General features: G+C 42.1%; 7 protein-coding genes and 1 pseudogene across 12 annotated transcripts; 5 read left to right on the top strand and 3 right to left on the bottom strand.

Moving 5' to 3' along the window:
• Positions 1-8,134: 8,134 nt before the first annotated feature.
• On the top strand, positions 8,135-42,599 carry LOC123999117 (coronin-1C-A-like). Of its 3 annotated transcripts, none has more exons than XM_046304539.1 (12): positions 8,135-9,914; positions 15,638-15,837; positions 29,930-30,052; positions 30,867-30,996; positions 31,195-31,376; positions 33,511-33,630; positions 34,292-34,396; positions 34,513-34,658; positions 34,808-34,865; positions 35,052-35,297; positions 35,576-39,331; positions 39,859-42,599. In XM_046304539.1, exons 1-11 carry the CDS (start codon positions 8,267-8,269, stop codon positions 35,693-35,695), a joined length of 3,078 nt encoding a protein of 1,025 aa, XP_046160495.1. In that variant the 5' UTR covers positions 8,135-8,266; the 3' UTR covers positions 35,696-39,331; positions 39,859-42,599. The 3 variants fall into 3 exon arrangements, with proteins under 3 accessions (XP_046160495.1, XP_046160496.1, XP_046160497.1); XM_046304540.1 differs by lacking the exon at positions 8,135-9,914 and adding an exon at positions 11,564-11,735 and having other exon boundaries at positions 15,631-15,837; XM_046304541.1 differs by lacking the exon at positions 8,135-9,914 and adding an exon at positions 11,565-11,735.
• A 1,736-nt stretch (positions 42,600-44,335) lies between these two features.
• Positions 44,336-49,901, top strand: LOC123999570 (transmembrane protein 119-like). Its single transcript, XM_046305475.1, has 2 exons — positions 44,336-45,234; positions 46,485-49,901. The coding sequence occupies exon 2, from the start codon at positions 46,497-46,499 to the stop codon at positions 47,289-47,291; it is 795 nt and encodes a 264-aa protein (XP_046161431.1). The 5' UTR covers positions 44,336-45,234; positions 46,485-46,496; the 3' UTR covers positions 47,292-49,901.
• On the bottom strand, positions 49,616-52,606 carry LOC123999572 (iron-sulfur cluster assembly scaffold protein IscU-like). Its single transcript, XM_046305476.1, has 5 exons — positions 52,420-52,606; positions 51,038-51,151; positions 50,692-50,802; positions 50,430-50,508; positions 49,616-50,304 (listed from the first exon to the last, which is right to left on the bottom strand). Exons 1-5 carry the CDS (start codon positions 52,516-52,518, stop codon positions 50,213-50,215), a joined length of 495 nt encoding a protein of 164 aa, XP_046161432.1. The 5' UTR covers positions 52,519-52,606; the 3' UTR covers positions 49,616-50,212.
• A 4,195-nt stretch (positions 52,607-56,801) lies between these two features.
• On the top strand, positions 56,802-60,230 carry LOC124000495 (E3 ubiquitin-protein ligase RNF185-like). Of its 2 annotated transcripts, XM_046306886.1 has the most exons (7): positions 56,802-56,913; positions 57,747-57,958; positions 58,118-58,136; positions 58,269-58,381; positions 58,498-58,549; positions 58,972-59,089; positions 59,209-60,230. In XM_046306886.1, exons 2-7 carry the CDS (start codon positions 57,792-57,794, stop codon positions 59,304-59,306), a joined length of 567 nt encoding a protein of 188 aa, XP_046162842.1. In that variant the 5' UTR covers positions 56,802-56,913; positions 57,747-57,791; the 3' UTR covers positions 59,307-60,230. The 2 variants fall into 2 exon arrangements, with proteins under 2 accessions (XP_046162842.1, XP_046162844.1); XM_046306888.1 differs by lacking the exon at positions 56,802-56,913 and having other exon boundaries at positions 56,931-57,958; positions 58,972-59,102.
• A 176-nt stretch (positions 60,231-60,406) lies between these two features.
• LOC124000494 lies at positions 60,407-62,784 on the bottom strand. Its single transcript, XM_046306885.1, has 2 exons — positions 62,495-62,784; positions 60,407-61,475 (listed from the first exon to the last, which is right to left on the bottom strand). The coding sequence occupies exons 1-2, from the start codon at positions 62,622-62,624 to the stop codon at positions 60,628-60,630; spliced, it is 978 nt and encodes a 325-aa protein (XP_046162841.1). The 5' UTR covers positions 62,625-62,784; the 3' UTR covers positions 60,407-60,627.
• A 16,823-nt stretch (positions 62,785-79,607) lies between these two features.
• LOC124000670 (splicing factor ESS-2 homolog) lies at positions 79,608-89,442 on the top strand. The gene is made up of 10 exons (XM_046307219.1): positions 79,608-80,402; positions 80,675-80,843; positions 80,959-81,048; positions 82,535-82,704; positions 82,867-82,984; positions 87,520-87,653; positions 87,809-87,915; positions 88,104-88,203; positions 88,290-88,405; positions 88,527-89,442. The coding sequence occupies exons 1-10, from the start codon at positions 80,265-80,267 to the stop codon at positions 88,804-88,806; spliced, it is 1,422 nt and encodes a 473-aa protein (XP_046163175.1). The 5' UTR covers positions 79,608-80,264; the 3' UTR covers positions 88,807-89,442.
• A 41-nt stretch (positions 89,443-89,483) lies between these two features.
• LOC123999827 lies at positions 89,484-90,483 on the bottom strand (annotated as a pseudogene).
• Positions 90,484-91,049: 566 nt separating this feature from the next.
• LOC123999600 (integral membrane protein DGCR2/IDD-like) lies at positions 91,050-112,080 on the top strand. 3 transcript variants are annotated; one of them, XM_046305517.1, is made up of 11 exons: positions 91,050-91,425; positions 105,767-105,799; positions 106,869-106,991; positions 108,047-108,145; positions 108,298-108,508; positions 108,637-108,713; positions 108,894-109,076; positions 109,329-109,532; positions 109,735-109,878; positions 110,283-110,519; positions 110,663-112,080. In XM_046305517.1, exons 1-11 carry the CDS (start codon positions 91,344-91,346, stop codon positions 110,887-110,889), a joined length of 1,620 nt encoding a protein of 539 aa, XP_046161473.1. In that variant the 5' UTR covers positions 91,050-91,343; the 3' UTR covers positions 110,890-112,080. The 3 variants fall into 3 exon arrangements, with proteins under 3 accessions (XP_046161473.1, XP_046161472.1, XP_046161474.1); XM_046305516.1 differs by having other exon boundaries at positions 91,051-91,425; positions 109,732-109,878; XM_046305518.1 differs by lacking the exon at positions 105,767-105,799 and having other exon boundaries at positions 91,051-91,425; positions 109,732-109,878.
• The last annotated feature ends 3,720 nt before the right edge of the window (positions 112,081-115,800 follow it).

The raw sequence follows: 115,800 nt of genomic DNA, 5'->3' as shown, positions 1-115,800 counted from the left end.
GCTACATCGCAGGCTTAACCCTGGCCTTAGCTCTGTCTGGCCTAGCTACATCGCAGGCTTAACCCTGGCCTTAGCTCTGTCTGGCCTAGCTACATCGCAGGCTTAACCCTGGCCTTAGCTCTGTCTGGCCTAGCTACATCGCAGGCTTAACCCTGGCCTTAGCTCTGTCTGGCCTAGCTACATCGCAGGCTTAACCCTGGCCTTAGCTCTGTCTGGCCTAGCTACATCGCAGGCTTAACCCTGGCCTTAGCTCTGTCTGGCCTAGCTACATCGCAGGCTTAACCCTGGCCTTAGCTCTGTCTGGCCTAGCTACATCGCAGGCTTAACCCTGGCCGTAGCTCTGTCTGGCCTAGCTACATCGCAGGCTTAACCCTGGCCGTAGCTCTGTCTGGCCTAGCTACATCGCAGGCTTAACCCTGGCCGTAGCTCTGTCTGGCCTAGCTACATCGCAGGCTTAACCCTGGCCGTAGCTCTGTCTGGCCTAGCTACATCGCAGGCTTAACCCTGGCCTTAGCTCTGTCTGGCCTAGCTACATCGCAGGCTTAACCCTGGCCTTAGCTCTGTCTGGCCTAGCTACATCGCAGGCTTAACCATGGCCTTAGCTCTGTCTGGCCTAGCTACATCGCAGGCTTAACCCTGGCCGTAGCTCTGTCTGGCCTAGCTACATCGCAGGCTTAACCCTGGCCGTAGCTCTGTCTGGCCTAGCTACATCGCAGGCTTAACCCTGGCCGTAGCTCTGTCTGGCCTAGCTACATCGCAGGCTTAACCCTGGCCGTAGCTCTGTCTGGCCTAGCTACATCGCAGGCTTAACCCTGGCCGTAGCTCTGTCTGGCCTAGCTACATCGCAGGCTTAACCATGGCCTTAGCTCTGTCTGGCCTAGCTACATCGCAGGCTTAACCCTGGCCTTAGCTCTGTCTGGCCTAGCTACATCGCAGGCTTAACCCTGGCCTTAGCTCTGTCTGGCCTAGCTACATCCCCTGGCCTTAGCTCTGTCTGGCCTAGCTACATCGCAGGCTTAACCATGGCCTTAGCTCTGTCTGGCCTAGCTACATCGCAGGCTTAACCCTGGCCTTAGCTCTGTCTGGCCTAGCTACATCGCAGGCCTAACCCTGGCCTTAGCACTGGCTGGCCTAGCTGCATCGCAAGCTTAACCCTGGCCTTAGCACTGGCTGGCCTAGCTGCATCGCAGGCTTTGCAGAGTCATTGTGAATGGAAAGGCCACTTGCCCTCTGCCCCCATAATAATAATCCTGTTGCTCACACAAACCCACAAAGTACACATGTTTACACACAAGCTCTCTCTCCCACACGTGCATATGCTTGTCAAGCTCATCAGTTGCTAGGGTGATCTATTATTGAAACCAAAGTTTGAGGGGTTTATTTGGACATATAAGCACAGAACCAAGTCTTATCTACATTGCCAGGCATCTTAGGGTTCATTCACCTGCCCTTACTGACAATCCTTTAACTGGTCAATGCTTTGAGAGCGATGGAAAAAGCTGGATAGGGAGACATAGGAAGAGGGGGATAATTATAGTAGTTCATGTCAAGAGTACAAGTGGCCATCTTTCCTTGATGTTCACCCCTTACAATAAGATGTTTTTGCATATAAGCCAAGGCATGAATGAGTGAAACCACCTAAAACATATATAATCAACTTGAGTGATTTTTGTAACATTTATTTTTTTAAGCTGTGACTTTATTGTTTGCACTGGCTGTGTTGTGTGATGCCCTTTTATCTGTTTTTATTGATTTAAAAAAAAACATTTTGTTAACGATGTCCAGTCAGTGTGCATCATGGAAATAAATAATTTCCTCTCTTTTCTGGCCTGTACTGGATCATACTGAATGGAGAGGAGACGATCATCATGTAACACTTGCATTGCAAATACATGCACACAGACCATTGGTGTATTTATTGAGTTAGTCAAATTAGGTCATTGTGATATCACGGGATGGGCAGGGAGGAGAATGGGAGACTGGTGACAGTGGAAGAAGGATCCCTCCAACAAAAATACTCTGTAGTCCTTCAGAGCAATAGGCTAGACAGACAGGCCAGCCGGCCTGCCGCTTTTACAACTGACAGGTGAGTGCCTCCCTACCTCTGCTCCTCAGATGACAGGAAGCAAATGCTGTAACATAACAGACACAGATTTTATGCATAGGTTAAGTTGTATGTGTGTTCAGTGTTGCCCTTTTTATTATACAAAATAGTGTATTTGGTGGAATATGAAGCTAGTCAGGTGATGTGTTGATAATACTGGACCTGAGTTTGGGTTAAACAGATGAGAAGAGCAATGTTAGTCTCAATTCTCTGGGGAAGCGACCAGAGCAGCATGTTATGTGATGATATTCTGAGTGACAGACATATTTTAGCATCCACGTGTCAGTCAACTTGGTGCATGTGCCTCAGTTATCTATGTCATGATGTAACTCCTGGGTAAAGGTATCGACACTCAACCATCCACTCTGTCCGTGGTCGTGATGATTCAGAGCTATATTCAACTCCATTTTTGCACCTCTTTGGGCTGTTCTGAAGTTGGCCACAAAGGTATGTGTTCTCTTATTTGCTATTTTGAATGGTGCATCATACTAGGCACTGGGACTGTTTTTCCCCCCCAGAACAGGTTGTTGGGACTTGTAGGAGTTGCTAATTGTTTGTTCTCTCGGAGTCACACGTCTCTCATAAATGCTCGGTGTCCTTGCATGATAGTAGAGAAACAAAGAGGGGGATATTTGGGTGAGGCTGTTGTCACAGATTGCCTCCCACAGTTGCCAGCTGCTGCCATGAGAAGATCCTCTACCCTGCACACATCCATCTCAATAACACCTTCGATACAAGCCTGTAATGTTATCTAGTTGCGATAACATCCTACCAACATTGTGAGAATAGAATGGATGAATTGAACCACTCATACCCTTTGATACAGTACAGTATGTTAAACACAGTGGGTGGTCATGATTACTTAGATGAACTGCTCAGTGAAAATATAACTTAAAACATTTCTCATTCTGTTAACTCATATCCAAATAATGTTGTTGATGTGTACTATACCAAAGCATAATTTGGTATAGGACAAGAAAAAAACACTTTAAAAACCCAACCTCAAACCTGTATCTCAAACAGGCTGTCTAAAAAAAATGCTATTTCCTCATAGAATATATGATCACTCTGAGGTGGATGAGCTGGCCAATCAGTGGACTACTTGCATGAACATTTTTAATGACCAGTATACTCCCACACTATTCTGTTGGTTGGGTATGCCCACACCATTCCACAACACAGAAAAGCTGTTTTTTAAAGGTGCACCTGGCAGGAATCACTCCGCCATTTCCTGGTTGCAAAGATTTTAATAGTTTTCCTATATTGAGTCTGTGACAAAACAAGCAAGTAAAGTGTAAAGAATCATTGTACCATCTAAAACTGCTGTAAAATATATTTTCAGCTGTTTGAAGCTGTTGAACAAAAGAACGAGAAACATAGAAATGGCACACATAGAACAGAGCTACCACTTCTTAGACTTGTTTTAAAAGAGAATGACAGATCATACGTGAATTTGATTGGGTCGCCCAAAAAGTTATATTGCAGCTTTAACATTCTTAATGACCATTTTTTTTTTTAAACTATTTCACTCGTAAGTGATAAGTTCTTATTTCATAGAAATCTGGAAACACTGGGCAGTTACTTACATAGATGAAGGTTAAAAGTGGTCAGACCTGTTTAGATCACTTACTTCACTTAACAGCTGAGCCTAAATCAAATGCAAAAACTGATTTCATAGCAAATTCTACCATTATTAAAACATTGATCACTGCAGGCCTGGGTTTAATGCAGTATAACTGATATTGTCTGGGGGGCTTACTGGAATAGTCTCTCTGCACCACTTAAGCCTGAAAAACCTGAAGATACCTGAAAGATTAGTGATGCAGGGTCAAGAGGTTCAGTCACCTGTCTGTCCTCAATCACTTCACCCTGCGGAATCAAACAGAGCCTGGAACATGGACATGGAATTAAAGTCTACAGGGTGTCTTCGTTTTTGGTTTCCTTCCATTAGAAACGTCCCTTTTTCAGGACCCTGTCTTTTGAAAGATTATTTGTAAAAATCCAAATAACTTCACAGATCTTCATTGTAAAGGGTTAAACACTGTTTCCCATGTGTGTTCAATGAACCATAAACAATGAACATGCACCTGTGGAACGGTCGTTAAGACACTAACAGCTTAGGAAATTAAGGTCACAGTTCTGAAAACGTAGGACACTAAAGAGGCCTTTCTACTGACTCTGAAAAACACCAAAAGAAAGATGCCCAGGGTCCCTGCTCATCTGTGTGAATGTGCCTTAGGCATGCTGCAAGTAGGCATAAGGACTGCAGATGTGGCAAGGGCAATTAATTGCAATGTCTATACTGTGAGATGCCTACAGGGAGACAGGACGAACAGCTTGACAACGTGGCAGACCACGTGTAACAACACCTGCACAGGATTGGTACATCCAAACATCACACCTGCGGGGCAGGTACAGGATGGCAACAACAACTGCCCGAGTTACACCAGGAACGCACAATCTCTCCATCAGTGCTCAGACTGTCTGCAATAGGCTGAGAGAGGCTGGACTGTGGGCTTGTATGCCTGTTGTAAGGCAGGTCCTCACCAGACATCACCGGCAACAACGTTGTCTATGGGCACAAACCCACCGTCGCTGGACCAGACAGGAATGGCAAAAAGTGCTCTTCACTGACGAGTCACGGTTTTGTCTCACCAGGAGTGATGGTTCGGATTCGTGTTTATCGTCAAAAGAATGAGTGTTACACTGAGGCCTGTACTCTGGAGCGGGATCGATTTGGAGGTGGAGGGTCCGTGATGGTCTGGGGCGGTGTGTCACAGCATCATCGGACTGGGCTTGTTGTCATTGCAGACAATCTCAACGCTGTGCATTACAGGGAAGACATCCTCCTCCCTCATGTGGTACCCTTCCTGCAGGCTCATCCTGACATGACCCTCCAGCATGACAATGCCACCAGCCGTAGTACTCGTTCTGTGTGTGATTTCCTGCAAGACAGGAATGTCAGTGTTCTGCCATGGCCAGCGAAGAGCCCGGATCTCAATCCCATTGAGCACGTCTGGGACCTGTCGGATCGGATGGTGAGGGCTAGGGCCATTCCCCCCAGACATTTCCAGGAACTTGCAGGTGCCTTGGTGGAAGAGTGGGGTAACATCTCATAGGGGTGGCAGGTAGCCTAGTGGTTAGAGTGTTGGAATAGTAAATCGAAAGGTTGCAAGACCGAATCCCCGAGGTGACGAGGTAAAAATCTGTCGTCCTGCCCCTGAACAAGGCAGTTAACCCACTGTTCCTAGGCCGAGATTGAAAATAAGAATTTGTTCTTAACTGACTTGCCTAGTTAAAGGTTAATAATAATAATAATAAAAGAACGGGCAAATCTGGTGTAGTCCATGAGGAGGAGATGCACTGCAGTACTTAATGCAGCTGGTGGACACACCAGATACTGACTGTTACTTTTGATTTTGTCCCCCCCTTTGTTTAGGGACACATTATTCCATTTCTGTTAGTCACATGTCTGTGGTTCCTGTTCAGTTTGTGGCTCAGTTGTTGAATCTTATGTTCATACAAATATATACACATGTTAAGTTTGCTGAAAATAAATGCAGTTGACAGTGAGAGGACGTTTCTTTTTTATGTTTAGTCACTGTCCATGTTGTAGTCTACCAAATCAACACCCTATGAACATAAAACATGTATTGCTACATATGCTGTTAAGGGAAGGGTGTCACATTTCTGTGTCATAGCGCCAGGCCGCCAGTTACTGTGAAGACACACAGTGGGCATTCATATTTAATAGGCCTATGCACATTCCAGGTTTTGCCATGGTATAAATGACAAGTGTTTACTTCAGATAATAAACCGACCTTAGTGTGATGGTCAGTTGAGGACATAATCATTTCTATTTTTGTTTGTAACCTAGAACTACTAAGAAACAGCATGCCATTTTAATGCCTGTTGAGCTTTGTTCCTCTCAAATAATCTCGCCTTGGCCATCCATCACGTCAGTCATAAGACTCTGTCCTGATCAGTTACCAGACTGACAATCCTGTTCCAAAGTCAAAACCCTTATGACTCTGATCTGTTTTCAAGTTGACCTTTCCCTAGTCCTCATTGTCATAACAATCATAAACAATTGATTGGTTAAATTCTGTCGAATGCCTTACTGTAATATTCTAAGAGTGTGCTTAGATCATGCTCTTACTGAAGATATGATATCTCAGTATCCCTTACTGATGAATTTTCAATGGGAAATGGACATCAGTTTTGTTCTGTTCATGTTCCAAACAGCCCTCAGTGTGTGACCTTGGCATCAGGCTGGTGACTGATCTATTATCCCAGTTGTCTTGTTTCCTTTTTGGCCCTGGCATGTGACTCACCGGCAGCAGTGAGAGCCACTTTAATTATAGCGCCACAACATTCCAGCAGGACAGAATGAGGAGGGATAGAAATAGTTAACTGGAGAGAGGGGGTCATTTATTTTATTCCTATCATCTATTTATATACAGAAATATGGAAAGTGAGCGAGAGGTCCGGGGTGAGTGAGTCAGACAGGGAGAGGCTTGGCACAAGGCCTTATGTCAAATTAAGAGATACGCAAGCAGCATGCTACTGTTCACTCTGAGTCGTTCCTTGACCACTGCTGTGTCTTGACGTGTATCTCTCTTCTCCTATAGAGAAAAAAAGAACGACAACGAATGGGTCAGAAACTGAACAAAGGGTTGGAAAAGGAAGGAGTCTCAACAAATGCCTACAATGGAGGAGAGCAGTCGAAGCAGGGGGGAGAAGAGGGCCTTAAGGCACAGTTGGAGCCCAGTGAACAGGGCAGCGGTCGTAGCGCTGGGACTGGGAGCTATGGGATAGCAGAGCAACTGATTGTCAGCAGCAGCCTGGCCACTGAGCAGGGAGACGATGAGCTCACTGCGACCCCTGCCCTGACAGACACCCTCATTAAGGAGCCAATGAGCCCCGCTCTAGGCGAAGAACAGAGCCATTTGACCATGGGGGGAGGGAATGAGGGAGGGGACAGAGAAGACAGGGCTGTCACCCATAATACAGATATGCCAGAATGTATCCTGAGCTCTGAGAGGAGCACACGGTGCTCAGAGCCCAAGAAGAAAGCTGCGGATAGTAAGAAAAGGTTGAATACTGGGACAGGAGCTACAATGGAAGGACAAGTAATGAGTAAATGCCCTGCTGGTGGTGGGCACAGAGACTCAGATACAGAGGATATGACAGATATGGTTAACACAGAGGACTTGATCTCAGAACCTACCAAGAAATTCTTCGTACTTCTGGAGAAGGATGAATCGGGGTTATCGTGTGATGTGAGCAGCGCGATCGCTGATAGCAGGGACAAAGTGAAGGAAAAGAAACCGCCTTCTGTAAAAATAATAGTGAAGGAGGATACGACTTCTGCCGCTAGTGTGGATAAACCTCAAGACCTTCCAATGTTGCCTACTGACCCACAGAGGAACATTTATTCTGCTGTGGATGATCTGAGGCTCAGTGAAGACAGACTTCATAGCGGAAAGAAACAGCAGGAATCACAGACGGCCTCATCTTTGGGCACCGAAACAAGCAAAACACAAGTAACATGGGATGAGGATATAAGCAGCACTGTAAACACTTATTGTGTTCTTTCCGGTAAAGGCAGCAGTGGTTGCGAGGCACAAACCTCACGTTCACAAACAGACTGTTCGGAAAAAGCAGATCCACATTTGGCTGAACCGGCAGGCATCGGGTGTCCCCCAAAGAAGGCTGAACGAACTGAGGCCGTCAAAGCTATTTCGGAGAATGAGTCTGGAATTACTGCAGTTTGTGATCTCAAAACGGGCATTCAAGGCAAAGAACTAGACCTCTTGAGTATTGAATCAACTCGTGCCAATTCCAAGTCAACTGATATAAATAATACATTATATGATATAGACTGCACTCGTGAGGATTTGGTCCAATTGAATATAGAGGAAGAGCTTGATGAGAAAACAGAAGCATTAATTGCGCTCAACACAAAAATGAAGCCGGACAAACGCTGGGAAAAGACAAATCCAGTTAAGAGTGGTTCACAAACTGAGAAAGAGCAGGCCACAGCCCCAGATGAGAATCCACAGGTGATAGACACACAGAAAAGGGAAGTAAAAAAGAGACTGTGTCACAGACAACAGGATTGGGCCATGTGAGTCAAACCAGTGTGAACCTGAACTACACATGTCATCTTCAACAGGTGTCCCAGGAAATCTAAAACAACCACATCCTCCTAAGCCTCCACCAAGGCCAAACGCCAAAGGTACAGGCAAAAGACAAAAAATAAAATCTATTCATTCACAGTTTGATAATGTAGAGAGCAATGATGGAAGTGTCTCCTTACAACAGCAGACTACAACTTATACTGGAAAAGCAAAACCAATATCCTCTTCCCCTGACACATGCACCTCCATCACCAACCATCAACATTTAGCTGATGACTCATTAGAACAATGCAATGTGATTCCCTCCCCTCCTCTCTCTGTGCCAAAGCTAGAGGATAGTGATGGGCAGAGACAGGTTGTTCCCATGCAGAGGGAGAGAGAACCTGTCTGTTACACTCATGTCACCACCCCACCACCCATCACTCACCTTCTGCCTGAGAGGGAGATGGCAAGCGCAGTGCCAACACAACATAACAACAGTATGGATTTCACCCAGACAGAGGACAGAACAACAGGTGCCTCTATAGATCCATCTGTTCCAGTAGAGAGGCCTAAACCGAAGGGGCCTCCGCCACCTGTCCCAAAAAAGCCACAAAATCCCTTTAAGATTCCAGCTACAAAAACAAGCTCTATGGATGAACAGAAAAGAGGTGATGATTATCATCACAAAGAGGAAAAGAAGAAGAGGAGACAACCACATCAAGTCAGCAAAGGAAATACTTGCGACACAGCTTCTCGGGATATGTGTGTGTTATGGGATGACACAGGTTCTTCTTACACTGTACCATCCAACATGTACACACCAGATCATTTAGATTCATTGGATGATTTTTCACAACAACAAAGGGCACCAACTAGAGAGGAAAAGTATAGAAATATCATAGATTTTGATGCTTGGGCAAGAATGGTGAAACTTGCTGCGGAAGAGGAGAAACCAAAACAACTTGACATGTTGGACGGACGACCTTTTTTGGAAAAGCAGGCTAAACTCAAAGGCCCACCACCTCCTGTACCCAAAAAGTCCCAAAAGCCATTTGTTCCATTAGAAACAGTTCCAATCTCAGAGGACATAGCTTGGCCTTCAGATGACGAGGAGATACGAGAACGAGAGCTGGCCTTGTGTGAGAGAATGGAAGAGGAAGATGATGACCCTGAACCAGAACCTGACACGGTCAGCACAGATGTCCGTTGGAAGAACCTTGGTGACCACAGAATCCATAGTGGTCTTGGTGAGCCTACCGATCGTGAGTCTGTGGCTGAGCTTGAAACTGAGACATACAGGCCTGTGGCTGAGCTCATAAAGGAGACCAAACAGATGCACCAGAGAATCAGGCATGCAGACCAGACAGAACCCCTCATGGCCAAGTCCATGATCAGGCATGCAGACCAGACAGAACCCCTCATGGCCAAGTCCATGATCAGGCATGCAGACCAGACAGAACCCCTCATGGCCAAGTCCATGATCAGGCATGCAGACCAGACAGAACGCTTCATGGCCAAGTCCATGATCAGGCACGCAGAGCGGACAGAACCTCCCATGGCCAAGTCCATCGACGGGGCTGTGGACCTGGGCCAGAGCCTGAAAGTATCACAGATGAAGAAGGCCTTCGATTTCACTAAGAAGCCTGCTGAAAAACCACCAGAGACAAAGCCTGAACCCAAAAAAGGTAATACAGTGCTTTGGATCAAATTCTCTCTCTGGCTGTCTCTTTATTTATGTCTCCCTCCCTTCTGTTTTCTTTCTTTCTCTCTTTCTTTCTTTATTTTCTCCCTCCCTCCCTCCCTCCCTTCCTTCCTTCCTTCCTCCCTCCCTCCCTTACTTCCTCCCTTCCTTCCTTCCTCCCTCCCTCCCTCCCTCCCTCCCTCCCTCCCTCCCTCCCTCCCTCCCTCCCTCCCTCCCCCTCCCTCCCTCCCTCCCTCCCTCCCTCCCTCCCTCCCTCCCTCCCTCCCTCCCTCCCTCCCTCCCTCCCTTCCTTCCTTCCTCCCTCACTTCCTTCCTTCCTCCCTCCCTCCCTTACTTCCTCCCTCCCTCCCTCCCCCCTCCCTACTTCCTCCCTCCCTCCCTCCCTCACTTCCTCCCTCACTTCCTTCCTCCCTCCTTCCTCCCTCCCTCCTCCCTCCCTCCCTCCCTCTCTCTATCAGCCATGTGAGGATCTTGAGTTGTAAAAAGCTATTGCAGTCTGGTTTTGAGCATTGCTTGCAAGTCAGTGAGTCATACTTGTCCTTTGTAACTATGGAGCGTACTGTACGCATGAAAATGTGTTAGTCAGGCCTTTGGGTTCAGTCGTACTGTAGATCGAACAGTCCTGTATCCCGTGTGGATCAGTTCATAGAGCATGATGCTTGCAACACTAGGGTTGTGGGTTCGTTTCCCATTTGGGACCAGAATGAAAAAAAAGCATCTGCTAAATTACTCAAATGTAAATGTAATAGAGTACCACAGTATGAGTCATAAAACCCATAAAACCTAGAGGTCAAACAGGGAAATGGTTCCAATTGTTTTTCCACCATTCATTTTTCCCATAGGGGATTTTAGAAACACTTAAAATAGGTCTGTGTTTTGTGTAGGCTTACCTTGGTGTGACATCTGATAACTGAGTATTGTTTTTCTTGAAAATAATGGCACATTATTGTACTCTTTTCTCTAGGACAAGATTACTTTTATCAATATAGTCGCCTGTATTTACGCCCCAAAAATTAAATGCTACAATTCTGTGAACTGTCTTGTGCAAGTTGTAAATTGACACATTACCTGCTGGCAAAGATATCAGCTAGAGGTGAGGTGCAGGCGCTTGCAGGGATTTAACGTTTTGCATGATGTCTACTTTGATGCTAATTAGCATTTTAAAATCTTAAGAGTAAATAGAGACGAATATATTGATAAAAGTCACCTTGTCCGAGAGAGATTTACATGGTTAGCAAAACATCACGCCAGGGTAAGCCTACACGAAACACAGCCCTTATTTTAAGTGTTTCTAAAATCCCCTTTGGGTATTATGACACCTCCACTGTGGGATTCTATTGAACAAATGTACATTGAACTGGCGCAAACATCTGAGAAATGTGGTAAACTGGGGAGATTTTTATTGTATTTTTATAATGTGGAGCTGCCTGCCTTGCCATTCTCACAATCACCACTTACAGGCGCACTAAACATTATTATTATAAGCCTAATTATGACAGTGTTGGTGATGCTTTCATAGACTCACTTAATAATTTCCAATTGAGAAAAATACATAATAAAACGGTATCTTTATCATATGAATAAGACAATTGTTATCCTAAAATTCCTCGTATGTAAGAGGCGGGGATGGAACAGGGCGTTGCTTCCGGTTCATGGAATTACAGTCTGGAGGGAAAGAAGAATACTCGAACGGCTAAACGAGTGTAACAAGGGAAAATCGTAACGGACGAGGGCTAAACTACCATATTCATGTGTTCATATTGATTACCTCGCTTTCACGGAATATTTCGCATAGATTTAGGAGGTAAGGAAAATAGACCGCTCTGTATTTGCAGTAAACATCTTGCTGCTAGCTAACCAACCCGGCTGTGCACCGTTAATGAATGGTAACAGCCTGAGCCATGGATAAAATATGCACTTTTGTTATAATAGCTCACTGGCGGTGTCTATCATGCTCCAAATTCTAGCCGATAGTAGTAAATAGTCAATTCATGAGTGTCTTTATCGATACATTCCTTAGACATCGCTTTAGCAAGTCTTGTTAACCTATCATTTATCCTCCTGGGTGATGATCTGCCTTTGAAAATTATTACTAATGAATTGCACATAGGGAAGTAGCTAGCATTTTTGCTAGCCACACAATGCATGGCTATTGTCCACCTTTTAGCGTTAGGAATCAAGAGTAGCCTGCCTAGCTATGCTCTATGGTCAAATCTGTTGGTTTATTATTACACTGTACTTCAATTTCTGCTTTGACCAATCACCTGTATTAATCAGAAGCATACAGATTACAGTAATCTACAGGACCCAGTCATCTAGTTAATTCAATAATAGCTAGCTAACGTTACACGTTGCTTAGATCGCTAGCTACATTCTCTGGCAGCTGCTGTTAACAACGCGGGTGTATTTAAATACACTAGCGTTGATTTCAATTGTATTGGGTTGCACAAAAACAGTCCGCGTGAAGCCAGAAGTTAAATACAATTCAATTTCAACTTACTGTGCCAGTGGGCAGGAGGGTTGGTCATTATGATGGGGAAATTTGATACAAAATATTTAAAGGAACATATTATTAAACAGACTTTCCAAAGCTGGTCTGTTGTAGACCCACCTCTTCTCCTGATTACCCCATGTCAAAATAAAAGTTCTGCACATGCGCCATAATATGTGGACAAAAAAGGAATAACTTGTTTTGCCATGAGGTAAGTAGATAGGATGTGGGTCTACAAAATACCCACGTTTGGAAAGTCTGTTTAATAATAGGATCCTTTCTCAAATCCCCCCTCCCTCATAATGACCAACCATCCTGCCCACCGGTACAGTAGGTTGAAATGGAATTGTGTTTAACTTCTGGCTTCCCGCACACTAGCATTGCACAAAAATAGTGCACGTAAATACGGTTGTCTGTGGCAGTGAATTGTGTGTCCAATGATATCCAGTCTAGTAGGTCATACACTGATAATAGATGCCACTGTGGTGTTGTCGCAGTTCAATCTGAGACTAGAGTTATCAGTCTGTCTACTGCACCTCTTTTCTTGACAGGAAAGAGTAAGCATATTACCATTGACTGACTACAATTGTCATAATTTTGAACACGAATGCATACATTGTATTACATAATATTGTCATATGGTTTACCTCACAATACCTAGGGCTTACTATTGCAAATGTTTTGCATTGCTCGTATAAATTGATCATGATCAGTTTCTATGGGTTTAGTTGCACTTAGACATTTATCTATCATCTATCTACATCCTATCAGGGTTGAGAAAATACATGATCCACCTCTGTTTAGCAGCAGAATATATTTGACACTAGAACTGGCTGAAAGTTTTACAATATGTCACAGTTAAGTCTGTCAGCCAGTTCTAATAATGGACCATCGTGTTCTGTTTTTCAAACCCTGCATGTCCTTCTCTGGCTGCATGATGCAGTTGTAGTGATGCAGGCTGTGGTCAAATAGCCACAGTATCATAGGAATAGTTTATGTCCTGTACCCAAGGCTTTGATCCAGGAGGATATTTGATCCAGGAGAGATGGGTCTTGTTGCGGTTCCTGCTCCGAGAGGGATTGATGTGTGACTAGAAGGGTCTTCAGGACAAATTGATGCTTGCCTATGTTTTGGCTAATATGATTTATATGAAATATAAATAAATAGTGTTATTTGCTAGGCAGATGTTTCAGTCACTGGCCCCATTTCTTCAGAAGGATGCAAACCCATGACCTGAGTATACTTTATAAGTTGGGAGATGGGCTTGGTTGAGCTCAGTCAGAAGAATGGAACTCCTTAGCTCTGGAGCGAGGACAGCCCATTGATACATGTACCAGCTCCTTAATAAAAACGACTGATTAAACACTTTTATGACTAAAAGACTATCTCTTCCCTCAACATGTAGTATTCTCTGATTTATCTCTACACCACAGGGTCAGCTTCTGTGTTATTCAGACCAGTTCTTTCTGTCTGTACTACCATTCAAAATGAGAGTGCGGAGAACCCAACAACAAACTATCAGATTCTACCCAGTGCTTACATCGGGTCAATTGATGGGCTATTCACTACATTCTGGTTATCCTTACAAGATTGCGAGGCCATCAGTGAACATTCTGAATAGAGGTTGATGGTAGCAGCATGTGGGTTAATACTAGTGCTGGGAATTGCCTGGGATCTCACGCTATAATGTGCCGATACGATATGTATAATGATTCTCACAGTTATATATGTATTGCAATTTGATGTTCCAAACATATTGCTCACTATATTTCTGCTGCAGAGAGACTAGAGAGAGCATGAGAAAGAGTGTTGATATGTAATTGAAATAAAAGTGCTGGAAACATGTCCCCCCCATCACTAGTTAATAATACTAGTAGAATGACTCTGATGGCGGACATTTGTGCTTTCCTATTCCATATAGTCTCGTCTATTATCACAGTCTGCCATGCGCATGGGCTAAAGGAAGGATAGAACTTCTGCATCCACTTCCTGTTAAGGAAACAACACTGTGTCTGAAGGAAACCATCACTCATCAAAAAACAACATTCCATATGAAGTATGGTGGGAGGATCAACAATTATTCAATCCAAATGCCAACAATAATTCATGTTTTTACATGGGTGGTACACTGGCAAAATGCCTACTGCTCACTCCTCAAGAGGATCCACCAGGTCAAAGTTTTTGATTTTACGGTGCTGTATTGTGGCTATGCACTGCTTTCTGTTCGGGGCTATGGGAGACCGATACAAAGAAGCCTTTGATGCTGAACTGTAATTGTTTAAGTTCTTCCTACAGTAGGGTCAGCTCCTCTGATTGGAGCCTGCTCCCTGTGAAGCGTGATGGGAATCGATCATCTGTTTTGTTTGGAAACCAACCAATACGCTAGCTAAATTGAGCTCACTTGTCAAACATTTTGGCCAGCTTACACCAACATTTAGCCTGCCAAAGTGAACATTTGGGAAATGTGAATAAAGGCTGGCTAAGTAGGCTAATAAGAAAGTTTTTTAAATAACTATTAGGCTAATGCGGCAGGTAGCCTAGTGGTTAGAGCGTTGGACTAGTAACCGAAAGGTTGTACGATCGAATATCCGAGCTGGTAAAAGCCTGTTCTGCCCCTGAACAAGGCAGTTAACCCACTGTTCCTAGGCTGTCATTTGTTCTTAACTTGCCTAGTTAAATAATGGTTAAAAAAAAAAAAAAAATCCTAGGTTCATACACACAAACTCAGCCAGCACCTTGTTTGATCAGATGCACAGAAAAGTAGACCTCTACAAAGTCTGCCTCTTCTGACAGCTCTGCCATCGAGCTTGGGACAGCTTAGCTTAGCCCTGGTCTACCATTTGAGGCAGAGATGGGTACGTTATGAGACATTAATTAGTCAATGGCAATGTCCCATTAAGCTTTTAATGTGTTCTGTCTGGAGTGGCTTCACATCAACTGAGCATCAATTTGGGTAGTGAACAATGACCACACCAGTTTGTTTTTAGTATAATGTACACTCATTAGAGGGGGTCTAAAGATACATTTGAAATTTGTAATGAACAAATACATGTGAACTAGTGCTGCTGAAGTGTTTAAAGTAGCTACTGAGAGGTCTGTCATAAACTGTGTCACTATCTGTTGCCTTTAGTACGCTGTTAACTTTATGCCCTTAGTAACCCTGTTCTAGCATCTGTCTGACATCTCTCCCTGTCTGTCTCTCCTTCTGATGGCAGATATGTTCAGGCGAGTGGTGCGAGCGAGTAAGTTCCGTCATGTCTTTGGCCAGGCGCTGAAGAACGACCAGTGCTATGATGACATCCGCGTCTCCCGGGTCACATGGGACAGCTCCTTCTGTGCCGTCAACCCAAAATTCGTCGCCATCATCATCGAGGCCAGTGGGGGCGGAGCCTTCCTTGTCCTCCCTCTGCTAAAGGTGAGTGTGTCACTATCAGCCAGCCAATTAGGCAGCATCATGGCTTCTTCTGTCTCATCAGGCTTCGAACACTTCTTCTCACTGCTGGCCTAGATCTCAGTATTAGTTACATTCAATCGCTCCATTCTGTTTCGGTGTGATTTGATTATTTGTTATTTCCTACGTTTTTGGTTACTGACAGCCTATATTCAATCATGGAAATGAGATAACAAAATTAAATTGCTATGCTATTTTACTATGCTGGATATGTATATGTGCCAATCAATTCATTATCTGTTTAGCAGAATGTGAGGGTGCACTTTAGTATCAGGGCAAATGGACTTGGCCACCTTTTGAAAGACCAACAATTTCAGGACTATAGTGCTGTAACTGAATGGGTTTTAGATAACAACATTTCTAAGTGGTTTAATTTTTGTGACAGAAAAGTGAATATGCTGGGGATTGATCAGGCTGACTAGAGAGCGGGTGTTGTTGGGGTGTATAGGGGAGATGTGTGAACAGCCTCTCTTTCCTCTATTTAGTACCCAAGAGCTTGCAGCTGTTGTCAGCAGGTTTGACCATATATGGTTGTCCAGCATTTCAGGCTGCCCAGGGCTCTACACTGACCTTTGTGCGCCTATTTTGAAAAATGTAGGCGCACACAAATACATTTAGGAGCACAATGAAAAATATTTGAGAGATTAAAGATAGAATCCTTACTTTTTCTAGGCACGCTCGTGCTCCTAAAATATAAACACAATATGTAAAGTGTTGGTCATGAGCTGAAATAAAATATCCCAGAAATTTTACAAATGCACAAAATGCTTATTTTATCTCAAATTATGTGCACAAAGTTGTTTACATCCCTGTTAGTCAGCATTTCTCGTTTGCCATCATAATCCATATACCTGACAGGTGAGGCATATCAAGAAGCTGATTAAACAGCATGATCGTTACACAGGTGCACCTTGTTCTGGGGGAAATAAAAGGCCACTCTAAAATGTGCAGTTTTGTCACACAATGCCACAGATGTATCCAATGTTGAGGGATCATGCAATTGGCGTGCTCACTGCATTAATGTCCACCAGAGCTGTTGCCAGATCATTTAATGTTAATTTCTCTACAATAAGCCGCCTCCAATGTCATTTTCAAGAATTTGGTAGTATGTCCAACCGGCCTCACAACCGCAGACTAGAGTTCGACCGATTATGATTTTTTCAACGCCGATACCGATAATTGGAGGACAAAAAAAGCCTATACCGATTAATCGGACGATTTTTAAAATGTATTTGTAATAATGACAATTACAACAATACTGAATGAACACTTATTTCAACTTAATATAATACATCAATAAAATCAATTTAGCCTCAAATAAGTAATGAAACATGTTCAATTTGGTTTAAATAATGCAAAAACAAAGTGTTGCGGTAGAAAGTAAAAGTGCAATATGTGCCATGTAAGAAAGCTAACGTTTATGTTCCTTGCTCAGAACATGAGAACATATGAAAGCAGGTGGTTCCTTTTAACATGAGTCTTCAATATTCCCAGGTAAGAAGTTTTAGGTTGTAGTTTATTATAGGAATTATAGGACTATTTCTCTCTATACCATTTGTATTTCATATACCTTTGACTATTGGATGTTCTTATAGGTACTTTTGTATTACCAGTGTAACAGTATAGCTTCCGTACCTCTCCTCGCTCCTACCTGGGCTCGAACCAGGAACACAACGACAACAGCCACCCTCGAAGCAGCATTCCCAATGCAGAGCAAGGGGAACAACTTATCAAAGCGAGTGATGTTTGAAATGCTATTAGCGCGCACCCCGCTAACTAGCTAGCCATTTCACATCATTACACCAGCCTAATCTCGGGAGTTGATAGGCTTGAAGTCATAAACAGCAGAGCTGCTGGCAAAACGCATGAAAGTGCTGTTTGAATGAATGCTTATGAGCCTGCTGGTGTGCCTACCGTTGCTCAGTCAAACTGCTCTATCAAATCATAGACTTAATTATATTAATATGACCATTAATATGGTCGAATCCGGAAACTATCATCTCGAAAACAAGACGTTTATTCTTTCAGTGAAATACGGAACCATTCCATATTTTATCTAACGGGTGGCATCCATCAGTCTAAATATTCCTGTTACATTGCACAACCTTCAATGTTAAGTCATAATTACGTACAATTCTGGCAAATTAGTTCGCAATGAGCCAGGCGGCCAAAACTGTCACTCATACCCTGATTCTGCGTGCAATGAACGCAAGAGAAGTGACACAATTTCACCTGGTTAATATTGCCTGCTAACCTGGATTTCTTTTAGCTAAATATGCAGGTTTAAAAATATATACTTCTGTGTATTGATTTTAAGAAAGGCATTGGTGTTTATGGTTAGGTACACGTTTGAGCAACGACAGTCCTTTTTCGCGAATGCGCACTTCATCAATTATATGCAACGCAGGACACGCTAGATAAACTAGTAATATCATCAACCATGTGTAGTTATAACTAGTGATTATGATTGATTAAGTTTAATGCTAGCTAGCAACTTACCTTTGCTTCTTACTGCATTCGCGTAACAGGCGGGCTCCTCGTGAGGCAGGTGGTTAGAGCGTTGGACTAGTTAACCCTAAGGTTGCACGATTGAATCCCTGAGCTGACAAGGTTCTGTCTGTTGTTCTGCCCCTGAACAAGGCAGTTAAGCCACCGTTCCTAGGCCTTCATTGAAACTAAGAATGTGTTCTTAACTGACGCCTAGTTAAATAAAGATTGAATAGAGGCGTAAAAAAAATATATATATATATTTAATGGCTAAATCGGCATCCAAAATTACAGATTTACGATTGTTATGAAAACTTGAAATCGACCCTAATTAATCGGCCATTCCGATTAATCGGTCGACCTCTACCGCAGACCACTTGTATAGCGTTGTGTGGGGGAGCGGTTTATCAATGGCAATTGGATTGTCTCTATGGCAATTTAAATGCACAGAGATACCGCAACAAGATCCTGAGGCTCATGGTTGTGCCATTCATCTGCTGCCATCACCCCATGTCGCAAGGATCTGTACACAATTCCTGGAAGCTGAAAATGTCAGTTCGTCCATGGCCTGCATACTCACCAGACATGTCACCCACTAAGCACGTTTGGGGTGATCTGGATTGACGTGTACGACAGCGTGTTTCAGTTCCCGCCAATATCCAGCAACTTCACGCAGCCGTTGAACAGGAGTGGGACAACATTCTACGGGATTTAACCAACAGCCTGATGAACTCTATATGCGAAGGAGATGTGTCGCACTGCATGAGCCAAATGGTGCTCACATCAGATACTGACTGGTTTTCTGATCCACGCACCTACTTTAAAAAACTTTTATTTATTTTTTGATCTGTTACCAACAGATGCGTGTCTGTATTCCCAGTCATGTGAAATACATAGATTCGGGCCTGATTTAAATAAAATTAATTGACAGATTTTCCTGTATATGAACTGTAATTCATTAAAATGTTTACAATTGTTGCGTATTGTGTTTTAGTTCAGTATATTTTGGTCTTTAGTGCAGGGCCGACAAACACATTTCTTTACCTTCTCCCCTCCATCTTGCCTCCATTTTACTGTAATCAGTTAGTTGTAATTTTGGATAGAGCAGACATTTCCATATATATTTTGTTAGCTGCATGTGTGACAACTCCCCCAGTTCTAATTATGATATCATTTACAAAGGTTATATTTTTCCAAAGATAATGTTTTTTTAAATCAATTAGTGTATTTGTTTTGTCTTTTCTGGTGGATTAAACTGCAGCTTGTATTAAAAGTAGTCCTATTTTGGAGATTATTTCATTTTGAAAGAAGTAAGAGGTTGTAATCTGAATAAATGGGAAAAGGCCCTTTTTGATCATAGGGTGAGACATTTTTACTAATCTGCGGGAGAACCAGTTTGAATTTAAGTATACATTTTGTATGACTGAAGCCTTTAATGAGAGGTTCAATGCTTTAATATTTAATCATTTTAGCCCTCCGAATTCATAGTAATTTATAAATGAATGGTCTTTTTTAGGAATGTTAGCCTGCAGAATTTGTAAATAACCATGTACACTGAGTGTACAAAACATTAGGAACTCTCGCTCTTTCAATGACAGTCTGACTAGGTGAATCCAGGTGGAAGCTATGATCCCTTATTGATGTCACTTGTTAAATCCACTTCAATCAGTGTAGATGAAGGGGAGGAGACACGTTAAAGAAGGATCTCTAAGCCTTGAGACAATTGAGACATGGATTGTGTATGTGTGCCATTCAGAGTGTGAATGGGCAAGACAAAAGATTTAAGTGCCTTTTTGAACGGGTTATGGTGGTAGGTGCCAGGCAGGTGCACCGGTTTGTGTCAAGAACTGCAAAGCTGCTGGATTTTTCATGCTAAACAGTTTGATTTCGGTATCAATGGTCCACCACCCAAAGAACACCCAGCCAGCTTGACACAACTGTGGGAAGCATTGGAGTCAACATGGGCCAGCATCCCTGTTGAATGCGTCCGATACCTTGTAGAGTCCATGCCCTGACAAATTGAGGCTGTTTTGTACTCAATATTAGAAAGGAGTTCCTAATGTTTTGTACACTCAATGTATAGTCCTGCCTTGGGTTTTTGATGATCGTAAAGAATATGAATGAATGGTACTGGAAGAAAGTAATAGTTAAGAAATGCCAGGCATGATGTACATGAACAACAAATGATCTACAGTGCCTTGGAAAGTATTAATACTCCTTGACTTTTCCCAAATTTTTGATACGTTACAGCCTTATTATAAAATGGATTAAATAAATGTAAAAAATGCTCAGCAATCTGCACACAATACCCCAAATTGACAAAGCAAAACTTTTTTTTGCAAAAAAAAAACATGCCTTATTTACATAAGTATTCAGACCCTTTGCTATGAGACTCGAAATTGAGCTCAGGTGCATCCTGTTTCCATTTATCATCATTGATGGTTCTACAACTTGATTGAAGTCCACTTGTGGTAAATTCAATTGATTGGACATGAGGTCGAAGAAATTGTCCGTAGAGCTCTGAGACAGGGTTGTGTCGAGGCACAGATCTGGGTAAAGGTACCAAAAAAATGTCTGCAGCATTGAAGGTCACCAAGAACAGTGAACTCCATCATTCTTAAATGGAAGAAGTTTGGAACCACCAAGACTCTTCCTAGAGCAGGCCGCCTGGCCAAATTGAGCAATCAGGGAGAAGGACCTTGGTCAGGGAGGTGACCAAGAACCTGATGGTCACTCTGACAGAGCTCTAGAGTTCCTCTGTGGAGATGGGAGAAACTTTCAGAAGGACAACAATCTCTGCAGGACTCCACCAATCAGGCCTTTGTGGTAGTGGCCAGACGGAAGCCACTCCTCAGTAAAAGGCACATGACAGCCCACTTGGAGTTTGCCAAAACGCACCTACAAACCATGGCCTGCTCAGACCATGAAAAACAAGATTCTCTGGTCTGATGAAACCAAGATTGAACTCTTTGGCATGAATGCCAAATGTCAGGTCTAGAGGAATCCTGGCACCATCTCTACGGTGAAGGATGGTAGTGGCAGCATCATGCTGTGGGGGTGTTTTTCAGCGGCAGGGATTGGGAGACTAGTCAGGATCGAGTGAAAGATGAATCGAGCAAAGTACAGAGAGATCCTTGATGAAAACCTGCTCAAGAGTGCTCAGGAGATCACACTGGGGCGAAGGTTACAACCCTAAGCACACAGCAAAGACACATTTTCCAAGATGGCGTAGCAGCGGGATGTCTGTTTTGATTGTCCTGTACCGTGTATATATCGGTTTTCTTCGTATATACACTGCTCAAAAAAATACAGGGAACACTTAAACAACACAATGTAACTCCAAGTCAATCACACTTCTGTGAAATCAAACTGTCCACTTAGGAAGCAACACTGATTGACAATAAATTTCACATGCTGTTGTGCAAATGGAATAGACAACAGGTAGAAATTATAGGCAATTAGCAAGACACTCCCAATAAAGGAGTGGTTCTGCAGGTGATAACCACAGACCACTTCTCAGTTCCTATGCTTCCTGGCTGATATTTTTGTTACTTTTGAATGCTGGGGGTGCTTTCACTCTAGTGGTAGCATGAGACTGAGTCTACAACCCACACAAGTGGCTCAGGTAGTGCAGATCATCCAGGATGACACATCAATGCGAGCTGTGGCAAGAAGGTTTGCTGTGTCTGTCGGTGTAGTGTCCAGAGCATGGAGGCGCTACCAGGAGACAGGCCAGTACGTCAGGAGACGTGGAGGAGGCCGTATGAGGGCAACAACCCAGCAGCAGGACCGCTACCTCCGCCTTTGTGCAAGGAGGAGAACTGCCAGAGCCCTGCAAAGTGACCTCCAGCAGGCCACAAATGTGCATGTGTCTGCTCAAACAGTCAGAAACAGGCTCCATGAGTGTGGTATGAGGGCCCGACGTCCACAGGTGGGGGTTGTGCTTACAGCCCAACACCGTGCAGGACGTTTGGCATTTGCCAGAGAACACCAAGATTGGCAAATTTGCCACTGGCGCCCTGTGCTCTTCACAGATGAAAGCAGGTTCACACTGAGCACGTGTGACAGACGTGACAGTCTGGAGACGCCGTAGAGAACGTTCTGCTGCCTTCAACATCCTCCAGCATGACCGGTTTGGCGGTGGGTCAGTCATGGTGTGGGGTGGCATTTCTTTGGGGGGCCGCACAGCCCTCCATGTGCTCGCCAGAGGTAGCTTGCCTGCCATTAGGTACCGAGATGAGATCCTCAGACCCCTTGTGAGACCATATGCTGGTGCGGTTGGCCCTGGGTTCCTCCTAATGCAAGACAATGCTAGACCTCATGTGGCTGGAGTGTCAGCAGTTCTGTTGGAGCAAACCATTGAAGAAAGCTCAGCATTGCATGTAGATAGGTTTGGCTGCTAGGCTGAAGTAGCAAGGACATGCACATTAAGAGAAGATGATATCCAGGCCATATGACACCCAGACCATACTCTATTTTTGTAGGAATACATTAACCAAGAACATATGTGCATTCATGACAGCTGAACGTGCTGTGGTCAGCAGGGTACAGGAAGAAAGATGTAGGCAAGATAACTGATGACTAACACGTAAAACATAGGCATGCAGTACATACATTATTTTTAGAACATGGAAAGAGTTCTGCCATCGTAACCAAAAGCAGATACTAAGGGGGAGTAACTTTATTTACATATGTGATGTACACAACTACTCTGTATGTATAAAAGCAAAGCCAGTGTTAAGAAGCGGCGGCTTTCCCGCGGATCAGCACGGCTTTTAATAACTTGTATTAAAGTCTACATTGAATTCAAAAGTTTCTTCTGAGAGTATTATATTTCTATAGACAGTGTTATATTTCTGTAACAATTATCTACGACAGTTCCTGCTAGAGGAAGGCATTGATGCTATGGACTGGCCCGCCCGTTCCCCAGACCTGAATCCAATTTAGCACATCTGGGACATCATGTCTCGCTCCATCCACCAACGCCACGTTGCACCACAGACTGTCCAGGAGTTGGCAGATGCTTTAGTCCAGGTCTGGGAGGAGATCCCTCAGGAAACCATCCGCTACCTCATCAGGAGCATGCCCAGGCGTTGTAGGGAGGTCATACAGGCACGTGGAGGCCACACGCACTACTGAGCCTCATTTGGACTTGTTTTAAGGACATTACATCAAAGTTGGATCAGCCTGTAGTGTGATTTTCCACTTTAATTTTGTGAGACTCCAAATCCAGACCTCCATGGGTTGATAAATTTGAGTTCCATTGATCATTTTTGTGTGCTTTTGTTGTCAGCACATTCAACTATGTAAAGAAAAAAATATTTAATAAGAATATTTCATTCATATCTAGGATGTGTTATTTTAGTGTTCCCTTTATTTTTTTGAGCAGTGTATTTCAAATATGTTTTTAATATTTTTAATCTAAATTTCCATCTATGGACTGAACAAGCACAACTGCAACCCGCCTCACCCAATGTGTTATGGATCTGCTATTTTTTATACTTTAGAAACGGAACCCCCTTCAGAAGCATGCCAGCCAACTAGCTACTTACTACATTTAAATTTAAGTCATTTAGCAGACGCTCTTATCCAGAGCGACTTACAAATTGGTGCATTCACCTTATGACATACTAGAAGTCAGTTAGCACTGCTAGCGGTAATCACCGTTAACTCTGACATCTGCCAGCCTCAGCCTGGTCAAATTCCTGCCAGTCTGCACAGTGCAACATCAACCCAGAGCATATCGGACTGCTTTTCTCTACCGCATCTCCGGATTCCTACCGCAAGCTCTGAAATTTTACTCCGGATAATCGCAGCTAGCTAGCTATCCGAGTGGCTACTCCTGTCTTTGTCCTGAAGCAAGCACCAGTTAGCCTGGATCTAGGCCCAGCTCCCGGCTAGCCGAAGAGATCCATCAGACTTCAATACCTCTTTTGCCAATTGGCCTGGCCTGGACCCTTTGCTGCCGTCATGGAGCCCAGCCGATCCATCACGACTGGTCTGCCGACATAACCGTCCGGGGGGTTTCAGCAGGCTCTCCCATTGCGACGTCCACCTGAGGCCCATCTGCTAGCCCCGGTCTGCTAGCTGTCTGTATCGCCGTGCCTCCAGCTCACCGAGCTACTGGACCCTATGATCACTCGGCTACACATGCCTCTCCCTAATGTAGATATGCCTTGTCTATTGCTGTTTTGGTTAGTGATTTTTTTTTAATGTCTTATTTCACTGTAGAGCCTCCAGCCCTGCTCAATATGCCTTAGCTAGCCCTTTTGCCCCCCCCCACACACACATGCGGTGACTGCACCTGGCTTAAATGGTGCCTCGAGAGACAAAACCTCTCTGGTTTTTGGTTTCATACATGTTAACATTAGAAGCCGCCTCCCTAAGTTTGTTTTATCCACTGCTGTAGCATACTCCACCAACCCGGATGTCCTAGCCATGTCTGAATCCTGGCTTAGAAAGGCCACCAAAAATCCTGACGTTTTCCTAGCAATAACATTTTCCGACAAGATAGAACTGCCAAAGGGGGCGGAGTTGCAATCTACGGCAAGTATTTAGTCAGCCACCAATTGTGCAAGTTCTCCCATTTAAAAAGATGAGAGGCCTGTAATTTTCAACATAGGTACACTTCAACTATGACAGACAAAAAGAAAATCCAGAAAATCACATTGTAGGATTTTTTTATGAATTTATTTGCAAATTATGGTGGTAAATAAGTATTTGGTCAATAACAAAAGTTTATCTCAATACTTTGTTATATAACCTTTGTTGGCAATGACAGAGGTCAAACGTTTTCTGTAAGTCATCACAAGGATTTCACACACTTGCTGGTATTTTGGCCCATTCCTCCATGCAGATCTCCTCTAGAGCAGTGATGTTTTGGGGCTGTTGCTGGGCAACACAGACTTTCAACTCCCTCCAAAGATTTTCTATGTGGTTGAGATCTGGAGACTGGCTAGGCCACTCCAGGACCTTGAAATGCTTCTTACAAAGCCACTCCTTCGTTGCCCGGAGAGTGTGTTTGGGATCATTGTCATGCTGAAAGACCCAGCCACGTTTCATCTTCAGTGCCCTTGCTGATGGAAGGAGGTTTTCACTCAAAATCTCACGATACATGGCCCCATTCATTCTTTCCTTTACACGGATCAGTCATCCAGGTCCCTTTGCAGAAAAACAGCCCCAAAGCATGATGTTTCCACCCCTATGCTTCACAGTAGGTATGGTGTTCTTTAGATGCAACTCAGCAATCTTTGTCCTCCAATCACGACGAGTTGAGTTTTTACCAAAAAGTTATATTTTGGATTCATCTGACCATATGACATTCTCCCAATCTTCTTCCAAATGCTCTCTAGAAAACTTCAGATGGGCCTGGACATGTACTGGCTTAAGCAGGGGGACACGTCTGGCACTGCAGGATTTGAGTCCCTGGCGGCGTAGTGTGTTACTGATGGTCGGCTTTGTTACTTTGGTCCCAGCTCTCTGCAGGTCATTCACTAGGTCCCCCCGTGTGGTTCTGGGATTTTTGCTCACCGTTCTTGTGATCATTTTGACCCCACTGGGTGAGATCTTGCGTGGAGCCCCAGATCGAGGAAGATTATCAGTGGTCTTGTAGGTCTTCCATTTCCTAATAATTGCTCCCACAGTTGATTTCTTCAAACCAAGCTGCTTACCTATTGCACATTCAGTCTTCCCAGCCTGGTGCAGGGCTACAATTTTGTTTCTGGTGTCCTTTGACAGCTCTTTGGTCTTGGCTATAGTGGAGTTTGGAGTATGACTGTTTGAGGTTGTGGACAGGTGTCTTTTATACTGATAACAAGTTCACAGGTGTCATTAATACAGGTAACGAGTGGAGGACAGAGGAGCCTCTTAAAGAAGAAGTTACAGGTCTGTGAGAGCCAGAAATCTTTCTTGTTTGTAGGTGACCAAATACTTATTTTCCACCATAATTTGCAAATAAATTCATTAAAAATCCTGTGATTTTCTGGATTTTTTTTCTCATTTTGTCTGTCATAGTTGAAGTGTACCTATGATGAAAATTACAGGCCTCTCATCCTTTTAAGTGGGAGAATTTGCACAATTGGTGGCTGACTAAATACTTTTTTTTTGCCCCACTGTATCTGTCACCAAACCCACTGGCTCCAGGTCATCTATAAGTCTTTGCTAGGTAAAGCTCCTCCTTATCTCAGCTCACTGGTCACCATAGAAACACCCACCCTTAGCACGCGCTCCAGCAGGTATATTTCACTGGTCATCCCCAAAGCCAACACTTCCTTTTGCCGCCTTTCCTTCCAGTTCTCTGCTGCCAAGTGACTGGAACAAATTTAAAAAATCTCTGAAGCTAAAGTCCTCTAACTTTAAGCATCAGCTGTCAGAGCAGCTTACCGATCACTGTGCCTATACACAGCCAATCTGTAAATAGCACACCCAACTACCTCATCCCCATATTATTACTTACCCTCTTGCTCTTTTGCACCCCAGTATCTCTACTTGCACATCATCATCTGCACATCTATCACTCCAGTATTAATGCTAAATTGTAATTATTTCGCCTCTTTGGCCTATTTTCCTACCTCCCTACTCTTCTACATTTGCACACACTGTACATCGATTTTTTTTTTCTATTGTGTTATTGACAGTATGTTTGTCTATCCCATGTGTAACTCTGTTTTTGTCGCACTGCTTTGCTTTAGCTTGGCCAGGTCGCATTTGTAAATGAGAACTTGTTCTCAACTAGCCTACCTGGTTAAATAAAGGTGAAATAAAAAAAAAACTAAGCAGGAGTGGATTCGAGACAAAGTCTCTGAATGTCCTTGAGTGGCCCAACCAAACCCCGGACTTGAACCTGATCGAACATCTCTGGAGAGAACTGAAAATAGCTGTGCGGCAACGCTCCCCATTCAACCTAACAGAGCTTGAGAGGATCTGCAGAGAAGAATGGGAGATACTCCCCAAATACAGGTGTACCAAGCTTGTAGTGTCATACCCCAGATGACTCCAGGCTGTAATCACTGCCAAATGTGCTTCAACAAAGTACTGAGTAAAGGGTCTGAAATACTTATGTAAATGTAATATTTCAATATTTTTTTAGTAAATTAGCAACCATTTCTAAATACCTGCTTTTGCTTGTCATTATAGGGTATTTGTGTGTAGATTGATGAGGTGGGAGGGAAACTGTTTAATACATTTTAGTTTAAGGCTGTAACCTAACACAATGTGTAAAAAGTTAAGGGGTCTGAATACTTTCCGAAGGCACTGTATATTGTCTTAGAGTACTGTGTTTCCCCGGTATTCATTTAGCAGCGGCTGCTGCTAAATAGTTGCCGCCGCACCCAACATTTTTTAAATGCGTTTTTTGGGATCCATTGATTTTGTCATAATGTTTTAGCATAAGAATACAGAATTGGCCATTGCCTCCGTGACATCTTTCCACAACCTTTGCCACCACTGCTAAACATGTATCTAGGGAAATGCTAGAGTAGAGTGTGCGCGTGTGTATACAGTTGAAGTCGGAAGTTTACTTACAACTTGGCCAAATCCATTTTAAACTCAGTTTTTCACGATCCCTGACATTTAATCCTAGTAAAAATTCCTTGTCTTAGGTCAGTTAGGATCACCACTTTTATTTTAAGAATGTGAAATGTCAGAATAATAGTAGAGAGAATAATTTATTTCAGCTTTTATTTCTTTCATCATATTCCCAGTGGATCAGAAGTTTACATACACTCAATTAGTATTTGGTAGCATTGCCTTAAACAATTTAAACTTGGGTCAAACATTTCAGGTAGCCTTCACAAGCTTCCAAAAATAAGTTAGGTGAATTTTGGTCCATTCCTCCTGATAGAGCTGGTGTAACTGAGTCATGTTTGTAGGCCACGTTTTTTCAGTTCTGCCCACAAATTTTCAATGGGACTGAGGTCAGTGCTTTGTGATGGCCACTCTAATACCTTGACTTTGTTGTCCTTAAGCCATTTTGCCACAACTTTTGAAGTATGCTTGGGGTCATTGTCTATTTGGAAGACCCATTTGCAACCAAGCTTTAACTTCCTGACTGATGTCTTGACATGTTGCTTCAATATATCCACATAATTTTCCTACCTCATGATGCCATCTATTTTGTGAAGTGCACCAATCCCTCCTGCAGTAAAACACCTCCACAACATGATGCTGCCACCCTTGTGCTTCACGGTTGGGATGGTGTTCTTCGGCTTTCCTCCAAGCATAATGATGGTCATTATGGCCAAGCAGTTCTATTTTTGTTTCATCAGACCAGAGGACATTTCTCCAAAAAGTATGATCTTTGTCCCCATGTGCAGTTGCATACTGTAGACTGTATTTTTTATGGCGGTTTTGGAGCAGTGGCTTCTTCCATTGCTAAATGTCGATAAATACAATTGTTAGAGATGGAAATATAGATATACCTCTCCTTAATGCAACCGCTGTGTCAGATTTCAAAAAATTTTTTACGGAAAAGCAAACCATGCAATAATCTAAGATCAGAAAATAAATACAATTATCAAGAGAAATCACATTATAAGTATTCCCCTACCTTTAACGATCTTCATCAGAATGCACTCCCAGGAATCCTAGTTCCACAATAAATGCTTGATTTGTTCGATAATGTCCATTATTTATGTCCAAGTAGCTACTTTTGTTAGCGTGTTTAGTACACATCCAAACGGACGAAAACTTAAAAAAGTTATATTACAGGTTGAAGAAACTTGTCAAATTAAGTATAGAATCAATCTTTAGGATGTTATCATAAATCTTCAATAAAGTTCCTACCGGAGGATTCCTATGTCTGTAGAGAAGCCATGGAACTCAGGTCGCTATCGTGTGAAATGCGCATGCCCAGGACCTGGCTCTCTGCCAGACCACTGACTCAAACCACTCCCATCCGGCTCCACCACACAGTAGAAGCCTCATTCAAGTTTCTAAAGATGGTTGACATCTAGTGGAAGCCTTAGGAAGTGCAACTTTATCCATATCCCACTGTGCATTCAATAGGGGCTGGGTTGAAAATCGACCAACCTCAGATTTCCACTTCCTGTTTGGATTTCTTCTCAGGTTTTTGCCTGCCATATGAGTTCTGTTATACTCACATACATCATTCAAACCATTTTAGAAACTCCAGAGTGTTTTCTATCCAATACTATTAATACTATGCATATATTAGCAACTGGGACTGAGGAGCAGGCCGTTGACTCTGGGCACCTTTCATCCACGCTACTCAGTACTGCCCCTGCAGCCATTAGAAGTTTAAACAATTGTTGGAAAAATGACTTGTATCATGCACAATGTAGATGTCCTAACCGACTTGCCAAAACTATAGTTTGTTAACAAGGAATTTGTGGAGTGGTTGAAAAATGAGTTTTAATGACTCCAACCTAAGTGTATGTAAACCTCCGACTTCAAATGTATATAGATGCCTTTTAACCTAATTATTTTGATTCCTTCACAAGCCAACCCTTGGTCTTTGCCAGTAGGACTAGGGGGCTCACAGTTCATCGTTTCTGCCGTCATTGTTACTGATCTCCATCAGTCATACTGAATGTCCTCTTTCTCTCTCCAGACTGGTCGCATAGACAAGGCCTACCCAACAGTATGTGGTCATACGGGTCCTGTCCTGGACATCGACTGGTGCCCTCACAATGACCATGTCATCGCCAGCGGCTCAGAGGACTGCACAGTCATGGTACGTACAGACAGTTTTCACTGCTTACATCTTTAAAATGGTGACACTATGTTCAAGATTCTGTCTAGGCCCAGGTATGAATACCTACCTACTACACATGTTCGGACTCTGTGGATGCTCCTTACGTAATAAAGGAAAGCTCTTTACCCCTATAGATTTTTTTTCCAGTGAACTCTGACATCTCTTAAGAAGACTATGATCAATAGCCCTGTCTGGGTCTGTCAGTGTGCTGCACATGCTAATGCTGCAAGCTTAGCCTCCCTGGTGTGCTCTATACACAAAGCATGTGTCATAGCGTTATCGGATCCACAGCCATAACTGGATGGTGGGGCAGTGAGGTCATCCTATCAGAATGTCTTGTGTCCTTATTTGGTCTTAGACAAATAAATAATGTCTGCAGTAAGAAACGGACAAGTCCACAGAAGGGTCCATACAATATTTTATCTAAATGTATTTTATATGATAGACCTTAAAGATGGAATACAAAAACATTTTAGTAAGGCCTGCTCTCTGAAACGTATGTTATGCAGGTGAAACATTAAATGTTATGCAGACCTTGTTCCTTTCCCATCCTTGTTTCTGCCCCCATCAGCTCTCTGCTGCCATCATTAGACTAAACACCGTTAGTACACCCTGCTAACATTAGACAAGCACATCCATAGTATACTGACACCTAGCTAAGGCTGATTGTCTCAAGGGGTTGAGGAGAATTGACCTCTTGTTTGTTCATGTCCGTAGTTATAAATGAGAAAATGGATATAAATAAGTAGAAGGCAATGGCATCATGACTAACTTCATCTCTTGCTGTCTCCAGGTGTGGCAGATCCCAGAGAATGGGCTGGTCACCCCGCTGGCTGAGCCTGTGGTGGTGTTGGAGGGACACTCGAAGAGGGTGGGCATCGTCACTTGGCACCCCACGGCCCGGAATGTCCTCATGAGTGCAGGTAGATACAGGTTTAATACCCTGCTCTCACACGAGTATAGTGTCTGCAGGAGTATGGCACTTTCAGCAGGGAGTTAATTTGTCACAACAGCTCTCAGAATACAAGGCATTTTATATATTTTCCACTCTACTGTGGGACTGTACTCTGCTACGAGGCAGTGGCATGTGGATTTCGACTGTAGTTTGTCTGTCCCACCAGGCTGTGACAACCTGATCATCATCTGGAACGTGGGGACGGGCGAGGCCATGATCCAGCTGGAGGACATGCACCCTGACGTCATCTTCAGCGCCTGCTGGAGCCGCAATGGAGCCCTCATCTGCACCGCCTGCAAGGACAAGAATATCCGTGTCATTGACCCCCGCAAGGAGAAGATCGTGGCTGTGAGTGGGCTGGGGACTCTAGGGGAGATACAGTGCCTTGTGAAAGTATTCACCCCCCTTGACGTTTTTCCTATTTCGTTGCATTACAACCTGTAATTTAAATGTACTTTTATTTGGATTTCATGCAATGGACATACACAAAATAGTCCAAATTGGTGAAGTGAGATGGAGAAGAGAAAAAAAACGGAAAAGTGGTGAGTGCATAAGTATTTACCCCCTTTGCTATGAAGCCTCTAAATAAGATCTGGTGCAACCAATTACCTTCAGAAGTCACATAATTAGTTGAATAAAGTTCACCTGTGTGCAATCTAAGTGTCACATGATCTCAGTATATATACACCTGTTCTGAAAGGCCCCAGAGTCTGCAACAATACTAAGCAAGGGGCACCACCAAGCATGTGGCACTGTGAAGGCCAAGGATCTCTCCAAACAGTTGTGGAGAACTACAGATCAGAGTTGGGTTATAAAAAAATATCAGAAACTTTGAACATACCACAGAGCACCATTAAATCCATTATTTAAAAAATGTAAAGAATATGGCACCACAACAAACCTGCCAAGAGAGGGCTGCCCACAAACTCATGGACCAGGCAAGGAAGGCATTGATCAGAGAGGCAACAAAGAGACCAAAGACAACCCTGAAGGAGCTGCAAAGCTCTGCAGCGGAGATTGGAGTATCTGTCCATAGGACCACTTTAAGCCATACACTCCATAGAGCTGGGCTTTATGGAAGAGTGGCCAAAAAAGCCATTGCTTAAAGAATAAAATAAGCAAACACGTTTGGTGTTCGCCAAAAGGAATGTGAGAGACTCCCCAAACATATGGAAGGAGGTACTCTGGTCAGATGAGACTAAAATTGAGCTTTTTGGCCATCAAGGAAAACGCTTCGTCTGGTGCAAACCCAACACGTCTCATCACCCCGAGAACATCTCCACAGTAGCGCATGGTGGTGGCAGCAACATGCTGTGGGGATGTTTTTCATCGGCAGGGACTGGGAAACTGGTCAGAATTGAAAGAATGATAGGTAGCGCTAAATGCAGGGAAATTCCGTCCCACTCTCAAATGTCTGAGAGACAAACAGGTTTCCCTCAAGAATTTCCCTTTATTCACTATATTGTCTTAATATAGCTTGACAGTTGTTACTGAAAGTGTTCAGTCCTACTCACTATAGTGAATAAAGGGAAATTCTTGAGGGAAACCTGTTTGTCTCTGACATTTGAGAGTGGGACGGAGGTTCACCTTCCAGCAGGACAATGACCCTAAGCATCCTGCTAAAGCCACACTCGGGTGGTTTAAGGGGACACATTTAAATGTCTTGGAATGGCCTAGTCAAAGCCCAGGCCTCAATCCAATTGAGAATCTGTGGAATGACTTAAAGAAAGCAGCAAACACCTCGTCTGCCGAGAGCAAGGCCTCTCCACATCCATCTATAGTGAGTAGGACTGAACACTTTCAGTAACAACTGTCAAGCTATATTAAGACAATATAGTGAATAAAGGGAAATTCTTGAGGGAAACCTGTTTGTCTCTCAGACATTTGAGAGTGGGACGGAGGTTCACCTTCCAGCAGGACAATGACCCTAAGCATCCTGCTAAAGCCACACTCGGGTGGTTTAAGGGGACACATTTAAATGTCTTGGAATGGCCTAGTCAAAGCCCAGGCCTCAGTCCAATTGAGAATCTGTGGAATGACTTAAAGATTGCTGTACACCAGCGTAACCCATCCAACTTGAAGGAGCTGGAGCAGTTTTACCTTGAAGAATGGGCAAAAATCACAGTGGCTAGATGTGCCAAGCTTATAGAGACACACCCCAAGAGACTTGCAGCTGTAATTGCTGCAAAGTGTGGTTTTACAAAGTATTGACCGTTTTCTTTTTTTTCTCATTTCACAATAAAATATAGTTTTCCTCTTCAAAGTGGAAGGCATATTGTGTAAATCAAATGATACAACCCCCCCCCCCCAAATCTATTAATTCCAGGTTGTAAGGCAACAAAATAGGAAAAATGCTAAGGGGGGTGAATACACTGTATTTTGGCTTGATAATCACTCTTGTAGCACTGCCTCTCACATAAACACACACACATCATTGGTGCTGAAACATGCGATCCTCTCTGATAGACGTGTTGTGTTTCAGGAGAAGGACAAGGCCCACGATGGAGCACGGCCCATGAGAGCCATCTTCCTGGCTGACGGAAACATCTTCACCACCGGCTTCAGCCGCATGAGCGAGCGACAGCTAGCCCTCTGGAACCCCGTATGTCACCTCCCATCCAGACCCACACGGACACACACACATGGAAATCTGCCGATGTGGCCTTGCGTAAGGCATTTAACCCTAATTGCTCCAGGGTCACCGTTAAAAGTGGCAGACCCTGGCTGTGACCCCACTCTCCGAGGGTGTCTCAGGGAGAGTTGGTATATGCAAAAATAAACATTCTCAATTCATGCACTCATAGATGCACAAATCCTTATCTAAATCAAATCAAAGTTTTTGTCACGTGTGCCGAATACAACGGGTGTAGACCTTACAGTGAAATGCTTACTTACAGGCTCTAACCAATACTGCAAAAAAGGTGTTACGTGAACAATAGGTAAGTAAAGAAATAAAACAACAGTAAAAAGACAGGCTATATACAGTAGCGAGGCTATAAAAGTAGCGAGGCTACATACAGACACCGGTTAGTCAGGCTGATTGAGGTAGTATGTACATGTAGATATGGTTAAAGTGACTATGCATATATGATGAACAGAGAGTAGCAGTAGCGTAAAAGAGGGGTTGGCGGTTGGTGGGACACAATGCAGATGGCCCGGTTAACCAATGTGCGGGAGCACTGTTTGGTCGGCACCATTGAGATAGTATGTACATGAATGTATAGTTAAACTAACCACATGAAATGTATGTTTTGTGTTGACAGAAAAGCATGGAGGAGCCAATATCAGTCCACGAGCTGGACACCAGTAATGGAGTGTTGCTGCCCTTCTATGATGCAGACACCAATATAGTGTACTTGTGTGGGAAGGTGAGGATGATATACTTGTTAGAGATGTTGTCTCCCATCTGGATAGAGGATTAGTGTGACTTCGGTCCTTCTGGGAGGATTTCACAGGTTTTAACAGTAACCTCTCCTATGTTCAGGGTGACAGTAGCATCCGATACTTTGAGATAACAGACGAGGCTCCATTTGTGCACTACCTCAACACCTTCTCCAGCAAGGAGCCCCAGCGAGGTATGGGCTACATGCCCAAACGAGGACTGGACGTCAACAAGTGCGAGATTGCCAGGTAACAGCCATGCACTCAGTGATGGCTTTGAGACCTTCTCCTTTTGTCCATTAGAGGGAGGACATATTGCAGTATTTGAGAGAACAGTCCTAATGCCTTTGTTTCTGTGGCTGTACATCCTCATCAGGTTTTGTCTATTTTACTTGCAGGTTTTATAAACTACATGAGAGAAAATGTGAGCCAATCATTATGACAGTCCCCCGAAAGGTTTGTGTCTTTCTTTTACTCTTTGAATATATTTTTTTTACATTTAAGACATTGATGCTGTAGAAAAGAGTGCAATTGTTGTTCAAATCGGGCAAATCAGGCAATATTAAGAATACAGCCACTGACTAGAGTACAGTCCTAACTGCTACCATTATGTCTTTCCTTCTCTCCGTCCCACGCATCCAGTCGGACCTGTTCCAGGATGACTTGTACCCGGACACAGCAGGACCAGATTGTGCCATTGAGGCGGAGGACTGGTTTGATGGGAAGAACGGCGAGCCCATCCTGATCTCCCTGAAAAACGGCTATGTCCCCGGCAAGAACCGCGACCTCAAGGTGGTCAAGAAGTCTAATGTCTTGGAGGGCAAGCCAGCCAAGAAAGCAGCAAACACCTCGTCTGCCGAGAGCAAGGCCTCTCCACATCCATCTATAGTGAGTAGGACTGAACACTTTCAGTAACAACTGTCAAGATATATTAAGACAATATAGGTAATAAAACTGTACTTTTAACACAGGCAATAGACAAGATGTGTTAAGATAAACTAAGAAAATCAGCTGCAGTAACACAGTGAATAGATTTGATTCGCAACGATTGATATCAGAACAGTACTGGAACATTTTCTGTTAAGTCATTTTAGCTACCAAATGGTTTGTGAAAAAATATATCTTGTCATTATTTAACTGGTTGTCCTTTCTATGCTTTATTGCAGCAAAATGAAGGGAAACTGGAGGAGCTGCTGCGAGAGGTCAAGTCGCTCAGGGACCTAGTCACCCTACAGGACCGTCGAATTGCCAAACTGGAGGACCAGATGTCCACGGTCGCCATCTAAGACTCAGCCCCCGCTCAGGACCATTCATTGATTGGGAGATAATCGAGTGAACAGGGCCAGTCACTGCCAAAATTTGAGAATTCGGCTTCGTCATTCCGCTTGGAATCTTCCCATCGACGATCCCAAGCACACATTCCGAGACGAACTTTGTTTTTTATCATGTCTACCCCTCACACTTACCTCTAAAATACTTAGAGAAACAACTGTTGCAATTCATAGTCCACCTTTTTACTGGGGATGAAACGCATTTGAATAACTGCCATTTTTTTGGTTGATTGAAAAGTCTTACCATTTTGTTATTGTTTTAAATTGTGGTCAAGAACATTCTGATGGGAAGTGTGTACTTACTGCAATACTCTCAACAATCATATGTAGCCACCAGTATTGCCATATTCCCTTGGTTTTTGTGCTGCCAAAAGAATGTTTGTGTGGGTGTGGGTTTTCATTTATTTAGTCTTTTCTCCTGTTTTGCATTCCAGTTACAGACTATAGGGTAATAGAATGATTTAGGCAAAGAGAAGAATTATCTTTGAACCAACTATAGCTGTTACACTGTTGCAAAAGAAAGAGAAAGATATCCAAATTTTTCCGCCACGCCAGCTGCTCGTATTAAGCATCAGATCACTGAATGTGAAGGAAGTCTGACGATATTGTTAGTTCTTCTGGGTGTAGATTTTAACTGTGTGGGGGTGTCGGCAGGCAGTGGCGTAAACTGCAGCTCTCGCTGGCATAAATGTAGTGGTGCCTCTGTCACGCTGTGGAGGGTATTAGGGCTCAATCTGAGGTCACCCACTCCGGTGCATGTTGTGGCATTGGAAAGGGACCTCTCTCAGCATTTCTTTCACTCAACCATCTAGTTCATGTAGTAATGTGCATGCAATAAAGATTTTACACATGGAAATGTCTTCTCCACAATAAATCCCTTATTCTTTGTTTGCGCTAACCTTTCTTTCTACCTTTTTCACCTCTGTCTGTCTTGCTGGCTTGAATTAAATGATTCACACACTGAAACCGGCAGAGCAATGCACAGTCTGATAGACAGATCTCAAGTGGGATTTTAGAAACCGTTATGTGAATATACAGTATAACATGATCTTTTGATAACACCACATAATCTGAAATGATTGTAAATGACAACCAGGACAATTCAAGATCCAATAATTAGTCTTAAGTACAATAATGAAAGATCCTTTGCTCCATCAGCAGAGCGCCAGTGGCAACAGTCTAGAGGGGAAAAACATTTCAACCATGGAGTAGAGGTTTTCATTGCTTTGGCGGGCCCATAAAAGTCATTTTCTGCTCCTGGCTTCCTGTTGGGGGTTGTTCTCATCACACAGCATGGAGGGAAGGGGGGTCAGAGGGGCTGTGTCTGGCAACCAGTGGGTGGATGAGGGGATGAATGTGGACTATGGGGATTTTGTAGATTAGATGAAAGGCTAGAAGTGGAGGGATAACAGTTCAAGGAAGATTAAGTGGATTTGGTGGGAACTTGTTTTTTGGGGGATATGTTACCTACTGATACAGCATTTACATAAGTTAATGGATAAGGATCACTGAAAGGCTTACCAGCACACATTTTACTCCTGTATTTCCTCTCTCTTGACCACCCACCTCCTAAAAATAATTTGCTGGGAAAACAGCCAGTTTGAAGGTCACTGTGGGATAAACGTCCTCTTTTGTAGCTGTGTTTGTGTGGCTACTCAACTTTGTTGTGTGTTAAAATTCTGGTGTATCAAATTCCCATGCTGTCTTTGCAAAATAACATTTTGAACAGTTTAGGTTCTGTGGGGGAAATATAATTTGTTGTTTTTAATGGATCAAATGTCATGTTTATTATCAGTCTGACAATTTAGTGAATATAGTGCTCAAACTCCATGCAGGCAAGAATATTTTGCTTTACCTGTCATGCATTGTGTGATGAAGTAAACCTATACCAAGAAAACTATTTCAGCCTGCAACTAAACTAGTGGTTGTGATGAAATCTATTATCCCTGAGACAACTACCTCTGTGAAGGGGTTTAGCTCCAGAGCAACATCCGTTCACAAATTACTCACAAGACGAGAACAGGAAGTGGTGGTTTCCATGGAGACAGGTTTCAATACTTGCTGCCACATTTCCACAGGAGGTCTGTAGTTTACACTGCACAGCAATGATGCTGGTTACAGGAGGTCTGTAGTTTACACTGCACAGCAATGAGCCTGGTTAGAGGAGGTCTGCAGTTTGCACTGCACAGCAATGAGCCTGGTTAGAGGAGGTCTGCAGTTTGCACTGCACAGCAATGAGCCTGGTTAGAGGAGGTCTGTAGTTTGCACTGCACAGCAATGAGCCTGGTTAGAGGAGGTCTGCAGTTTGCACTGCACAGCAATGAGCCTGGTTAGAGGAGGTCTGTAGTTTGCACTGCACAGCAATTATGCTGGTTACAGGAGGTCTGTAGTTTACACTGCACAGCAATGATGCTGATTACAGGAGGTCTGTAGTTTACACTGCACAGCAATGAGCCTGTTAGAGGAGGTCTGTAGTTTGCACTGCACAGCAATGATGCTGGTTACAGGAGGTCTGTAGTTTGCACTGCACAGCAATGAGCCTGGTTAGAGGAGGTCTGTAGTTTGCACTGCACAGCAATGATGCTGGTTACAGGAGGTCTGTAGTTTGCACTGCACAGCAATGAGCCTGGTTAGAGGAGGTCTGTAGTTTGCACTGCACAGCAATGATGCTGGATACAGGGGGTCTGTAGTTTGCACTGCACAGCAATGATGCTGGATACAGGGGGTCTGTAGTTTACAGTGTAACTCTCCCAAGCACCACACGTTCTTCCTTATTAGACTCCAGACACCTAACGTCTACCACAGAGGGAAATATCTGAGACACACCCATTCCACTTAAATATGACTCAGCACCTCAGACACTTCTGTTGATAATTCCATTTCGAACCCACTTCAACTATCATATGAGAGAGAGAAACTTTGATATTTCTAAAGTATGATATGGACTGTGGTTTGGGCAGATTTTGGGATGTAATTAATGATCTGCTTTTGTGTGGATAAATGTCTGCTGAATGTAGTTATCTGAGTTTCACATTCTTAGAGCACAAACAATATTTCATCATGATGTTCTGGTGCCATTTCGAAAATGCTATGTATTGATTGGGGACTTAACAGGGTTTCTGGGTGATTTGTGATGTTTTACTTGTGCTTCCCATGTCTGTATTTTAGTATTTTAATCTGTATATGTTTGGGTATAATGTGTATATTTACGTTGTATATACAGGGCACATTTGTAAAAGAGACCTAGGTCTCAATACGTTTTCCCTTAAAATAAAAAATACAAATGAATTAATACAAAATAAAAACTGTCCATAAATGCACTATAAATTGAATCAGATTATCCCCTGAACCACTTCAAATCAGGGAAAGGTAACAAACCTCTGGGCTTGTCAGTTTCACACTTGAGTCAGTGCAAAGAATTTAACTTCTGCAGAACAGTGCGCATTTCCTGTTTCTTCATATCAGGTAGAGAGCTCTGTTGTGCCTCTACCATCAGCTCGTCAAGGCATGCCAGCATGTGCTTAACTCCAGCATCACCAATTTGAGCCTCCTATCCTTCCACGACTTCTACTACACTTCCCCATCAGTGAGGTAAGACTTAAGAATTACTGACAGTAAGTGCCTGGGACAATAGAGAGGTTTTGAATACTGGATGTTGAGTGTAAAATCTGCCTTTTTCATTGGTTCCAGAGTTTGAAGATGTTTGCTTTTCTTGAGGTGCCTCCGATTTGTTTTATTCTTGAAATTATTATTTGTATTTTATTGATGCTACCAGAATTGTTTGTAAATAATAATACATACTTTAAGTCTCATTATAAAGCCTATGATACCTTTGAGTTCCTGTTTCATCCGTTGCGTGGGTGTGGTGCTAGTTATGAGTAACATACTGTTTCACCATGACATGTTGACGATGACACCACCCACAGTGGCATGTCGCTTTGTCACAAACAACAGTTTCCTTAGGCCAGTTAGAACATCCATTAGTTGCATTCCACGTCAGCATTGATAGTCTGCTTCCTGACGCCCCTACCATATCGCAACAGATCTTCGGATATAATTTGATATCCAATAGCATACTACATACAAGCAGTAATTTGTGTACTGATTTCTCATTTCAGAGTTGGCACCATGATGTCATGGTATAACAAGGTGTATCCTGTTCTGTTGTGGAGCCTGTTTCTGTTGTATTCTGAGGGATCTCAGAACTTCACACTCACAGAAGACAGAGGCAGTAATATGAGCATCAATACAGCAGCAACACAAAAGAGCAGTTCGTCTATGGTGGAAACCCATACGGTGATGGACAACAGCAGTACCCGTGAGGTAGGCGGTGCCATTACTGTGGGTGTTAACAACTCAGAGGCAACCATGATGACCAGCTTGGGTCCAACCCTTTCTCCCTTAGCAATGCTCACTTCATCAGGTACAACCCCATCTCCCCTCACCACCAACCAACCCACCAGCCAGACGTCCTCTTCCCATGGGCCATCTAGCACATCTGACCTCTTGTCCACCACCACTCCCAGCTCTACCATCTGGTCCTCCATCACAGAACTTAACACCACATCTGAGGTGTCCTCCACCACTGGGCCCTCCTCCATCTCTGGACCTTTCTCCACCAATGTCTCAGCCTCCACCCCAGGGCCTAGCTCTACCATTGTCTCATCCTCCACCCCAGGGCCTAGCTCTACCATTGTCTCATCCTCCACCCCAGGGCCTAGCTCTACCATTGTCTCATCCTCCACACCAGGGCCTAGCTCTACCATTGTCTCATCCTCCACCCCAGGGCCTAGCTCTACCATTGTCTCATCCTCCACCCGAGGGCCTAGCTCTACCATTGTCTCATCCTCCACCCCAGGGCCTAGCTCTACCAATTTCTCATCCTCCACCAATGAGACTTTCTTAACCACTTTTTCACCCATCTCAACCACTGACAATTCTACCAACTCCTCTTCTGGGGTCCTGATTCCCAAGATGAAAACAGAGAAGTTCCCCATCTTGATCACCAAGACAACGACCACCATGACAACGTTACCTTCTAAAAAAGATCCATCAGGGGGAGGGGGTCTGCCCTGCTCTCCTACCCGACGGGATGGTCTGGTGAGCCAGTGTCTGATTGCCATTGCCTCCCTGGCTGCAGTGGCCACCTTCTTCATGGTCAGCTGCATCATCCTCTGCACCAAGTACTCCTCCAGGAAGCATCGCTACAGAGTGGGCACAAACAATCGGGGCACTGAGATGGTGTGTATCTCTGCCCTGCTCCACGATGACAATGGTCCCCATTGGAGACCCCACATCCCCAAGAGCAACGGAGCCCTGCTGCCTGGAACAGAGTTGGATAGTGACGAGGAGGGGGGAGATGATGTAACCCTCCACAGCTTCCTCCCAGACAATGAGCAACGAGTCTAGAGTGTAGATATGCAGACTGTGTCAGACTCTGTGAAGTGCTATATGGTCCAATTACACAGGGTACACAACTCCAGGCCTGATGTTAATGGTAATCGCAGCCATCTTAAAGTTCATCAAGGGAAAGGATTAAAAACAGAGACTGTGGGGGCGTATAAAACCTTTGCAGTTTTCCTACTTACTCTGGGTTAAATGACCACTTTTCTTCAATTGATGAGACTTTGAATTGTACATCTGACTGGTCGACTGCTGTCAATATACAAACTGTTGCTCTTAGAATATATTTTAGCGTCCTCTTTGAAGTTGTTGGTTGGGCCTCGCTGCACATTCATCTACTGCAACCAGTAGAGGAAGAGACAGAAACCACAAATGGAGAACCAATGATACGTTACTTTATTGTGACATGTTTACAGCAAACAGTGACAAAGTTTGAAGAAGTCAGGTGGTCAATCATCCTCAAATGTAACGCAACCCAATGCAGCCTCTGAGTAGTTCTGAGTGAGATTGAGTTTTTTCACCATTGCACTGACATGATTCTGTTGATAATGAAGTTCACCTAATAGGATGAGAACAGTGATGTAAACAAACGGTTTGCTACACAGACAGTTTATTCCAGAGATTTAGGATTCTACAATTGATTTATAGATCTGGAAGTAAAGTTCATGTTATTTTTGAAGAGAATCGTTCCTGCACATACACACTTATAGAGCTATAAAAAGACCTAGACTGCTTATGATGACTCACTGTTCGTTTGGTCACTGGGTGGATGGGGATATTTAGAGTTGTATGTGGTCAGAATTTTATAGCCTTCAACGTTCTGTGTGGAAATACATGATACAAAAAAAACAAAAAACATTATTTTATTTTATACATGCTTCAGAAAATATGTATCCTTGTGAGCAATTTCATTTATTTGTTTTCTGCAAAAAAGCTTGTTCTTCTGGAAGTCTTGTTAGGTCTTGATAACAAAACCATCTGCCTTGATGTACAGTGAGCCAAAACATAGACTGTATGAAGTATATCAAATATGCTCAGGGTCAAGCGAATGTGAGATGTGATGAAATGTCCTTTATAGGGTAAGTCAAATAAGTCTGTAACCTTCTGTATTGAGTGTCTGTGTAGACAGTCCCAGACATTAGGCAGATGTTTCTTGTGTCCTTGTCTTGTCATAATACAAAGATACAGTATCATTGCTAAACCCAGACCCCCTTCAAACCTTTCAAGCCCTCAGATGTTTGACTTCTTTTTTACTTTTTGGGGTCTTCTCTCCGTGTGAGAGAGGGACAGGTTTCCTAGAGACACCACATGTTTATCTCTAAGTCCAGTCAAACACAATGAAGAGGCTCCAGAATTTAACTCAAAATTGATCACAAAGGACTGGAACAAATGAATAGATCATAACGAAACTGTAAAGAAATGACAAAGTGATATTAAACAACGGGCAGCTGGCTAATGACTGTGTCTGTGGTGATTCAAGTCCGATGACATGTCAGTTTTTCAAACATGAACCCTCTAGATTTGTCACTATAAAATGATGCCCTATGGTTTGTAATATGCGCCAATATTTCCCTTTGTTTTACTATGTACTCATAATAAGTAGATAACACAAGCAAGCAGACCAAATAAAAGGCTGGTTTATTTTTTTTACATGCATTCAAGGCCCCTTTCTGGCATCAATACCAAAGTTCATTCTTTGCAGGAGCAGAGATTTACATCTTAGTCCACATGCTTCATACAAACAGGGTGTTTAATATAAAACTGGAATCAAATGTTCATGCCAGGGAAAGCTGACTCTGAGGGATGTAGACAGAGCATATAAGACAAATGGAATCATAGACCAGAGACTAGACTAGAGTATGTACTCCGTAACCACCTCACTATCATTATGACCAAATAAAGGTTGGCCAGTCTTGATGAATCATCTCAAACATTCTGAGCTGTAGCTGTGTTTACTCTATTAACATGAATATCTCTCTGTGTGTACACACACACACACACACACACACACACACACACACACACACACACACACACACACACACACACACACACACACACACACACACACACACACACACACACACACACACACACACACACACACACACACACACACACACACACACACACTTTCTCACTCTTGCTTGCTAGCTCTTTCTCTCTCAATTGTGGCTACACATTGAGCATGTTTGACTATTGTAATGGCCATTTTTATGTTTGTGCTTTTCTTTTTACCCCTTTTTCAACCACAATTTCATGGTATCCAATTGGTAGTTACAGTCTTGTCCCATCACTGCAACTCACGTATGGACTCACAAGAGGTGAAGGTCAAGAGCCGTGCATCCTCCGAAACATAACCCAGCCAAGCTGCTTCTTGACACAATGCCCGTTTCACCCAGAAGCCAGCCGCACCAATGTGTCGGAAGAAACACCGTACACCTGGCGACCATGTCAGCGTGCATGCTCCCAACAAGAGTTGCTAGAGCGTGATGGGACAAGGACATCCCGGCTGGCCAAACCATCACCTAACCCGGACGACGCCCCATGGGTCTCCCGGTCGCGGCGGGCTGCGACAGAGCCTGGACTCGAACCAGGCTCTGCCACTGCCACTCGGGAGGCCATGTTTGTGCTTTTGTAATTACCCATTTCTGTGTTCATGTAAGTGACTGATTGAACACCTGGAAGAAATCCTCACTGTAATATCTGCAATTTGGCAGTACCCCCAGACCCTTGTTTTGAGAACAATTCCATCAATAGAACACCCTGCTCATTGTTTTTGGCAAGGTCCTTGGCACGTTCCCCAACCCCCTACCCTCTTACTGGGCTGTTATGGGTGGTATGTCCACACAGAAAAAATGGACCCTTCCTGTGAGAGACAATCACACTGTGGAGCTGCATGTCTGTTAAAGTGGCTGGTCTGCTGTAAGTCATCAGGGTGTCAAAGGTACAGCGTCGGGTCCAAAATAATTTTAGCCATAACTATAACCACTTGGGATCGTCACTATACTCTTGGAAAAAAGGGTTCCAAAAAGGTTCTTTGGCTGTCAGCATAGGATAACCCTTTTTGGTTCCAGGTAGAACCATTTTGGGTTCCATGTAGAACCCTCTGTGAAAAGTGTAACCAAAAGTGTTCTTTCTACTTGTAATCAACAATGGTTTTTCAAAGGGTTCTCTTATGGGAACAGCCAAAGAACCGTTATAGGTTCTAGATATAGATAGCCCCTATCTAGAACCTAAAAGTATAGCTTCTGTGAGTAGAATGTGTATAATATGGGAGAGTGAATAAGGTACAGTATGTGACAGAGTAAGGTATGTGACAGAGTAAGGTATGTGACAGAGTAAGGTATGTGACAGAGTAAGGTATGTGACAGAGTAAGGTATGTGACAGAGTAAGGTATGTGACAGAGTATGGTATGTGACAGAGTAAGGTATGTGACAGAGTAAGTGCAAGTGAATTCAATAAATTCCGAAAGGTCTTGACAGAGTTATTGTTAAGGAGGCCCAAAATGTTTCAGGGGATTAAAGTGCATGTAAGAAGACAGAGGGGGCAAGCCAAGTGACAAACAATTTATCCAATAAAATGTCTGTGGTTAGTCGAGTCTCTGTCTATTCCCCAGTTAAAACCCAGAGTGGTGATTGTCTCCTCACTTTGAGCTCAGCCAGCCTGCTGCAGTGTTGACTCTGGCCTTGAGCATCCAGAACAGGGACCGGAGAGCCGACTTGATCCGAGCCCCTAGGCCCTGCCCACCCATCACATTAGAATACTGCCTAACAAGAACAATCTGTGTGGAGCCAAGGAGCCCAGTCCTTTTCTGGGAAGCAAGGCAGCCAGAGAGGGAGGAGGGGAGGAAAGGAGAGTAGAGGGGGAAGGAGGGATTTGTCCCGATGGCAAAGAACTTTACGTTTGATTTTTTTCTGTGCCGATCAGAGAAACCTCCAGTCTGAAATCTGAAACTGTAGAATTACTGTTGGAGGAGGTGACTCAGGCACGTTTTCTCATCCTCTCAGTTCATTTTCCCATCCATTTCCCTCAAACTCATCCACAGTTCTAGAGGAGCCTTTTCTGTGTGTGACCACTTCTGTGGATGGTGAGTACAGACACTTTCATTTATTCACTTTATTTTATTCTTCTTTCTTTAGTGTACATTTTACCCCATAGGGTTTATTTCCAAAAGAGAAATTACATTCATATCAAATATGAGTTAACTTTAGTGGACAGATATTACCTCACATGATTGCAGTGCAGTTTAGCTGCCGTGACAGCATCATGACTTATGTCTCCAGGCTAGCAGCTCGCCAGCAGGGAATCAGGATTGTTCAATAGAGTTCTCCAATAGGTTCTCTGAATCCGAATGGGTATCCCATATTTGAATGAGTTTGTTCAAATAAATGTGTGGTGAACAGAGATTTTATTTTTGAAAGAAGGTATCATTTGAAGTCGGACGAAGTCTTGTATTATTAAATCATTTTAAAATGTTTGTACGCCATTGATATTCGGGCCACATTCAGCAGGGCACAACTGTGGAATGTTCAGATATAAATATATTGTGTGGAGCAGACCTGCCTCTCTGACATGTTGAGTAAGGATTCATGACAGCTCTATTAATGACATTTCTATCTGCAATGTTCAGTTAGTTTAAAGTTTGGCTATTCTCTGTCATTGTGAAATTAAAAGGAGGTCCTTCCTTTTATTGCTACCATACACTGTGCAGGGCTGTTTAGTTTATTGCTTTAAGCAACATTTAATTTCAGGGAAATAAGAGGGTCATGATGTATTTCTGGGAACCAGCATGAAAAGGAGCTGCTCACCGATTTGACAGCTCCAACGCAGTTACACCTCCGAGATCGACTTAAAAAAAATTTTTAAACAATGATCTGCTTTACAGTTTGTGGTTACTGTGGGTTAAGGTAAAACGGATTGAATTCAGGCCTTTGTGTGCATATGTCTGTGTGTGTGTGTGCAAGTCATGTGTGCATTGTGTGTGTGCCTGTGTGTGACATGCTATGATTGGAATTCAGACTTTAAATTCTGCCTGCCTTTCATCAGCTCTCAGCTGCTATCTGGGTCTTAAAATGTCATCTACAGCTATAGACATTCTATCAAGAATAGAAATTACTCAGAAAGCATTTTCATTCATTGTTGATGAGTGAAGCCTTTACAATGTATTGTGCAACACTCACAAAAAAACTCTAGATGTCAGCTGTCAATGTTAGACACAAGAACAGCTATATGAATCGAAACACCTGTCGATCAAAATCTGTGCAATTTAATAACAGTGGAAATGCAATTTGACAACAGCCACACTGGCACTGTATGTTCTTGTTTTGTTTTCTGCAGGTCCTATAGGAGATGACGTTCCTCATGGCACTTCCTCTGATTGGTCTGTTGGTGACACTGTGGTCCAGCAGCCCCAATCTGGTCACACCCCTCCCTTTCAACATTTCATTGGAGGGAAGTGCAGAGGGGGAGGAGCTAGACAGCCTCATTGACACGCCTTCCCCACCTGCCACCAGTGGCCCTGCCTTTGAGTCCTCAACCACCTCACATGGCTACACCCAAGTAGAGCACTTCTTGCTCAGCCAAATGGTTCACTTCCTGCAGGATAACCTGTTCCTCATCCTAGTTTTCTTCACACTCTTCATCACTATCTTCCTCATCCTCTGCTGTGCTTGCATCATGAGCCGCAAACGAAAGATCAATGCCTACTACCCCTCGTCCTTCCCCTCTAAGATGTACGTGGACCAGAGGGACAAGACCGGAGGTACCAAGCTTTTCAACGAGTTGCCAGAGAAACCCTCCAACCGGCAGCAGGCTGAGCCAGTCGACTCCAGCAAGAAGCTCCATCATGACATCATGAAGGCAGCCAAGAACCTCCGTACTCTCTCCAAGCCTCCCCTGGGAGAGCAAGAGGGAAAAGACCCCACACAGATATCTGCAGCAGCAGAGAAAAGTCATGAGGTGAATGTTCAGGCTGTGGGAGAAATAATAGAGAAAGACAATCAGCCATCAAACCCACCAGAGCTGAGTGAGGAGGAGGTATGCCAGCTCTCAGTCAATGAAGCCCAACATAGCAGCTGCCCTGAGCAGTCAGAAATTCTTCCGGAACAGACAGGCCTAAAAAAGGATGATGAGTCATTCACATGAGCTGAGTCTCCATCTGGCCAAGGGCACTCACAGGCTCAGCAGGAAAAGGACAGGCAAGAGGACTCCACTGTCACACTGTCTATTCCGTTGATCACTGGAGAGAAAACAGCACTTTTGCTATGCTCCCGACACTATGTTTGATCTCAATGGTTTGGACCAATTTTGCATGAGTGACAATCTTTAAGGCAAACCTGTCAGCTTTGTTTACTGCTCTTTGGATTTACCAAATTATGTCTGTTCAGTTATATGTAATCATATACTTGATTTACTTCTGTTTCCCAGTAGCCATCTTTCACTGTGTCTCCCTAAAAGTACAACACTATGTAACCTGCCATCTTTCAATGTGTCTCCCTAAAAGTACAACACTATGTAACCTGCCATATTTCAATGTGTCTCCCTAAAAGTACAACACTATGTAACCTGCCATCTTTCAATGTCTCTCCGTAAAGGGTTAACACTATGTAACCTGCCATCTTTCAATGCATCTCTCTAAAGGGTTAACGCTATGTAACCTGCCATCTTTCAATGTGTCTCCCTAAAAGTACAACACTATGTAACCTGCCATCTTTCAATGTGTCTCCCTAAAAGTACAACACTATGTAACCTGCCATCTTTCAATGTGTCTCCCTAAAAGTACAACACTATGTAACCTGCCATCTTTCAATGTATCTCTCTAAAGGGTTAACGCTATGTAACCTGCCATCTTTCAATGTATCTCTCTAAGGGGTTAACGCTATGTAACCTGCCATCTTTCAATGCATCTCTCTAAAGGGTTAACGCTATGTAACCTGCCATCTTTCAATGTATCTCTCTAAAGGGTTAACGCTATGTAACCTGCCATCTTTCAATGTATCTCTCTAAGGGGTTAACACTTTGTAACCTGCCATCTTTCAATGTATCTCTCTAAAGGGTTAACACTATGTAACCTGCCATCTTTCAATGTATCTCTCTAAAGGGTTAACGCTATGTAACCTGCCATCTTTCAATGTATCTCTCTAAAGGGTTAACGCTATGTAACCTGCCATCTTTCAATGTATCTCTCTAAGGGGTTAACGCTATGTAACCTGCCATCTTTCAATGTATCTCTCTAAAGGGTTAACGCTATGTAACCTGCCATCTTTCAATGTATCTCTCTAAAGGGTTAACGCTATGTAACCTGCCATCTTTCAATGTATCTCTCTAAGGGGTTAACGCTATGTAACCTGCCATCTTTCAATGTATCTCTCTAAAGGGTTAACGCTATGTAACCTGCCATCTTTCAATGCATCTCTCTAAAGGGTTAACGCTATGTAACCTGCCATCTTTCAATGTATCTCTCTAAAGGGTTAACGCTATGTAACCTGCCATCTTTCAATGCATCTCTCTAAAGGGTTAACACTATGTAACCTGCCATCTTTCAATGCATCTCTCTAAAGGGTTAACGCTATGTAACCTGCCATCTTTCAATGCATCTATGCACAGCAATTTGTGAAAAATTATGAATATATTGCATTCACTTTTTTTTAAAGTAGCATCCATATCTGTACAGTTGTAACTTTTTGGGCAACCTGAGCAAATTCACAGAAATGACTTAGGTGTCATTCTCATTGAAAGCAAGTCCAAAAAGCAGCAGACCTGTTCTATGCTTCCCGTTCTTAAGTTCGTTTTAGAGGCTTTGACTTTCGGTTTTGTACAACAGCTTCAAAAATATTTTTGCTTACATGAAACATATTTCACAGGAGTTTAGATGTTACAATGATTCTCTACACTTGCTTTTGTCACGAAGTGAAATTAGGCAAACATACAATTTCAGCAACCAGGAAATGGCAGAGCAATTTCTGCATAGTGCAGAATCCAAAAGTAGATGTAGCAACTCCGAAATGATCCATTAAGTGACAACTGTTGCTCTGCTGCAGAACCAGGACCTGTGAAAGAACTTGGGAAAGCATCAAACATAGCAGTCTACTCTACTCATACTGTGACATTACAATACAGGATGGTTAGTCGTGTGTAGTGTGGTTGAAAACATGACCAGACACATACCAAAATTGGTCTTTATTTTCATTGATCTTTAGTTGAATATTGTAGAAATTGTGAAGACAGTAAAGAGATTATAAAATGTGTCGTGTTTGGTATTTGATAAAAGCAGTACCATGATCTGCATTTATGGATGAAGTCAATGTATTTACATGGCTCCGGATAAAGTATGCCAACGATGCCATCTAGTGGAGAATACAAGCATTGCGCTAATTTCTGGTTGTCTGCACACTGCTGAGAAATACAAGACAATACCTTAACCGGATTATAGAGACATTGCACAACAAAAAAGACCAGCACAAAAAGACTTAACATACTACGTACACGCCTTACTTTATTAATTTGCATATTACAACCAGGAAGTATGAAATGTGACAAAATAATCCAAATAGATACCTTACCAGTTTGCTGTCATTTTATATCTCCTGCACTGCATTTCCTCATTGCCTTCAAAACATTTGTGCTACATGGGTGTTGATGGGACACCTTTAGAAATCTTATTCAATACTTCACCACAGCATCCATAATCATTTCCCAATGGAAAATACCCCCAAACCATGACAAAATAAATTGAATAAAGACAAAGCAAACTTGTCTCGGCTCACTTTGCATTTCTCACTCCTGAAAATAAGGCTTATTTTGTACCAATCACCCGATCAGTGCCCTTAAATTGTGCGTTAACGTGACAGGCTACAGAGTAGATTGGGAAACCACAGAATGCCACAGGGGCCTGGTGTGTATACTGTGTTGTCTATGTACGTTGTATGGGTGGACATAACCTGGGCTCATTTAGGATGCCCCATATATAGAAGGATGGAGGAGTGGGGAGCCAGGACTACATTTGAGTGTCTCCTTGGCAGTAGGGTGCAGGACAAGGGTGTCCAGGACTACGAGAGAGTCCTCCCTTAGTTGCTGGCTTTGACAGCATCAATCTTGCCATCCTGCTGTTTGAGACGGTAGTCATTCAGAGCAGCTCTGATGGCATCCTCTGCCAGCACTGGAGAAAGTGAAAAATTTCACATGGTTGTAAAATAGATTAAAAGGGCATGTATGGTTTAGAAATTCAGCATGTTATAGACAGGGCAGAACACTATTGTATATCAGACTGAAATAAGAGCTTACTGGAGCAGTGAAGTTTGACAGGTGGAAGACTGAGCTCTTTGGCAATGTCAGTGTTCTTTATTGTCAGTGCTTCATTAATCTGAAAGTCAAAAAGAGGGAAACATTTCACCAACCAAGAAATGAACTTGATCCAACCATGTAATGAAAGGAAAAAACAACAGTGTGGTGGAAATGACTGTTGAATTGAGAAATTGAAAACAGAGCAACAGAACAGTAACACAGGAAGCAGAGGAATTGTCATGGATGCAGAATGTTCACTCACGGATTTGCCCTTCACCCACTCTGTTACCAGGGAGCTGGAGGCAATGGCTGAGCCACAGCCAAACGTCTTGAACCTGGCATCCACAATCTTCCCCTGATCGTCCACCTGAATCTGTAGATTAGTCACTTTATGCAACTGTCTTTTGTCCACATAATTGAATAGACAATGCAGTAACATTACAAAATACATACACTTTGTAACTAAATAAATAGAGCATGCTGCTTCTCGCTAAGTCCCATCTGTGTTATCTGCTTCTTTGGAACACAACCAAGACATTGTGACCTCATTCAAAATCCAAGGCCAGCAGAGGAAGACAGGAAATAATGAGGACAGGGGACCAACATACCTGAAGCTTCATCACATCTCCACACGCTGGGGCTCCCACCAAGCCTGTCCCCACATTCTTGGAAGTCTTGTCCAGGGAGCCAACATTCCTTGGGTTCTCATAATGGTCCACTACCTAAACATGGCAACAAGGAGACAAAAACATTTTATTACTTAACTCAAGTTTATAAATGACCCCATCTAGGTAATATTCCCTGCACATAGCTACAAACATTCACATAATATCATCCTTAAATGAATTCCAACTGTCTCCCAAAAAAGCAGGCTCAAGGCTGAGAGGGCTCTTGCACTCCCGTTATGCAATGGGTAGTTTCAACATTATGTAAGGGAAATTAAAATAAACAGATTAGGACAGGACTCCACTGTCCACAACAGTAGCACTTCCTGCTGCAACCTCCCTCCCCCAGACGTAATCACCGTGATGCAGGTCATTCTCTGCATTATTGAAAAATGCTGTGTGTCTAAAGAGCCTAAATATTTTGTGAGTTTGTTAGTGGCCAGTTGGTAGTGACAACAGTTGTTTTATTGACTAGCCTAAATCTCATAACTGTGGGAGCAGCCTTAAATTACCAAGCTCATGTTCTTTTTGGCCAAAGATGGCTTACAAGACATTCATACATGTTCAGACATTCATACATGTTCAGAATGAGTGATGAAATGTTAGCCTAAATCCAAATGGACAATTCCACCAAATAGATGGCATAATTAATAGGTTATTGTGTTCTTTAACACATGTACATAATACAGGTTCAACAAAAACCGAGAGTTACTGTGAAAATATATCTTATTTCACACGTTCTGTAGAAAAATCCAGAATCAATGAAACTGCGTATTGCCATCGCAGGTAGCACACTGGTGCTACCGCTATGCTGCTTCAGAGATTTGACTGACACCTGTAGCGTAACTGACGTTAGTGTTACCAAACAGCTAATTTAAGGAATTAGCTAAAAAAAAAATAGGAAGAAACAGATTAACCTTCAGGTATAACTAGCTACATCAGTAAAACCTGCATCAACCGAGACAGAGCTGGAGATTAAAATTAGATTGGCAGAAAATTAGCATTTTTAGAAAGAACATTATCTAACATGTTAGCTAGCTAGATGTACGCTAGAGAACTAGTCAAGGCATGTGACGCATGTTGTTAACTAAGCTAGCTACTTCGACCTCTAAAATATATTTAATCTAGATACTCTTAGAGAAACAAATACATAACTAGATAATCAGTGCCAAAATGTACTTATAGCAACTAGCTAACATTAGCTTAGGTTCGTTGTCAAAACAAGCTTGCAAGGAATTCACATTTAACCAGTTTACGACCTAAACAGGGACACATGGTTTAATTTATCAGCAATCAAACATAGCTAGCTATACAGGTTATTTTACCTTCTTGTGGTAGGCGGCTTGGACCGTATATTCCGGGGAAGTGATCCTTCTTATCACAACAAGCGGGGTGATACACTTCTTTGCAACTAGACCCGCCATGTTCGCTGTTTGTCTGAAATGACGCAGTCTAGAAGAGTGCGAGCGAATACCCTTATCATGCGCATGACAGTGTGGGAGGAGGAGGAGCTTTTGGACTGATCCAGTGAATGACAGAAAAGTGCATGGAGTTTTATATAATATTCAAATATATCACATTTTTAGTGTAGCAATATTCAGCAAATATATCTAAAGGTTAGGCATGAGCCCTAAAGGCAAACACAGGGTAGTAGCTAATTAACCATAAGGAATGATATTGTGTTAGAAAAACAAAAGAACGTTGTATGTGTTATGTATATATGAGTTATGTGACAGTGGTAGGAGACCGTTACCTTTCATGTCAGCAAATCTAAAGATACACACAAAACAAACTAACCTTGCAGGTGTATTTCATTTCCTGAGGTTAACACAGGAGAGTGATATTGGTCACGTTTTAATTATAGCTCATATAAAGAAAGAAAGAAAGAAAAAGTGAGCCATTGGTCAAAAGGCTGTTATAGATGCTGTCACTTCACACTAACACAGAAGGTGAGTCTTTTATTTTTCATGTTTTTATGTAAAAGTGCTTAAGGTAAACTCTCACGTTTGACAAAGACAAATATTGAGAGGCTATTTGAGCACAGGTCTTGCTGTAATGTTATGCTTTCAATGTGTGGTCTGAGCATTTGTATGTACAGTGCATTCTGAAAGTATTCAGACCCCTTGACTTTTTCCACATTTTGTAACGTTACAGCCTTAATCTAAAAGTTATTAAATTGTGTTTTTTTTCTGTCATCAATCTACACACTATACCCCATTTGGGGAGTTTCTCCCATTCTTCTCTGCCGATCCTCTCAAACTCTGTCAGGTTGGATGGGGAGCATCGCTGCACAGCTATTTTCAGGTCTCTCAATAGATGTTTGATTGAGTTCAAGTCCGGGCTCTGGCTGGGCCATTCAAGGAAATTCAGAGACTTGTCCCGAAGTCACTCCTGCGTTGTCTTGGCTGTGTGCTTAGGGTCATTTTTCTGTTTGAAGGTCAACCTTTGCCTCTGTCTTGCCTCTGTCTGAGGTCATGAGCGCTCTGGAGCAGGTTTTCATCAATGATCTTTCTGTACTTTGCTCTGTTCATCTTTCCCTCGATCCTGAATAGTCTCTCAGTCCTTGCAGCTAAAAAACATCCCCACAGCATGATGCTGTCAACACCATGCTTCACTGTAGGGATGGTGCCATTTTTCTTCCAGACATGACGCTTGGCATTCAGGCCAGAGAGTTCAATCTTGGTTTCATCAGACCAGAGAATCTTATTTCTCATGGTATGAGAGTCCTTTAGGTGCCTTTTACTGAGGAGTGGCTTCCGTCTGGCCACACTACCATAAAGGCCTGATTGGTCCTTCTAGAAGGTCCTCCCATCTCCACAGAGGAGGTGGGAGGAACTCTGGAGCTTTGTCAGAGTGACCATCAGAGTGACCACCTCCCTGACCAAGGCCCTTCTTCTCTGATTGCTCAGTTTGACCTGGCGGCCAGCTCTAGGAAGAGTCTTGGTGGTTCCAAACTTCTTCCATTTAAAAGTGGAGGGCACCGTGTTCTTTGGGACCTTCAATGCTGCAGAAATGTTTTCGTTACCCTTCCCCAGATCTCTGCCTCTACACAATCCTGTCTCGGAGCTCTATGGACAATTATTTTGACCTCATGGCTTGGTTTTTGCTCTGAGATGCACTGTCAACTGTGGGACCTTATATATCATTTGCGTTTACCAAAGGTGGACTCCAATCAAGTTGTAGAAACATCTCAAGGATGATCAATGGAAACAGGATGCACCTGAGCTCAATTTCGAGTCTCATAGCAAAGGGTCTGAAAACTTATGTAAATAAGTTATTTCTGTTTTATATTTTAAATATATATTTGCAAAAATGTCATGATGGGGTATTGTGTGTCGATTGAGGAGGAAATTGTTTTATTTAATCAATTTTAGAATAAGGCTGTAAATAACAACATGTGGGAAAAGGGAAAGCGTCTGAACACTTCCTGAATGCACTGTATTAGATGACAATCCTGTTATTCTATTTTGGGATTTCAAAAAAGCATTTGATACTGTTAGTCATGTTAGTCATAATTTTGTACGCCCAATTTTTCAGTTTTTGATTTGTTAAAAAGTTTGAAATATCCAATAAATGTCGTTCCACTTCATGATTGTGTCCCACTTGTTGTTGATTCTTCACAAAAAAAATACAGTTTTATATCTTTATGTTTGAAGCCTGAAATGTGGCAAAAGGTTGCAAAGTTCAAGGGGGCCGAATACTTTCGCAAGGCACTGTATCTCAAAACACTTTACAGTCTTTGGAATATAATACCACTTTTTCTTTCTCCAGAAAATTGGGTGGCTTCATTTTTTACTCCAATGCCCTTATGCTGTGCGTAAACGTCCTGTAAAATGTGCAACATTTCATAAACAAGATCTAATGTGCTGGTCCTTGTTATACAAGCACAACTTATCTCCACACAAATGTTTTATTTGGAAAAACTGTGATATTAGATAGAAATGAAAAAGAAATAAAACCCATAATTGGTTTGCCAATAATATATTTGTGGTTAATCAACTTATAAATGATAAGGGTAGTCCTTATACTTACAATGAATTATTAGCCAAATATTACTTTGTTATGTTGTGTAAGGAATATGACATTTTAATGAACGCTAATCCCAATAGAATCCTTACTTTACTGAAGGATCGATCAAGCGTTTCATTACATGCACTAAATTACAGTGATAGTGTAGAAATGTATCAATACATTACATCAGAAATTTAACAACAATTTCGTCTGAGAAATTATTAGCAGGAAGCTTACCACAGCTGCTATTTTTCAATGGGAATCTTGATGTGAAATGGCAATGTGAGTGGACTAATCCACACAAATATTTGATAACTGATAAAGTAAGAGAAGTCTCTTACAAGACCCTTCACAGATGTTATCCTTGTAATAGTCTTATTTCAAAATATTGAATTAATGTTAAAGAGGATTGTGGCTTTTGTGAATTGGAAAATGAGACTATGTAGCATTTATTTTGTGAATGTTTGCATAGTGAAATATTTTGGACGAATATGAAAATAATATTAGTGATAAGATCAGTAAACTCGCTTCATACTCGTTGCCAAACCCACTGGCTCCAAGTCATCTACAAGTCTCTGCTAGGTAAAGCCCCGCCTTATCTCAGCTCACTGATCACCATAGCAGCACCCACCCGTAGCATGCACTCCAGCAGGTATATCTCACTGGTCACCCCCAAAGCCAATTCTTCCTTTGGCCGCCTCTCCTTCCAGTTCTCTGCTGCCAATGACTGGAACAAACTGCAAAAATCTCTGAAGCTGGAGACTCTTACCTCCCTCACTAGCTTTAAGCACCAGCTGTCGGAGCAGCACACAGATCACTGCACCTGTACATAGCCCATCTGTAAATAGCCCATCCAATCTACCTCATCCCCATACTGTATTTATTTATTTATCTTGCTCCTTTGCACCCCACTATCTCTACTTGCACATTCATCTTCTGCACATCTACCATTCCAGTGTTTAATTGCTGTATTGTAATTACTTTGCCACCATGGCCTATTTATTGCCTTAAGTCTCTTATACTACCTCATTTATATAGATTTTTCTACTGTATTATTAATTGTATGTTTGTTTATTCCATGTGTAACTATGTGTAACTATGTGTTGTTGTATGTGTCGAACTGCTTTGCTTTATTTTGGCCAGGTCACAGTTGCAAATGAGAACTTGTTCTCAACAAGCCTACCTGGTTAAATAAAGGTGAAATCAAACAAATAAAATAAACCTATGAGCATTACCAAATGTGATATTTTAAAACATTTCCTAATTGATTTTAAATGTTATATAACACAACAAAAATATATAAATACCAAAGTATTAAAGAAGTGTCTACAGTATGTCAAAATGTAATTTATCTATCTATCTATAGCATAATAAAAAATTGTGTCTCTCTGGATTTATTAATTATTTGTATGGTTTTTGTTATGTGTGATATCTGTACATTGTTTTGTACAATGTTTGTGTAATGCATAAAAAAAAAATCAAAACTCCCCCAAAACATCTTGGATGCAGTCTCCAGTTCTTATTATACCTCGGTTGTTCGAGAGAATCAAAACCGCAATGTATCATGGGTAAAATGTGACTGACTGATCTACCAATGATAATGATTCTTTATTTATGATGCGAGGTGATTTGTAGATTAGTCCGTTGGCAGCCTCCCAGCCTCCCAGTCATTTTGATGCTCTCGAACACAGCCACCTTTGGTGTTTTTGGGTCGCCTTGTTAACGGCCAAAAGCACAGTTTAGGACGAGATTTACCATTGAACTACCTGCTTTATGTATCTTTTTGGGGATCTGACACAATTCACATGGTAATGTGAGGTATAAATCTATCATTCTCATTGAAAGCAAGTCTGAATGATAGATCTGTGTTTCCCGTTTTTACGTTTTGTTCACCAGCTTCAAACAGTTGAACATATAATATTTGGGGTTATGGAAAAGACCATTCACAACGGTTTAGATGGTACAAGTATTCTCTACACTAGACTTGCTTGTTTTGTCACATAAACTGAAATTAGACGAACTATTCGAATTTTAGCAACTAGGAAATGCCGGAGCGATTTCTGAATTGGTCATCTTTAATCATATTTATCCTATCATGTAAACGCTTTTGCCACATTCCAATTGAGGTGGGAAATAAACTACAATGTTCAAATAATATTATTTGTAAATCAGTCAGACACATTTACCCATGATACATTGCGATTTTGAGCCTCTCGAACACGGCCATTGGTAACCAATCGGCGTAGCAGCAGATACACAAGTAATCACCAAACAACTTCTGGATGCTAACTATAGTGATGATATCAGCTGAAACTTGAATTTAACTTGAACGAATAGGTGTCTTTCTATCTAGATATCTGTACCCACGACACCGAAAATGTGTTTGAAAAACGCAAGGAGGTAGTCAATTGTGTGATTTGATGTTACGCCGATAGCTCGCTAAACTAGTAGCAACATTTATTCTAGAAACGCGCAACGTTAGCATACTGGATCTAGCTGCTACGTTAGTTAATGTGGTAACTTTTCTAACGCCATTGGAGCATTGTTAAGCAACATTTAGTGTAAATCATAACGCAAGTTTGACTTTGACATATCTCGATTCTCATCTGTTTGGATTAATTTACACATTATAATCTACAAGCAAGGGGGTGGCTAGATACATCACCCCACTTTACCTCCTGAAAAAATGGCTAGTCCTGCCCCCCCACCAGCCACTGTCTCGACCGCCACTGAGAACCCCAGCAGCTCGACTGCTGCTGGGGAGGGTGGCAATCAGGACAGCACCTTCGAATGCAACATCTGCCTGGACACCTCCAAGGATGCGGTGATCAGTCTGTGTGGGCATCTCTTTTGGTAAACACCCTCTTGTCGTGAGACTGTTCTGTATTTGTGATTGATTGAGGGACATTCTTCGTTATCTGGTACTCAGGAGAGGGTATTGTGCACATAATTCAATATAGTAATTTAATATATATTCTCTCTCCCATCCTCTACATTCCTTGTATCATCTAGTTGGCCCTGTTTACATCAGGTAAGTCAATTGATACGTAATTTATTTTACACAACCACTGTCATCAGCTGCCACCTGACCCTTTACCAATGGATGTTTTACTGCTACTCTGAATATATCATGCAATCTTAACCCCCCCCCATGTTTATGCAGTGGTTAGAGACCAGACCTAACATACAAGTGTGTCCAGTGTGCAAGGCAGGCATCAGTCGAGACAAAGTCATCCCACTATACGGCAGGGGAAGCACAGGCCAGCAGGACCCACGGTGGGTTGGTGTACTCAACATGAAAGCAGGGAGCTCAGTTTCCATACAATCCTGTTATTTACTCTGAATTCCACATCCCAAACTACTGTTGTCAACAACTTGTCTCTCATTGTTAGGGAGCGAATGCCTCCTCGACCACAAGGACAGAGGCCAGAGCCAGAAAATCGTGTAAGTACTGTGTAATACAACCACTATCACCAAGCCATTACTCTCACTTTTCAGACTGTGCACAATTATTTAGCAAGGATGTTAGCAAAGATCAATACAGATAGTTCTACTGTGTATCACTTGTGTTTGCAATGTTGGCTGCTGTATTGCACTACCCATTCATGATGAAACTATGACACAGGATGCTGTAGTGAACCCGCCCATAGCTGAATTCATTAGCAGAATTAACTTTCTCACTAGGACCTATTAAGCCCTGCCTGAAGAGCTCTATTTATTTAACCCCTTGAGAATGACGAAACTTATAGCACTAGCGATTGCGTCACATCATCTCTCCATCGAAACACCTGTTATAGTCAATTTTTTTGTACATATGGAATAGTCATGTTATAACCCTGGTTTGGTGCAATGTCTTCCCATCACAGGGATTTCAGGGGTTTGGCTTTGGAAACGGAGGATTCCAGATGTCTTTTGGCATTGGTGCCTTTCCATTTGGCATTTTCTCTACAGCTTTTAACATCAATGATGGAAGACCACACCCAGGTACTTTAGCTGTGTAGGTTGAGCATTGTGTATTGTAACAATGTTTCATCAAAAATGTATTGTGAATGCCCCCTCTACCTTAAAGTGTTGATTCATTCTCCTCTGGTTACCCCACACAGCTGCCCCTGGGACCCCCCAGCACATGGATGAACAGTTCTTGTCCCAACTCTTTCTAATTGTGGCTCTGGTGATTGTGTTTTGGCTACTAATCACATAAATGTCTGGGTGGCCAGGACTAAGGCTCAATTTGGACAGTTCTTAACTCTGTTTCCAGATACTTGTTTGATTTTGTACTTATCCACATTCTAAGTATTGTCCTCTGAACTTGCCGTTGGTTTATTTTCAGTAATTGAGATTAAACTGTTTTGATTACATCTGTACTATGAATCCTACAGAAGTCTTAAAATGGCCCTACCTCTTCATTTCCATCAATGGTGTGTTTTTTAATAGACAAAGTTTCCTTGGCTGGCAATAGAACCAGATTTTAAAAGAAAAAATGGCAAATCAGTAAATGTAAGGTATTGGATATACCCTCTGTTTGTATGGATGTAGATTATGAGCAGTATGTCCTGTTTCTGAACTGAATATCAAGTCGGGAAGAGGTGTATAATTGGCGATAGACTTTTAAATTGTTGACACAATTGCCTTTTGAGTAACATTACCAGTATGCAGCCATATTAACAATACAGTAAGTAGGACATTGTGTGGTGTCAGCAAGGGAATAGTCCAAAGAAGCAGTATTGATATGGGTTTAAGTTATTGAATGATATTAAATGGTATGTCCTCAGTTGCCATAGGAGCTATTTTGCTAACTATTTCTCATGTTTCAGAAATTAAGCTTACAATTTAAAGGAGCTATTTTTGGTTGAATGAGTCATTGTCTGCCACTAGTAAGACTTATTTAGTACAAATGGAAATGTAGAATTCTAATGCATATGCTTATATAAAGAACTTGGGGGGGATGTGTAAAAGATTTTGATTTCTTCAACCTGACAACTATCAAGATGAATGTCATTAGTAGCAGAAGCTGTTACTGTGCTGTTTGATGTGCTCCCTCACTAATCAATTTTTACTTCACCACTTTCTCACTGTAATAAAAAGTTTAATATAAAAAATGAATTATTAAAATAGCATAAGCATCTGTAATAGACTGTTTGCTTCATATCCTACAGAGAGAACTTTAAACAAACATCTTCGTATGGGTAGTCAATGTTTCTCTAATCAGGCTGCAACCATTTAATGCCATTCAAAGAAACATAACAGCCCATTGTATTTTCAATTGGGTTAACTTGCCTTCATAACAGAAAATGCTTTAAGATCTATTAAAATAATTTATTTGGTTAATCAACTCTTGTGAAAAATATAAAAGTATCTCAATATGATACCACAAAATGTGATTATTCTAAAAACAGATGAATAACTTGGCTCTTCATGTTTTAGGAGAGAAATATATTTTACAAAAAAATACTTTAGGTCCAAAGAAACAATAGAACTTCCACTGAGAACAACCCCTGTAGGCCCTACAAAAAAAGAATGAGTTATGTCTCTGGCTCTTCTTGTGACTCTGGCCCTTGGTCTTCTTGAGGCACGGGCTCTGGCAGTTCATTGGACACTGTCACCAGTGGGTCTTTGACAGTCAATGGCTGATCTACACTAAACTCTGCCTCATACATTATCTGTTGGATCTTAATTTTGGTCTCACATCTTTTTTGTGGGGCTAGCCTCTTCAAGGCAGGAACGAAGCTTAGAAGAAACATCTCATCCTCATCACACTGTCGGTTAGGGATCATGGAATCTGATCTGTGATCTTTCTCTTTGGCCAGCAGCCTCCTGTTCTTTGTGGAGAGCTTGGCAGGAGTGCTTGAGGAACATGGTGAAGCAGGGGACTCTTGTCGTGTCTGAGGCCTCTTCCTGGTTGTGTATGTTGATAGCTGGGGGGTTGTGTATGTTGATAGCTGGGGAGCTGAGGTTGGCTGGGGCGCTGGGGATATTTGGGCACCTGGTGGTAGCTTGGCCAGGAAAGCCAGCTGGGCCATCTGGGTGCCTTGTTGTGCTGGGGACAGCTGTGTCACAAAGGCTAGCTGCGACATGGTCCCAACCTGGGTTGTAGGGGTTTTCATGTTGTTTACCAGGGCTGTGTTGAGTGTTTTGACAGGTTTGATCTCACTCTGTGTGCTTTTATTGATTGTATCAGGGCTTTCCTGGTTGTCATGGTCTGCATTGCCATTTCTAGGTTTAATGAATGGTTGAAGAAAGTTCAGAAGTTGTCTGTATTTCCATCGACTGGTGGTGCGCTCCCCTGTCTCCTCCTTACTCCTTTTCTCCTGTCGTACTTCCTTGAAGTATCGGTCTCTTAGATTCTTCCATTTCCTTTTGCACTCTTCAGCTAAAAGGGATAAATCAATGATATCAATGATGCAATATGGATTCATCATACTCAAGACTTAATTTGATGCATTTCATATTTAACTAGCTAAACATGGAGAATATTTGAGACTAAATGGATGGAAACAAATATTTACAAGTAACTAGTATGATTAACAATGTATTTTTGGCCAATGAGTCAGAAAAAACGGGAGCATTGAGGTGATTAAACACATCCCTCCATCCCAATGAGGGGGTTCGATTAATCTCACCGGGGCGTCAGGGCTGCCTCCCAGGTTTGGGGTTCGTGTTTCGCTCTGTCCGACCGTAAAGTCGGCAAAAAAAATGGACGTGAGTAAATAGGATTGTGTTTTCCCGTGCAAAAGTTATTGCTTTGGATAAAGACGTATCTGCCAACGAAAACGAGTTAAACATTTGATGGAAAATATGTTTCTGGACCATGTACCCTGTCGAAAACATGACCAAGGCGACCCCGCTTTCGCATGATGATGTGACCGGCCATTGTCCGGGCCAACCACGGCCAGTGTGTAATAAATAACTCCCTCAGATGGAACCTAATCGAGTTCCTACTTATAAACTGTAAATGTGAGGCCCATTGAGTTGGTCGGTAAAAAAAGTGCAGTGTTCTCCATTTGATGGCATTTGTTAGTCAATTTAATTAATGCGTGGAAGATGCGATGCCAATCTACTCGTGGCTCATTGCGCGGGTGGGGAACGGAACATTTTTCCCCTCGTGCCGCGGTGTCTGCAGTCTGCGCCGCTGCGCTCACGAATTCGTCTGCCTCCCCATTGACGTAATATGATTCACGCGGTTCTTGCGGCGATGTGCCATTAAAACTCACCGTATACAGATGCTATTCACTTGATAAAAATGTATAAAATACAACAAACGCCATAATTTCTCAACTTTCCCCATTTCGACAAACAAGTCAGAATGCTTAAAACTAGCTAGCTCGCTAAGATTAGCTCAAACATTTGCGTCAACGCAACTTGATGATTTGTAGAAACACCATAGTTTACCTGGAAGTGCTGTCAACGCGCTGATTCTCCGCCAAGCAAGGGATCTTGTCTCACCATTGCGGTAATCTGGCAAAGTTGTATTATACAGCTCAGGAAAATTAAAAACGGACAATATCAACTTTTCGTCCATCTTGACTTGAGAATGCGGTCGGTCGCGCGCGGAAGCGACGGTCCCCCGCCTTTCCGCGTGGTTACGTCAAAGCGGTATGTACAGAATATCGCGAGCCGATCCGCTACCGCATGCGTGTCCGTGCGCTGCCCGTCCTACTTATTCTGTCATATCCCTACTCATCACAAGAGGGCAGTACAATCCCGTGTTCTGAATAGTTTTAGACCGAGGACAACCAATCAAAGCACACAGCAACCTTATAAACCATCTCTGGAACACCTGTTTTGAAGGAGTGCTCATCAGGAACAACCTAACTCTCATAAATATACATAATATAATATATACTAGACATTAGGCTATAGCTAAATAAATGTGGATTATAAATTAAGTGCAAACAAACTATGGAAGAAATCTGCAAATGCTGTGTCTCATTTCAAGTAGTACTTTTATTTTAATTGTCTAAATATCTGATTGTATGACATGACAACTGTCACATCAGCCCAGACATTAGCAGAGATACTGGAAAATTATATAAAATATAATGAGATGGGATGTTTAATTGATTAAGAAAGTATAATTTCTGTCAAAATCACAGGCACAAAAAGTAACCATTTACCTAATACTGTAGGCCACCACTAGCATTTATTCAACATACAGCCTATGCCACTGAAGAACCATAATTAAACTCTGTGTAGATACATCTTCCATTGCTCCTACAACTCTTCATTGTGTGAAGTCAGCCCGCTGCTGTCCTGAGACCTTTTCTGTACCATTCCCATTATTTGAGCCTCCACACATTTTAGTTTTTACATGCTGTGTTCAAAAACAGCATTTGAAAAGGAAAGAGAAAGGGCATCATTCCACAACACATCTATTCGTCCTGCTCCTCTCACACCTCTGGGGTACCTGCTAGTCCATTAGGGGTACCTGCCTGATCCATTAGGGGGTCCACACCCAACCACCCTCCCTGTCCCCCTCTCCTTCCTTCTGCACCCTGTCCTCCTCTTCAGCAGGTGTCTGTTGGACACAGACTGCCATCGTATTCTCATCCATTATTTCACAGGCCTGGTTGGAGAAACCAGAGAGAGGTAGGCAACTTTCGCTCACTTGCCTCTTGTTCCTGCTGCCTCTTGAGCTTCTGGTCCTTGGGTATAAAGACACAAGTCAGGTCGCTGTTTAATATCCATTCACATAATTGTTGAATAGATCATCTCAATTTGCTTAATTTGGCTCCAAGCTGATGTTCACTGCCAATCCCTCTCTGAACTAATTGAATGATAACAACTGAATCCTTGTATACGAAATGAGTAGCCCCCTGTTATAAAAGGCTGAACTACTACACTTTGATGACCTAAGATCATAAACATGCAAACGGCCAATCAGATTGGCTGGCTAAATATAGATCTCCATGAACCGTGCAGTGATATCTTATAGCATAAAAATGTGCACTGGGACCGCCTCTATACCTGCTCAGAGTCGCAGTGATTTGTATCTCTGATTCCTTCCTCGTTCCTCTTCATTGCTATGCATGTTGAATGTCTGAGGAATTCATTTCCCACCTTCAGCTGACCTCTTATAGAAGTAACCGGCTATTATGCCTGATCCCAGCAGTACGATGATTGCCATTAGGATGTTTGCTAAGAGAACCTGAAATTTTGAGATACACATACACTAAATATCACGGTGAAAGACCTTATCACTAAGACATATCTTACCAAGACTATGATCTATTCTAATATTTGATGTTGAAAGTGTATTTCTGTGCATTTTGACAAAGGAGAGTGATTGAGTGCTGCATCAGATGACCTGGCCTCCCCAATTTTTGACCTCAACCCAACTGAGATGGTTTGGAATGAGTTGGACCGCAGAGTGAAGGAAAAGCAGCCAACAAGTGCTCAGGATATGTGGGAACTCCGTCAAGACGGTTGGAAAAGCATTCCAGGTGAAGCTAGTTGAGAGAATGCCAAGAGTGTGCAAAGCTGTCATCAAGGCAAAGGGGGACTACTTTGAAGAATCTAAAATATATTTTGATTTGTTTAACACTTTTTTGGTTACTACATGATTCCATACAGTTGAAGTCAGAAGTTTACATACACTAAGGTTGGAATAATTGAAACTCATTTTTCAACCACTCCACAAATTTCTTCTTAACAAACTATAGTTTTGGCACATCGGTTATGACATCTACTTTGTGCATGACAAGTAATTTTCCCAACAATTGTTTACAGACAGATTTTTTCACTGTATAATTCACTGTATCACAATTCAAATGGGTCAGAAGTTTACATACAGTGGGGCAAAAAAGTATTTAGTCAGCCACCAATTGTGCAAGTTCTCCCACTTAAAAAGATGAGAGAGGCCTGTAATTTTCATCATAGGTACACTTCAACTATGACAGACAAAATGAGAGAGAAAAAATCCAGAAAATCACATTGTAGGATTTTAAATTTATTTATTTGCAAATTATTGTGGAAAATAAGTATTTGGTCACTTACAAACAAGCAAGATTTCTGGCTGTCACAGACCTGTAACTTCTTCTTTAAGAGGCTCCTCTGTCCTCCACTTGTTACCTGTATTAATGGCACCTGTTTGAACATGTTATCAGTATAAAAGACACCTGTGCACAACTGCAAACATTCACACTCCAAACTCCACTATGGCCAAGAACAAAGAGCTGTCAAAGGACACCAGAAACACAATTGTAGACCTGCACCAGGCTGGGAAGACTGAATCTGCAATAGGTAAGTAGCTTGGTTTGAAGAAATCAACTGTGAGATCAATAATTAGGAAATAGAAGACAAACAAGACCACTGATAATCTCCCTCGGTCTGGGGCTCCACGCAAGATCTCACCCCGTGGGGTCAAAATGATCACATGAACGGTGAGCAAAAATCCCAGAACCACACAGGGGGACCTAGTGAATGACCTGCAGAGAGCTGGGACCAAAGTAACAAAGCCTACCATCAGTAACACACTACACCGCCAGGGACTCAAATCCTGCAGTGCCAGACGTGTCCCCCTGCTTAAGCCAGTACATGTCCAGGCCAGTCTGAAGTTTGCAAGAGAGCATTTGCATGATCCAGAAGAAGATTAGGAGAATGTCATATGGTCAGATGAAACCAAAATATAACTTTTTGGTAACAATTCAACCTGTCGTGTTTGGAGGACAAAGAATGCTGAGTTGCATCCAAAGAACACCATACCTACTGTGAAGCATGGGGGTGGAAACATCATGCTTTGGGGCTGTTTTTCTGTTTTTCTGATCCGTGTAAAGGAAAGAATTAATGGGGCCATGTATCGTGAGATTTTGAGTGAAAACCTCCTTCCATCAGCAAGGGCATTGAAGATGAAACGTGGCTGGGTCTTTCAGCATGACAATGATCCTAAACACACCGCCCAGGCAACGAAGGACTGGCTTCGTAAGAAGCATTTCAAGGTCCTGGAGTGGGCTAGCCATTCTCCAGTTCTCAACCCCACAGAAAATCTTTGGAGGAAGTTGAAAGTCTGTGTTGCCCAGCAACAGCCCCAAAACATCACTGCTCTAGAGGAGATATGCATGGAGGAATGGGCCAAAATACCAGCAAGTGTGTGAAAACCTTGTGAAGACTTACAGAAAACGTTTGACCTCTGTCATTGCCAACAAAGGGTATATAACAAAGTATTGAGATAAACTTTTGTTATTGACCAAATACTTATTTTCCACCATAATTTGCAAATAAATTAATTAAAAATCCTACAATGGGATTTCCTGGATTTTTTTTTCTCATTTTGTCTGTCATAGTTGAAGTGTACCTATGATGAAAATTACAGGCCTCTCTTATCTTTTTAAGTGGGAGAACTTGCACAATTGGTGGCTGACTAAATACTTTTTTGCCCCACTGTACACTAAGTTGACTGTGCCTTTAAACAGCTTGGAATTCCAGAAAATGATGTCATGGCTTTAGAAGCTTCTTGGCTAATTGACATCATTTGAGTCAATTGGAGGTGTACCAGTGGATGCATTTCAAGTCCTACCTTCAAACGCAGTGCCTCTTTGCTTGACATCATGGGAAAATCAGCCAAAACCTCAGAAAGAAAATTGTAGACCTCCACAAGCCTGGTTCATCCTTGGGAGCAATTTCCAAATGCCTGAAGGTACCACGTTCATCTGTTCAAAACAATAGTACGCAAGTATAAACACCATGGGACCACGCAGCCGTCATACCACTCAGGAAGGAGACGCGTTCTGTCTCCTAGAGATGAACGTACTTTGGTGGAAAAGTGCAAATAAATCCCAGAAAAACAGCAAAGGACCTTGTGAAGATGCTGGAGGAATCAGGTACAAAAATGTCTATATCCACAGTAAAACGAGTCCTATATCGACATAACCCGAAAGGCTGCTCAGCAAGGAAGAAGCCGCTGCTCCAAAACCACCATAAAAAAGCCAGACTACTGTTTGTAACTGCACATGGAGACTAAGATTGTACTTTTTGGAGAAATGTCCTCTGGACTGATGAAGCAAAAATAGAACTGTTTGGCCATAATGACCATCGTTATGCTTGGAGGAAAAAGGGGGAGGCTTGCAAGCCGAAGAACACCATCCCAACCTTGACAAGGGTGGCAGCATCATGTTATGGGGGTGTTTTACTGCAAGAGGGACCGGTGCACTTCACAAAATAGATAGCATCATGAGGAAAAAATATTATGTGGATATATTGAAGCAACATCTCAAGACATCAGTCAGGATGTTAAAGCTTGGTCACAAATGGGTCTTCGAAATGGACAATGACCCCAAGCATACTTCCAAAGTTGTGGCAAAATGGCTTAAGGACAACAAAGTCAAGGTATTGGAGTGGCCATCACAAAGACCTGACCTCGTACCTATAGAAAATTTGTGGGCAGAACTGAAAAAGCGTGTGTGAGCAAGGAGGCCTACAAACATGACTCAGTTACACCAGCTCTGTCACAAGGAATAGGCCAAAATTCACCCAACTTATTGTGAGAAGCTTGTGGAAGTCTACCCGAAATGTTTGACCCAAGTTAAACAATTTAAAGGCAATGCTACCAAATACTAATTGAGTGTATGTAAGCTTCTGACCCACTGCAAATGTGATAAAATAAATAAAAGCTGATATAAATCATTCTCGCTACTATTATTCTGACATTTCACATTCTAAAATAAAGTGGTGATCCTAACTGACCTAAAACATAATTTTTACTAGGATTAAATGTCAGGAATTGTGAAAAACTGAGTTTAAATGTATTTGGCTAAGGTGTATGTAAACTTCCGACTTCAACTGTATGTGTTCTTTCATAGTTTTGATGTCTTCACTATTATTCTACAATGTAGAAAATAGTAAAAAATAAAGAAAAAATAGGTGTGTCCAAACTTTTGACTGGTACTGTAAGTTAATTTGTCCCAGTACATTTGCTACCCTAAAATGGGGGGACTATGTACACAAAGTGTTGTATTTTCTAAACAGTCCATCCGATATGATTGAAAATACCCTCAAATTAAAGCTGACAGACTGCACTTTAACCTCATAGTCCTTGTTTGATTTAGAGCCAAAAGAAGAAAAAATGCTTCACCGTCCCAATAATTACGGAGGGAACTGTACAACAGACATGACAGTTATTAGCTTACGGCATACAATTGAGAAAATGTAAGATTACAGTGTTACATTTACTGAAATAAATGGAATAATCCATATCACATTTAATGCCCGCCTACAGTATGTTTACAAAATTAGAATTAAGTAATTTAAGTATCTTGAAAGCCATAAATAATATAAACCAGGTCAAAACAGTTCAAATCTGAATGTGTTCAACTGACAAGACGATAAACACAACCATAATGGATTCAGAATAAATTATATTGCTATTCAATTTTGATTATGTAAATTACTTATTGTCAAAATGTTTAATATTTTTTTATCTTGAGACACCTGCTGGTGCAGCAATCATTAAAATAAAATGCTTCCAGACAGACATTTTCCAGTATGTGAAGCTGGAAATTCCACTGGGAAATGAACTAATAAACTATCTATGTATGGTACAAGTGGTGGTACATGGTACATGTTCACAAGTGTTTAAAAAATTTTTTTATCATGAGCTCATTTTATTTCTAGCAAACTCTCCAACTTCTCGGGTAAACAGCTCCTTTGCTATCTACTGTATGTTATCCTGTCTTCAAGGTCCTCTTGCTATAATGATTTGGTACTAAGAAAAACTACTCCAGGCCGGTCTCCAGGCTACTGACAGTTATTTGTAGAATGACCTTCACGTCATCTTTGGGTGGCCTGGGTATATAATTGCTGACCCCTTGTCTCTCTTTCAACCTTGCCATGTTCATGCATTGCCTAGATTGTTCTACATAACATTGTTGTAGCCCAAATTCTCACTGAAGGTACCTTTTAGGCCTACAGCATATAGCATGTAGCCTCACATATAGCCACCCTATTTTCTCTTTCTATTCTTTCTAATGTTTAATAAATTATTACCATGGCATTATTGCAACAAATACATGTATAAAAATACACTATCACATTTACATAAGAATTCAGACCCTTTACTCGGTACTTTGTAGAAGCACCTTTGGCAGCGATTACAGCCTCAAATCTTCTTGGGTATGACGCTACAAGCTCGGCACACCTGTACTTGGGGAGTTTCTCCCATTCTTCTCTGCAGATCCTCTCAAGCTCTGTCAGGTTGGATAGGGAGTGTGGCTGCACATCTATTTTCAGGTCTCTCCAGAGATGTTCGATCGGGTTAGAGTCCGGGCTCTGGCTGGGCCACTCAGGGACATTCAGAGAGCTGTCCCAAAGCCACTCCTGCATTGTCTTGGCTGTGTGCTTAGGGTCGTTGTCCTGTTGGAAGGTGAACCTTCGCCCCAGTCTGAGGTCCTGAGCGCTTTGGAGCAGGTTTTCATTAAGGATCTCTCTGTACTTTGCTCTGTTCATCTTTCCCTTGATCCTGACTAGTCTCCTAGTCCATGCCGCTGAAAAACATCCCCACAGCATGATGCTGCTGTAACGGTTTTCTTCATCTGAAGGAGAGTCGGACCAAAATGCGGCGTGTAGATTGCGATCCATGTTTATTAAACTGAAGCAACACGAATCTAAATACAAAACACTACAAAACAATAAACGTAACGAAAACCGAAACAGCCTAATACTGGTGCACATAAACACAGAACATCAGGACACTAAGGACAATCACCCACGAAACACTCAAAGAATATGGCTGCCTAAATACGGTTTCCAATCAGAGACAACGATAAACACCTGCCTCTGATTGAGAACCACTTCAGACAGCCATAGTCTTAACTAGAACACCCCACTAAGCTACAATCCCAATACCAACACACCACATACAAAAACCCATGCCACACCCTGGCCTGACCAAATAAATGAAGATAAACACAAAATACTTTGATCAGGGCGTGACAGACCCCCCCCCCCCAAGGTGCGGATTCCCGGACGCACACCAAAAACCATAGGGGAGGGTCCGGGTGGGCGTCTGTCCATGGTGGCGGCTCCGGCGCGGGACGTGGACCCCACTCTATCAAAGTCTTAGTCCCTCCTCCTCGCATCCTTGGATAGTCCACCCTCGCCGCTGACCATGGCCTAGTAGTCCTCACCCAGAACCCCACTGGACTGAGGGGCAGCTCGGGACTGAGGGGTAGCTCGGGACTGAGGGGAAGCTCGGCACTGAGAGGAAGCTCGGCACTGAGAGGAAGCTCGGCACTGAGAGGAAGCTCGGCACTGAGAGGAAGCTCAGGCAGGTAGTTGGATCTGGCAGATCTTGGCTGGCTGGCGGTTCTGGCAGATCCTGGCTAACTGGCGGATCTGGAAGAGTCTGGCTGACTGGCAGATCTGGAAGAGTCTGGCTGACTGGCAGATCTGGAAGAGTCTGGCTGACTGGCGGATCCTGGCTGACTGGCGGATCTGGAAGAGTCTGGCTGACTGGTGGATCTGGAAGAGTCTGGCAGCGCTGGACTAAGGAGCTCTGGCGCCTCTGGAATGAGGGGCTCTTGCGCCTCTGGACTGAGGGGCGGGAGCTCTGGCAGCGCCGAACAGGCGGGAGACTCCGGCTGCGCTGGAGAGGAGGAAGGCTCCGGCAGCGCTGGACAGGCGGGACGCATTGTAGGCTTGACGCGTAGTGCTGGCACTGGTGGTACTAGGCCGAGGACATGCACAGGAAGCCTGGTGCGGGGAGCTGCCACCGGAGGGCTGGTGTGTAGAGGTGGCACTGGATGGACCGGACCGTGAAGGCATACTGGAGATCTTGAGAGCTGGGATGGCACTAACCGCCCTGGCTGGATCTTCACCCTATCCCGGCAGATGTGGGAAGCTGGAATGTAGCGCACCGGGCTAAGCACGCGTACTGGGGACACCGTGCGAACCACCACATAACACGGTGCCTGACCAGCACCACGCTCGCCACGGTTAGCACTGCTAGGAGCACTGTAGTGCTGAGATGGCACAGGACGTGCAAGGCTAGGGAGGTGCACAGGAGGCCTGGTGCGTGAGGCTGGCACCATCTTCACCAGCCGAATAGCACGCACCTCAGGACGAGTATGGAGAGCTGACCCGGGTGTCATCAAATCCTCGACACGCTCCGTCGGGCGAATTCCGTGTCTCATGCCCCAACACAGCAACTCCCTCATATGTCTCTCCTCCAATCTCCCCATTAACTCCTTCACCGTCTCTGCTTCGCTCACCTCCAACACCGGCTCTGGTTTCCTCCTTGGCTCCTTACGATAAACAGGGGGAGTTGGCTCAGGTCTGACTTCTGACTCTGCCACACTCTCCCTGTACCTCCCCCCAATACATTTTTTTGGGGGCTGACTCTCGGGCTTCCGTCCGCGGCACCATGCTTGCTTCGCCAACCTCATTCTCCTGTAACCTTCTGCACACTACTCCATCGAATCCCATGCGGGCTCCGGCACTCTCCCTGGGTCGACCACCCACCTGTCTATCTCCTCCCAAGTTGTGTAGTCCAGATTCTGCTCCCATGTCCCGAAATCCGGACCTCGCTGTTGCTGTTCGTGCTGCTGCTGCCTCTGTTCCTTCTCCTGCTGCTGCTTTTGCTGTTGCCCGTTACCACGCCGCTTGGTCCTGTTGTGGTGGGTGATTCTGTAAAGGTTCTCTTCATCTGAAGGAGAGTCAGACCAAAATGCGGTGTGTAGATTGCGATCCATGTTTATTAAACTGAAGCAACACAAATCTAAATACAAACACTACAAAACAGTAAACGTAACGAAAACCGAAACAGCCTAATACTGGTGCACATAAACACAGAACAAGGACATCAGGACACTAAGGACAATCACCCACGAAACACTCAAAGAATATGGCTACCTAAATATGGTTCCCAATCAGAGACAATGATAAACACCTGCCTCTGATTGAGAACCACTTCAGACAGCCATAGACTTAACTAGAACACCCTACTAAGCTACAATCCCAATGCCACACCCTGGCCTGACCAAATAAATGAAGATAAACACAAAATACTTCGACCAGGGCGTGACAGCTGCCACCATCATTCTTCACCGTAGGGATGACATTGGCCAGGTGACTAGATGCTGCATTTGATGCATTTATTAAACTACTTATTCCAGGTACTAATAAGCACGCACCTATTAAGAAAATTCATGTAAAACTGTTAAATCCCTTTGGATTGATGAGGAATTGAAAAATTGTATGGTTGAGAGCGATGAGGCAAAAGGTATGGCAATTAAGTCTGGCAGCCCAATTGATTGGCAAACATACTGGAAATTAAGAAATCATGTGACTAAAGAAAAATAAACTACACTATGAAACAAAGATAAATTATATAAAGAATGACAATAAAAAGCTTTGGGGCACCTTAAATTATTTTTTTGGGGAAAAAAAGCCAACTTGGCTCCTTCATTCATTGAATCAGATGGCTCATTCATCACAAAGCCCACTAATATTGCAAACTACTTTAATTACTTTTTCATTGGCAAGATAACCAAACTTAGGGAGTACATGCCAGCAACAAACGCTGACACTACACATCCAAGTATATCAGAGCAAATTATGAAAGACAATAATTGTAATTTTGAATTCCGTAAAGTCGGTGTGGAAGAGGTGAAAAAATGATTATTGCCTATCAACAATGACAAGCCACCGGGTTCTGACAATCTGGATGGAAAATTACTGAGGATAATAGCTGATGATATTGCCACTCCTATTTGCCACATCTTCGATTTAAGCCCATTAGAGAGCGTGTGCCCTCAGGCCTGGAGGGAAGCTAAAGTAATTCCGCTACCCAAGAATAGTAAAGCCCCCTTCAGCCTGTTATCAACCCTTAATAAACTTCTGGAAAAAATTGTTTGACCAGATAATGCTATTTCACAGTAAAAAAAAAATTACCATAGATTTTCAGCATGCACATAGGGAAGAACACTCAACAAGCACAGCACTTACACAAATGACTAATGATTGGCTGAGAGAAATTGATTATAAAATTATTGAGGGCTGTCTTGTTAGATTTCAGTGCAGCTTTTGACATTATCGATCATAGTCTGCAGCTGAAAAAACGTATATGTTATGGCTATACACCCCCCTGCTATTATATGGATAAAGAGTTACTTGTCTAACAGAAACAGAGGGTGTTCTTTAATGGAATCCTCTCAAATATAATCCAGTTAGAATCAGGAATTCCCCAGGGTAGCTGTTTAGGCCCCTTGCTTTTTCCCATTTTTACAAATGACATGCCACTGACTTTGAGTAAAGCCAGAGTGTCTATGTATGCGGATGACTCAACACTATACACGTCAGCTACAACAGCAACTGAAATGACTGCAACACTCAACAAAGAGCTGCAGTTACTTTCAGAGTGGGTGGCAAGGAATAACTTATCCCTAAATATTTCTAAAACTAAAAGCACTGTATTTGGAACAAACCACTCACTAAACCCTAAACCTCAACTAAATGTTGTAATCAATCATGTGGAAATTGAGCAAATTGAGATTACTAAACTGCTTGGAGTAACCCTAGATTGTAAACTGTCATGGTCAAAACATATTGATGCAGTAGTAGCTTAGATGGGGAGAAGTCTGTCAATAATAAAGTGATGCTCTGCCTTCTTAACAACATTATGAACAAGGCAGGTCCTACAAGCCCTAGTTTTGTTGCACATTGACTACTGTTCAGTCTTGTGGTCAGGTGCCACAAAAAAAGGATTTAGGAAAATTGCAACTGGCTCAGAACAGGGCAGCACGGCTGGCCCTTGGATGCACACAGAGAGCTAATATTAATAATATGCAGGTTAGTCCCTCCTGGCTGAAAGTGGAGGAGAGATTGACTTCATCTCTACTTTTATTTCTGAGAGGTATTGACATGAATGCACCTAGCTGTCTGTTTAAACTACTGGCACATAGCTCGGACACCCGTGCATACCCCACAAGCCATGCCACAAGAGGTCTCTTCACAGTCCCCAAGTCTATGGAAGGCGAAGAGTATTAAATAGAGCCATGACAACATGGAACTCTATTCCACGTCAAGTAACTGACGCAAGCAGTCAAATTAGATTTAAAAACAGATGAAAAAAACACCTTATGGAACAGCAGGGATTGTGAAGCAACACAAACATTTGCACAGACACATGCATACACACACACATGATAACATACGCACTATACATACACATGGATTTAGTACTGTAGATATGTGGAAGTGGTGGAGTAGGGGCCTGAGGGCATACAGTATGTTGTGAAATCTGTGAATGTATTGTAATGTTTTTAAAATTGTACAAATTGCCTTAATTTTGCTGGACCCGAGGAAGAGTAGCTGCTGCCAAGGCAGCAGCTAATGGGGATCCATAATAAATACAAATATGATGCTTGGGAATCAGGCCGAAGAGTTCAATCTTGGTTCCATCACACCAGAGAATCTTGTTTCTCATGGTCTGAGAGTCCTTTAGGTGTCTTTTGGCAAACTCCAAACGGGCTGTCAAGTGCCTTTTACTGAGGAGTGGCTTCTGTCTGGCCACTCTACCATAAAGGCCTGACTGGTCAGGTGCTGCAGAGATGGTTGTCCTTCTGGAAAGTTCTCCCATCTCCACAGAGGAACCTTGGTGCTCTGTCAGAGTGACCATCGGGTTCTTGGTCACCTCCCTGACCAAGAAGCCCCAAGAAGTCCCTGACAGCCCCGAAACCTGAAGGTTCTGGAGAAGGTCTGTATGGAGGAGTGGGCCAAAATCCCTGATCAAGTGTGTGCAAACCTGCTCAAGAACTACAGGAAACGTATGATCTCTGTAATTGCAAACAAAGGTTTCTGTACCAAATATTAAGTTCTGCTTTTCTGATGTATCAAATACTTATGTCATGCAATAGAATGCAAATTAATTACTTAAAAATCATACAATGTGATTTTCTGGATTTTTGTTTTAGGTTCCGTCTCTCACAGTTGAAGTGTACCTATGATAAAAATTACAGACCTCTACATGCTTTGTAAGTAGGAAAACCTGCAAAATCGGCAGTGTATCAAATACATTTACAAATACTTGTTCTCCCCACTGTATATACAGTATACACACAGTAGCAGTCAAATGTTTGGATTCACCTACTCATTCAAGGATTTGTCTTTATTTGTACTATTTTCTACATTGTGGAATAATAGTGAAGACATTACGACTATGAAATAACAAATATAGAATCATGTAGTAACCAAAAAAGTGTTAAACAAATCAAAATATATTTTAGATTTTAGATTCTTCACTGTAGCTACCATTTGCCTTTATGACAGCTTTGCACACTCTTGGCATTCTCTCAGCTAGCTTCATGAGGAATGCTTTTTCAACAGTCTTGAAGGACTTCCCACGTATGCTGAGCACTTGTTGGCTGCTTTTCTTTCACTCTGCGGTCCAACTCATCCCAAACCATCTCAATTGGGTTGAGGTCAGGTGATTGTGGAGGCCTTGTCATCTGATGCAGCACTCCATCAGTCTCCTTGGTCAAATAACCCTTACACAGCCTGGAGCTGTGTTTTGGGGTCTTTGTCCTGTTGAAAAACAAATTATAGTTCCACGAAGCGCAATCCAGATGGGATGGATTATCGCTGCAGAATGCTGTGGTAGCCATGCTGGTTAAAGTGTGCCTTGAATTCTAAATAATCGCAGACAGTGTCACCAGCAAAGCACCCCCGCACCATCACACCTCCTCCTCCATTCTTCACGGTGGAAACCGATTATTCGTTCACCTACTATGCTTCTCACAAAGAAACGGAGGTTGGAACAGAAAATCTCAAATTTGGACTCATCAGACCAATGCTCGTGTTTCTTGGTCCAAGTCTCTTATTATTATTGGTGTCCTTTAGTAGTGGTTTCTTTGCATGATTCAACCATTTTTATTTATATCATTTATTTTTTATTGAACCTTTATTTAATTAAGGATCTACAGGATCGGTGTTCCGCCCTCGGGACGGCTGAGCTAACGTGCACTAATGTGATTAGCACGACGTTGTAAGTAACAAGAACATTTCCCAGGACATCGACATATCTTATATGGATAGAAAGCATAAATTCTTGTTAATCTAACTACACTGTCCAATTTACAGTAGCTATTACAGTGAAAACATACCATGCTATTGTTTGAGGAGAGTAGCAAAAACTTGAAAATGTATATATTGACCAATGCCTAGAGTCCTAAATCAGATTATCTCTTGCATTTCATAGATGATGGAACAAACAAAACATGTTTTTTTCATTGTATTATCTTTTACCAGATCTAATGTGTTATTCTCCTATATTAATTTAACATTTCCACAAACTTCAAAGTGTTTCCTTTCAAATGGTATCAAGAATATCCTTGCTTCAGGTCCTGAGCTACAGGTAGTTAGATTTGGGTATGTCATTTTAGACAAACATTTCAGGTCAGTTAACAACAAAGGCAAGCATTCCGGAGTCGCCTCTTCACTGTTGACGCTGAGACTGGTGTTTTGCGTATTTAATGTATTAATGTATTTAATTAAGCTGGCAGTTGAGGACTTGAGGACATCTGTTTCTCTTTTGTTACCCTGTTTTCTCCCCAATTTCGTGGTATCCAATTGTTTTAGTAGCTACTATCTTGTCTGGAGCTACAACTCCCGTACGGGCTCGGGAGAGATGAAGGTTGAATGTCATGCGTCCTCTGATACACAACCCAACCAAGCCGCACCAATGTGTCGAGGAAACACCGTGCATCTGGCAACCTTGGTTAGCGCGCACTGCGCCCGGGCCACCACAGGAGTGTCTGGTTAGAGGCAGTTGTACGAGATCTTCAGTTTCTTGGCAATTTCTCACATGGAAAAGTATTTTCTCAGAACAAGAATAGACTGACGAGTTTCAGAAGAAAGTTCTTTGTTTCTGGCCATTTTGAGCCTGTAATCGAACCCACAAATACTAATGCTACAGATACTCAACTAGTCTAAGGAAGGCCAGTTGTATTGCTTCTTTAGTATTTACATAATTGCAAAAGGGTTTTATAACGATCAATTCGACTTTTAAAATGAAAAACTTGGATTAGCTAACACAACGTACCGTTGGAACACAGGAGTGATGGTTTCTGATAATGGGCCTCTGTACACCTATGTAGATATTCCATTTTTTTTTTAAATCTGCCGTTTCCAACTACAATAGTAATTTACAACATTAACAATGTCTACACTGTTTTACGCATCAATTTTATGTTATTTTAATGGACAAGAAATGTGCTTTTGTTTCATAAACAAGGACATTTCTAAGTGACCCCAAACTTTTGAATGGCAGTGTATATATATTTTTAGTTAGTCTAGCCTTTCCAAACTTGTAGTAGTTATGGCTGAATACCGACTGGGCACGCAGGGAACATCCCCAGGGGCCCTGACCTCCAGGGGAAACCTATTGATTAGTTTAGTCATTCTCTCTCAGATATTGTATTATCATGGCATAGGTAATTACAAAATGGGTAGAATTGCAGGTACTTTGCTGAAAAACTGCAAAAATGTTCTCTCATTTTTTGTGTATGTTTTCCAGATACACACCAATAGTGCCTTTGACAACAACAATATAATGTGCTTTTATCATACTAATCCCTGGTAATGAACTTAACACCCTTGAACCAATGTGGATGTGATACAATGTCTTCCTTTGAAAAATCACAAAGACCAGAGATAGCTATCTCAACAGCTCAAAAAACTATACATCAACAATCTGCTGGCTATTAAACCCCCAGTGAAAGGGATGTGGTGGTGTTTATTGTTATCTGTTTTCAAACACCCCTTATCTGAGGAGCTTAGGACAGATTCTGAAAATCCATTAATTCCTTGATAAAAAGGTGTGTTGCCTTATATGAAATCAAAGGATTTGTTGGAGAATAAATAATAATAATAAATACAACCTGTAATAGATTCACCTCAGCAGTGCACATTGTCAGAGAAGTCAGACTGAATGACTGCACTTCATAGATAAGGCCCAGTACTCATGCTGTGAATACTAAAAGAGAGATTGTCAGAAGCCTTGGCTATCCATACCTGTACATTTTAACTGATGTTTCATCTCTGAATATGCTCCCTTTGTGAATGGCTGTTATGCTGAAAAATGCTGAATGCCGGCTGCTCTACAGCTGATCCTTGCTACTCCCAGCCTGCTTGTGTTTTGTGTGGTGAGGATGGGTGCTGTGACAACAAAAATGACAAAATTCAATTGTCTCTGTACAAAGGATCAATAAGTCGTAGACCTTCGTATTGGAACTGTATGATTCAGATTGATTGAAAACTAGGGATATAAACTCTGCTGTTTTGTATTTAAATGGTGAATCCCTCTAAACGTATAGAAAATAAATAGAACTGTGTGAATTTTGATGGTGAACTCAAACAAACGAGGACTGCAAGTGTTGTGAAGAAAGGAATTCAGGGGCAAATCCCCAATAGGTCCTTGGTCACACCAAAAGGTTCATCTATAAGTCCATGTTTCTAATACCAAGCAATCTCTTTCTCTAAAACCACAACAATAAGGATCTTAGAAGCTCTCTAACCCTAATTTAATACAGTAAAATCTGATTTATTTTTCCAAAAGCAAAGCAATGGGGCCAGATTAGCTGAATCTCCCACCCCCCCTAACACCCTCACCAAACTGCCCAGATTAGTTGGGAATTAAGTTTCAAACATTTTATATGTGTCTGGTCTATAGGCGGATTATGTTTTTTGCTTTTTCTTTTTCTTTGTTAAATTGCTCTTATAAAATGAGAACGAGTGGGTCTGTCGTTGAGCACAGTGGAGAAGGGAGAGGATTACTGTATGGCATATGCTTCACCCAGATGCATTAACTGGATGCCTTGGCTGGCACTTTAAACACTAGTTTGAATTTCAAGTGAATTCTTTGGGCAGAAAGCTTGTCATGGAGGGGTCAAGTAGGATGGAGAGACAGAAGTTTCCATTCACCATTGACAGTATACTGAACAGATTTCCAAGTAACAGTGAGGAGAGTAGGCAGTCTGGTGCCACCCACAACCCTGTACCAAGTGAGGATGGAGCAAGATCAGAGAGTATTACTGCTGGGAGCCACATAGAACATCCACAGCACACCTGTTCATGCTGCTGCTACTGCTCCCACTGCGGAGAGGTGTTCCAGGCTGACTATCCTCCTGAAAGTAAGACTTAAACCTATGACAATTTTCACACTAGGATCACGCTTCATTTTACTCTCGCAATATATGTTTGTTTAATGATGTTTAAAGCAGTTCAGTTGTTTTTCCCATTAGCCATGAAGGCCTATATGTTCATGCTTTGATCTGAAATCAATGTTGTTTAAATCAATGTGCCTAAAACACTTAAATGTAAATTTGTAAGTTGTTGTTCGTATGTGTATGTTTGTTGTGAGAAAAAATATTATTCAAAAATAAAAACACTTACATGTAAAGTTATTTTAATTCAGCATGCCAATATGCATGGTCCAGAAGAATGTTTCCGGAGCCATGCAGGCCAGGAGGAAATACCCACAGAGAGGAGCAGTCCTTCAGTCAGGTCCAGAGGCGCACCCGGCGACACCGCACCATATTCACGGAGGATCAGCTGGACGCTCTGGAAGAGCTGTTCCTTCAGAACCAGTATCCAGATGTGAAGACGCGGGAAAAACTAGCACTGAGTACTCATTTACACGAAGAGCGAGTAGAGGTAGGCAGCTACGTGTTTCTTTTTGTCCGCTTTTAAATCAGTTTGTTTTAATACGTTTAAAACGGGTAGTCAATGTAGATGAATTTGATTTGATTTCGATAGGTGTGGTTTAAAAACCGAAGAGCGAAGTGGAGGCGACAAAAAATAACAACATTTAGTGTGCGAAACCTGGAAAACTAGAAGATTATGCCGGATATGTCCATCGTGAAGACATTTTTGGATACTTTGCATCCAATGCAATAATGAGGCTAGATTCATTCTAAAAACGCCAGACATTTCTGGTGACGTCACGCGTGTACATTCTCCCAATGACGTTCCTTGATTAGCAAAACGTCAACTAAGAACTATTGATATAACCACGTGAATTAAATTAAGGTATTCATACGCTTCTATTTTCAGAGGCTCTTTTTAGTTTATAACGGGATTATTTACATTCAGCAAGGTTTTGTTTGGCTTGCTAGCTAACAGAGAAGTCAAGGCCACCAGAGACCATTTCGCTAACTTCTTCTAGCGACCGACAATGGAAGGTTTTGGAAAGGCGCTGATGTCTGGAACCCTTGTCCCAGCTAATCCTGTCACAACAGTTGCTCTTCGACAGCCACCCGAGGAAACAAAGAAAACAAACCGAAAGGTTCTTGATGAAGAAAACTACATAGAGGTAACGTTAACGTTGTGGAACAGACAGCTAAGCTAGCTAGTTAGCCAGTGCTCATTTTAGCCTACCTGCAGCTGTCTAATAATACAGGAGGTTTACAGTGTTGCTGCAAATCTAAGTTAAGGTCAATACAGATAAATGTGATTTAACAAACATAGTGGTGATGTTATACATACAGCCGCATTGTTTAGTATGTGCTGTGTGTGTTGGGGCTAGGTCGTGTTGATAGTTGCCAATGTCTTCCTAACTTGTCTGTTTTGTATGACTTTCAACAGAGTTTAGAGAAGATCATCCAGAGGGACTTTTTCCCAGATGTGACCAAGTTACATGCACAGAAGGACTACCTCGAAGCTGAGGAAAATGGGGATCTTGGGAAGATGAGGGAAATATCTATTAAGTATGGGTCATCTTTAGCCAAGTCCACACCACGCTCCACTGCCCCATGTGAGTAAGGTGATAAGTAAATTGTGTCAAGGAAACTCTTTTCCACATAATGTACTGGTTATCTATGAATGCAGCAGTGGTGCCATAATAATATGCCACCCACTGGTTTGTTTAGATGTTACTCCAGCTTCCTTTGAGACACCAGAGGGTCGTCCTGGGTCTCCCTCTTCTGTACTGGGCAAAAACAAGAAAGGAACAGACGTGGGTAAGTTCCTGTTCACCAGGGTGACTGAAAATGACACTACTCTGTCTAAAGTTAGCCACACCTTTCACAATTTAAAAAATTGATTTTGCAATGATTTGCGATCCACAACTAATTTCTGGGATCACAGGTAAATCCTAAAAGTTGTAGGTGCCGACCAAGACGTTGTAGGTCGCATAATGTGAGCGATTGAAAGATGTGCGATTTGGGTTCTGGCGCTTTCCTGATAAGCATATTAGGTCCTGATTTATTTATTATTTATATATAAAAAATAAAAAATACTTTTGGCATACCATACATTTTTGGTCGTATCTTGTGTAGTGAAGGGGTGCGCCGACCAGCTGTCAAGTGTCTATACTTGACAGGAGCTGATCATGGACTATAGGAGGAAGAGGGCAGAACACGCCCCCCCCCCATCCACATCAACGGTGCTGTAGTGGAGCGGGTCGAACTTCAAGTTCCTCTGTGTCCACATCACTAAGAATCTATCGTGGTCCACACACACCAACGCAGTTGTGAAGAGAACACGACAACACCTTTTCCCCCTCAGGAGGCTGAAAAGATTTGGCATGGGCCCTCAGATCCTCAAAAAGTTATACAGCTACACCATTGAGAGCATCTTGACTGGCAGCATCACCGCTTGGTATGGCAACTGCAAGGCGCTACAGAGGGTAGTGTGTACGGCCCTGTACATCAATGAGCTACCTGCCGTCCAGGACCTCTATACCAGGCGGTGTCAGAGGAAACCCTTAAAAATTGTCAGACTCCTGCTACCCAAGTCATAGACTGTTTTCTCTACTACCGCATGACAAGCGGTACCGATGCACCAAGGCTGGAACCAACAGGACCCTGGACAGCTTGTACTCCCAAGCCATCCCATAAGACTGCTAAATAGTTAGTCCGGGTAGCTATTTGGTTAACTATTTAACTATCTGCATTAACCCTTTTAGCACTAACTTTTGATTCCTCACATACACTGCTGCTACTTCATTATCTGCCACTTATTCCTGGTTATATGTACATATCTACCTTATTTACCTCGTACTCCAGCACATCGACTTGGTACTGGTACCCCTTGTATATAGCCAAGTTATCATTACTCGCTGTGTATTTGTTACTATTGCGTGTTTTACTTTTCTATTATTTCTCTATTTTCTTTCTCTCTGTATTGTTGGAAAGCTCCCGTAAGTAAGCAAACTCATGTCATATGAGCACACCAATTGCAGACTTTAGGATTACAAGATTATGCCGAGAGTTCGCATAATGTAACTGCTCCCCCAATTTAAAGATTTTTGTTGTCATATAATGTATGCTTAGCTTAAGGACACCCAACTTTACAATGGCTCTCAAGACTATTTAAAATATAGGTCTTCCAGGTGTTATGATCTAGTGGTAATTGGTCGTTGAATTCTTATATAGTGCTATGTAAAGAACTAAATTTCAGCAGTAAGATGTATTCCCTGTGTTTGTTGATGTTGTGTATTTGTAGTGAACAAGGAAGGAGACGAGGAAGAGAAAGAGCTGCCCTGTCTTGATCGCTTCTTGGCTAAGAACACAAGCGAGGATAATGCATCCTTTGAGCAGATCATGGTTCTGGCAGAAGACAAGGAAAAGTTGAGGCATGCGTGGTTGTATGAGGCAGAGGCTGAATTTAAACAGGTACACTTGCCATAATCTCTCATTTGATCACATGTGAATTGCACACTACTCAAATGCTGTAGTATGTAATGCTCCTAGGGTGTTATTTCATGAGTTGAAAATAATTTATATTTTCTCCTTCAATTAACAGATATGTTATAACAGCATGTTTCTGATTTTTAGCGGCATGAAGAAAACCTTGCACTTCCTTCATCTGAGAAGCAGGCCCTTGAGTGTGTAAAGGCAGGACTGGAGACCTGGGAGTACAAAGCAAAGAATGCCCTTATGTACTATCCAGAGGGTGAGAATGAGCCAAACAATTATTTTCCTGCATGATAAACCTACCTGTTATCTTGCTTTTTATTGTTTTTTTTTTTATTACCTTTAACCAGGCAAGTCAGTTAATTAAGAACAAATTCTTATTTTCAATGACGGCCTAGGAACAGTGGGTTAACTGCCTGTTCAGGGGCAGAACAACAGATTTGTACCATGTCAGCTCGGGGGTTTGAACTTGCAACGTTCCGGTTACTAGTCCAACACTCTAACCACTAGGCTACCCTGCCGCTTGATTATAATGTGGTTTGAATAGGGTGCAGAAAGCCACGAAGTCACACATACAAACATTATACTATAGACCAGGGTTCCTCAACTGGCGGCCCACGGGCCAAATTTGTCCCTGTGGGTGGTTTTATTTGGTCCCCCAAGTTTTCTGAGCAAAAAAAAACGATTGTGTTTTTTTGTTGTTGGACGTAATAAATTGAGAACAACATAATCATAATCAGTGATTTTAATTCATAGTAATTCGTAGTGGGAGGCCCCGGTGCACAACTGAGCAAGAGGACAAGTACATTAGTGTCTAGGTTGAGAAACAGACGCCTCACAAGTCCTCAACTGGCAGCTTCATTAAATAGTACAAAATGTACAAAATATACAATGACGTACCATGAAACACAACAGTGCAAGCAAAAAAAGCTAGATGTAAAATCTACTGGATTAGAGGTGCTAGTGTCTGAGTACAACCAAAAAGTTTTGTCTCACTCAGTTGTTGCTTGACCAGTACAAATAAAAACATAGCTTCAAAGAGAGAACAATCAGGACAATTCAAGTTGTTTTAGCAATAAAGTACCACAGTATTTGTAAGTCGCTCTGGATAAGAGCGTCTGCTAAATGACTTAAATGTAATGTAAATGTATGAGTCATAATACCTATAAAACCTAGTGGTCAAACGGAAATGGTTCCAATAATTTTTTCACCATTCATTTTTCCCATAGGGGATTTTAGAAACACTTCAAATAAGGGCTGTGTTTTGTTTAGGCTAACCCTGGCGTGACGTTTTGATAACCGTGTAAATCTCTCTAAGGCAAGGTGACTTATCAATATAGTCGCCTGTATTTACATCCCAAAAATGAAATGATCATTAGCTGCTACTGTGGCTATCATAAAGAACTACAAATGCCATGATGAGCTGGGTGAGACTGCCAAATCATGGCAAAAGTTAATCAAGAGATTATTACCATCTAATGTTAGTTAAAAATAGTAATGATTCAATTGGCTACATTTCTTTAAATTGATAATTCTGTTAAGAGGATCAGACCCTTTTTTTCAATTTTCACCTAAAATGACATACCCAAATCTAACTGCCTATAGCTCAGGCCCTGAAGCAAGGATATGCATTTTCTTGGTACCATTTGATAGGAAACACTTTGAAGTTTGTGGAAATGTGAAAGGAATGTAGGAGAATATAACACATTAGATCTGGTAAAAGATAATACAAAGAAGAAAACAAACGTAAAAAGTAAAATGTTTTGTACCATCTTTGAAATGCAAGAGAGGGTATAATGTATTATTCCAGCCCAGTTGCAATTTAGATTTCGTCCACTAGATGACAGCAGTGTGCGCACCGTTTACAACTGATCCAATGAACCATTGCATTTCTGTTCAAAACGACTACCCAAATGTGCCTAATTTGTTTATTATTAACTTTTCATGTTCAAAACTGCATTCTTTTCAAACAAGAACATGGTATTCTTTCACTGTAATAGCTACTGTAAATTGGACAGTGCAGTTAGAGTAACAAGAATTTAAGCTTTATGCCAATATGAGATATGTCTATGTCCTAGGAATATTCTTGTTACTTACAACCTCATGCTAATCGCATTAGCCTACATTGGCTCAACCGTCCCACAGGGGACCCACCAATCCTGAAGGGGTTTTAACTGTCTTGTGCACTTTTTAAAAATTGACATAATACCTGTTAGCAAAGGTGCCAGCAAGAGATGACGTGCAGGGATTTGTAGTTTTGCATTATGTTTACTTTGATGCTAATTAGAATTTTCGAATCTGAGTAAATAAAGTCGAATATATGGGTAAAACATTGGAAACATTTCCCTGTTTGACCACTAGGTTTTATGGGTATTATGACACATCCACTGTGGGGCTCTATGGCAAACATACTTCAAATGAATAGGCAACACTCGCCAATAAGCCATCCATCCTCTTTCGCTCCCCCCTGTAGGCGTATAGGCCAACATTGCTGTTTTGCAGAATGAATGAGTCGTGCGTTCCACCTGGCCACAACATGTGAATGTGGTGGCTATGTTATGTTCAAGTATAGATCTCCTGCACATTAAGAGTGAAAGCCTTTTCTGTTCACATAGCCTAGTTGAAGTTGTTTTGGGATGGTGCTTTTATGGCGATGTGGGTGCTGTCTATTGCGCTGTTGGTATTTGGGAACCCATTTATGGCATAGAAACCCCTCTTGACTTCAACCTGTTTTGCGATGGTGTATGGAAATTGTATGTTACAATTTGGCTGATTATTGCATCCATCGAGGGATGTGAGATGCAGATCGGCAAGCTCCTACAGAAAAGTGCCCGTTGTCAAAAACCAGAGTGTGAATAACACTAATGTGCAGCGCAATGGCATGTTTGCTTTTCTAAAGTAGGTCTTAAATCCTCACAAAGATCCTATAAGATTGGTTTTGGGAAACGATATCTGATGAGCAAAATCAGTACTTTCTGAAGAAAAAAAAAGTACCACTTGTCTCTAAAAATGCGCTTTCTGAAATGCAGTGTTTGCCAAATCTTCCAACAGAGCAAGCTCAGCCATATCTCATTCAATTTCCCATTATCGCAGTCTTTTATAGTATTTCAACAATGGTTTCACTTTCACACATGCCTTTAATTTAACAAATTACTGTACTTGAATTAGTATTTGGCGCATGTGACAAATACAATTTATTGACTTTATATAGATTATCATAACAAATGCAAGAGTTCACAATGGTAATACAATTAAATCAAAAACATTTTAAATGATTACTTTCACAATTTCACACATTTTCAACTTATGTTTTCCCAATTGTACACTTAAATCAGTTCCCTTGTTCCACCACATGACACTGTGCGTACGCATAGTCATGGCAGTGCGTAAATGTATGCAAACTCAAAAAAAACTTTCATATTGATAAATCTGACACTTTGTGTGGAAATGATCGCACGGTTTGCACACAGACTTATACCTAGACATGAATGATTAAATGAGGCCCCAGGATTATACGGTATTTGCACATTCGTTTTAAAATTCTTCAAGCTTTGTGAAGTTGGTTGTTGATCATTGCTAGACATTTCAAGTCTTGCCACAGATTTTCAAGCTGATTTAAGTCAAAACTCTAACTACTACTGTAGGCCACTCAGGAACATTCAGTGTCATCTTGGTAAGCAACTCGTGTATATTGTGCCTTCTGTTTTAGATTATTGTCCTGCTGGAAGGTGAATTTATCTCCCGGTGTCTCTCGGAAAGCAGACGGAATCAGGTTATCCTCTAGGATTTTGCCTGTGCTTAGCTCTATTCCTTTTATCAACAAAAAAACTCCCTAGTCCTTGCTGATGATAAACATATCCAGAATATGATGCAGCCACCACCATACTTGAAAATATGAAGAGGGGTACTCGGTGATGTTATGTTGGATTTGCCCTAAACAGAACGCTTTGTATTCAGGACATAAAGTTAATCTCTTTGCTGCGTTTTTTGCAGTTTAATTCAGTGCCTTACAGCAAACAGGATACATGTTTTAGAATGTGTTTTATTCTTTACAGGCTTCCTTTTTTAAACTTTGTCAATTAAGTTAGTATTGTGGAGTAACTACTGTGTTGTTGATTCATCCTCAGTTTTCTCCTATCACAGCCATTAAACTCTTAACTGTTTTAAAGGCTCTGGCAGCTCAATTAGGAAGGATGCCTGTATCCTTGTAGTGACTGGGTGTATTGATACACCACCCAAAGTGTCATTAATAACTTCACCTTGCTCAAAGGGATATTCATTGTCTGTTTATTTACATTTGACCCATCTACCAATGGGTGCCATTCTTTGCGAGGCATTGGAAAACGTCCCTGGTCTTCGTGGTTGAATCTGTGTTTGAAATTCACTGCTCAACTAAAGGACCTTACATATAATTGTAATTGTGTGGGGTACAGAGATGAGGTAGTCATTCAAAAATAATGTTCAACACTATTATTGCTAATTTTTACTCCTGAACTTATTTTTAGCTTGCCATAACAAATGGGTTGAATACTTGTTGACTCAAGACATTTAATCTTTTCATTTAAAATTAATTTGTAGAAATGTCTAAAAGCATAATTCCATGTTGACATTATGGGGTATTGTGTGTAAGGCCAGTGATGGCAAATCTCAATTTAATTATTGTTAAATTCGGGCTGCACAACAAAATGTGGAAAAAGTCAAGGCTGTGAATACTTTCTGAAGGCACTGTACATGATGAATTATTTGACGTTGTATAAGTTGAGTTGAACACCTTCATGATCTTTTTTTAATAAGGTGTCCAAGATGATGACACACTCTTCAAGAAACCCAGGGAGGTGATTCACAAGAACACTCGCTTTGTGGGAGACCCCTTCAGCAAAGCCCTTAACAAATGCCAGCTTCAACAGGCTGCAGCCCTCAATGCACAGGTAAAGTGCTTTCCTAACAAGTTATTGGTTTTAAGTAAATGGTTGTATCCTATTTTTAGTCAAGGGATTTAAAGTAGAGGAAGGTCATGGTATCTAAAGATCAAATTAAATGGATTGATCCTGAATGATTTATCTGACTGAGTGTTTATCTCCAGTTCAAACAGGGTAAAGTAGGCCCAGATGGCAAAGAACTTAATGCCCAGGATTCTCCTAATGTGAATGGATATGGGTTTGAAGGAACTCCATGCCCTTCCCCAGGTAAGTAGTTATATTAAAGATCACTTTCAATATTCTCAACAACTAAATAATTATCAGAAATACTTAGTTATTGGGTAAGAATAGATGTTTTTCCAACATTTGGTGCTGTTAGAGAGGCTTCCATAAAACTTTCCCAACTGCATAAAAACTAAACTCACCTAACCTGATATGGTCCTACCAGGTATGGCTGAGTCCCCCCCTGATGACCTGGGGTGAGATAGAGAGCACCCCCTTTCGCCTGGATGGGTCTGACTCACCGTTTCAAGAGAGGAACATCGGCCCATCATTTAAGGTACAAACCAATGGCTGGCAGCCCCCCCCCCCCCCCAAATGTTTTGCTCAGAGTAGTGTCTTAACCTGAGATAATCTGACACACAGATTCCAGAACCAGGAAGAAGAGAGAGGTTGGGTTTGAAAATGGCCAATGAGGCTGCCGCCAAAAACCGGGCAAAGAAGCAAGAAGCATTGCGAAAGGTCACAGAAAACCTGGCAAGGTAAAAACGGATTGAAGTTTTTATTTAACTAAATTGCTTTGATCTTTGTATTTGCAAAACCTCATGTTTTTTCATAGCTCAATTCTATGACCTCTTGTTATACAAAATTTCTGTCTTTCAGTCTCACCCCAAAAGGCCTGAGCCCAGCATTGACCCCTGCCCTTCAGAGGCTTGTAAACCGCACCTCCAGCAAATACACAGACAAAGCTCTAAGGGCAAGCTACACACCATCACCCACACACAGAGGAGCAGGCTCCAAGACCCCCCTGGGTGGTCCAGCCACTCCCTCAGGCACTCCGACACCAAGCAAAGCTAGAACCCCCGCCTCCCAGGACCCAGCATCCATCACAGACGACTTACTGCAGCTTCCCAAGAGGAGGAAAGCATCTGACTTCTTCTGACTGGAGTAAAGCAAAACTGAGAGAGAACGGTTATCTTGATGAAGTGAACTCTTACATGTTTAAAGCAAGTTGTCATCAAGCAAATTACCGGCCATGTTTCTCTCTAACCCACCTCAGGCCCTCCCCCTGGATTTTATGGACTTGCCTTTTATGGCTGGAACAGTCTGTGCACAATGAAGGGCCGAGTCATAATACCAACTCTGAATTCAAGGATAATTGGAAAACTCAGGTCATTACTGTTTTTAGGGTGTTGGACAGAAATGCATAGTATGTACTGTGTTAGAAACCTTCCAAGACTGGATAACTTACAATATGTGAGATCCAAAGAGATAATATAATTGTACATAGCCTAGGCTGTTATTTTAATCTTGGTGAATGTTACGAGGCTTTGTTGATTTTTTTTGTTTGTTAATATGTTCAAATGTAAGCCTCTATTGTATGCCTTTTTCTGCAATCTAATCTTTCAGTCCTCAACCTAAAAATTGGCTTGTTGTAAATCCTAAATGTTGACACTCACCTTTTGTCATAGCAGACTCGACATCTAAAAATGTAACGAAGTCTCTATGGTTCATCTTGACAAATATGTATGTTCCATTGATTATGAACTATTCAAGTGGAATAAATCCAGGACTTCAACATCAGGAATCAGCAGGGATGTTGTTCCTTGCTTCAGGGAATTATTTTTTCTCGGTGTGCTTAGATGTCCCAGCTGCATCTTTGCTGTCCACTGAAGGTTTTGGATCTGATTTGGCCTCCGCTTTCACCCCTTTCTTGTTCTCATTGCCATGAGGATTCTTACTACTTTCCCCCATCCTTTCCTTTTTGGAGCAAGCTGCTTCCGATGTGGAAGGCCCATCTTCCCGTCTCGTACTACCATCATGTGATTTGGACTGCACCCATACATGCTCAAGGATATCGTCAATCTCTACCCTCTGGGCCACATTGTTGTTAAGCATGCGATATATCAAGCCTTTGTACTCTGTTGGGACAGCTTTGCTGTGTGGGAAATCAATGCGATGCTCTTTCTGAATCTTCAGCATCTTCTTGATATTGGAGTCATCATAGGGAATATAATGACCCCCATACTCCAAACATCATACACTTTGGGGTTGTATGGGACCCCCTGTAATACCTCTGGTGATGCATAGGCTGCAGAGCCACAGAATGTTTTGCTGAGAATCATTTGTCCATCCTCATCATATTTGATCCTCCTGGCGAAACCAAAGTCTGACACTTTGAGATTAAAGTCTTGGTCCAATAGCAGGTTTTCACATTTCAAGTCTCTATGAACAACATCTAGGGCTGTGTGAATTTTATTGCAAGTGACAGCTGTTTGAACAGTTTTCTGGTGAAATCTTCGGGCAAGGCACCCCTGAATTTGATGAACTCCAGTAGGTCCCCTTGCACACCAAGCTCCATAATCATGTACACCTTGCCTTCTGAAGATCTCGAAGGTCTTGACGATGTTGGGGTGGTTTAGGGATGCAAGAATGTCCAGTTCCCGGGGCAAGAACTTCTCAAAACAATCCGGCGGCGCCCTTTTTCTGTTAATAATTTTGATTGCCACATTGGTCTTCAGACGCTCGGAATAAGCGGATTTTACTTTGGCGTACCACCCTCGCCTAAACTGATGCCTAATGTATAGCCCCGTTTCTTAAGCACCTGTGAGTCGTCCATGGCTAAATAGGACGACCCGAACTATTTTGGTGAATGTTATAATACACCATTATTGACACCCTATGTGTGATAAATTATAGGATGTTAATCACTAACTTGGGAAATTACTAACTTTGTTTCTATTATATGTTTATTTGCGTAATAATGGAATGTTTAATTCCTCAAAAGCAGTCATTCATGTATGCCATTAGGCGCATGGCTCATTTCCCAGTCATTGCATGTTATCTGAAAGGATGTTATAACATTAGTGAATTGTATATGATGCCTACATGTATACATTAAGAAAATAATTATAATCAATGTGTGAATTGATAAAAAATAACTTTCATTACATTTCATGAAACGTTTCAATACCCATGCATAAGATGTTTAAAACATTATTTTAAAAAGCTGTTGTCCATGAAGTTCTGTTGAAATTCAAGTATAGCCTAATTTGCAATCACTAAAAACCAACCAATTAATCAAAAACGAACGCTGTTTCACTACGGATACAATTATGTTAGCTACTGTAACACATGTATACAATAACCTTAACTCCGCCCCAACTCGCAATCTGATCGGCTGTGTGGCGTGTTTTGGATTGTTGTGACTGGAGAATGGAGCCATCTTGTTTTATTTCTGTCCTGGAATACATTGGGCAGGCCGAACGAAAAACAGGGCTTTCGAATAATGATGTAGCTAGTTAGTGCGCTTGCTAACAATATTGCATATATTAGTATGTTTAGTGCTTCCACCACTCTAAATGTATTTGAATGACTAGTTACTGTCTTTGGCGTGTATTAGGGTCAAAGCAAACGCGTTGGTTCAGGTGTCAGTTTATTTTATTTCTGAGTAGAGGAGTTACTATGAATGGAGGATAAATGTTGCCAAAGGCTGACAGCAGCAGTTACGTTCTCCTCTCTCTTCTCTTCGTCCTCACATTAACAGACCCACCACGGGCAGGTAAGACCGATGAAATGCAATTGGTTGTAATTTGTCACAATGTCGGATCTTAGTATACCGGTGAGCTATGGTAGGCCTATTTGCACGGGAATTTAGTTAGTGTAGATGGCGTTTGTAATTTATCACGGGTCTTAATTTATGCTGCTGGCTAGCCACTTACTGCGTAGCTAACAAACGTTAACGTTAATTATTTTAGCAAAAAAAAGGTATTATATGGGGATATGGTTAAATATTGAGCTGTAAGTTAGCTACATTTTGCAGCTCCAGCGTCGGTGTGGCTCGTTGTAAACTAGCCTGCTGAACGTTTTTAGTATTGTGCAGTTTTAGCTAACTAACATTACTAGCTACGTGAAATTGGGGTGCTCCACGTTATTTCTAGAACCCAGTACTACTAACGTTAGTTACTAGCTAGTTCACCAGTAATTTAGCCGATTAAACTCAACTCCAGGATGCGATGGAGTTGAGCGGCAACTAGTGTTGGCGGACTGGAGCTCCGACGTTACATACAATTACGTTTTTATCCAAAACTACTGATTTCAGCATCCGAAGAATAGCCCACAATTACACACGACATTGATCGGCGTAATTGCGGGCCATTCCTTGGGTAGCTTATGTGATGTCGGAGCTCCAGTCCGCCTACCCCATTCATAAATGCGGTAAAGAGGTCAATTGAAGTCAACACAAACAATGGAAAGATCCTCAATCTCCTCTTGCCCCCCAGCAAAATGAACCTACATTTAGGCAAATGTTTGTGTATTTCACACTGTTGATGTAAACATCGGAGTGTCGTGCTTGTATGAATGTCAACCCGAATACATGTTCATGTCATCGTTTTTGTCCACGCTTGTGTAATTTATGACCATTAGAGGGGGTTACTCGACAAGCCATTTGTTTTACTGTTACAAACTCATACTATTTGTGCAACTAAACAATCAACTGCATTGCAGTTGAAAACGACTTTGACTACCACCACTGATTTCTGTATACCACTAGTTTAATACGCCTATTGACGGCAGTATCTTCTGACCGGGAGTGTTTTGTTAAGAGCCCTGACTCTTGCTCTAAACATTAACACGCATTGCTTGTTTTGTAAACATAAGGAACGTGTCCTTTATATAAGCGAGAATTTAGGGAGGGGGGATTGAAATTATGTCGATGTGATATGAAAGTAGAGGGATTTATGTTTTTAGAACCGTACCACAATTGAGTCGGATTCACGTTTCGATGGTTGTTTGGCTGTTTTTTGACGTTTGGAGCCAATTCGCCTTAAAACAGAACATGTTGTTAACAAGCTGCATTTCAGCTAGAAAGCAGATGGGTTAGTTGACAACGTCATGATAACGTTGTGCGCGCTTCCATTGGGCATACGTCAGCGTGTTGAGATTCTGGATGGCCGATTGTTAGCAAAAATGATAAACTGCCATTTGGGGGAATTGTAAGTGGCTAGTTTGATAATGTTATTGAAACTGTCAATGCTAAAATTATCTAGAGAGTTAGTTGCTGGTTAGCTATCAAATTGCATTAGTCACATGCGCCGAATACAACATGTGTAGGTAGACTTTACAGTGAAATGCTTACTTACTTAACTAACAATGCAGTCAACAAAAAAATACAGATAAGAAGAGAAAAGTAACAAGTAATTAAATAGCAGCAGTGAAATAGCAATGTATTTGAGACAAGTGGTCATTGTGCAATTTTGTTTTGTTTTTCAATAAACATTGGAGACGAATTATATTTTACACGTTAACAATCTAAGCAAACCCTGTCTGTTTTGCCACATAATTGCGCGCGTGTCGGTTTTGTTGCTAAACAACCAACCCATCTACATGCACGAAGTTTCACCAGAGCTAGGTAAGCCAGCAAACGTTAGCTTGCTAAGTCGCAGGAGCAACAAAAGACTGGGCCAAATGTTGTTTTACGTTAGATATAGATCTAATGTTGTGGCGTTAGTTAATCGGATTTTAAATCTAACTGAAATACGAAGAAGCATTGTATTAGCTGCTACTCAATTTGCATTGACCTTTAGTTTGCATCAACCTTCCGGTTACTGGCCCAGTGCTCTAACCACTACCCTACTGCTCCGCCAAACTGTGTTATCTCCTTGAACCCATGCACTGATTTGGGGTATTATTGCCTTTTGCACACTTGTGAAATGTAGAGGGCTCTCATGATCCTCATGAAATGCCTAGTTTGTGTCGTTGAATAAAAGCAATGGCACAAATGGTGTAACTTTTTGAGTATTGTTGGCCCAGAGCGCATCTATGGTCATTGACTGGAGATTAGCCTCCTCTGTCAGTATAGTACGTGTTCAGATGGCAATGGGTCCGCCCTGTGTGGGGGTTAACCTCTAAAAACCGGCGGGGGGGTTTCTTCTCAGCTAACATATGGAATTGTTTTAGGATGGTCATACCATGCATCATTTAAATATTTGATTTGGATTTTTAGAACCCCTTTAGCTATAAAATAAAATAAAAAATATATCAATATTTTTGGTTAAAATATTGAAATTGGCATTTACTACTATAGCCTATAGAAATGTGTAACAGGGTTATATTGGTGATTCCCCTTGCCACTTTATTGTTAAGCCAATGGGTTTTTGGTTTGAGTTTGTCTTGCCTTCACCTACTCAACATGGCATCTTATTGGCTGGTTTGCGTAGCTTGCTTGCGAGGGGGGATGTTCCAGTTAGAATCGTCCCAGTGAACAAGCACCAAACCAGCGGTAAGTTGTTGGTTGCAAAGCACCGTACGTCAAAAGTGATTTTATGCTCTCAAGTGATGATTTATATCAAATAGTTCGTAAATGTTATTCAAACATCACACATAAGATGCAGGGGTTTTTGGAGAATATTTGTTGTGCATTTTGTTGTAGAGAATTCTCGCCAGTATTAGCTAGCAACTTACTGTGTCTGGTAGGGGGGGTTTCATATATTTTGTACAGTGCGTGAGTGCAGAGTTGGATGGTGAGACGGGCATGGCATGACGTGCAATTTTGTGTCGTTCTTATCAGGTACATTGTTAAAAATATATTGTATATTGTAATTGTATTATTTTGGTAACTGCCCCAGTGAACAAGCACCAAACCAGCGTGCGTGAGTGCAGAGTTGGATGGTGAGACGGGCATTGCATGACGTGCAATTTTGTGTCGTTCTTATCAGAATAAAGCTACATGACTGGTGCTACATATTGGAGTTCCGTGTCGATGACTGATGTACACAACGCAAGAAGAGTACTGTTACAAATGCATTGAATAACACATTCATGGATTTACTGTACAGTATTTATCTTCTCTTTACTGTCAACTTGTGACCCCAATTGTGGTTTGTAACTACTGTGATTTCCCATTGCAGAAATGCAGCTACAGATTTGTAATCCCTTCAAAATACTTAATAAACAAAGGTGATGTCATTAAAGACACAAATTGATTGATCTGCCTTCACCTTAGGAGGAGAGGGTTTATAAAATATCTTAAAGATACAGTGCATTTGGAAAGTTTCCTTTTTCCTCATTTTGTTACATTACAGTCTTTTTCTAAAATTGATCAAATAAATGTTTCCCTTCAGTCTACACCCAATACCCCATAATGACAAAGCAAAAACAGGTTTGACATTTTTTGCAAATTTATTATAAAAAACAACACATACCTTATTTACATAAGTATTCAGACCTTTTGCTATGAGACTCAAAATTGAGCTCAGGTCTATCCTGCTTCCATTGATCATCCTTGATGTTTCTACAACTTGATTGGAGTCCACCTGTGGTGAATTCAATTGATTGGACATGATTTGGAAAGGCACACACCGGTCTATATAAGGTCCCACAGTTGACAGTTCATGCCAGAACAAAAACCAAGCCATGAGGTCAAATGAATTGTCTGTAGAGCTCTGAGACAGGATTGTGTCAGGCACAGATCTGGGAAGGGTGCCAAAGAAATTATGCATGATTGAAGGTCTCCAAGAACACAGTGGCCTCCATCATTCTAAAATGGAAGAAGTTTGGAACCACCAAGACTCTTCCTAGAGGTGGCCGCCCAGCCCAACTGAACAATCATGGGAGAAGAACCTTGGTCAGAGAGCTAACCAAGAACCCAATGGTCACTCTTGACAGAGCTCTATAGTTCCTCTGTGGAGATAGAAGAACAACCATCTCTCAGCACTCCACCAATCAGGCTTTTATGGTAGTGGCCAGACGGAAGCCACTCCTCAGTAAAAGGTACATGACAGCCCGCTTGGAGTTTGCCAAAAGGCACCTAAAGGACTCCCAGACCATGAGAAACAAGATTTAACTGTTCTGCCTGAATGCCAAGTGTCATGTTTGGGTGAAGCATGGTGGTGGCAGCATCATGCTGTGGGGGATGTTTTTCAGCGGCAGGGACTGGGTGACTAGTCAGGATCGAGGGAGAGATAAACGGAGCAAAGTGCATAGAGATCCTTGATGAAAGGCCCTGAGCGCTCTGGAGCAGGTTAAGACTGGGGCGACGGTTCACTTTTCAACAGGACAACAACCCAAAGCACACAGCCAAGACAACACAGGAGTGGTCTCTGAATGTCCTTGAGTGGCCCAGCTCAATCAGCCATCTCTGGAGAGACCTGAAAATAGCTTTGCAGTGACGCTCCCCATCCAACCTGACAGAGTTTGAGAAGATCGGCAGAGAAGAATGGGAGAAACTCCCCAAATACAGGTGTGCTAAGCTTGTAGTGACATACCCAAGAAGACTCGATGCTGTAATCGCTGCCAAAGTAATGAGTACTCATGTAAATGTCATATTTTTTAAAATATGCATTTGCAAATGTAAAAAACAAGTTATTTGTCATTGGGTTTTGTGTGTTGATTGAGGATTTATTATATATTATTAAAAAACAACTATTTAATCCATTTTTAGAATAAAGGCTGTGTAACAATAAAATGTGGAAAACATCAAGGGGTCTGAATTTTCGATTGCACTGTATATGCCTTAATTAAAAAAGTAGACTCATCTTTCATTTCTCATGGGACCTTTTACATGGAAATCCTCATACATTTCTAAAGTGAAAAATCTGCAACTCCGCGTAATTCTCTTTTTGTAGTCTTGCCCTGTAGTGTAAAGTTGCACTGGTCATGCTTTTGGCCAATGTACGTTTTTGTTGCCATATGTGGAGATGAGCTAAGCTATACCTTTTTGTTAACACAATCAATTTTTTATTTATTTATTTTATATATATATATATTTTTTTTAAATCTCACCAAGTAGCCTAACAATTACTTAGGTTCCCTGTTGTTGCCTTGAAACATTTTCTTTTTAAAAACATAAATCATCACCTGTTTAAATTGCAAGTAGTGTAAGAAGCTATTCTTTACTTCCAAAACCTCAATGTTTTCATTCAGGAGCTGGGTGAGAGAAGGGTGGTATTGGCTGACTTGCTTAGTTGTGAATAGCCTACATCCCAACCCAGGCTATATTCTATGCTTGCATTTAAACTGGATGCTTTTGCTAATTGACTTTTTTTAAAGCAATCAGTGACATTGTTGTAAAGGTGGGTGATCCCAAATTGTCCTGGTCCCATTTGGGTCAACTCAAATATATTTTTTTAGTAGATGTCATCTCCATTAGCTATACATCTTTTGCATTTAAAATGCATATGACAGAATATCTCTCAGTACATTGCATAAATGTGTATCCCCCTTCACAAGCTTGATGTTGGGTGAGTCCCCTTTCCTATGCAAAGAAACACAACTAGATATGTTATGCACTAGCATGCAATGTCAATGAGAGATATATTTGATGCAACATGTATTGTCATTGACTAAAAAAATATGTTTTTGTACCCTTATACTAGCTAGCTGGGGGAGTCTAGACCCAGAGGCAGTCTGTTCTGCAAATTGGTTCTGCATGCCTTCTTGACTTGGATACAATGTGTTGTCCATGCATTTGTGCATGCACACACTGGTTACTGTCACAGTTCTCTTGCTAGCTAAATTAGCTAGCTCATCAACCAGTATGTACTTCGCGATTTCCGCACAATGGCACTAATTATGCCTTGAATCTCAGTGACCTCCCTGTCACCATTAGTCATCTAGCTAGCCGTTAGCCATCTTAGTTGCATCGGTTTCCATTGGACTAGAGCTTGCTAGCTAGTTATCATGTATCAGCCTATGCTGACTAGCGTCGCTAGCATGCTAACGTTAGCAAGCTGGCTAATGTCAATACACTTAGTTGTGGGTCTGCAAAATCAAGGCCAATGGTACTGAACTTATGACATACTGTTTCGACATTGTAGTGGCTATTGATGTTTTGGCTCATCCTTTATAACTACTGCTGTACATACTGTCTATAAACACAATTTATATAGTGTACCAGTCAAAAGTTTGGACACCTACTCATTCCAGAGTTTTTCTTTATTTTCACTATTTTCTACATTGTAGAATAATAGTGAAGACATCAAAACTGTGAAATAACACACAGAATCATGTGCAGTCGTGGCCAAAAGTTTTGAGAATGACACAAATATTATTTTTCAAAGTCTGCTGCCTCTGTGTCTTAGATATTTTTGTCAGATGTTACTATGGAATACTGAAGTATAATTACAAGCATTTCATAAGTGTCAAAGGCTTTTATCGACAATTACATGAGGTTGATGCAAAGAGTCAATATTTGCAGTTTTGACCCTTCTTTTTCAAGACCTCTGCAATCCGCCCTGGCATGCTGTCAATTAACTTCTGGGCTGCATTCTGACTCATGGCAGCCCATTTTTGCATAATCAATGCTTGGGGTTTGTCAGAATTTGTGGGTTTTGTTTGTCCACCCGCCTCTTGAGGATTGACCACAAGTTCTCAATGGGATTAAGCTCTGGGTGTTTCCTGGCCATGGACCCAAAATATCCATGTTTTCTTCCCCGAGCCACTTAGTTATCACTTTTACCTTATGGCAAGGTGCTCCATCATGCTGGAAAAGGCATTGTTCGTCTCCAAACTGTTCCTGGATGGTTGGAAGAAGTTTCTCTCGGAGGATGTGTTGGTACCATTCTTTATTCATGGCTGTGTTCTTAGGCAAAATTGTGAGTGAGCTCTCTTCCTTGGCTTGAGAAGCAACCCCACACATGAATGGTCTCAGAATGCTTTACTGTTGGCATGACACAGGACTGATGGTAGTACTCACCTTGTCTTCTCCGGACAAGCTTTTTTCCGGATGCCCCAAACAATCGGAAAGGGGAAGAGAAAATGACTTTACCCCAGTCCTCAGCAGTCCAATCCCTGTACCTTTTGCAGAATATCAGTCTGTCCCTGATGTTTTTCCTGGAGAGAAGTGGCTTATTTGCTGCCCTTCTTGACATCAGGCCATCCTCCAAAAGTCTTCGCCTCACTGTGCGTGCAGATGCACTCACACCTGCCTGCTGCCATTCCTGAGCAAGTTCTGTACTGATGGTGCCCCGATCCCGCAGCTGAATCAACTTTAGGAGACGGTCCTGGCGCTTTTTGGAATTTCTTGGGCGCCCTGAAGCCTTCTTTACAACAATTGATGGTTAAATGGTTGATTTAGGTGCCCTTTTTGTGCAAAGCAATGATGACTGCACGTGTTTGATTCCAAGCACCACCCTCCTTTTGAGGCTTCTAGTATGTTATTCAAACTCAGTCAGCATGACAGAGTGATCTCCAACCTTGTCCTCATCAACACTCGCACCTGTGTAAACGAGAGAATCACTGACATGATGTCAGCTGGTCCTTTTGTGGCAGGGCTGAAATGCATTGGAAATGTTTTTGGGGATTCAGTTCATTTGCATGGCAAAGAGGGACTTTGCAATTAATTGCAACTCATGTGATCACTCTTCATAACATTCTGGAGTATATGCAAATTGCCATCATACAAACTGAGGCAGCAGACTTTAAAAATGAATATTTGTGTTTCTCAACTTTTGGCCACGACTGTAGTAACCCAAAACAAGTGTTAAAATATATGTTATATTCTTCAAAGTAGCCATCCTTTGCCTTGATGACAGCTTTGTACACTTGGCATTCACTCAATCAGCTTCATGAGGTAGTCCACCTGGAATGCATCTTAATTTAAAGGTGTGCCTTGTTAATTTGTGGAATTTCTTTCCTCAGTGCATTTGATCCAATCAGTTGTGTTGTGACAAGGTAGTGGTGGTATACAGAAGATTGCCCTATTTGGTAAATCATGGCAAGAACAGCTCAAATAAGCAAAGAGAAATGACAGTCCATTAGTTTGACTGACCTTCATGTCTTAATCTGGAAAAATTCAAGAACGTTGACAGTTTCTTCAAGTGCAGTCGCAAAAACTATCAAGCGATATGATGAAACTGGCTTTCATGAGGATCGTCACAGGAAAGGAAGACCCAGAGTTACCTCCGCTGCAGAAGATGAGTTCATTAGTTACTAGCCTCAGACAATGCAGCCCAAATAAATGCTTCACGGAGTTCAATTAACAGACACAGCTCAACATCAACTGTCAGAAGAGACTGTGAATCAGGCCTTCATGGTCAAATTTCTGCAAAGAAACCACTACTAAAGGACACCAATAAGAAGAGACTTGTATGGGCCAAGAAACACAAGCAATCAACATTAGACCATTTGAAATCTGTCCTTTGGACTGATGAGTCCCAATTTGAGATTTTTGGTTCCAGCTGCTGTGTCTTTTGTGAGACGCAGAGTAGGTGAACAGATGATCTCTGCATGTGTAGTTCCCACTGTGAAGCCTGGAGGAGGCGTTGTGGGGGTGCTTTGCTTGTGACACTGTCTGTGATTTATTTAGAATTCGAAGGCACACTTAACCAGCATGGCTACCACAGCATTCTGCAGCGATACACCATCCCATATAGTTTGGGCTTAGTCCCACTGTCATTTTGTTTTTCAACAGGACAATGACTCAACACACCTCTTGGTTGTGTAAGGGCTATTTGACCAAGAAGGAGAGTGATTGAGTTGTGCGTCAGATGATCTGGTCTCCACAATCACCCGACCTCAAAAGAGGTTTGGAATTAGTTGGACTGCAGAGTGAAGGAAAAGCAGCCAACAAGTGTTCACAATATGTGGGAACTCCTTCAAGACCTGTTGAATAGCATTCCAGGTGAAGCTGGTTGAGAGCATGCCAAGAGTGCAAAGCTGTCAAGGCAAAGGGTGGTTACTTTGAAGAATCTCAAATATAAAAAACATTTTGATAACACTTTTTTTTGGTTAGTACATGATTCCATGTGTGGTTTTGATGTTTAACCCATTATTCTACAATCTATGCCCTCACGAATCATCAAAAAAGCAAAGCGTCAATACAGGATTCAAATTGAATCCTACTGCACCGGCTTTGACGCATGTCAGATGTGGCAGGGCTTCAAAACTATTACAGACTACAAAGGGAAACCCAGACGCGAGCTGCCCTGCCCATTGATGCGAGCCTACCAGACAAGCTAAATGCCTTTTTATGCTCGCCACGAGGCAAGAAACACTGTAGCAAGCATGAGAGCACCAGCTGTTCTGGATGACTGGCTACCCCTGAGCGTTATCACACAATGTGAACAAAACATTTTAAACAGGTCAACATGCACAAAGCCGCTGGGCCAGATGTATTACCAGTATGTGTACTCAAAGCATGCGTGGACCAACTGTCAAGTGTCTTCACTGACATTTTCAACCTCCCCCTGACCGAGTCTGTAATACATACATGTTTCAAGCAGACCACCATAGTGCCCAAGGAAGCGAAGGTAACCTGCCTAAATGATTACCGCCCCGTGGCACTCACGTCGGTAGCCATGTAGTGCTTTGAAAGGCTGGTCATGGCTCACATCAACAGCTTCCTCCCCTAGATCCACTCCAATTCGCATATAGCCTCCACAGATGATGCAATCTCAATTGCACTGAACATTGCCCTTTCTCACCTGCACAAAAGGAACACCTACATGAGAATGCTGTTCATTGACTACAGCACAGCGTTCAACACCATAGTGCCCACGAAGCTCCTAACTAAACACCTCCCTCTGCAACTGGATCCTGGGCTGCCCGCAGGTGGTAAGAGTAGGCAACAACACGTCTGCCACGCTGATCCTTAACACTGGGGCCCCTCAGGGGTGTGTACTTCGTGTACTTCCCTCCTGTATTCCCTGTTAACCCACAACTGCGTGGCCACCCACAACTCCAATACCATCATTAAGTTTGCTGACGACACAATGGTAGGCCTGATCACCGACAACGACGGCCTATAGGGAGGACGTCAGTGAACTGGCAGTGTGGTGCCAGGACAACAACTTCTCCCTCAATGTGAGCAAGACAAAGGAGCTGATCATGGACGACAGGAAAAGGTGGGCCAAACAGGCCCCCATTAACATCGACGGGACTGTAGCGGAGCAGGTTGGGAGCGGCAAGTTCCTTGGCGTCCACATCACCAATGAACTATCGTGGTTGAAACACACCAAGATAGTCATGACGTGGGCACAACAAAACCTTTTCCCTTCAGGAGACTGAAAATATTTGGCATGGATCCTCAGATCCTCAAAAGGTTCTACAGCTGCACCATTGGGAGCATCCTGACCGGTTGCATCACCACCTGGTATGGCAACTGCTCGGCATCTGACCGTAAGGCACTATAAAGGGTAGTGCATCTGGCCCAGTACATCACTGGGGCCAAGCTTCCTGCCATCCAGGACCTACAGTGGGGCAAAAAAGTATTTAGTCAGCCACCAATTGTGCAAGTTCTCAAGTTTCACCCTAATTTGCAAATAAATTAATTAAAAATCCTACAATGTGATTTTCTGGATTTCTTTTTCTCTTCTCATTTTGTCTGTCATAGTTGAAGTGTACCTATGATATAAATTACAGACCTTATCTTTTTAAGTGGGAGAACTTGCACAATTGGTGGCTGACTAAATACTTTTGCCCCACTGTATATAATAGGTGGTGTCAGAAGAATGCCCATACAATTGTCGGAGACTCCAGTCACCCAAGTTATAGACTGTTTTCTCTGCTACCCCACGCCAAGCGGTACCGATGCACCAAGTCTGGAACCAACAGGACCCTGAACAGCTTGTACTCCCAAGACATGAGACTGCGGAACAATTCATAAAATCGCCACTGGACAATTTACATTGACCCCCCCTTCCCTTTGTACTCTGCTGCTACCTGCTGTTTGGTTTTTACCTGTGCATAGTCACTTCGCCCACCTACATGTACAGATTTTCTCAACTAGCCCGTACCCCCGCACACTGACTCTGTTCCGGTGCCCGTATATAGCCTTGTTATTGTTATTCTTATTGTATTACCTTTTTTATTTTAGTCTACTTGGTATATAATTTTTTATTTTTGAACTGCACTGTTGGTTCAAATTTCTTAGGGCTGAGATCCCGTTAACGGGATCGATATGACAACAGCCAGTGAAAGTGCAGGGCGCCAAATTCAAAACAACAAATTTCATAATTAAAATTCCTCAAACATCTTATACCATTTTAATGGTAATATTGTTGTTAATCCCACCACGTTGTCCGATTTCAAATAGGCTGTACAGCGAAAGCACCACAAACGATTATGTTAGGTCAGCACCTATTCACAGAAAAACACAGCCATTTCTTTCAGCCAAAGAGTGGAGTCACAAAAATCAGAAATAGAGAGAGAATTAATCACTAACCTTTGATGATCTTCATCAGATGACACTCCTAGGACTTCATGTTACACAATACATGTAGCTTTTGTTCGATAAAGTTCATATTTATATTTTTAAAAATCTCAGTATACAATGGTGCGTTATGTTCAGTAGTTTCAAAAACATCCAGTGATTTTTGCAGAGAGACACATCAATTTACAGAAATACTCATTATAAATGTTGATGAAAATACAAGTGCTATACATGGAACTTTAGATACACTTCTCCTTAATGCAACCGCTGTGTCAGATTTCAAAAAAACTTTACGGAAAAAGCATAATCTGAGAATGGCACTCAGAACCCAAAACAGCCAGAGGAATATCTGCCATTTTGGAGTCAACAGAACATTAGAAAAAACACTATATATTCACTTACCCTTGATCTTCATCAGAAGGCACTCCCAGGAATTCCAGTTCGACAATAAATGACTGATTTGTTCCATAAAGTCCATCTTTTAGCCACTTGTTGTTAGTGTGTTCAGCCCAGTAATCCATCTTCATGAGGAGCGAGCACTTCGTCCAAACAAACTCGGAAAGTTCCGTTACAGGTCGTAGAAACAAGCCAAACGATGTATGGAATCAATCTTTCTGATTTTTAAACATAAATCATCAAGGTTCCAACTGGAGAATTTCATTGTCTGAAGAAAAGCACTAGAACGAGAGCAAACTGTCGGGAGCGCGCGTCACAAGCCTGAGACACCCTGCCAGACCACTGACTCAGAGCTCTCATGAGCCCCTCCTTTTTATAGTAGAATCCTCAAACCAGTTTATAAAGACGGATGACATCTAGTGGAAGCCCTAAGAAGTGCAACTTCATCCATATCTCACTGTGAATTCAATAGGGACTGGGTTGGAAATCGACCAACCTCAGATTTCTCACTTCCTGTTTGGATTTCTTCTCAGGTTTTTGCCTGCCATTTGAGTTATATTATACACAGACATCATTCAAACAGTTTTAGAAACTTCTGAGTGTTTTCTATCCAATAATACTAATAATATGCATATATTAGCATCTGGGACAGAGTAGGAGGCAGTTCACTCTGGGCACGCTATTCATCCAAAAGTGAAATGCTGCCCCCTATCCCAAAAATGTTAAGGGCTTGTCAGTAAGCATTTCACGGTAAAGTCTACACTTGTTGTATTTGGCGCATGTGGCACAAAGAAAAACCCTTGAAATTAGTAGACGTGTCCAAACTTTTGAATGGTACTGTATATGTACACCCCTTCAAATTAGTGGATTCAGCTACTTCAGCCACGTCTGTTGCTGATGGGAGTATAAAATCAAGAAACACAGCCATGCAATTTCCATAGACAAACATTGGCTGTAGAATAGTCCATACTGAAGAGCTCAGTGACTTTCAAAGTGGCACCGTCATAGGATTCTACCTTTCCAACAAGTCAGTTTGCCAAATGTCTGCTCTGCTAGAGCTGCCCCGGTCAACTGTGAATGCTGTTATTGTGAAGTGGAAATGCCTATGAGCAACAACTGCTCAGCCGCGAAGTGGGTAGGCCACACAAGCTCCCAGAATGGGGCCGGTGAGTTCTGAAAAAAAAAACGTCTGTCCTCGGTTGCAAATCTCACTGCCGAGTTCCAATCTGCCTCTGCTTGCAACGTCAGCACAATAACTGTTTGTCGGGAGAGTCATGAAATGGGTTTCCATGGCCAAGCAAACGCACAAAAGCCTAAGATCAGCATGTGCAATGCCAAGTGGTGTAAAGCTCGCCGCCATTGGACTCTAGAGCGGTGGAAACGCGTTCTCTGGTGTGATGAATCGCGCTTTCCCGTCTGGCTGAATCTGGATTAGGCGGCTGCCAGGAGAATGTTACCTGTTTGAAATGCGTACTGCCAACTGAAGTTTGGTGGAGGGTGAATAATGTTTTTTTTTTTCATGGTTTGGGCTAGGTGCCTTAGTTCCAGTGAAGGGAATTCTTAATGCTACATCATACAATGACATGCTAGACGATTCTGTGACTCCAACTTTAACAGTTTGAAGGACCTTTCCTGTTTCAGTATGACGATGCCCCTGTGCACAAAGCGAGCTCTACAGAAATGGTTTGTCGATCGACGTGGAAGAACTTGACTGGCCTGCATAGAGTCCTGACCTCAACCCCATCGAACACCTATGGGATGAATTGGAAAACCAACTGTGAGCCAGACCTAATCGCCCAACATCAGTACCTGACCTTACTAATGCTCTTGTGGCTGAATGGAAGCAAGTCCCCGCGCAATATCCAACTTCTATTGGAAATCCTTCCCAGAAGAGTAGAGGCTGTTTATAGCAGCAAAGGGGGGGGACCAACTCTATATTAATGCCCATGATTTTGGAATGAGATGTTCGATGAGGTGTCCATACTTTTGTACATGTAGTGTATATGGACTCTGACATTGCTCGTTCTGATGTTTCTTTCTTTTGGATTTGTGTGTATTGTTTTGTATTACTGTAATGTTGGAGCTAGAAACATAAGCATTCCACCACACCTGTGATAACATCTGCAAAATATGTGTACTCGCCCAATACATTTTGATTTGTGGTCCTTTGTAGCTCAGTTGGTAGAGCATTGAGCTTTTAACGCCAATACCACCAATATGTAAATTGTATGCACTCATGACTGTAAGTCGCTTTGCTAAATAGCTTAATATATTATGTGGTGGAACATTCCCAACTAGGAATGTGTTGAGATTTAAGGGGTTAGTTCATCAGAAATTGCTTTTTGTTTTGTTTCAGGTCCAAGGCTAGCTCTGGCAAGATTATTGTCAGGTAAGCAGCGTCTCCTCTGTTAGTGCAGTGTATCTGTAGGTCTGCCAGTCTCCAGCGATTTTGGGTTACTCTGTTCTATTCTCAGCTTGTGCCTATTTAATATTCCCATTCACAGCAGTGCTTTGTTTTTCCATTAACTTAGGTATTTTCTCTAACCAGTTTTTATGCAACATTTCGTTCAACAATACTGAACTACTTTCAAAGAATCCTTTTAGTCCAGTGCCTAGACGATCTGTTCAGTGCCATAGAGGGAAGAGTTTGTCTTTTTTCCCCTGCGTTCTTAGACAGCTGGGCCTAATACTCCCTCCTCACGGGAAAAACCCTGACAGGCAGCCCAGCCCCTATGCTGTCTCATGTTAATCACACATGCCACAGAGACGCTGACCCACTTAATACTGTCCCTGTGTTACTAATGGGTATAGGGGTAGACACTGTAAAATAAGGCTAGGCCTTGTTTTATTCTGATATATACTGATACTGATTTTTGTTCTGGCCCCTTTAGGCTAACTGATTTCTTTTATGGCCTTTTTTAAGATACTATGTTAGGCCCTAATGTATGTCCCTCATTTCTATTGTTTCTCATGTTTTTGTGAGTCTGTTTAAGTTGTTTCTATGCGCAGGTCTCAAAAACACTCAATGATAACCCCTGTTTGTTTAAGTGATAATGATAGTTGTTTTAATGTAGCTAATCTGTGTTATTTTAAGCACCAGACCTGAATTGAACTAAGTCTAAATACCTGAGGTATTGCTGCATTCCCTTCCAGATTTCCCCTTGATGCTTTATTTTATTCATTTGTTTCCTGGGAAGTTTTTATTCTAGAAAGCATCAGGTGCATTGTTAATGTAATGTGCATGATAAATGGTGAAAACCTTTTTTCTTATTTGTCTGTTAGTGACATGTCTCTGTAATAATACTAAAAGCTGTAAATGCTAAATCTTTCATTGACTTGTCTTTCAGTTCTTTACAATTGGTAAGCAGGTATGGGAGAGAATAAAAACTGTTGCAGTGAACATGTCATAACTACAGGGGGCACTGTGTTGTCTATCTTTAATCTGTGCTGTATTTCAGAACTGCGCTGCAGCCCTGGACAGTTTGCCTGCCGCAGTGGGAAGATGCAATGCATCCCCATGTCCTGGCAGTGTGACGGCTGGGCGGCTTGTGAGGACAAGAGCGATGAGTTGGACTGCCCCCGTGAGTGAAACATTTTACCCTGACTCCAAGCTGAACTCTGGTCCCTTTTCCAAACAATTAGGGCTGGGAATTGCCAGGGACCTCATGATACCATCATGATACTTGGGTGCCAATACGATAAGTATTGCGATTCTCAGGGTTCTATATTTATTGCGATTCGATACTGCAATTTGATGTTGCAAAAATTATGACTTACTATACAGTGCCTTCAGAAAATATTCACACCCCTTGACTTTTTCCACATTCTGTTGAGTTACAATTGCCACAAAATCGAATAAATGTTCAATTCTATGGCCTACATACAATACCCCATAATGTCAGTGTAATTCTTTTTTTTTTATTAATTAAAAAGGAAGTTAATAAATATTCAAACCTTTTGTTATGGCAAGCCTAAATAAGTTCAGGAGAAAAAAATTGTCTGAACATGTCACATAATAAGTTACATGGACTAAATTATTATTATTTAAAACAAATACAAATTGGAGTAAAAGTATCTGCCAAAATAGTATTGCGATATGTAACTATCGATTGATTTAGAAAACAACTTTCTAAATGTCAGGGGAAACGCCAAACTCATTCTGAGTAAACGTTTTCTCAACGCCTTTTATTGTGAGCTTTGTTGTTCTCTCTTGCGGAGATGGTTTGATATTGCAGTAGTAAGCGGTTGAAGGAAATCTTATTGTTTCCATTACTTAATTCCTGAATTGGCGCTGGTCCCTTGATCTCTGGATTGGGTTCACACACAGCATGTGACCTTCTATAACACGGCCATTTCTTTCATCTTGACTGTGTGCATATTACATTGTCTGATAAATGGTGGCAAAAGCAGTTAGAAATGGTTTTATGTGTATTTATTGTCATGGGAAAGAACTAGATATTTTTGCCATTGATGACCTGTGAATGGTCTAAATAAACAGTTTTCTTCCCCTTAATGAGAAGTCCCTTGTCAACAAACAAAGCTGTCTTCAGGTTTGTTATGAACTGCAGCCAGTCACCACAGTACATTCCTTCTATTTAAATACTGCCTCTTACTTCTCTCCCGTCCTCCCTTTCAGCCATGAAAGAGGAGACGTTTCACTTTGCCAATGGGTTTGGTAATGGGTTTGACCAAGTGGAAGATGTCATCGGTGTGGCCCAACCTGTGCGCTTTAACAGTAAGACCCACGTTTAACTCTCCCTCCATATGAACCCTTCACTCACTTTTCATCCCCAAAAATATTTGAATTTGTTGTTGCTAAAATAATCTATGGAAAGATTTGTTACTGGACATATTGTAGGAGCTCTAAAGTACCTTTCCCTTCCACAGAAAAGTGCCCTAGTGGGTGGCATCACTACGAGAAGACAGCCAGTTGTTACAAAGTGTACCTAAGGAATGAGAACTACTGGCAGGCTGTGGACACGTGTCAGAAAGTCAATGGCTCATTGGCGACCTTCGTCACCAACGAGGAACTGCAGTTCATCCTCAAGATTGAGGTGGATTTCGATGAGGAAGTGTGTGAGCGCAGAGACCAGTGCAAGTGAGTGTTTGCTAAGGATGTGTTGCATGAAGTAATAATGTTGAAATGAATGCCTGAAGACTGAAGCAGATTTTGTTACTGTACAGACTAATTTATTATTATTTAATCCACTTTCCACTTTGTTTCAGGTTCTGGGTGGGTTACCAGTATGTCATCACCAATCAGAACCATTCACTGGAGGGCCATTGGGAAGTGTCATATAAAGGTGGGTGCAGGCTTTGTTCATTTTAATTAAAGTATATTGTGCTTGAATCCCACTGAAAATGAGCTAAAGGGAGCAAATGCAACTCATTGTCATGCTCAAACAGCCATGATCAGTCAAAGCATTAAACCTGTATTTGGCTTACGATTCATCTGGTTCCTTTCTTTCACGGTTCCCTTACAGGGTCGATGCAGGTGTTCCTGCCGCCAGAGGGCCTGACTAACTTTGGAGAGGCATCTTCGACCCAGGACAACATCTTCTGTGCCCAGCTGCAGCGCTTTCAGATCAAGAGTATGAACGAACGCGGCCTTCACAGCTGGCATGCCGAGAACTGCTACAAGAAGTTCCCCTTCCTGTGCAAGAGGAGTATGTCTGCTCTCATCAAAACCAAATGACCTATGCAGCTTAACAGGAGGTCAAAGTAGCTTGATTGTAATAAGTGTAGATGCTCAGCTGAAACCTGGTTGTTTGAGTCATAAGATTCATGTAATTCTGTATCTAAAGCCTTGGGTGCTGTAATGCTTACCCAAGTCAGGGAAGTCCAGCATCCTTTGTTGTGTTAGTGTAGGTATAGTTATTGGTTGGTTTTAGTCTTAAACCTTTGATTGTCTTTAACAGGGCAGACATGTGTGGACATAAAGGACCAGGTGGTGACCGAGGGGTACTACTTCACCCCTAAGGGGGAAGACCCATGCCTGAGCTGCACATGTCACAACGGCGAGCCAGAGATGTGTGTGGCTGCGCTGTGCAATCGGCCAGAGGGCTGCAAGAACTTCGGCAAGGACCCCAAGGAGTGCTGCAAGTTCACCTGCCTGGACCGAGGTACTATCCAACTACTCACACAATTCCCTGAACAAAAACTAGAAACTATGGGTGTTGTGAATGTTTCACAGGGGGGAGCTCGAAATGTTGATCTCTTGTCCTGTCACGTTTTTCAACAATATTTGGCACTGTAATTTCAGGAGAGAGAATTCAGAAACACTTCAAATGTATAAAAATGTGGACCCTGTCTGTCTTTTAGAAGGCAGCAGCCTGTTTGACTCTATGGCCAGTGGGATGCGTCTGATCGTCAGCTGTATCTCCTCCTTCCTCATCCTCTCTCTGCTGCTCTTCATGGTGCACAGGCTCCGGCAGCGCAGACGCCAGCGCATCCAAACACTCCTTGGAGGTAACCATACATCATATAATCACACTCATACAAACAACGGGTGGCACCAAGTTTGCATTTTTTTTAAAAACCTTTATTTAACCAGGCAAGTCAGTTAAGAACAAATTGTTATTTACAATGACGGCCTACACCAGCCAAACTTGGACGATGCTGGGCCAATTGTGCTCTGCCCTATGGGACTCCCAATCCCTTCTGGAATAGCCCTGTTTGGCTTTTAAACACAGGGAACGGAACGCCTCTCCTAATCACTCTGTACTTGCCTCTAGCCTGTCTCTGGTACGTCAGTGTATTCAAATGTGTATGCGTTTTAGTAGTAAAACCTAATCAACATCGTTGAATGATGATTGTTTGGGTTTAATTGGTCTCACTCAGACTTTCTCTTTTCTCTCGCTCTCTATCCTCAGTTCACCATTTCAACCTTGGGCGGCGAGTCCCAGGCTTTGACTACGGCCCGGACGCTTTTGGCACTGGCCTCACTCCCCTGCACCTCTCTGATGATGGAGAGAGAGGTGCATTTCATTTCCAGGAACCTCCCCCTCCCTACGCTGCCTATAAATACCCTGACATCCAGCACCCAGATGACCCCCCTCCTCCCTACGAAGCCTCCATCAACCCCGACAGCGTCCTCTATGTGGACCTCGGTAGGACACCACCCTGTGCTGTTAATGTGTTTTCCTCACTTTCTGTGAAAGCAGTTGATTTTTTTTTTCTAGATTCACATACTAGGTTGAGTATCTTAACTGTTTCTGAACCCTGTCATCACTGTTCTCGTTGTTCTCAACAGCACGCCATGGAGTTCAGATGATCCCTAGTCAGATGAGGGACGTGGTAGATGCCATGACAGACGCCCCAGCGCCACCTGTCCCTGTGCCAATGTCCTCCCAGGAGCGGGAGGACTCCATGGACAGCAGCACCCTCCTGGTGGGGCCTGACACCCCCACAGACAGCCACACCCCTGACTCCATGCCTGTAGACTGCAGCAACAGCTCCTCCCTCAGCACCGTGGTATAGGACTAAGGGGGGCGGGGAGCTGCTCCCGCCTGGACCCACACTTTGAGAGAGGAGGGCAGTGGCAGACTGGTCTATCACATGGGGTCTGTTAGTTAGAAGAGACTGGGATGGGATGGAAAAAAAACAGTGTAGAGACGGTATCAGGGTAGACTGAAGGACCAGTCCACTTCTTGAGGTGTGAGGAAAATCGGACTGGTGTGTTTCTTGATCAGGTGAACTGAAACCAAGTGGGTGTTTGTCAGAAACGTAACCTCTACAGTTGAACATAAATGCAGTGGATCAGACCGCTTTTGTATAGGTGAATGCAGATGGATGAGTAAGGCAATCAAATGGATCTGGAAGACTGACTGTACAGACAAGACACACTACACCAGGCTGAGCTACTGCTTTTAGTTTTCATTGGACAAACCTTTTGAATTATTTGGTTTGTTTGAGCTTCATGCTCAAGATTTCCCCCAATATAAACACTCCCTCAGGCATTACACCAGGTAATAATGAAGGGGGAGGTAGATGGTTCCACTTCAGCTTAAGTCCTTTGCGCTTCTTAATTTGCATCCTACTGCTTATGTCCTGGAGGCGGAGGCAGAACTTGGATTGTCAGTTATTGACCATGACTCTGCTCTCTCTCCAAAGTCTCCATGAATTAAATACATTGTTTTCCTATCCCATGCATTGCCTCTGAACTTGGATTTTTGCCCTCTCCAATGAATCTGATATGCTAAGACGTCTTCGAGATTGATAGCGCAATGGTAAATAGCACAATGAGAGGTTCTTCTACACGAGGTTTTTCAGCCTTGCAGAAATATTTAGGTATGGTTATTGTTAGCTCCAGCTTACACACTGCTATGTATTGATGAGGTAAATGCTACAACTTTTACAAGAATCTTGCAACAATATTGTATTTTGTTCATGAGTTTTTGTTGAAGTAGATGTCCATTGGTTGAGTATTGTCCTTTTCTTGGGTAAGAAATGGGCTGGGAATTGTTGGGACCTGAACATAGATGATGGGTCCCTCATGTTAGTCAATGAGTTCACCACATGAAAGAGAATGTCACTGGTGAGTGAGAATTAAGGTTAGAGCTTCATGTGTAGCTTGTAGCAATGGTTACTTGCTGTTTTGTACCCAATGAAATGTGTAAAAGTAAACTTATTTAGATGGTGTTCTTTTCATTAAATCATATTAACGATTAATACTAAATTCATTGGTAAAACAATCTGTTGCTTGACTGCGTATGTGTGAGTGTATGTATGCACACGTATATAACATTTACATTTAAGTCATTTAGCAGACGCTCTTATCCAGAGCGACTTACAAATTGGATATAAAACAAACTTTGTTTTTCAACATTTTGCACATCACCTGTTTGCCAAGTAGCTCTGTGCATTTGCTTTCAATGTCATGAAGTATTTTAAAACTGAATATATTTAGCAAGCAACAGATAACGTGGGGAAGTGTAACAATCATCAATTGTGTCATTTTTGGAAGCTGCCACCGGATTCACTGTAATATATTTTCTTGGCAATGTACATTGTCAGCTCAGTGTATTTTAGTTTGACTATAACTGGGCAAAGGTGATATGACATTGGAGGTTTACCTGGTTAGGTTCTAATTAGCATATATGGCATTGGGTGGCCAACTCCCTTTCTCATGTTTTATGATAAAGACGGACAAGGAAAGTCTAATGTAGTAAACAAAAAAACATAGGAAAGCCACATAATTTGTCCCCATTGTGACTCAAGGTGTGAAGTCCTGTGAGAGCCCTGTTCAGTTATTCTGTTGTGCTTGTTCACCTGTAGAGTTGAAAGGCCAAAGGACTTAGAAGGCTACGATGGCAGGCCTATGAAAGCACAAACACCCCTATCAGGGTTTTGGAACTACTTTGGTCTTTGCCCTTACCAGCCAGGATCTACAAAGCATGGTAATCTATTTGGCTGAAGTCGATCACCAGCAGCACTGAAATTGGGGGGAAGATCCGCCTTGAGAATCACAGGTGTGTGTGTGTGTGTGTGTGTGTGTGTGTGTGTGTGTGTGCACTGTTTATGTACAGATGAATGTAGCATTGCATCGTAATTTTTTACATTTTCTTCGGTAGGTCTTAAATTGATTTTTGTATTTGTTTTCAACATAGACAATCCTTTTGTGGATTATCCAAGGAAATGATGTTATGATTTGTAAAAAAAAAGTGTTTATCGTAAACTTGGTGTTCATGTATGGGGGATGGTGTTTGGGAATCAGATCTCTCCATCTTTGGACTCCCGAGTGATGCAGTGGTCTAAGGCACTACAGACACCCTGGTATCACAACCGGCCGTGATTGGGAGTCCCATAGGGCGGCGCACAGTTGGCCCAACGTCGTCCGGGTTTGGCTGGTGTAGGCCGTCAGTAAAGAATACATTCTTATTTACAATGACTTGCCTTTTTAAATTTAATAAATAATCATCTTTGGTGTGAGTGTGTTTTCAGCTTGTAGGACCTACAGTACATGTTTTAGTAGAGGCATGATGAGAGAACAGAATTCTAATTTTCATCTTGGCCCAGGTTTAGCGTACAGATGCTTGCCTACAGGTTGATGTAGATGCATGCATTGGAACCCCTGCTGCATTTACACAAGTTGATTTGCTATCGATAGTCACAATGGTGGTGTGAAAAAATAACTTTCAATGTGTTATAAAATGCAATAGCTGATATTTTATTTCATAGCTTTTAAATTGTAATTGTTTGCTTCTTTTGCAGGGGTCTCTGTTTTTCTGAGGTTGAGGTACATCTAATTAAATGCCAAATAAACTGTTCCATGAAGGATAGCTGCCTGTTGTGTGTTAGGCCTGTAGTGGTAGCAGAACACTTGAGACCATAGGATAAATAGGCCTACCTATACAAGCCTATAGGTCTTGGCATATGTCAAGGAAATCCCTCAGCCATTGTGACCAAATATCAGGGGATTAAGATGAGATGTGAAAATCCCTAAACACTGAGATGTGTGTTGCTGATGAAGAAGGGGAGCCCTGGAAGCTGTTAAGGAATTGAAATCTACATCTTGGCAGTGATGCTGAAACAAAAGACGTAAGATTTATTAGTCAGACCATATCAAGCATCAGCAGCCTATTACATCATACATCTGCATCTGAGTGGGACAGAAGGTATCCCCCCCCTTTAAGATTTAGATGCACTATTGTAAAGTGACTGTTCCACTGGATGTCATAAGGTGAATGCACCAATTTGTAAGTCGCTCTGGATAAGAGCGTCTGCTAAATGACTTAAATGTAAATGTAAGGTGGATTTTAGGCCTATCCACATACCGTATACCTGTCTCTTCCTTCGACAGGTGCCCTTTTAGAGGCAGACCACTTGGCAAGGATATATATAGTACACAAATACATTGGAAAAAAGAACAGTGCTAACGTTTCACTCAGATACTGTACATTTTAACTTTAATTGTTTTTATAAATAAAATAAAAAAGGATTGACCTTACCCTTTGAGGGCATTTGTGCTCAGCTGTGAGATGCCATGCTCTCCTCGCATCAATGTCCCGTTATGTGACATTCGTCATTAAAGACCACTGGCAATGACACACTCCACTGACCAAACTGAAGGGTAAAAAAGCTTGACATTCCCTTTCCCAGTCCTTTTTAAGCTTGGCATTTGCACAGAACCCAACCCCCTGCCTCTAAGATTTTTATTTTGACTTTAATTAGACCTGTTGAGGTGCTGTGCTTGTTTATTGGAAAATTATTTCCTGCTTATTACAGGTTCTAACACTGGTAACAGGTTTGTTTTAAATGTCCTTTATATTTTACAAGGTACACTACTGTTCAAAGGTTTATACCACTTAGAAATGTCCTTGTTTTTGAAAGAAAAGCACATTATTTTGTCCATTAAAATAACATCAAGTGGCTCAGAAATACAGTGTAGACATTGTTAATGTTGTAAATGACTATTGTAGCTGGAAACTGCAGGTTTTTTATGGAATATCTACATAGGCGTACGGAGGCCCATTATCAGCAACAATCACTCCTGTGTTCCAATGGCATGTTGTGTTAGCTAATATGAGTTTATCATCTTAAAAAGCTAATTGATCATTAGAAAACCCTTTTGCAATTATGTTAGCACAGCTGAAAACTGTTATTCTGATTAAGAAGCAATAAAAACTGTCCAGTCTCAATGTCAACAGTAAAGAGGCGACTACGGGATGCTAGCCTTCTAGGCAGAGTTCCTCTGTCTACTGTCTGTGGTCTTTTGCCCATCTTAATCTTTTCGGCCAGTCTAAGATATGGCTTTTTCTTTGCAACTCTGCCTAGAAGGCCAGCATCCTAGAGTCGCCTCTTCACTGTTGACATTGAGACTGGTATTTTGCAGGTACTATTTATTGAAGCTACCAGTTGAGGACTTGAGGCGTCTGTTTCTCAAACTAGACACTAATGTACTTGTCCTCTTGCTCAGTTGTGCACCGGGGCTTCCCACTCCTCTTTCTATTCTGGTTAAAGCCAGTTTGCTCTATTCTGTGAAGGGAGAAGTACACAGCGTTGTATGAGAGCTTCAGTTTCTTGGCAATTTCTCGCATGGAATAGCCTTAATTTCTCAGAACAAGAATAGAGTTTCAGAAGAAAGTACTTAGTTTCTGGCCATTTTGAGCTTGTAATCGAACCCACAAATGCTGATGCTCCAGATGCTCAACTAGTCTAAAGAAGGCCCGTTTTATTGCTTCTTTACTCAGAACAACAGTTTTCAGCTGTGCTAGCATAATTGCAAAAGGGGTTTCTCATGATCAATTAGCCTTTTAAAATGATAAACTTATATTAGCTAACACGAAGTGCCATTGGAACACAGGAGTGATTGGTGCTGATAATGGGCCTCTGTACTCCTATGTAGATATTCCATAAAAAATAGTCATTTACAACATTAACAATGTCTAC

Source organism: Oncorhynchus gorbuscha, linkage group LG16 (assembly GCF_021184085.1).
Source record: "Oncorhynchus gorbuscha isolate QuinsamMale2020 ecotype Even-year linkage group LG16, OgorEven_v1.0, whole genome shotgun sequence".
Lineage (NCBI taxonomy): Eukaryota > Metazoa > Chordata > Actinopteri > Salmoniformes > Salmonidae > Oncorhynchus > Oncorhynchus gorbuscha.
This window is presented reverse-complemented; position numbering and strand designations above follow the sequence as displayed.

Excerpts from the sequence above, each read along its gene's own strand:
- LOC123999117 (XM_046304539.1), top strand. The coding sequence starts at position 8,267 with ATGTCATCTTCAACAGGTGTCCCAGGAAATCTAAAACAACCACATCCT. Across the intron at positions 33,631-34,291 it reads AGCTAGCCCTCTGGAACCCC|AAAAGCATGGAGGAGCCAAT; the intron begins GTATGTCACCTC and ends TTGTGTTGACAG. Across the intron at positions 35,298-35,575 it reads CCTCTCCACATCCATCTATA|CAAAATGAAGGGAAACTGGA; the intron begins GTGAGTAGGACT and ends GCTTTATTGCAG.
- LOC123999570 (XM_046305475.1), top strand. The coding sequence starts at position 46,497 with ATGACGTTCCTCATGGCACTTCCTCTGATTGGTCTGTTGGTGACACTG.
- LOC123999572 (XM_046305476.1), bottom strand. The coding sequence starts at position 52,518 with ATGGCGGGTCTAGTTGCAAAGAAGTGTATCACCCCGCTTGTTGTGATA. Across the intron at positions 50,803-51,037 it reads GAGATGTGATGAAGCTTCAG|ATTCAGGTGGACGATCAGGG; the intron begins GTATGTTGGTCC and ends ACTAATCTACAG. Across the intron at positions 50,305-50,429 it reads TGTCAAACTTCACTGCTCCA|TGCTGGCAGAGGATGCCATC; the intron begins GTAAGCTCTTAT and ends CACTTTCTCCAG.
- LOC124000495 (XM_046306886.1), top strand. The coding sequence starts at position 57,792 with ATGGCTAGTCCTGCCCCCCCACCAGCCACTGTCTCGACCGCCACTGAG. Across the intron at positions 58,382-58,497 it reads ACAGGCCAGCAGGACCCACG|GGAGCGAATGCCTCCTCGAC; the intron begins GTGGGTTGGTGT and ends TCTCATTGTTAG. Across the intron at positions 59,090-59,208 it reads TGATGGAAGACCACACCCAG|CTGCCCCTGGGACCCCCCAG; the intron begins GTACTTTAGCTG and ends TACCCCACACAG.
- LOC124000494 (XM_046306885.1), bottom strand. The coding sequence starts at position 62,624 with ATGGACGAAAAGTTGATATTGTCCGTTTTTAATTTTCCTGAGCTGTAT. Across the intron at positions 61,476-62,494 it reads CGCGTTGACAGCACTTCCAG|CTGAAGAGTGCAAAAGGAAA; the intron begins GTAAACTATGGT and ends TATCCCTTTTAG.
- LOC124000670 (XM_046307219.1), top strand. The coding sequence starts at position 80,265 with ATGGAAGGTTTTGGAAAGGCGCTGATGTCTGGAACCCTTGTCCCAGCT. Across the intron at positions 82,985-87,519 it reads CCTTATGTACTATCCAGAGG|GTGTCCAAGATGATGACACA; the intron begins GTGAGAATGAGC and ends TTTTTTAATAAG. Across the intron at positions 87,654-87,808 it reads CTGCAGCCCTCAATGCACAG|TTCAAACAGGGTAAAGTAGG; the intron begins GTAAAGTGCTTT and ends GTTTATCTCCAG.
- LOC123999600 (XM_046305516.1), top strand. The coding sequence starts at position 91,344 with ATGTTGCCAAAGGCTGACAGCAGCAGTTACGTTCTCCTCTCTCTTCTC. Across the intron at positions 105,800-106,868 it reads TCTGGCAAGATTATTGTCAG|AACTGCGCTGCAGCCCTGGA; the intron begins GTAAGCAGCGTC and ends GCTGTATTTCAG. Across the intron at positions 108,146-108,297 it reads CCAACCTGTGCGCTTTAACA|AAAAGTGCCCTAGTGGGTGG; the intron begins GTAAGACCCACG and ends TCCCTTCCACAG.